This window comes from Schistocerca serialis, chromosome 7 (genome assembly GCF_023864345.2).
Source record: "Schistocerca serialis cubense isolate TAMUIC-IGC-003099 chromosome 7, iqSchSeri2.2, whole genome shotgun sequence".
NCBI classification, from domain to species: domain Eukaryota; kingdom Metazoa; phylum Arthropoda; class Insecta; order Orthoptera; family Acrididae; genus Schistocerca; species Schistocerca serialis.
Genome location: NC_064644.1, coordinates 356,093,653 through 356,230,703, shown reverse-complemented (window position 1 = coordinate 356,230,703; position 137,051 = coordinate 356,093,653). Strand labels below are relative to the sequence as shown.

General features: G+C 42.6%; 1 protein-coding gene and 1 non-coding gene across 2 annotated transcripts; one reads left to right on the top strand and one right to left on the bottom strand.

Moving 5' to 3' along the window:
- Positions 1 to 30,177: 30,177 nt before the first annotated feature.
- Positions 30,178 to 103,334, top strand: LOC126413082 (lipase 3-like). Its single transcript, XM_050082979.1, has 9 exons — positions 30,178 to 30,291; positions 37,140 to 37,247; positions 49,502 to 49,697; positions 55,207 to 55,321; positions 63,570 to 63,816; positions 68,868 to 69,026; positions 83,597 to 83,681; positions 95,844 to 95,986; positions 103,182 to 103,334. Exons 1-9 carry the CDS (start codon positions 30,178 to 30,180, stop codon positions 103,332 to 103,334), a joined length of 1,320 nt encoding a protein of 439 aa, XP_049938936.1.
- A 16,498-nt stretch (positions 103,335 to 119,832) lies between these two features.
- On the bottom strand, positions 119,833 to 120,022 carry LOC126413588 (U2 spliceosomal RNA). Its single transcript, XR_007575376.1, has one exon. It is a non-coding gene; the product is annotated as a U2 spliceosomal RNA (small nuclear RNA).
- Positions 120,023 to 137,051: the final 17,029 nt, after the last annotated feature.

The following is a 137,051-nucleotide window of genomic DNA, read 5'->3' as shown; positions in this document are numbered from 1 at the left end:
CTCGCTTAATAGTGTCACGTACGAACAGTTAGGCTCACCACGCCTTTCTAAATCTAGCAAGTACCTCACTACTTAAAACAGACAGGAAATTCCAGTGCTTGGACAGTATAGCTTAACTGCCACATACGAATCTCACACCAGCAGAAATTAAGAGACAGTGCAAACATTTTCGGTTTAGATGCCTTTTATTTGTTTGGTCTTAGCATCCAAGACAATGTACTTTCCATATCGGCTTTTGATCCGAAAATAAATGTAGCTAGCATGCTTAAAGAATTTCCTGAACTATTTTCCAGAGGAATGGGAAAAGCTAATAACTTAGTAGCACATGTTCTACATCTACATGGATACTCTGCAAACCACATTTAAGTGCCTGGCAGAGGGTTCATCGAGCCGCCTTCACAATTCTCTATTATTTCAATCTCGTATAGCGCGCGGAAAGAATGAACACCTATATCTTTCCGTACGAGCTCTGATTTTCCTTATTTTACCTTGGTGATCGTTCTTCCCTATGTAAGTCGGTGCCAACTAAATATTTTCGCATTCGGAGGAGAGAGTTGGTGATTGGAATTTCGTGAGAAGAATTCGTCGCAACGAAAAACGCCTTTCTTTTAATGATGTCCATCCCAAATCCTGTATCATTTCTGTGACACTCCCTCCCCTATTTCGCGATAGTACAAAACGTGCTGCCTTTCTTTGAACATTTTCCATGTACTCCGTCAGTCCTATCTGGTAAGGATCCAACACCGCGCAGCAGTATTCTAAAAGAGGACGGAGAAGCGTAATGTAGGCAGTCTCCTTAGTAGGTCTGTTACATTTTCTAAGTGTCCTGCCAATATAACGCAGTCTTTAGTTAGCCTTCCCCACAACATTTTCTATGTTTTCTTTCCAATTTAAGCTGTTCTTAATTGTAATACCTTGGTATTTAGTTGAATTTACGGCTTTTAGATTATACTAATTTATCGTGTAACCGAAGTTTAACGAATACCTTTTAGCACTCATGTGGATGATCTCACACTCTTCGTCATTTAAGGTCAACTGTCACTTTTCGCACCATTCTGATATTTCTTCTAAATCGTTTTGCAGTTTGTTTTGATCTTCTAATGACTTTATTAGTCAATAAACGACAGCGTCATCTACAAACAACCGATGACGGCTGCTCAGATTGTCTCCCAAATCGTTTATATAGATAAGGAAGAGCAGAGGGCCTATAACACTACCTTGGGGAACGCCAGAATTCACTTCTGTTTTACTCGATGACTTTCCGTCAATTACTACAAACTGTGACCTCTCGGACAGGAAATCACAGATCCAGTCAGATAAGAATGTTACATTGAAAGACAATGTACAGCCTAAGTTTTCCGGGCCCGCCCCGTCCCCATTGCTTTACGAGACAAAGTAGCCATTTAATTGAAAGAATTGCATGATAATGGTGTAATTGCTCCAATTCAAGCTAGTCAGTGGGCACGTCCTGTCGTTTTCTTGCCTATGCCTTCGTCGCATTCGCATTTGTGTGGACTTCAAGTCTACAGTTAACCCACAGACATTAGTTGACATCCGTTACCTCGCCCTGAGGACCTCCTGGACAGGCTTGGGGGGTGCAGGACGTTACTTTTCTAATGTAGATGTCGGTGATGCCTATTTGCAAATTCCATTGCATAAAGAATCACAGAAAGTGGTTGTTGTAAATACACACTTAGGACTGTTCAAATATTTCCATTTGCCTTTTGGCAGTGCTTCGGCACCCGCCATTTTTCAACAGTAGTAGGAACAGCTGACTGACGACCAGACGACCACATTGTCAATTTGCGTGTTCTTTTCCGAGTGTTGTCAGAAGCAGGACTCAAGTGTCGTCTCGAAATGTGACTTTTTTCAAACTGAACTACAGTAGTTAGGTCATGAGACAGACAAGCTATGCACCCCCTCCAATCTCATTTTCTAGCAATCCGTGTCCTGCTCGTACCTAGCAATGTGCCTGAACTGCAGTCAGTACGAAGCAAGATGAGGTTCTACACTCGGTTCATATCGAATGCCGCTCAGATCGCGGCTTCACTGCATCGCTTGTGTCGCTAAAATGTGCCTTTTGTATGGTCTAAGGAGTGTCGAGACGCATTTCAGAAACACAAAAATGCTTTGCTTAGTGATAGCTCTTTATAGCACTTTGACCATGCTAAGCAAGTAGTTTTGCAAGTCGACGCTTCTTCTTACGCAATCGCCGCTGTGCTTTTGCACAGAATTGGCGCACAAGATACATCTACTGCTTTTGCTTCAAAGTTGTTAACTCAAACTCAGTACAATTATTCTAAAATTGAAAAGGAAGTCCTTGCAATTGTGTGTGGTGTCACAAAAGTCGACCATTATGTGTATGGTCGCAAGTTATATTTAGTGACAGATCATAAGCCTTTGCAGTTCTTGTTTCATGTGTCAAAGCCGGTTCCTATTCGCACTGCTCAAAAATTGCAACGCTGGGCTTTGGTGCTTTCATAGTATCAGTATGAAACTGTGTACAGACCTACGGCATGGAAATGGAAATGGTCGTATGGGGTCAGTGGCCGGGAGTTCTCAGTCGGGAAGTTCGGCCGCCAAGTGCAGGTCTTATTGAGTGCGACGCCACAATGGGCGACTTGCGCGTCGACAATGGCGATGAAATGATGACAGCACAACACCCAGTCCACGAGGGGAGAAAATCTCCACCCCAGCCGGGAATCGAACGCAGGCCCCTGTGCGTGGCATTCCAACGCGCTGATCGTTTAGCTAATGAGGCGGACAGACCTTCGGCAAAGCATGGCAATGCAGACGCCCTATCTCGCCTTCCGATTGGCACAGACTCTGAGTTTGATGCATCTGTCGCATCTTGTTGCCATCGATGCGCAGTACTCTGAATTTCTGGAATTTTTTTCCCCTGAACAAGAGAAAAATTTCACAGGCCACGGAAGTAGACCCAGACCTCAAGATTTTGTTGCATTATATTCGTACGTCTTCGCCTCGTTCATTTAACAGTATCCAGAACTAAGTTGCGCGCCCATATTTTGCACGCCTGCGTGGCCTTTCAGTTCAATAAAGTGTGATTCTAGTTCAAAATGACAGTGGACAATCGCGTGTGCTTATTCCCAAAGTGTTGCTCCATCAAGGCCGTTGGGGAATTGTTTGCACTAAACAGCGCGCCGGCACTGCCGGCCGCTGTGACCAAGCGGTTGTAGTCGCTTCAGTCTGGAACCGCGCTGCAGTTACGGTCGAAGGTTCGAATCCCGCCTTGGGCATGGATGTGTGTGATGTCCTTAGATTAGTTAAGTTTAATAATTCTAAGTCTAGGGGACTGATGACCTCCGACGTTAAGTCCCATAGTGCTCAGAGCTACATTCCACGCTAGCCGGCACTGTACTTGGAAGCGCTTGAACGCCAACATTGAACAGATGACGACACAGCGTCGCGCATACTCGGAGAACCAGTTCGCTCCGCCACAGACATTTGCAGCTTGGCCTAAGACTCAATCGCCACGGGAACGACTGCACATAGACTTCGCTGAACCATTTTGGAACACTAGTTGGCTCATTGTGGTAGACTCTTTTTAGCAAGTTCCCATTTACGGTGCTTATGAACTCTACCACATCAAGTGCACCTTTCAATATTTTGCATCGAAGTACTTTTGTTGGACATCGGACCACAGTTCACTTCACGTGACTTTGAACAGTTTTGTGAACGCAGTGGCATTCGTCAACTAAAAGTGCTCCATTTCACCGGCAGTCCAATGGAGAAGCAGAACGCTTCGTACGCACTTTCAGGCAACAGGTGGCCAAGTTTCGCACCGCACACAGAGGGGAACAGGCGCTCCAACTCTTCCTCGCCACCTATCACTCCCACCCACGAGACCGCCGCCATCGGACGTTGCTCCACTTGCTACACCCACTGTAGTATTCGGCGCCACCAGTGGTCTGCAAGTATCGCTTTGCGCCGTGCGATCATGTTCTTTTCAGGATTTATGACAAACGTGGGCGCGCCGGCCGCGGTGATCTAGCGGTTGTAGGCGCGCAGTCCGGAACCGCGCGGCTGCTACGGTCACAGGTTCGAATCCTGCCTCGGGTATGGATGTGTGTGATGTCCTTAGGTTAGTTAGGTTTAAGTAGTTCTAAGTTCTAGGGGACTGATGACCACAAATGTTAAGTCCCATAGTGCTCAGAGCCATTTGAACCATTTTTGAACCGTGGCGCTGGGAAAGATGCGAAATCCAGAAACGCAATGGCTTGTAACTGTACTTAATTGCAGGTCCCGATAGTTTGCAGCGCCGCCAACAAAACCAAAATCGCCACCAGAACCAAATTCGTGTATGTCATTTGCCCAGTGATACTGCTGCTTTTCTTCCCCCAGATTCATGGCTTCACGGGACAGCGTGGCTTTCCCAGCCAGCAGCTGGTGCCCAGGGAACCCCAGGAGGAACGGATGGACGATGCGCCCTCGCCCTCTCCCCCGCCGTCCCCGCTCGCCGACCTCATGAACCTGGACTCGCCGTCGCCGTCATTGCCCCAGGCATGGACGGGTGCCCTGGCAGCAGTTTTGTGGGTGGATGTTTCCGTTGCCTCGCAAGCCAGATGGTGGGGTACGGTCGTGAGTCCGCCGTCCTCCATGGCTCCCGACCAGTCACGACGTGCAGGGTTCTGCAACCTCCCCGTTGTCGTTCGCAGCCTCACTACACAACGACAATGCGGCATTACGGGACCAGGGGGGGAAATGTGCTGGCGTACGCTGGTGCCAGCACATCATGCGGCACAGAGGTTACGAAGTATCGACTGAGGCCAACGATAAGACTCGCTAGGAACTCGCCGCCAACGCCCTCTCAGCCGCCAGTAGTTATGACCGCCGCAGCGGACGGGAGGGCCAGTTTAGCCCGTTCGTTTGAGTTAAATTTACTCACTTACTTCAAGACTCTTATGCTAATTACCTAGTCTGTTCCAGCGTGTCACAGAGATGCAGCCACAGACTTGGTGTCTAGCACAGAAACAAGCAGGACGTAGTAACCTTATAGTGAACATAGCGGACGTCTACTTCAACAGCATTGAGGTTACGTGGACTACGCAGATGAGAGCTTCTACCATATTACATGGAAACTTAAGTTAAGTGGCTCTTTCTTTATGAATAAAGAACCCACTTATTAGAATAAGATTTTCACTCTGCACCGGAGTGTGCGCTGATATGAAACTGAGACTCGAACTCGGGACTTTTGCCTTTCGCGGGCAAGTGCTATACCATCTGAACTACCCAATCACGACTCACGCCCAGTCCTCACAGCTTTATTTCTGCCAGTACCTCGTCTCCTACTTTCCAAACTTTACAGAAGCTCTCCTGCTCTCCTCTCCTGGTTCGCAGGAGAGCTTCTGTAAAGTTTGGAAGGTAGGAGTACTGGCAGAAGTAAAGCTGTGAGGATGGGGCGTGAGTCGTGCTTGGGTAGTTCAGATGGTAAAGCACTTGCCCACGAAAGGAAAAGGTCCCGAGTTCGAGTCTCAGTCCGGCACACAGTTTTAATCTGCCAGGAAGTCTCAATCCAGTTATTAATTGCGTGCAGTTTGCGTTATAGAACGAGTACACCAGTCACCAACCAACATCCTCTCCTTGCTTCCCATGGTGCAGCCCTACAGGGACAACGAAACGACATGAAAGCGGCTAAAGAGAATGCAACAAAGATCGTTACCCATTGCCCCTCATACAAGATTTTTAGATGAACTACTTGATGCCTGCGTGCTTTGCACACTAGACCTCAAGAATGCTTTTCTTTCATGCTTATGTTGAAGATGAAAACCAAAAATTTACCTCATTTAGCTCCCTTGTGACATACTCAGGGTAGTTTCAGAATTTAGGAAAGTTCTGTATGGGTTATCAAATTCGCCTTCAGTGTTCCAGCGTTTACTAAACAGTGTTTATTTTGGATTTGGCTCGAGAGAACGTTATATTTATTACATGAACAATATTAAAATACCAACAAAGAGTGATTTTAAGCGGCTTGGTTTAGTGTTAGAAACAGCAGCAGAATATGGCTTGGAAATTAATTTTTTTAAATGCCATTTCTTGAAGATAACTGTTGAGTTTCTTGGTTATGCCATACTCTGTGAACAAATGTGACCTCTGATAAGACAATGGCCATTCAAAACTTTCCAGAGCTAAATTTGACTGATGAGATGAAAAGATGAAAACAGTGATCTCTAAGTGCGCAAAATATTTAATTGTTAATAAAAAATCGGGAAGTAGGGAAAATTTCCTTCTTCCATTACTCAAAGAAAGCGAGCAGTTTTATACTTATCATAATGGATCACATTGGTCCACTTTGATCAACACACAAAGGATACAACCACATTCTAAGTATCACTGATGCATTTACCAAGTTTAACTGGATATATCCTGTAAAGATTACAGAGTCAATAGAAGCAGTTGTTGAGATGGCATTATAGAAAACTAATTTTGGAAATCTGGTCCAAGTAATTAGTGGTAGAGGAACTTGCTTTACTTCTCACGAATTCAGGGAGTACTGCAATAAAGAAGGAATCGAAGACGTTTTAATATCGGCACGACCCCCCAGAGGAGCTGTCAAGAGCTAAAATCAATGCTAAGCTTAGTTTTCCTAGCCCTAATGAAAGGTACAAGGTGCTACCAACAGTTCAACGTGCTGTGAATTCAACATTCAAGAAAAGTATTGGGAAAACACTATTTGAACTCTTGGTAGGAGTTAAGATGCACATGCAGACTGATCTTCACGTCACTAAATTATTAGAAGATGAAATTATTAATTCGTTTGAAGAAAGGTGCTGTAACTTGAAGACAGAAGCTAGGACAGAAGCTAGGCTACAGATCAGCAAGGTGCATGAAGAAAACCGTGCTAGCTTGAATCGACGTTGCAAAAAACCTCCACGTACAAAGTTGAGGAAAAATGGTTCAAATGGCTCTGAGCACTATGGGACTCAACTGCTGAGGTCATTAGTCCCCTAGAACTTAGAACTAGTTAAACCTAACTAACCTAAGGACATCACAAACATCCATGCCCGAGGCAGGATTCGAACCTGCGACCGTAGCGGTCCTGCGGTTCCAGACTGCAGCGCCTTTAACTGCACGGCCACTTCGGCCGGCACAAAGTTGAGGACCTGGTGGCAATGAAGCGAACACAAAATGGACATACAGTAAAGCTGGTGGTCATTTTTGACAGTTCAGTACTAATGTTCTAACTAGGATATTAATAAAGCTTAATAAATAGCGCCTCATGAAAGTCAGAACCGTTTTCTATCTCTCTTTCTCTCTCGCTCGCTCGCTCTCTTTTGAACCACCCGCAAATATTGAGGAAATAAAGAGTGCTATTGATGTGCGGTATTCGCAGAATGGATTGTTAGTCAGGGCCTCGTATTGTTAAACAATGCAAAGATCGTAATAATTCTTAGGAAATGTATTTTTGTCCAAACATGAACTTTTAAATGGAACAATTCCTGTTGACATTAACAAACTAACAGTAGGGTAAATTAGAGTGTCAGTGGTGCATGTTGAAAGAATCTAGTGCGAATAGCTGATGAGATATCGTACTGTGCAAAGTTTCTACAGCGACACTTGTTTGTGCCATTCAACCTGTGTAATTGCTAGATACGATGCTTTATGTTTGCTTACAGTGTGCTGCGTGTTTCTTGATTGCATTATGACTCGCTAGTCAGTGCGTAACAGTCCAGGAAGCAGGTCGCGAGTAGGCTAGGGTATTTACTACTGCAGGAAAAGCAGACACGCTCATGGTGTATGGAGAGTGTAGGAAGAATGCAGTCGGTTCTCATCCAGATAGATATCCCAATAGAATTATTTATCAAACTCCTCAGCTAGTTACGTGAAAGAGGTTGTGTAACACCAAGATACCGTAGCAGGAGGAAACAAGTGACTACAATAAGGGGGGGGGGGGCAAATTAAAGTTCTTGTTGATCCGTACGGTAGCTCCAACGCAGTCGCATGAGGAAGTGACATGACACAGACAAGTGTCCTATGCATATTCCATTAACATAGTTTCCATACCTGTCACATCTCTCTCTATCAAGAGCTGCATGGAAACTTCTGTACATTGGCATTACGACAGGATATTCGAGATGTATCACACATCTTCCGGTTTATTGATGAAGCCACATTTACCAATCATGCCCAGGTAACCCCCAGAAACATGCACTATCGGTCTGTTGACAACCCCCGTTGGCTTCGTCAGGAGCGCACATGGAGTGTAAAAGTGTGGTGTGGGATACTGAACCATCAGCTCATAGGCTCGTTTTTCATAGACGGAGCAATGAACTCGCACAAGTTTCGTAGTCTCCTAACAGACCAACTTCCACGGTTGCCAGAAGAAGTTCCTCTGAAGTCTAGAAGGAATCTATGGTACCAACATGATGGCTGTCCAGCCCATAGTGCACGAAATACTACAGCATGCCTTCACGAATTGTTTTCAAAACGTTGACTTGGACGCAAAGGACTTGTACTTTGGTCAGCCCATTCCCTGGATTTGACGACTGTCGACCGTTTTAAGTGGGGAAAGCTGAAAGATGCTGTCTACAAGGACATGCCAACAACACTCGATGATATTCAGTGACGTGTTGCTGCATCATGCTCCTATATCTCCACTGAAATTCTAGCATGTGTGCAGCAGTCGTTCCATGCCAGACCATAAACATGTATTGCTGCCGTTGGTAATTTTGAACATAAGCTGTGATACATTAAATTTATTAATATAGACAACCATCAGCTGTAAAATGGAATGGCGACAGTGAAAATTAGTGTGACCGGGATCGAATCCGGGTTTCCCGCTTATTGTAAGTGGGGTCGCCTTACTCTTAGGCTTTCCGTCGACGACTCACAGCCAGAACCAAACTTCCATACGTCGTCAACGATGTGAAGATCTGTTGTCTCGTTAGAAGTCAGAATCGAAATAACTACAGTATATACTTGTGTTGTTATTTCGTGTGTGCTACGATGTGTCGGTGTGGGAACTTTTCAAAATACGATATCTCGTAAACGATTCGCACTAGTCTCCTGTAACAAACATTGGCGATACTCTGAATTACTCTATGTTTAGTTTGTTAAGTCAATAGGTATTCTTCCATTTAGCAAGTGTATGTTAGCACAAAAATTAACTTTCTAAGTACTATTACAATCTATTGGTCGGCTAATAATACGAGACCCTGACTATCAACCTATTCTGTGAAAACTGCACTTCAATAGCATTTCTCATTTCTGCAATATTTGCAGTGCAAGTTTTAGGCGAATGGATTGTAAAATTAATACGCAACTGACTTCATTCTATATATGTTTCCATATAATGTATGAGTTCCATAACTGTGTAGAAAGTTCTTGTTAATAAATTTGTACAGATTACACGCACACACTGGTTCACACACTCCCAATACGTACATAAATACAAATGCCATTGATAGTACATGCTTCAATTATAGTTCCCTCTGGATGCAAACCGGTTATTACATAATTACTTACAGATTGGGTCACAACAGGAACAACAGGTCGTGTGGTCCATGAAATGGAGTATGAAGTACACCAATAAGTCTTGTGGGGAATGACAGCCACACACTACTCATAACTACAGATAGCACCAGGCTTTTCCTAAAATACTATTAAATATCTTAGTTATAAATTAACTAGATTGGACTGTGGTTCTGCTGTAAGGAACTTAGACCTAGATACCTCATTTACAATACACTCCTTAGTACAAGGGGCGTCGGTAATGTCACGTTTCTGGCTGTTTAAATCGTGACTTTCACTACTGATCTGTTTCAATTTTAAACCCTGTCAGTATTTACCAGGGTATGGTTCGGTTTTCAGTAACTCTATAGTTTTTAGCACCCATTTCTATAAAACATCTATTTTATGGGTTTAAAATTATCATTTTTCGTTCTTACAATGTTCTAGAGGAGAGAATTCGGGGTTTTAACTTTGCTTTTTATCTCCACCGTAACACTATTGATATAGTTTTCGACATCTTCTCTGATGCATTACGGCGGAATCTCTGCAAAGAACAGAAAATTTTAAACTTCTGCAAAGGAGTGTCCATTAAATGCAAACATTCCACCAATTTTATACTCCACAAATGGTTGTTCTGTGTCAGGTGCACAACGGCAGGTCTTCCACGTTCAGGTAGAATATAAGAATTCGTTTCAAGCCAGTCCAAGCCAGAGTGAAGGTTTATAAAAGAAAAGTTTGTGTACCTTTTAGGGTAGTAAATGTTCTCGATTCCATTCATTTTGGCCAGCATTCCAAGACATGACTAATTTCCGTTGTTGTTTACTGTAAATACTGACAGTTTACATTCACCAGTTGTAGCCAGATTTATCCATACACTGTGTTTATAGCAACATTTGAATCCTGCCTGCACCCACGCTGAGTCCTGTTCGTTGGGTGGAGTTTGCACGCCAGTACCGAAAATGAACGCCCATTGAGTGGTGACAGGTGACCTTGTCTGGTAAATAACTTTTCTGCTCCGTCAGACAGATGGCCATTGGTACGATGGCGTGAAAATTCTGAATCCAGACACCCTGCTACAGTCGTGGGAGCTTTCCGATGCATCTATTCTTGGGGATCATGCGCACCCAGACATGCAGTTTGTTTTTCCTTGGCACGATAGCATCTACCACCAGGGCCATACAACGTGTCACACAGCTCGCAGTATGCGTGCGTTGTTCGAAGAGCGTCAGGATGAGTTAACCGTACTCCCCTGGTCAAAAAATTCCCTGGATTTAAACCCAACTGAGAGTTTGTGGGACCAATTCGATCAGTCTGTTCACGTCGCGGATCCTCAGTCGAGAAACCTAGCACAGCTAAACATGGCACTGGAGTCTGTATGGATCCACATCCGTGTCGGTACCCTCCATAATCTCACTGACTCTCCTCCTGCACGTCTCGCGGTGTTCCATGCTGCAAAAGGTGGTTATTTATTTATTTATTCTTCCTGCTGCAGTTAACACCCATTTAGCCAGCTAAATAAGAGGCATGTAGTACAACCCATAAATTGATGGCATAACTGCATACAGTATACAGTTATAACAACATTAACGATTAACATTGTTGTAGTGGCACAAATGTCACTAGAGTTACGCGTATACCTTTAATAGAGGTGGTGAACATGCTGTGATCAATTTTACACAGCACCACACGATAATACATTAAAGGTAAAAATAGTAGTACTAGTAATAAACTGTTTAGAGCATAAATTAAAGCAATTATTCATATAAAATTCACACTGAGCCGTGCGGCGGCTAGCATTGGTGCGATTTGTAGATTTCCGCCCTCTGTTACAGGCCAGACGGTATCGTTTAGTTGGCATATTTGCGGTTGTGTCTTCTTCTCGTGTTGACTGGCGCCACTCGGTTTCGTAAGCCTGTGGCAGCAGTAGCGGTTATTGATATGTAGTAACTGTTGCCCTATCTTTGGGGCGACGTCGTTCTTTTTCTGGACTGCGTGAGTGTGCGAGTTCGACTGGGGACTGAGGAGGAGCCAGGTCCGTGCAGTGCCAGAACACGCCGGGACCGCTGGCGGCGCGCGTGGACTGCCGGATGGAAGGGCTGTGGTGACGAGGGTGCACGACCTCGTCGTAAACCGGACCCTGCAGGCTTTAAGAAGAGTGGATTTCAGTTCAATTGAGAATCCTCCACCATTGTGACATGTCTCGATTCTCCAGTGACTTGGATTTGTGTTGCCGAGGCGAAGAGCAGCGAGTGGAGTGCTTGGGGAAGCTGGATCTGATTAGCTTTCCCCCACTCCTTATTAATATTTACCGCGTTTAGCTTGTTACAATTTGTTAAGTCCAACCAGCAGTATTTTTCCTGCCTGGTGGCCGCTAACGCCCCAGTTACCTGCCCTGGGGGTCAGTGTATGTAACAGCAGTGTACGTTTCCTCGCCTTACCGTTGCTGTCCGGTAAGGCGTGTAGTTTTGACAGCTTTCTTGATTGTAGACCGTTTGTGATTCTTCTACTCTGGTGGTAGTGATTCCTTTCTCGCTCCGGGCGCTCTAAGCACAGTATTCTGGAGACAAAGTGCAGTCCGCCATTTCCGGCTTCGGCGTGTTGTTCCATTCTTGCATTTGGTCTATTGGACGTCAGACAGCTTCAGCAAGATTATTATTAGTTATTCGTTAGACTTTCACTAGTCTGAGTTACCATCTTGTGAAGTGAATGCAACTCTTTGCTGCCTATCTCATCGCTCGCGAAAGTGTTTGATGCCGGACCTTCTCAGAGGTCAATTCCTGGAGCACCATCTGTGACTGGTCCTTGTATTTCATTATTGCATTATTTATTACCATACCTTGTAATGCCTACATTAAAGGTTATGTATGTCTAGTTACTAGTTCCAGTCGCCTTCTGGAATAAATCTACCAGTGTAAGCGTTGCATTTAAAGGTTACCATCATCTTATTTCACCCGTTTGGTCGTCACTTGCTTGTTTCTTATAATTAACCTTTGCTTGTATTTGCTGTTTTACGGCAGGTTTCTAAATTTTTTATATAATTGGCATTCCTGGTGCGTAAGGCCTTCAGATGTGATTGTGGTCATTTTCGTTGAAAAAAATATTTCGATATTTGTATTTTAGCAGTAAGCCTTATAACCTTGTTTACTGCCATTCCTGGCGTCTGATACCTCCTGCTGTGTTTATGGCCACTTACTTTTTAATATTTCAATACCTGTAACTTGTAATTGCAGCGAGTTCTTAAACATTCTTAATTTATTCCCATTCTTGTCGTGTAAGGCCGTCAGCCGTGATCACAGTGGATTGTTTTTCTTTTTTTAACATTATCTGTATTTTATGGTGATTTGCTAAATTGTAAGGCACTGAAAACACTATTATTTACACAGCTGCTTATTCCTTCATTAATAACGTGTGGTATTTTTTATTTATTGTTGAGTCTGGAGTTAATGTTTTAAAAATAAATGTGTGTAACTGTATAAGGCAACCAACAGTAACTGATTACGGCCCCGTCCACAATCGTAACCGAGTCCTGCCTTCCCTTGACTATCAGGTCTCACACACAGTACCCAGCGCTGGGTTATTGTTGTACATGCCAACAGAATGTGATTCTGTAGTGTTATTACAGTCACAGAGCGTGGTTGGAGAAATTCCACTGGGGTGAAGGCGCACCAGAAAGCTTCTGCGATTGAATCTTATACTGTAGACAGTAGTTATCAGTCACCTTGATAATCAAATATCATGAAACCAAAGTCTACATGGGACAGGCTGAATGCTTGCTTAATATCTTCCCCTAGTTCAGATACGTTACAGCCACTGTTGAAAGGGCTACTGTATGGCCAGATGGAACAGCTCAGAGTGCGAAAGTTTGAGGTCGGTAAAAGTTGCGGAGCTGGTGGATTCCTTAACAAGAATAAAAACCTCTCCGTTATGAATTATGCCGCAGTGGATGCTTTGCCAAGTGACTGCGAAGATAAGATTGCTGATTTTAGAATTCCACTTTTTATGGATTAGAGATTGTAAAACGGACAAAGAATCAGAAGCAATGAGGGCCTTAGAATCATTAAGGGGGCTGACACATTTTAAGGCTTCTAGTATGGCTAAAGCTTCCGCAGAAACAATCGAAGTTCCCTTCGTCAGTTGAGGCATGTCTGTGATACGTCTTTGTGGACAGAGAGAGGCACATACCACATTGCTTGTCTCTCCTAATTTGGAGCCATCAATATCCAGGGTAACCGAAAATTCCCCTTACAGAGTGAGTACATAGTATTTAGAATAAGAATTAATGTCCGGAAACGTACCCTTTACGTGGTAAGGCCGTCTGTAAACATATATGCTAGGTGGATATGCAGCAGAATAGTCAGAGGGCAGGGGTGGTTACGTCGGATTGGCTGATGTCATTTGACGTCTAACCTGCCTTTCTGCCCTGGTTCGAGTATAATTCACGTGTGTGTGAATGGTTGAGCACATGTTTGCACAATACACCCACATGATCCTTGCGAATGGCGAAGCAAGAGCTGCCAGTTGTAAGGTGCCAGGCAAATCCAACACCTTCCATGAAAACCTTGACATGATAGCAAATCCGGCAGTATGTCACATAGCTCCGAATTAATCCTGACATCAAATTAACCAAAGTAATACGATCAACAACTGAGCAAATGGAACGCCTAAATGCATGTCATACCTTCCCACCGTGAAACAGACGCAGTTCCGAGGGAAGAAACGAGAACAGAAGCCGAGAGCAGAGTCGTGTAGGCTAGGAGGCCCTGCGATAAGGGACGGACACCCACATCGCTGGGCGGTCACCAAGAGCAGCCCCCAGCCCATGTTAAAAGATATAGCCCTCCAGGTGAACAGTATAGATCTTACGATAACACTAAAAGGGCCACACCAGCTGCAAGTTTCAGCGTGAGACTATACGCGTCTCTGTTACGTGCAAACATTAAAAACATTGCCCCACCACGAAAAGTATAACGTTTCTCATTGGGTAGACAGAATTTTTGTAGGCGGAGCTTAAGGTTAACATTGAGACCCTGATTGGTCAGTTGAAAACGCAGCTACCGAGACAGCGAGGTGTGTGGAGCTGCGCCGCCCGCATCCCATGATGCTGTCTAACCACCGACAAGGTTTCCAGAATGAGATTTTCACTCTGCAGCGGAGTGTGCGCTGATATGAAACTTCCTGGCAGATTAAAACTGTGTGCCCGACCGAGACTCGAACTCGGGACCTTTGCCTTTCGCGGGAAAGTGCTCTACCAACTGAGCTACCGAAGACCGACTCACGCCCGGTACTCACAGCTTTACTTCTGCCAGTACCTCGTCTCCTACCTTCCAAACTTTACAGAAGCTCTCCTGCGAACCTGGAGAACTAGCACTCCTGAAAGAAAGGATATTGCGGAGACATGGCTTAGCCACAGCCTGGGGGATGTTTCCAGAATGAGATTTTCACTCTGCAGCGGAGTGTGCGCTGATATGAAACTTCCTGGCAGATTAAAACTGTGTGCCCGACCGAGACTCGAACTCGGGACCTTTGCCTTTCGCGGGCAAGTGCTCTACCAACTGAGCTACCGAAGCACGACTCACGCCCGGTACTCACAGCTTTACTTCTGCCAGTACCTCGTCTCCTACCTTCCAAACTTTACAGAAGCTCTCCTGCAGGAGAGCTTCTGTAAAGTTTGGAAGGTAGGAGACGAGGTACTGGCAGAAGTAAAGCTGTGAGTACCGGGCGTGAGTGGTAGAGCACTTGCCCGCGAAAGGCAAAGGTCCCGAGTTCGAGTCTCGGTCGGGCACACAGTTTTAATCTGCCAGGAAGTTTCACCGACAAGGTAATGGACACACGCGATGCCGCATAAGTGCACGTAAGGCTTCTCTCAGAACTGCAGAAGTCTCATCTGTTACATCCCCTTTTTCGTAATACTAGTGTCGGTCGTCAATTAAAGCTTATGGTATTCACATTTACTACTTGAAGTTAAAATCTGAAACGCTATGATTTTTCTGTTATATAATTATTCAGAAGCCACATCAGCCACTGTAAGTTACGACAAGTTAAATAAGTAATTAAAGATAATTGAGGGTCATTGTAGACCATTTGTGATAGTTTTCTCTTTTATGAAACTTGATTTAAAACTAGATTATAGATGTGAAATGGCGTAGGTCATCCTTCGATCCATTACAGAACTTGGAAACCCATTCAGGGGAAATTCGTTCACATTTTTGTTGAACGCAGTTGGTTTTTATCATCCTGTATTAAAATATTTTCTTTTCTCAATAGTGCAATTTATAAACAATGTTTTGTGAGTAGAATAAAAATTCCAGTGGTAAACTTAACTGCTTTTTCGACTTTATTTTACCAGCTAAATAAAAATAGGAAAGCCTTGAATCCCTTCCACTAAATTTAGTTAGTATTAAGATTCTTTAACAGGGAGTGCAGTGGAGCTGACGCTGAAATCATTAAGTATTTGATTACATCATCGCTAGTCTCACTGAACTCTTCTGAACTCTACATGTCATGTGCGGTCTGGCGGCTCCTTACCAGCAACAGGTCCCAGGTTCAAACTAGTCAATTCCCTAAAAAACACGCTCAGAGCGTCGTTACGCTAAAGAGGTTGGGGACACGACTCAGAACAAATAGTCATAACGCAGAATGTTAGAGAATGGCGACCCTCCCAGAATGGTAAAATACCATGATTGAAGGTCGACCACATGCCTAACTAGGTCAGAAAAATATCCTGTTGAAAAATGTTCGTAACGAGTAATTTTTCTGAAGGGTATAAATAGTCGAAAACAGTAGCTGCAGCGATAGGTAGTAAGAAAGTATTCAACAGAAAGTGAGACATTCTAGCAGAGACAATAGCATAATTAAGTTATGAATTTTAATATTGTCAGAATTAAATTTTGTCTCCAATGTCAGCACACAGGTGGCGGATACCTCGTTGACAAGTTGGTTCTGACCCAACAAGTAAGTGAATGGATTGTCAGTCTTGGGTATAATGTCAAGTCGTGTGAGCAAAAATTTTATGAAATGCGTGAGATCGTATGAGCGCATGTTAACGCGAAGTAGGGCGCGTGAATTCAAAATGTCTCTGAGCACTATGCGACTTAACTTCTGAGGTCATCAGTCCCCTAGAACTTAGAGCTAATTAAACCTTACTAACCTAAGGACATCACACACATCCATGCCCGAGGCAGGATTCGAACCTGCGACCGTAGCAGTCGCTCGGCTCCAGACTGTAGCGCATAGAACAGCATGGCCACTGCGGCCGGCACGCGTGAATTGCTTTTAAAACAGAAAATAAGGGAATCAGAAAGATTAGCAATGGCAGATCGAGACCTTGACCGAATTGAGGTAGAGACCCAGCATGAAGACGGACAGAGAATAGAGGACAGTACAACAGACGATGCAGTATCGCGTGAAATAGGACAGATAACGCACCTAATGATGATAATGTACGCCAAGGCACAGAAAACGTAGGTCAGCATACGACAGAGGAGCAGGAAAGTAGAGAGACAGCCCATGAGGATTCTAACTTGCATCTTGAATATGCAGAGCCCGTAGTACAAGTAATCAGAGCTCCCTCACAATAGAGTACAAGGAATTCGAGCAGAAACGTGTCACCGCACAGTTCAATGCAGTCGGTTGCATACCAACACTTGGTCGAAAATACAGAGCGTAGGACGTCAGAGGAAAACGCAATAGGACCCACCAATCTGGTAGAATTATTACAACAAATGGCGGAAACCATAACAAGGCAAAATAAAGAAATTGCGAACCAAATTCAAATTCAGAATGCAGAAACCACGAAACTAATGAGTGAGATTAATGAACAAAACAAAAGAATTCAGTTACACGTAAGTCATTTTGAAGACGAGGCAAAAGAATCTCGAGAAGTGATAAGAAACTTAATAACAGGTCACAATCAATTGAGAACAAACATTGACAAGGTACAGGTGGACGTACAAACATTGCGTAATGACACTCAGGACGAGATCAAAACATTACGTAACAACACCCAGGGAGAAGTCAAGCAACTAGAGAAACAGATAAACGTAATTACTTGACAAGCAGGTACAGCGGGTGAAATTGTTGAAAACAGTGTGTTACACAAACATATCACAAAAGCAGCGCTGAAAAGATGTGATAATCGCATAGTCAAAATACAAGCGCAAACGAAGCAACAATTTCAGAAATTGCGAACAGTGTTGTTGCAAACCATTGAAGAGCGTAGTGAACAGGATCGAACAAGCACTGAGTCTGCAACCACATCCGTATCTGTAACAGCACCGGAAAAACAAGCAATTAACGAAGATATCAGGCATTTGCGATTCCAGTCACAGGCGGAAAGTAACATACGTGAAATCAGACAGCCTGCACCGCAACAAACACGTTTCGAAACTCTTGATGAACAAACAGCACCACAAACACATGCGGAACCACAATGTGTGTTTCAAGACAGTTTGGATCGTGCAATGAAGCGGCAAGGTTAGCCAGACAAGATACCGAACCAATACGTGACAATGGAAAGCCAGGTCGCGAAGAGTATAGTGCAATGCATTCAGCTACAGGTTCACAACAGAATGTTGCAGCGACATCCCGATCGTACGAAGACTTTAGAGAGAAGTTTCTCTCACGATATTGGTCCAGCGAAGCACAGAACAGAGTGAAATACGAATTATTACAGAACCCATATCTTGAAAATTCAGGATAGAAGGGTCCCGTGAAATTTTTCGAAATAATGGCAAAGAAAAATCAATGCTTAGATGTACCATACAGTGACGGAGAGTTGATTAAATTATGCGCGATGAAGTTACCATTGAAATACCAGCAATCATTAGTAGATCGCGGAGGCAATGACGTCGAAGCATTTAAAGGAATTCTAAGGAAACTAGAGTTTATATTTTCGGAAGATGACGCAAGAAAAAGACGAAGCGTATGTGCAAACGAAAGCAAGAAGCAGTGTAATCCACAAATCACAGTACGAAGAAACAATAATTACGAACCACGCGATAACTTCGCACCAAGAAACGACAACAGATTTCAACAAAGAAACGGTTATGCATTTAGAAGAGAATATGTCAATAATTATAATTCACCCAGGAACGGCAACAACTATTACAGAGGGAATAATGACAACTGGAACGGGTATTGGAGAACCAACAGAGCGACAAATTATCAACAAAGAAACCAATATCAACAAGCTGAACAAGAGAGAGAATACAGATAGAAGAGGTGGAGGTAAGACCACCAAACCCGAAAAACGTTCGAATTGACAGCTAAGCGCCAAAGCCAAAGAGAATAACGCACCGACCCAGGATAATTGCAGCACCTTGAACAGCGAAGTAAATGCCTTATCACGAGAAGAGAAGAAGGAAGAAACAAAACCGCAGGGACCTGATGAAAACGATGACAGGAAAATAACAATATCGTGTTGGGACACAATTAATTGGGAGAATACTAAGGAGGAAGATGAATTACCAGAGGCATGCACAACGAATGTAGGAGGAAAGGACGAAGTAATGAGTATTGCAGAGCTATTTGAGATGGAAACCAGGGAAAGCGAATTCAATGAGGATAATGCGCAGTCGACAGAAGTTGAAAATAAGTTACGAGTGGGCACACAACCCAAGGTATATAATGAAGGAAGTTATGAAGCGATAATTAGAGCATTTAGATGGGATTACGTGGAAGTAGCGACGAAGAAGGAGAAGATAGACGAGGATGAGGAAAAAGTAGAGGATGTTGAAGAAAGTGTAAATGGAGGAAGAAATAGAGAAGAGGAAATAAATGAGAGAGAAGTAGCAGTCGAAGCTTATCCTACAGAAAGTTCGATTCACAAGGGAAATTCCTAAAAAGACTCATGTATGATTCAGTGGAGGATTCGTTGATGCAAGAAGAAGAAGAACAGAAGCAACCCTTTCAAATTCAACCAATTGTGAAGGCCATGGTAAAGCATATCCCAGTCAATATTGTAATTGATAGCGGAAGTGAACTGACTGCGACCTCAGAAAATTTATTCATGCAGTGTAATGCCAATGAGGAATTGCCAGTTCTGAAAACACGTAAGATTAAAGAAAGAGGTGCTATTAGAAACAATGCTGCGGAAGTTACGAGACAAACAAGGTTAACTCTTTCGTGCCAAGGTCAAAAGATCGAAGCCAACTTCGTGATTATACCTAAACTAACTGAACATTTGATTATAGGTGCAGATTTTTTAAACGAGAGACGAGCGATAGTAGATATGGGGAAAGGTAACGTAACATTCGGGAATGTCACACTTCTCTTTGACCAAAAGCTAAAATTAGAAGAAATACCAATTATAAACAAATAATTAAAAATGATGCGAGATAAATAGGATGAAGGATTAGAATGGTATGCACGAAAGGGGGAATCGCCTCAACTCATGTTAGAAGTCCATAAAGAAATCGACGAAAAATTGCAAGAAGTTCAAGGTATGTCGGAACACAGTAAAAGAGAAATACAGGGTATTCTACGAGATAAAGCAGAGGTATTTTTACCTAAGACTGGCAGTATTAAACACTTTCAGTACAAGTTTTAAGTAAAACAGCACAAACCATTTAGAGTGCCACCCTATACAGTCCCATTAAGCTATAGGAATAAAGTATTCCAGGAGATATCTATAATGTTAGATGATGATGTTATTGAACCAGCTACCTCCACATATAACAGCCCGCTGCATATTGTAAAAAACGAGATGGGAGCATCAGGTTAGTGCTTGATTCCAGACAGATCAACATAATCATAATCACTGCGCCCAGAGAAATTAGAGGAATTGATACAAAACTTCCATGGTGCTAAGATATTTTCATCAGTTGATTTCCAGAATAGTTTCTGGCAAATAGCATTGGCCCCAGAATGTTGAAAATTTACAGCATTTATCGTATTCGGTAGATGTTACCAATTTAAACGATTGCCATTTGGTTTAAACATATCATCATCAGCGTTTATTAGGGGATTTAATACTATGCTCAGTCCTGAAATTTTACAAAAAATTACATGTTACGTTGATGATGGGAACATCGCAACGACACATTAAATAAGTTTTTACAGATCATGAAAGAGCATGGGGTTACAGTAAATATAACATAATCCAAATTTGGAAGGCGAGAGATCAGATTTCTAGGACACATAATTTCAGAGACAGGGCTAATGCCAGATCCGGAAAAACTAATGGCAATCAAAGAATTCCGCACTCCACATAACAAGAAAACTCTCAGAGGATTTCTAGGTCTCACCGGATTCTATAATAAATTTATTTAGATGGAAAACACGCCATGGGTATGGGATCAGCAAGTCAATGAAGAACTTTTAAAAGTGAAAAACGCACTAACAACATCACCGATTTTAGCACATCCTGGTGTAACACTAAATTTTTGTATGGCCACTGATAGCGCGAAAACAGGTTTAGGAGTTGTTTTATTCCAAGAATACGAACAGGCAGGGCTAAGATCATACAGAACAATTGCATTTGCCAGTCGTGTACTCACAAAAAGCGAGAAAAACTATTCAGTCACGGAGCTGGGAGCATTGGCTATTGTATGGGGCTTCCAACGTTTTCGATACTTCCTATTCGGAAGAAAAACAAATGTATACACTGACCACAAGGCATTAGAATTTCTGTTATCCGCCAAACTAACTCATGGGAGGTTAGCCAGATGGATGTTAATACTACAAGAATTTGACTTCACTATTACACACATACCAGGACCAGCGAATGTATTAGCAGATGCTTTCTCACGATGTCCACTAAGTGCATCCAATAACATAGGTTTAGAAACAGCAGAAGACCAGTTTACAAAGTATTATATCAAACAAGTACCTTTTGAAAACTACATTACGACAGCATTGAAAAACATAGGCAAAGAACAGGACAAGGATCCCGAAATACTAGGAATCAAACACAAGTGAAGAAGTAAGGATTTTCCAGACATTCGACAGCACTATCTCCGAAAAAATAATGTTTTATTTTTTAGACGAAATGTTACAACGAATGAATGGTTAATATATATCCTAGATGAACTAATTAATAAGTACATATGGTACACACATTTAAGTAATGGCCACTTTGGACCAAAGAAATGCTTTTTAAAAATAAAACAAACAAGCCATTTTCCTAATATTGAAAGACGAATTAGAACAGTATTAGTCAAATTCAAAAAATGTATGAGGGCTAAACAAGTCACTTCCCAAACCAAACCACCTATGTTTCCAAGAATCCCAAAAAAATTAAAACAAATAGCTGCAACAGATTTGATGGGGCCCCTCCCACGCACGAAAAATGGATATATTTTCATACTTGTCGTTTTGGAACTTACTTCAAAATGTGTTACCTTGATACCATTAAAACGGGCAACAGGTCTTACTATAAGTAAAGCATTTAGACAAGATTTTCTCAGACAAGTAGGTCGAGTGGAACGAATAATTTCGGATAATGGCCCACAATACAAATCAATCCAATGGCAGAACATGTTAAAACAACATAAAATAAAACCCATCTACATACCTAAGTACAAACCTAGCGAAAATCCAGTAGAACGATCTATGAAGGACATAGGCACTTTATGCCGATTATATGCAGGCAAAAGACACAACACTTGGGATATATACCTTAAAGATTTTCAAGAAGTAATAAATGAAATGCCACATAGCACTACACTACTACCTCCAGTTACTATACTTAAAAATATTGAACCCCCAAACATAACCAGAGAAAATGTTATATTTCCTATTGTACCACGTAGACAGCACAAACAAGTCATAGCAACAGCACTCTCCAACATCAGAAAGGCAGCCATTAAAAGAAAAGAAAGAGGAGATAGTACAGCAATTAAAAGAACATTCTCAGTAGGCCAGAAAGTATTTGTAAAAACACACCATCTCTCCATCAAACAGAAACACAAAATACATAAGTTTTATGCTGCATACTAAGGACCAGTCATAATTAGCCGAATTGCTCATGATAATGCTGTGGAACTAATGAACCCAAAAACAGGAAAAAACTTAGGAGTTCACCATGTGAGCCATATCAAAAACCTTGATGATTTATTTTATTACTGGTAAATAATCAGCACAATATTTCAAGTTTATGTTGCAGATAAGATCGTCAGGAGAAAGAAGAATGAAGAGAGAGGAAGGTGGGAAAAAGAAAGTAGTTTCGATAAAAACAAAAATAACACCAATAGTGGCGTAGATTAAGGTGAAGGGATAAAGCGTAGATAGTCTAACAGCATGAAATACTAAAATGCTATACACCACAACACTACATAAAAATAAAAAACGAATTTGGGGATTCTTGTAGAAGTTAAGACTCGAAATATCTTAGAAATGGTACATGGAAAGGGTGCCGAAATTTGTAAAGCTTTTTAAAAAGGCGTAAAACAATATAGGTACTAGACATATGTTAGATAATTATAAGTAAAACTTTTTGTAAGAACCATAGTAAAAAACTCCAGCAAAAACCAGAAGCAATGACCCACAAGTTGCAAGAAGAGAAGTATCAAGAAAGAAAAGGATGTAATTAGCAAGACATGTTCCTACAAGGCAGAAGCGTCGCGAGAAGGGAAAGGACAGTGAGACCAACAAAGAGCACTTGTATCCCAAGTTGGCAGTAAATCTACTGCTAAAGGGAAACCTGCGGGGACAGAGAAGCAAACACCAGACTTTCGCCGCTCTTAAACACTGGGATGCGGAGTCAGTCCGACACAGCAGAGCGAGCAAAAAACGGCCGGCGAGAAGACGGCTTAGGCAAGCCACCACTGGTAAAAAAAAATGTCTAAAAGTCATACTACTGCTATTAAACAGCAACGCTGTAGCACTCAACTGAAGAAAACTTCCACAAAGTAGAAATGACATGTCCAAACTATTTATCAAACGGTTACTAAGAGAAGAACTTCAAAGTGACTAGTTATCAATAAATATTCCAATATCCTGCCCAGAGAAGAACCAGGAATCAAGTAAGAAGCAGAGAAAAACAGGAAGAACAGAAGTTGAAGATTCACAAGATTGAGACCAAGAAAGAAGATGGCTGAAGAATAGACGACATACCTTCCCAAATCCCTATCCTATTGTAAACTAGTCGTCTGCAAAGTATTACAACGAAAAACAACCGCTTTCAGAGACATATAACGATGCCTTTCACGCATACAAAGCCAGTAAACCATGAGAGTCCGCACTCACTTCTCAATTCCATTACGGGACCTCCACAACAGAAATACACTGTTGCAAAGCCAACAAGAAACGACGAACGAAGCTGTACATCAAATACTTGCTCATATCCATTTTTCTCAAGTACATCAACTTCGTACAAAAACGTTCGTCAACCTCATGAATAACCATTCATAGGATTGTGAAAATGTGTGAAACCATGTGGTGTAGGAATTGTGCAAAAGACACATGTGAAAAGCTAAATATGTAAAGCACACCAGACAGCTAATAAACTAAAAAAATAACAGTCATTGACTATGGACTTAAGTAAAAATAGACTATCGATAAAAATAAATCATTTCTTCTGAAATGGACAGTGTATAAAGAACAAAAATAAGGCATAATAAACACTAAAACTATATGTTACTTATTTTCTCCTCATAAAAATGAAAGAATAACTACACTCCTGGAAATGGAAAAAAGAACACATTGACACCGGTGTGTCAGACCCACCATACTTGCTCCGGACACTGCGAGAGGGCTGTACAAGCAATGATCACACGCATGGCACAGCGGACACACCAGGAACCGCGGTGTTGGCGGTCGAATGGCGCTAGCTGCGCAGCATTTGTGCACCGCCGCCGTCAGTGTCAGCCAGTTTGCCGTGGCATACGGAGCTCCATCGCAGTCTTTAACACTGGTAGCATGCCGCGACAGCGTGGACGTGAACCGTATGTGCAGTTGACGGACTTTGAGCGAGGGCGTATAGTGGGCATGCGGGAGGCCGGGTGGACGTACCACCGAATTGCTCAACACGTGGGGCGTGAGGTCTCCACAGTACATCGATGTTGTCGCCAGTGGTCGGCGGAAGGTGCACGTGCCCGTCGACCTGGGACCGGACCGCAGCGACGCACGGATGCACGCCAAGACCGTAGGATCCTACGCAGTGCCGTAGGGGACCGCACCGCCACTTCCCAGCAAATTAGGGACACTGTTGCTCCTGGGGTATCGGCGAGGACCATTCGCAACCGTCTCCATGAAGCTGGGCTACGGTCCCGCACACCGTTAGGCCGTCTTCCGCTCACGCCCCAACATCGTGCAGCCCGCCTCCAGTGGTGTCGCGACCGGCGTGAATGGAGGGACGAATGGAGACATGTCGTCTTCAGCGATGAGAGTCGCTTCTGCCTTGGTGCCAATGATGGTCGTATGCGTGTTTGGCGCCGTGCAGGTGAGCTCCACAATCAGGACTGCATACGACCGAGGCACGCAGGGCCAACACCCGGCATCATGGTGTGGGGAGCGATCTCCTACACTGGCCGTACACCACTGGTGATCTGGCCGTGCGGTTAAAGGCGCTGCAGTCTGGAACCGCAAGACCGCTACGGTCGCAGGTTCGAATCCTGCCTCGGGCATGGATGTTTGTGATGTGCTTAGGTTAGTTAGGTTTAACTAGTTCTAAGTTCTAGGGGACTAATGACCTCAGCAGTTGAGTCCCATAGTGCTCAGAGCCATTTTTGAACCACTGGTGATCGTCGAGGGGACACTGAATAGTGCACGGTACATCCAAACCGTCATCGAACACATCGTTCTACCATTCCTAGACCGGCAAGGGAACTTGCTGTTCCAACAGGACAATGCACGTCCGCATGTATCCCGTGCCACCCAACGTGCTCTAGAAGGTGTAAGTCAACTACCCTGGCCAGCAAGATCTCCGGATCTGTCCCCCATTGAGCATGTTTGGGACTGGATGAAGCGTCGTCTCACGCGGTCTGCACGTCCAGCACAAACGCTGGTCCAACTGAGGCGCCAGGTGGAAATGGCATGGCAAGCCGTTCCACAGGACTACATCCAGCATCTCTACGATCGTCTCCATGGGAGAATAGCAGCCTGCATTGCTGCGAAAGGTGGATATACACTGTACTAGTGCCGACATTGTGTAAGCTCTGTTGCCTGTGTCTATGTGCCTGTGGTTCTGTCAGCGTGATCATGTGATGTATCTGACCCCAGGAATGTGTCAATAAAGTTTCCCCTTCCTGGGACAATGAATTCACGGTGTTCTTATTTCAATTTCCAGGAGTGTATATTCTACTTACTTCCTCCTTATAACAACAAAGAATAAAAAATTATCTTGTTCGATGTTTTCCCTTTTTTAACATTTGTACCATTTATTAGGACAATATCTCATTACTTATGTATGTATATGTCTTTGTCAAAGCAATTCTTGGAAATAATTCTTATTTGTCAGTGTAACAATGTTGAAATGAATGTCTAGAAACTAAAACATTTTTTAAAATAATAGTCAACAATATTCACAGTACTTACTTGTACATTATATTTAGAAAATGTGTTAGGAATAGGTTTTACTTAATTACTACATTTATAAAAAAAATATTTCTAATAATATCGATGTGAAAGACTCCTCACTTTCCATAACAAACTTCTTAAAAAATCAAACTTCACACTTAAGTAAAGAAAGAAAATAATTAAAAACTAATAGTGATAATAGCATAAAAATATTCTTCTCTTGTCAATACAAACATATTTTTGAGAATAATCTGGAAGAATATAAAAATATAAATTAGTAATACAAATTAGCATAGATCTAGAATAACGTGGCTGAACAGTAGGCAACAAAATTTAGATAAAGGAATAATCTTTGACTGACTTAGACAACGATTCAATCATTGCCTAACTTCAGTGCAAAAAATTAAGTTCGAAGGAATGGTGATATGTAAGGTGTCAGGCAAATCCAACGCCTTCCATGAGAAACCTGACATCATAGGAAATTCGGCAGTATGTCACATAGCTCCGAATTAATCCTGACATTAAATTAACCAAAGTAATACGATCAACAACTGAGCAAATGGAATACCACGGACTAACACAAGAACGCCTAAATGCATGTCATACATTCCCACCGTGAAACACACGCAATTCCGAGGGGAGAAACGAGAAGCCGAGAGCAGAGTCGTGTAGGCTAGGAGGCCCTACAATAAGGGACGGACACCCACATTGCTGGCTGATCTCCAAGAGCGGCCCCCAGCGCATGTTAAAAGATAGAGCCCTCCAGGTGAACAGTATAGATCTTACGATAACACTAAAAGGGCCACACCAGCTTCAAGTTTTAGCGTGAGACTATACGCGTCTCTGTTACGTTGCAAACATTAGAAACATTGCCCCACCACGAAAAGTATAACGTTTCTCATTGGGTAGACAGAATTTTTGTAGGCGGAGCTTAAGGTTAAGATTGAGACCCTGATTGGTCAGTTGAAAACACAGCCAAATACCTTTTTCTTAAACCCACTTTGTAGTAAAAGAAGGTAGAGAGAGTTGCTACCGAGACGGCGTGGTGTGTGGAGCTGCGCCGCCCGCCACCCATGACGGTGACTAACCACCGACAAGGTAATGAACACACGCATAGCCGAATAAGGGCACGTAAGGCTTCACTCAGAACTGCGGAAGTCTCATCTGTTACATCCCCTTTTTGCGTAATACTAGTGTCGACCGTCAATTAAAGCTTATGGTATTCACATTTGCTATCTGAAGTTAAAATCTGAAACGCGATGATTTTTCTGTTATATAATTATTCAGAAGCCACAACAGCCACTGTAATTTACGACAAGTTAAATAAGTAATTAAAGATAATTAAGGGTCACTGTAGACCATTTGTGATAGTTTTTTCCTTTTATGAAACTTGATTTAAACCTAGATTATACACTCCTGGAAATTGAAATAAGAACACCGTGAATTCATTGTCCCAGGAAGGGGAAACTTTATTGACACATTCCTGGGGTCAGATACATCACATGATCACATTGACAGAACCACAGGCACATAGACACAGGCAACAGAGCATGCACAATGTCGGCACTAGTACAGTGTATATCCACCTTTCGCAGCAATGCAGGCTGCTATTCTCCCATGGAGACGATCGTAGAGATGCTGGATGTAGTCCTGTGGAACGGCTTGCCATGCCATTTCCACCTGGTGCCTCAGTTGGACCAGCGTTCGTGCTGGACGTGCAGACCGCGTGAGACGACGCTTCATCCAGTCCCAAACATGCTCAATGGGGGACAGATCCGGAGATCTTGCTGGCCAGGGTAGTTGACTTACACCTTCTAGAGCACGTTGGGTGGCACGGGATACATGCGGACGTGCATTGTCCTGTTGGAACAGCAAGTTCCCTTGCCGGTCTAGGAATGGTAGAACGATGGGTTCGATGACGGTTTGGATGTACCGTGCACTATTCAGTGTTCCCTCGACGATCACCAGTGGTGTACGACCAGTGTAGGAGATCGCTCCCCACACCATGATGCCGGGTGTTGGCCCTGTGTGCCTCGGTCGTATGCAGTCCTGATTGTGGCGCTCACCTGCACGGCGCCAAACACGCATACGACCATCATTGGCACCAAGGCAGAAGCGACTCTCATCACTGAAGACGACACGTCTCCATTCGTCCCTCCATTCACGCCTGTCGCGACACCACTGGAGGCGGGCTGCACGATGTTGGGGCGTGAGCGGAAGACGGCCTAACGGTGTGCGGGACCGTAGCCCAGCTTCATGGAGACGGTTGCGAATGGTCCTCGCCGATACCCCAGGAGCAACAGTGTCCCTAATTTGCTGGGAAGTGGCGGTGCGGTCCCCTACGGCACTGCGTAGGATCCTACGGTCTTGGCGTGCATCCGTGCGTCGCTGCGGTCCGGTCCCAGGTCGACGGGCACGTGCACCTTCCGCCGACCACTGGCGACAACATCGATGTACTGTGGAGACCTCACGCCCCACGTGTTGAGCAATTCGGCGGTACGTCCACCCGGCCTCCCGCATGCCCACTATACGCCCTCGCTCAAAGTCCGTCAACTGCACATACGGTTCACGTCCACGCTGTCGCGGCATGTTACCAGTGTTAAAGACTGCGATGGAGCTCCGTATGCGACGGCAAACTGGCTGACACTGACGGCGGCGGTGCACAAATGCTGCGCAGCTAGCGCGATTCGACGGCCAACACCGCGGTTCCTGGTGTGTCCGCTGTGCCGTGCGTGTGATCATTGCTTGTACAGCCCTCTCGCAGTGTCCGGAGCAAGTATGGTGGGTCTGACACACCGGTGTCAATGTGTTCTTTTTTCCATTTCCAGGAGTGTAGATGTGATATGGCATAGCTCATCCTTCGATCCATTACAGAACTTGGAAACCCATTCAGGGAATATTCGTTCACATTTTTGTTGAACGCAGTTGGTTTTTATCATCCTGTATTAAAATATTTCCTTTTCTCAATAGTGCAATTTATAAACAATGTTTTGTGAATAGAATAAAAATTCCAGTGGTAAACTTAACTGCTTTTTCGACTTTATTTTACCAGCTTACTAAAAATAGGAAAGCCTTGAATCTCTTCCACTAAATTTAGTTAGTATTAAGATTCTTTTACAAGGAGTGCAGTGGAGCTGACGCTGAAATCATTAAGTATTTGATTATATCATCGCTAGTCTCACTGAATTCTTCTGAGCTCTACATGTCATGTGTGGTCTGGCGTCTCCTTACCAGCAACAGGTCCCAGGTTCAAACTAGTCAATTCCCTAAAAAACACGCTCAGAGCGTCGTTGCGCGGAGGAGGTTGGGAGACACGACTCAGAACAAACAGACACCACGAGGAATGTTAGACAGTCGCCTTTGTCAAGATCGCTCTCCACAAAGTCCGACTCCACCGGATACCGTTTTCACCATAATTATGCAACGGCTTCGAGAACGGGAATCTTCACCGTCAGCAGGCGTGACTGTGGTGCTCCAAGGAGACGTTGCGTGACCCGGTCGGAAGAGATCGTGCTGCATAAAGTTGAAGAGAACCCGTCAATGACAACACGAGCGATTTCTTTGGCTGTTAATGAGTGGAACTGTAAAACAAGTAATATGCTGGGTCACCCCTAAACAATTACTTATAAAAATAGTCGGGTTGCCATTTGTAGTACGAAAACGGTACTTTTTCGGACATGGGTTCCAATTCAAAATATCATGTACTCTCTCCCCTCTACCAGTTCTAGAAGTCTGTAACTGGAATGTCTCAACACCCATCGAACGTACAAAAAGTTCGACCGTTTGTAGTATTCAAGGCAAATTATATCACGACAGATGAGCGGATTTTCCATCGGTAACTTGCCGTCTAAATGTATACACAATTCATGGGAGAGAACAACGACTGAGAGGGAACTCGTTATTCAGGCTTTTGACAGGGACTCACATTATTTTGTCACTGGACAGCGTATCTTACAGTGTCCCTTGGAACTAGATTACCTGTCAACATGACTCAGTGAAAACGAGAACAATAAAAGCACTCATCTGGTTGATATAATTAACCAAAATACAGATGAGCGTCAAAGGTCTCCTCACTTTTCGATAATTTTTTTTCTGGCGAACACGGATTACTGGAGGGATTGCGACGCACGTCCCGCAGTGATACCGGTGCTCGAATGGCGATGAGTGATGACCGCCGAGATAAGAGCGGCCGCCTTTAAAGAGCGCGGGCCGGCTGTGCGGGCGCCGGCTCCTCCCGCTTGACCCGCCGTCGCCATGGTGATCGCCCCGGTGCTCGTCGTCGCCCTGGCGTCGCTCGCCGCCGTCCAGGGGGCGGTGCCCCACCGCAGCCCAGCCGCGGCGGCTCAGCGGCACGTCGACCTGGACACGGTAGGCAGCTCTCTGGCTGGTCCATCCGCACTCACCTCTGGGCCTACCTCAACTGATCCAGCCTTTTACTGTAGCTGTTGCAGAGTCTCCGAGCGAAACTAGAGGCCGAACAGGGGACGGTCTCGGATCGCAGCCCTCTTCCATATTCCCACAAGCACATCGATGTGGACGCGGTAAGTACTAATCCGTTAGTCGGTACAAAATTCGCCGGCCGGGGTGGCCGAGCGGTTCTAGCCGCTACAGTCTGGAACCGCGCGACCGCTATGGTGCGAATCCTGCCTCGGGCATGGGTGTGTGTGATGTCCGTCGATTAGTTAGCTTTAAGTAGTTCTAAGTTCTAGGGAACTGGTGACCTCAGAAGTTAAGTCCCATAGTGCTCAGAGCCATTTGAACCGTAACTCCCACGATATTTGTTATTGAAATTTGCTTTGTAACTCGAGAAGAATTAGGACCACCTTTCCTCGAGAAGAGTGGGCGGACCTCAATGGCATAATATGTATAGAACAGCCGCGTGCACAGACCTCCATGCGTCTAGGCATGAGCATCTATCTCAAACGAATGCCATGTCGAGCACTCTGCATCTTGCGGTAGCTTACCAGTAATTGACGTAGCAAATGAACAGGAGTCAGCAAACAAGGAAAAAGCACCAAATTTTTAGGTGTATATGCTGATGAAAACTTGAGCTGGAAGAAGTATATTACTGGGCTTTTCAAACAGTTAGTTTTGCTCTTCGTGTTACTGCTAGTCCTGGAAATCAACGAATCAGCCTCGTAACATATTTCGATATTTCCGCTCACTAGAGAAACGTCCAGTGGCATCCACGCCAGATTTAGTGGTAAGATGGTCCACTGGATAACTCGTCGAAAACTGAACACAGATGAAGCATGTAAACCGGAAGAAGGTGTACTAAACTGTGAAAAAGAAAGAAAAATTGAAACAGTGAACTGTCTAGTCTCAAGAGGTGCAACATCGAGCAAATGTCAATAGCTACGGCGGCGTGGTTACGTGATCACGGTGTGGAATAGGAGCAGGTAGATCCCCGATCAAATCTCCCTCATGCTCCTCATTTTTTACTTCTCATAATTATGAACCAACTCGTTGGTTGTAGGGCATTGCCACCGCAAGGAAGTTGTATTCAAATTTGTATTGGTGTCGTGGTGTAGCGTCCGTTTGCAACAGCGAGGTGTAAGGAAGGGACCGCCAGACGTAATTAGCTCCTATTTGTTCCACGCAAGTACCTCATGTTATGCCTCTTCCGTTCCGTTCCGTTTGAAGTAATGATTCTTGACATCCTTTTTTTGTAACATAGTTCAAATCCGATTATTTGTCGTCTCCGTTTCTTTGAGAAGTCTATGCGGCATCTCGCTTTCTGTCACTATTCATCACATTTACTTGCGACGGTAATATATTCGTACCTCATGGCTCGCAATATATAACCAATATATAATATGATAACTGCCAAGATTACAGAAGGAGAAGAGACACATCAATGACTGGATGGAAAATTAAAAAATTCGTGAAAAAGGAAGAACGGAGCAGAAGGAAGATTTGAATACGGATGGTCTGCTTTGTAGGCTAAAACCGTTATCATACAACCACAACGCTATGAATCTCACATTCCGATCAATGTTTCACATCTTGAGCTTAGACCGTTCATTGCTTCTGTTTTGCTTCTTCTTTCAGAGTTCTGTACACCTTCTTCCTGTTTTGACGCTGGATCTGTGTCCAGTTTTAGACGGGCTATCCAATATGCCATTTTACCACTAAATCTGAGGGCCTGCCATGGGGAGTTTCCCTTGCCACTAACTTTTATGGCATAATTTTCTGGAGTGGCGCACCACTTAGAAACAAATTACTTACTGCACAAAAGCGCAGTAACAACAATTATTATTGATCGCTTTCCCAGTAACATGAAATGGCTGAAAGGTAGCAAAATGTGCATTAAATCAATATTAAACTCATTTCTTCTGGAAAACTCTTTCTATCCCATAGACGAATTTGTATACAGAAAACGGTAATCTATAAAAATTAAAAAGTGGAGTAGTTGCATGTGTAGGCCTGAAAAATAATTTTTTTATTATTTATCCTGTAAACTGACTCGTTCCGGATCATTTTCCTAAAAAAGTCTTCAAAAGATGTATAGAACGTGTAACTAACATAAACAGTCGCCAAAATATGATGCTCAGATCAACAAGTAGAGTGGACGTCGTGGCCAAAATCATCAAACGCTGGCAAAGCAATCGAGACAGAGCAAGATAAATTAGATGATCTGTTATATGACTTCTTCCAGATCAATCCACGGGAAAACTTTATTGACTCGTACGGTGATGTGCTATCCGGTATATTTCAATCCCACCAGCAATCATAAAAGATCTGCTTCGTAAAATTAAAAACGATCTAGGTCTTCGATAATAAAGTATATATATCCCCATTTTGTACCAGTGTAGCATGTTATATGTAGAAAAGCTCATTAGACAGACTTCAAGAACTGCAAGGAACATTACAACATGCATGAAACATCCATGCAAATAACTTGTAGTCGAAATGAAATACCACACTAGCCTTAACGTGGTGTAGGTTCACATAGTAAAAAAAATTCCATACAATTAAGACTTTTAGAAAATTTAGAAATGTTGAGGTTTCAATTGAACAAGGCATCGTATTTGGAACTCAATTGATCTGCATCTCACTGGCAACCTCGCTCTGACAGAGACAAACAACATCTAGTCACGAGGGCAGAGAAATAAATTTACATGTTGACCCTTAGTACTGTTGTAAGTAACATCTTCCATTTAATAGTAATGATTTATTTACATCACTTACAATCGTTGTGAGCCACAATTACAATTAAAAAGACGTTGTCTCACATCTTGTTTTGGTTGTAGGGCATCGCCACCCCAAGGAGTTTCGTCAGGTGGCGAAACAAAACACGAAATGTAACGTAAAACGTGAACTATCCGTCTGAAGATGAAGCTATCGGTTCGAAACCGGTAACGGCGATATTTAAATAAATAAATAGCGCTGTAAAAAGTGGCTGGTTGCTGTAATCTGTGTAAGAGACAACATATATTTTACACACAGTCACGGGCTCAATAAGACAGTTTTTGACAAAACAGAAATAAATTTAGCTACGTTAAAGACCGAGGCGAGTAACGCGAGAAGAACTCAGCTTCAACTGCGACCACTACGCCACGATCACCTCATACTCTGCTTGAAGTCCAGGCAGTGGACACATATAAGAGCACGGACAGCGGCCCTTGAATGAGATAATTTGTTCGGTAATATGGTACCGTCTCCTCGGATGAAAACATGAAAACATAATTACCCAAAAGGGAAAAAAGACCTAGGAGACTAGAAGAACGTTACAAGTAAGGAAGAAAAAGGATAGTAAGATGGATGATCAATAACTGGGAGTCATACGCTATGGTTTGAGGGGAACGCCCATACAGGCACACGAGTGAGGAAAGTACAGCAGACTGGTTGGTGAGTAACTTGGGTTAGGTCGTGAACGTAAGGAACTAGGAAGAAAAGAGTGTTGCACCTAGGTACTACTCACATGGTCGGTTTGTCTAATTTATCAGGTGACAAATATTGTCAGTGCAGCCACCAACCCTATTCCGGCAACAGATGCCATCGTGTAACGATAGTGGGAAATGGGTTGAGGTCATCGCAGAAGATGGAGCATCTTGGCTAAACAAAGAAAATACAGGTGTCACTTCACTAGATTAAGAGCGTAAGTGATTATAAAGTTCTGCGATTTTGTAAACAATGAAGGACAAAGGTCACTTGACGAATTTCCCTTGTAGTGAACCCCGTTTTAAATAAATTTAGGAAAATAAAATGTCGAGAGACAAAAACTGCCTCTTTATTCTACTTCTAATATTTTCTTTTATTCAGTCACATAAAAGTTTTATGCGCTATCTGATATCGATTAGTATTCTGACAAAACATTAACAGGTACCATCCTGATGCCGTTTCAGATGTTCTGATACGACCAACGGTGGCCACTCCCGTTTTCCAGTACAAATTTTTTTGTGCTTGGGACACAAGAGTGGAATTAAGCAAACTTATTCAGTTCTGGTATGGGTAGAGATCCTACAATACGAAAATCAGCTCTGAGTTACTCTCAATAATAAACCGTGTGAATACACAACTGTTGTAGAATGGCACAAAAACTACGAGGACAGCGACTGTTGGGTTACGGTCCACACTCGAATAGCACAAGGAGGAACAGATTACGCGAGCTCCTTGCCATCAGTACACCAGTCAAGTTCCCTATGGCTACAGATAGCAGAAATCCACCTATAGACTTTAGATTGATGCAGGCAGGCGATATATGTAATAGTCGCAACAGGAGAGCTGCAAGGAAAACACGCTTTTTTGTTTCGCATAGCAGCTAAGTTTTTCAGAAAGGCAACAAATATAAATATAGTTTCAAAAATTTGAAACAAGCACTTTTGCAGATATCAGCACATAAACAATACATGCTTTAGAGCTGATGGTTATGAGTGGCTAATGATCCTACCTATATGATGGTCGTCTTTCTCAAAAACTTAGCTGCTTTGCCAAACAAAATAGCGTGTTTTCATTACAGCTTTCCTGTCGCAGATATTCATGAATGATGGACGTAATAGGAATAGGGAGAGATTCACCTTACATAACCGGTAGAATGGCCGAAGAAATATTAGGATATTTTATATCCTTCACGAACTTTGTGTTATGACCTTCAACGTTAACCATACAAAAATAACAAGGATTTTGCGGCTCCCTCCAAACCACAGGAATTGCAAGATGCATTCATTTTCTCTTCCCATTTTTCCACAGTCTCAGTGTCTCAACACATGTATGGCATATCTTGTGCGGTGCCCAGCTTTTGTCTTGATCTCCAAGCCTTACACCAAAGTGGCTGGAAGACGTTTTTCACGAAACTGATAATTTCCTATCTTCTCTTAGCAATTGCCACAAACAAAACAGAATACGTTCTGGTTCTCTGAACACTTGTGGAAACTCATTTCTAAGAAACAGCAAAACTACTTTTAACAGCACAAATATAACCTGACAACACTATAGCATGATAATAATGAACTAAAATGTTCTTCATGACCCTAGATGTGGGTGACCAATATGGATAACTGCTCTATCTTACGAAACAAAATTTCCTTCACTTGCAGTAAAACTTCTCATTAGAACTAAGGTAGAAATGAAAAATTAGCTTACTTCGTTTGTGAAAAAGTTATACGCGATGGAAAGAAACTAATCAGCTGCCTGAAATCGCCTTAAGAAAGTGTTTCAGAGTAGTGAAAATTACGTAAACGTCAAAAAGAATGTTGCATAGTAAAACCAACGTGTTTTCATGTAGCACTGACAGACGTCTAGGAGGATTAGTTTATCTCTTCAGAGAATAAATGGGATAAAATTTATAAAAAATAAATTGTCATTGTCGAATTTAATGTATTACAGGATAAGTGTGAGTGATCAATTACCCAAGAAAATAATTACGAACAATATGAAAAGTCACCTAAACTGTGTGTAAAATGCTGAACGAAAACGTGCTGTACATGGAATTGGGGAACGTACTCATAGGTATTGATAAAAAAGTGGTGAAACATCTAGAAGTATGTATATTAAATCAGTCATTGGCTATTTACAGCTAGACCTCTGAAAGAAAATTTTTGAAAAAGTTATTCGGTAGCTCTCGCTTGGTTCTCATCCTGAGATGACGAGAATAATAAATCAATTGGAAACGTGGAAATTCTTACATAGTGATACTTCTAACACACCTATTTTAGCAATAAGAATCACATCACCAACCAAGTGAACGTTTCCAGGGAGATCAAAATAATGTGTTAGGAAACTCCTTTATAAAAAGTTTGGTAAGGACAAATGTCACAAGTGCAGGGGACAATATTTTTTTATAAGTTTATTGAAGCTTTTTACGGGATATAACTCATTGTTATGTAAAATTTTGGGATTTTGTGAAACTAATGGCGCACCTGACAAATGGTTAACATAGCATTTAATGAAAAATTTGTGAAACTGTATTACGTATTTATACAGTTGTAGGTGAAGACAATTTTCTCCTACGGTGAAGTAACAGAGTTCGACAACAGTCAATAATTGGTGTATGACTACGTCTCATGCAGTTAAATGACCTTCCATTTAATACACAGTGAATAGAATTGGTTGTTTTAGCAGATATGAATATAATCAGTCCCTACAGATATACAGCAAAATAAGAAATTGCGAAAAAAGTCTATAAAATTATTCACTGGAGTTCTGCAGCTGCTCAATGTCTGAAGTTTTTTTATGTTAAGCATAGACAGTTCTGCAAATCAAAGGACAAAACACCAATTATTAATGTTATGCATGAGGAAGAACTTCTGCGTGCGTACACTTTTGTGCTATGTGTCTGTGTTGTTCTAAAATGTGATTAACGAGTTTCACCTTGTAGCAAAACACTTATAGCTGTGTTAGAAAAGAAGGCAAACCCAATCTTCATTAAAACTAGCAATAGTCTGTAGAGGTATGAACAGTTTACATTCAAAATCTTTTGCCTCAAACCTGCTATATGAAATGCCCAACAGATAGAACTATATTCTGAAGTTATCTAAAGATGTTTCTTCTTGGTTGCTACGCCTATGCGACAAAAGTACTTCAGTTTTTAAATTTGTAGCTTCTGTAGTATAAAGGAATTGAAAAATATTTGTTTCAGTTGTGTACTGGGTTACATGAATCTAAGAACTAATTTAGTATCACATTTACTGATGTGCTTCTTGTCACTATCACATATATCGTCTAACTTACTCACAGAAAAAGTACTTATTTAGCTTAGTTGCCCTGTGTTGCAGTTTCTGCAGAAACTCAGGACAAGCCTGGAGCATAAAGAGGGGGCGGCCTCAGACCGCAGCCCTCATCCAGAGGTCCTTGAACGCCATCCGGACATCGACCTAGAGACGGTAAGAGCTGACGTTCAGACACCATCCTTGACGCGTTCTGTGTCGGAATTAAGACTTGAGTAGCACTAAAAATCTGCAATGTGTAATAGTTATGACAAAGTTAATTCACAGAATGTGCCAGATCGGGTCTCAGGCGCCGGCACATTCTATCCTAACACGTTTAGCAGATAGGCTCGCACTTTCAACAGTGGTTATTTTACGCGTCATACTATGTAAAAATTCATAAATTTTTATTTGTGGGACATCCACAGCTTTTTTGAAACATGTTCATTGTAAACAAAGCCGCCACAGTTGTAAAATATTTTTATTGACCCAACTCTCGTTCGACAGAAGTTTGCTACAAGTTACCACGGTTTCGGAACCTTAGCCCCACCATCAGGTGTATCTGAAATCTAGTGCTAGTAGGTGGCCATTTCCATTCCCGAACATCGAGCGAGGTGGCGCAGTGGCTAGCACACTGGACTCGCATTCGGGAGGACGATGGTTCAATCCCACGTCCGGCCATCCTCATTTAGGTTTTCCGTGATTTCCCTAAATCGCTCCAGGCAAATGCCGGGATGGTTCCTTTGAAAGGGCACGGTCGACTCCCTTCCCCGTCCTTTCCTAGTCCGATGAGACCGATGACCCAGCTGTCTGGTCTCCTCCCACAAATAACCCAACCCAATCCCATTCCCGAACAAGTAGTAGGCAAACATTTACCGTAGGTGGACCGTCAAATAACGTTCCAGAATGTGGCTAAGTGTGGCTCCAAAGATTCCTAACTTTGAAACGCGGCCTAGGAACATGTCTTTTGTCCCAAGATTGTCGTCGGAATACAAGGCTTTCGGGCGTATCTGAGAGAACAGACAGCACCCATGTAACTATTTAGATACGCCGCGATGTGTATTCGACTATTGGGTGCATACGGCAATTTCAGTGTGGGTGCATACCATCGTTTATCCCCTCGCAGGAATACAGCGAGGCTGCAAGCGACGGGGAAAATGAACGGGATCTCAACATCAGTAGTGAGCAGCACTTGGGAATATGGGTCGGATGCGAAGCACCTGGATGGCTGAGGCGGTTGAGGCAACCGTTCTAGAGAAGTGGAGCGTACGTCTTCGAGTCTCGGTCAGGCATAAGTTTCCTAGAGCAGCTGTTGAATTATTGCAACGCCCAAAGCAGCTGCGTCGTACGAACTTATGTATTTCGATCCTGTCTCGTGCTTGCTTTCACTCCAGTGTTAGTTGCACGTTAACAGCGATATACAGCAGTATGAATGTACTTACTGATGCAGAGTTGGTCGATATAAATCCAGTGCAAGAGTTCACTGAATGCAACGGGAGAGTGGCACGAAGACCTATGCTGAAATGTTCCCTCACCTACAGCCAGCACATCGCAGTACTTTTGTACCTGAGGTTCTTGCATTTCTCTGTGTTTTGTGTTTGGGGATGCATACTGCATTGTTGTGAAGGTATTTTCGCAGAAACTGGGATGATCGCCGTAACAACCGAATACATGTTAATTATGTCATTACTTTGTAATGCGCCGCCGGAGAACGCGGGTCCCTTGTACCCAAATAGTCAGACGGTATTCCTGTACAACCTCTGAAGGTTTGTCGGCATAGTTCTGGTTCATCCTGTATGTCCCTCCGTGTGCACTGTGAGCAGCAAATAACTCTCTACTAATGTCTCTATTAATTCACACTGATTGCTATACCTTTCGAAGTACGTTATGCTGGCTGGAACTTGTTGAACGTTACTACCAAGTTATCGACCAATGCCTTACTGTTGCCACTCCAGAGCTTTGCATTTGAATTGTTCGACAGAAAGAAGGACCACCGCACTGTCACGATGGATGTCCGCGCGTTACTTTCTATAGATCAATGGTAGTCACACTTCCTTGCTCAGGACTCAAGTATAACATTGTACAAATCTTATTATTTGTTGATAACCTACGTAAATTAGTACGTTATGAGCCCCCAATAGACTAAGTATAGTAGGAGCTTCATAAGTTGCCCGCAAGTAATGATCGTTAGAAGTCGGCACCATTCTGGACATTCAGAGTCGATCGTTCTCTGTTTCTGATTGGTGCCATCCTCAACGAAACCAAATATGTGACATTGCAATTGCCTAACGAACTATTGTTGTGTTGTCTGTGTGAGCGAATGATTGTGTTATAACAGTAAATGTACTCATATTGAAATGAATGATGCAATATGAGACACGACCACAAATGTTTACTAAATGTTACAAATGTCGTTTAGCTTCTGCTCACTGCCTTGCACTGCAAACAACCTTAATTTAATTTCATATTCCTGCTACAATTTGATTAATTTTTCTGATTTTGAGAGAGCTGAAGGGCGATCAGTTTGTCAACCATTCAATAGCCAAGATCGCCTAAAATATGAAGAATATGTTAAAATATTACCGTCTCTGTAAGTCTTCTTCTTTGTTACTGAGCAGGAAAACTACTCTCTTAAGAAGGCATTAACGTTAGTTGACGTTCATGGAGTCTACTGTTAGTGGCTAGTAGTATATTATTACAAAGTAGGGCCGAGAACCACAGGCCGCAGAAACACTATCCGGGCCGCAAGTGGCCCACTGGCCGCAGTTAACGACCACTGTTGTAGATGCTTACTTTCTCCACGATAACGCCACAGTGCCTCTTAATACTTTAGTGCCACAGGCTTGCCACCTTCTCCGTACTTGGTTCGGAGCAGAGCTTTTGCAATTCAAAGACAGGTGACAGCAGTTTATTTCCATTTGAGTGATTGTGCGAGTGTGAATTCGTGTGGCTATAAACAGCAGAATTTAACATTTAGGGGTCTTCCGAGACCGACCCGTCTCACTTGAAGTGTACTACTAGGTAAGAATGGTGCTCACCACGAAAAATGTCTAAGAGCGAACTGCAAATGTAAAAGAGAAAATAATCTTACATTCAAGTAACTTTTTAGTGTGACTACTATTTTCTTAATAAAATCTTCAGAGCTGCCGGTAATACCATTTCTCATATTCATTGCTCAATGTTTCAAGTACAACACTTGTAATTTCCCTTAGAGCCGTCGCTCTTCATATGACTGAAAAGATAGGCACGAAGAGACCCTTCCACTTCGAAAATCGCATGGTCACCGATACGGTTGAAACCTTTAGTGTTGCACCTTTGATTATCACACTTGGCTAAGATGTTTGTAAATGGCTGTTACTCTCTTGAAGTCACATGGCCTAATCGCTCGGAGGAAAGAAGCAGGGCAGGATATTGAAGGCTGGTTCTCTGTTCCTAGTCCTCTACAACTTGTTACTAATGTCCTTCAAATTATCTTCAGATCCGAGAAAAAGTAGCAAGTATGTGATATAGCATTAGCCAGTGGGCCGTTACTGGATTCAGCTGTTAGTGTAAAAACCATCGGTAACGGCGAAAGACAGTGATTCAGCAGTAAAGTGTAAACTAAATCCGTCCAAACAATAATCGAGGAGTTCCTCGAAGTTCATAAAATAACTGCTGCACTGTGGTAAAAGGAAGAAAGCCAGGCACTTCGTAACTGCCGATTTTGCATAGATTGTTACAGGAAGAGCTCTCTCTCTCTCTCTCTCTCTCTCTCTCTCTCTCTCTCTCTATCCCTCATCTTTAATATCGACCGAATGAATCTACCTGTCACGTTGCACTCTCTTTCGGCGTTTTCCTCTTTTTCTTTTTTTTTCGTGACACTTCCTGCCTCAAGGGCTGTCTTGGCACCATTGTTCTATGTTTTATATTAATCAGACATTTCTTCTTCTGGCGGATGATGAAAATGAATTCTGTTACAAAATAGCCAGGATTCAAACGCCTTGACTTATAACTTTTTGTTGCTCTTGTGAAACAGACCAAGATTTTCTGATATCTTCAAATCAGTTTTGCTCGTATATGGCGTGACATGCAGGACTTACCGTGCAGTGCCTTGACAACGGTTGCTGAGGCTCACTGATTTACAGCAAGACCTTCCAGTATATAGCTTACAAATCATCGGTGATGTTCACCCGTAGGGTGTGAGAAAATAATGAAAGACATCAGTTCTAAGATTTGTTACCCGACGTGACAAAGGGAAATACGAAGTTATTATGCATATTGTAGTTCTCGTGGTTTATATAAACCTCTCAAGTTCATAAGCAGAACATTAGTGGGCGGATTACTACCCACAAAAAGTTTCAACGCAGCAGAAGTACAAGAATATTTAAATTTTTATAATTTCTTAGGATCGATCGAAAGCGAAAAGAAAGGATAGGAACAGAAAAGTAGTCCACTGAAGCTTTAGTTAACTCTGTGGCAAACCGCGTTTGAGTTGATTCATAATGCCGCACAAGCAAAAGTCGATACCATTTTATTGTTCCTGTCGCTGCTATATGTTTCCCCGAGACATTATTACTCTGTCCTGAAGGAAATTTCTGCGCTAACAAGAGGTACATTTTTAGAGCTCGCAATTCCACATAGTAGAAATGTGCAAATATCACCATTGAGTCTGCTACGCGATGCAGAATCTGTTGCAGTTTATTGTGAAAAACAAGACAACAGAACACCACTGGTGACACCGCCAAGGTCATTCAGTTGCTCCGTCACATTGCTGACCAACAAGGAGTCAGATAATTGACGATAATGCAGCCGTTCATTCCGTTCATAAAACAAGGCCACGTAAAATGGCAGTATTCAGCAACATTCATTACTGTACAACGTCGCCACATCTAGTCAGGCTCCACAGTCAACAGAAGCCCCTTCTGCAGTAGAAGCCACACGCAGGAACCAACAGTTGCCGGCCTGACGAAGTGCAAACGTGTTGTCGATAAATTCAGTCAGGTAAATTTGATCTACCAAAGTTGGAGTGTCACAGGAGGAAAAAGTAGTGACAGCACACCATTGAATCAATGCATCTCGCACCAGCATTAGCGAAGGTGATCGTCGCAACTGTTTTTAGCACTGTAGATAAGTACGGAACGGTTCAACATGGAAACAACCAACAGGTATTATGATTACGTAGCAGTAGTAGTAGTAGTAGTAGTAGTAGTAATGTATCATTTTTATAATATTGTCGGTCATGTTATGGTATTACAGTTAAAGGAGGGAGGAGGAGGAGGAGATTAGTGTTTAACGTCCCGTCGACAACGAGGTCATTAGAAACGGAGCGCAAGCTCGGGTAAGGGAAGGATGAGGAAGGAAATCGGCCGCGCCCTTTCAAAGGAACCATCCCGGCATTTGCCTGAAGTGATTTAGGGAAATCACGGAAAACCTAAATCAGGATGGCCGGAGACGGGATTGAACCGTCGTCCTACAGTTAAAGAAAAAACGATGTAATGAGTATATACAGGAATTTATATACTTACAGGATTTACGTACTTAGAGATCTAGTTTGATAACGATAGGATAGGTAATCGGTCGCAGTCGGTCGTGTCCTTACAGCAAAAAGTATTACAATATTGATCTGCCAAGAAGTTATTTATTTATGTAATAAGCTAGTGCCACACGATTCGTTCATTTCTTAATCTCTATCTATATCTCTATTATAGCAATAATATAATATATAATCTATATCTCAACTGATATAGCGACTATGGCGACGATTTTTGGTATCCATTTTAAGTATTGCAATTCTCCAATTGCTTAGCTGCAAAATTGGGTCACCATCTATCCATAATGAATGAGATGTTGAGCTCAGAAAAAGGATAAAATATTGCCATTATCCATTACAAAGCTTTGGACTATGGTTTCTCAGAAAATAAAAGAAACCATTTGCAGAGCGGAAATGTTGTAAAAAGACAGGTGTTTTATTGCTATTATTTCGCGTCACATTTCGTTAATAACCTTCTTGGTCAATTTGTGGTACAATTTTGTTCCATTGGCGAAAGTCTTGATTTTAGTCTTATGTTTATTTTTTCTTGCTAAATGTAAGCTTAATGTAGGGCTTGTTACGTTGTCATGGACAGAGTTGTTTGTGCTGTATTTGATTTAATTTACTGATCAACTGAGCGTAGACTGCCTTAACGATGCCTACCGAGTGTTAGTGTTATTTTTACATACCGTGCGATGTCGTCGAGACGCAAATAAAAGTGGTGAAATGTTGTCACTCAACAGCACGTATCAAAGATGTGATCGTGGTACATAGTCAGCTCCAGAAAAACTACAGGAAAAACGCAGCGTCGCGACAAGATTACTGATGTCTGCTGTCGCAGTTCATTGGCTTCTGATACAAACTGTGCCACTCACAGGCTTGTTCATGGTGCACTTAACATTGAACCAATAATTCTCCCAGGAACGATAAGTATAGATTATCATGACCATCGCCCACAAAATATTATTCTGTATTAATTTACGAAGCGTCATGAGCCTCATGACATAGTCAGTTACTATTGTAGTGGCCAATTTTTCCGAATTAGATACAGACTGACTTTCAAGGTGATACTGAAGTCTCCAGAGACACAATGGTACATTCCAAAGTAGCTCTTTTAAAAGAACTTTGAGATACAGTACAATATACATAGCAAACAGAATCTCTCGAGTGTAAATGATAAGATGGAGAGTTCATTCACGTTATCATATAGCTTCACCGCAACACACCCAACCTGATTCGCAGATAACATTGTTTGTGGTTGCTTGTGGAGATTTAACGTTGATGACTGACAAGATAAAGTCAAGATCGTATCTTTGAGTTAAGTATCACATATGAAGCTGAGTCAACCCGTAGGCGTAACTGATATGGTCAAGGTACATAGTTGACCAACTTCATTATCTTATATTGAAAGGCGCCTCGAAAAAAGCATAATCTGCATGAGAAACGATTGTTGTGGTATAAATACAAATAAAAACTGTTCACGTATTAACAAAACTATCATGGTTTCAGCAACACTGTATCCCCGACTGTAATGAACCATTTTCCATAAGTCTCCTTACTTAGTGCGTCGCATTCGGGAGAACGGCGGTTCAATTCCGACCAACCTGATTTAGGTTTTCGGTGATTTCCCTAAATCCCTTCAGGAAAATGCCGAGCACGGCCGACTTCCTCCCCATCCTTCCTTAATCCGATGAGACCGATGACCTCGCATTTTGGTCTCCTCCCCCCCAAATCAACCCCGACTCAGTGCATCCCGATGTATTCCCTGGTGTCTACAACATTAATTATAGGAAAGCTATATGCACAAGTTTCAAGTGGAAAAAAAGTCTTCCATTAGATCGTCGTTACCTAGGTCGATATGTAGTCACGGAAAATCTAAAATAAAAGTCCTTATCTTCCGCCAGTTCGTCTGGCTGTACGCACAGTACGTGTGGACCGCCATGGCTCATACACACTTGTTACACTTTCCGTCAACTTAGGCTTAACACCACTTTCAGGAGACAATCTTCGACTAAAGGTCTTCATTGTAAGTCCTCTGAAAACAAAGATGTTAGTCTGAAATTATCGTTTACAAACATATTTTAGTATCAAATCTTTAACAGCTGTAGGCGCCTCCGGAAGAACTGTGGATGAAATAGCTGCAGTTTTGTCACGTTTACGCTTTATGTCACACCGTGGAGGAGTGCAGCATATTTCAACCTACAGTGATTAGTATCAGTAACTCTTTTTGCACGTTGTATCTTCTAAAGACAAGATGGGGATAGCACAATGAAGTGAGAACGTGTCTTGCACTATCATAAACTTACGATAATTCAGTGGATGTAGGAATACAAGTAGAAATACAGCCTTTAACGGTTTTTGTGTATTGTTGTGATTACGTACTTCCGCACAAATGGCGGGACCTATAATGTGAATTTTCTCCCAGTGCCATTTTGTTGTAAACGATCCACTATGTATCAGAGAGTTTTAGGAAAAATCTAAAATATACTCAAGATTTATCTTGTGGTGCCAGAAGAATTCAGTCGTTTTATAAACTATCAATTTGAGGTTTCAGGTAGAGTACGCAATATTCTGTTAGTTGCCACTATTTTCAAATATGTGTCCCGTGCCACATAGGTGAGCTGCTGATCTTCATTTGTCACATTAGTTCAGCCTGAGTGCTGGCATGTCATTATATCTCAAGTCTTTATGCTATAGTTCTTCAAATTCAACGTATTTATTTTATAAATACAATGTCTGTCTACATTGTAATTGTAAATTGTCTTTACTTTTCAACATTTTTATTGCATTGTGTTTGAGCAGAGAACTATTCCGAGAAATTTGAATTCTGAAGACGGAGGTAAATCTCCGAAACACGTGGCGAACGCTTCTGACATACACGTATGCACACTGACGAAAAAAGGCGCAACATCAAGGAGTTGTGCGGCGTAAACGAAAGTTTATAGGCGTGTTTCTACATCTGAAAGGTGATGTCTATTCAGATTTCACACCAGTCGCGCTAGTAAAGCCTTTAAGAGGATGCAAATCAGATTTGCCTTAAATCCGAGCGGTAAAGGTCAAGAGCGTTAGTTACCTTTGAGATTGGACGTTGTGAGTTGACGTTAGTTAAGATTGCCTTTGAGGTGACAAAGATGCCATTGTCAGCACCTCGCAGTGTTTGAACGAGGTCGTGTAATAGAGCTACGATAATCTGGATATTCCTTCTGCGTTGCTGCAGAAAGACTTGGCAGGAATATAGCCACTGTACATGACTGCTGGTAACGGTGGTCATGAGACTGTTCGGTCCCTACACGACTGAGCTCCGGACTACCACGTGTAATTACCGAGAGGGAAGACCATCACGTTCGGCATATGGTACTGGCGCGTCATACTGCATCTGGAGTAGCAATTTCAGCAGCAGATGGCACCAGAGTGACACAACGAATGACAGCTCCGAGCCATACGCACTGGTGCGTGTATTCCACTGGCCCGAGATTACTGTCATTTGCGACTTCATATGTGTCAAGCGAGAGCTCACTGGAGGGCATGGTTTGGTCTGTTGTGTTTTCTGATGAAAGCTGGTTCTGCCTCGGTGCCAATGGTGGCCGTGTTTTGCTAGAAGGAGGCAAATTGAGGGCCTTCAACCAAACTGTATGCGTGCTACACACGCTTAATCTACAACCCGGAGTTTTGGTCTGGGGCGCAATTTCGTACAACAGCTGGACCACTCTGGTAGTCATCCCACGCAACCTGACTGCAAACTTATACGTAAATCTGTTGATTCGGCCTGTTGTGCTGCTATTCATGAACAGCATCCCAGGAGATTTTTTCTATCAGAATAATTCTCGCCCACATACCGCTGTTGTAATCCGACCTGCTCTATAAACTGTCGACATGTTGCCTTGGCTACTCGATCACCCAATCTGTCTCGAGCACATATGGGACGTCATAGGACGACAACTCCAGCGTCATCCACAACCAGCATTAACCTTTCTTCGCCGACCAAGTCAATAGGCTCTCCATCCCACTAAATAACATCTGGTACCTGTACAACAGAATGCATGCAAGTTAGCATGCTTGTACTCAATATTCTGGCGACCACGCCTGTTATTAATGTACCAGGATTTCACATTTCCACTGGCTGACCTAGTGCTTACGTCAACCTGTGATCTTGCAATGTTAAGCACTTAAATATGTTACCTAGATAAACGTATTCCCGAAATTTCATTACCCTACATTAATTATTTTTTTGTGATGGGATTTTTTTCGTCAGAGTGTTTTAGTTACAGAGCGTTTTGTGACTTCAACGGTTTACGGCGTTGAATCTGCTGTGTAATACGAAAATGATTATGTAGTTTTGAATGAAGATTGCACATTTAGTCTTCAAAGGCTTACATACTGCGTTGCGCTATTATGTGTCACTTAATTTCCGAGTTTTAAGGTTACACCTTGCAAATCAGTGCAGTACATTGCAACCACTTTGAGCATGATTTGCCCACTAGATTGTATGCCTACCGATAATGTTGTGTAACAACAGCGATTATTTCATTAATGACACTACAGCTACGAGGGTTGTCCAGAAAGTAAGTTCCGATCGGTCGCTAAAAGGGAACCACAGTGAAAATCAGAAATATTTTATCTGCAAGAGTTAGCTACATTTCCCAGATACTGCTCTACACAGTTGCCGCTCCGACTTAGACATTTGTCGGTGCGTTATACCAAATTTCCGACACCATCGTCATAGAAGCCAGCCGCCTCTGCTTTCCGATAATTCTCTACGCTGGTCTATAGCGCGTAGCCAGCGCCCAAATGTTGTCTTCGTATCCAGCGTTTCATGTGAACAGAGATGATACTCAGGACGAGCCAATTAGGGCTGTGTTGTGGGTGATCGAACACTTCCCATCGAAAAAGCTGCAGGAGTGTCTTCACTGCCCCTGCAGAGTGGGGCTATGAATTACCATGAAGAAGGAAGTGCGTGGCAGTTGTGTTAGGTGGGCGGCATTCATTAAGGCGAAGCCTCTCAGCGGGCCCTCCTACTTGGCGGGAGCCATCGTTGTTCTAGGCACCTTTACTCGCTCACAGTGCGCTCACAACTGAAAAGAGCGTCTTGATACGATCGACTAATAGAGACACTACACAACAAATCTGTGCGAAGCTTCATCGGGTTTTCACTGTGGTGTCCATTTCGCGACCGATCGGAACTTATTTTCTGGATAACTCTCGTATTAGGGGAGAGAGGGGGGGGGGGGAGTGTGTGTGGTGTGTGTGTGTGTGTGTGTGTGTGTGTGTGTGTGTGTGAGAGAGAGAGAGAGAGAGAGAGAGAGAGAGAGAGAGAGAGAGAGAGAGAGAGAGAGACGTCCTGTGAAGTGCGAGAAAGTGATGACCAGTGGTATAAACTGTTGTTTTTATGATACAGGTTTCAGCACTGCATCTCGTTGCTTATGAAAATGCACAACGTATTTTGTGTGGTGTGCATAAAGGCATTTTGATGCCATGTACTAAAGGCACTAGAATCCAGTAACACACTCGCAACTGTCGGGTGTTTCACTTGCTTTGCAACACTAAGATACGCCACCGAGCAACTAGCCGCTGAATTTGAAGAATTTCCCTGTAGAACAAGAATTTTATTTGTAGAATTCCATCTTCACAAACATAGCACGACATGGTTTTAATGTAGTTTGCGGCAGTATGTCGATTACAGTATTTATCGGCCTCGATATGTGCGATAAAAACAACCCAGTCACTTGTTTATCTGGAAGTAACCATTGTGTTAAAGTAGGAGAGATGCATTTAAGCTTTCACAACCTGTTATTTCATGAACAATGTTATCTCTGTCCATTGTATAATGTCTAGATATTTTCATTTATCCATATATAATTCTTTTAAGTTTTTCGACTCTGTGCAGACTTTGGTAGGTTGTCTTCATTCTAGGCACTCAGTCCGGAACCACGGGACTGCTACGGTCGCAGGTTCGAATCCTGCCTCGGGCATGGATGTGTGTGATGTCCTTAGGTTAGTTAGGTTTAAGTAGTTCTAAGTTCTAGGGGACTGATGACCACAGATGTTAAGTCCCATAGTGCTCAGAGCCGTTGTCTTCGTTCTACTGCTGCTGCATCTCTAGCATCTAGCAAGATATGTATTCCTTAATTCGAGTGCTCAAACTTATTTTACATTTATTTTGCAGCACTGGGTAAAGGTGATGTTATGGAAGCCATATTTGTCCAGGTTTGTGCTTGTGAATTTTATACTGCCTCAGACCATCTTTTTAGGCCATTGGTGGTGTTAAACGGGACTGAATATCTGTGTTTCGGATTAGCCAAGCCAACTTATTTTACATTTATTTTGCAGCACTGGGTAAAGGTGATGTTATGGAAGCCATATTTGTCCAGGTTTGTGCTTGTGAATTTTATACTGCCTCAGACCATCTTTTTAGGCCATTGGTGGTGTTAAACGGGACTGAATATCTGTGTTTCGGATTAGCCAAGCCAATTTATTAGACATTATACCAAGATATGACATTTTCACACATTTAACTACTACACATATTTTATTATTTTTCATTCAATTTATTTGTTATCTGTTGCTACGTTGTATTAACCAGTCAAAGCATGTATGCATTATTTATTGCAAAATTTATGAACTGTATGTCATGTTCGAGGATTCTATATTTTGGAGTAAACCTGTGGAATCTGTATAGCAGCAAACTGTATACTGCTTTCTTGCTGGGACGGGGAACGAGTTTGAGATAGCACTGACTCTACCAGTAGGTTTCCTGTAAGCGTCAAGAAGCAAGATACTGGTTATCTTTATTTGTATCCATGTCAAGATAAGTACAGAGATAGTCTCTTCATGTTCAAGAGTGAACTGAATATTTCAGATTAGTTTCTACCCCTATTAGTCTTTTGGGTCTGCAGAAATAATAGATGTTTTGGATCTGTTGTAGCCTGAGCTCATCCAGAAGTATGGCTACCCAGTGGAGGAGCACTTCGTTACAACAGCAGACGGTTACATCTTGCGCATGTACCGAATTCCTTCGAGCCCCAAGGCGACGTACCCTTCCAAGTATCCAATCCTGGTGATGCACGGCTTGGAGTCCAGCGCCGCCGACTGGGTGGTCATGGGCCCCGACAAGGCCTTCGGTAAGTTCGATGGGCGTGTCTCGTCTATTTTGGACAGTTATTAGAAACATATTTTGCTATTTGTTTGTAATTGTCAAAATTCCTAGAGAAAGAAGTTTAGAGATCCAAAATGGCGTTTACATAGCCCATTTTCTTGATGGGCTGTTAACGACATTTACGATCCACATTTATAAGTCGACAAAAGCATACACGATTCACATTCAGTAGTCCATATAACATTTTACAAGTTATTTATCCCATTAATCTCCGGTGTAAGTCAAAGTAGAGGTTATTAGATTCCAATATTCACATTCCAGTTGCATTAGTGTGCCCACACCATATGTTCTGCGTCAACGTGCAATAACTACTCAATGGCAGGTATGAGCATAAGTCGTGATGGGGGACATGGGAAACAGTGCAGTCGTTGTCATAATGCGGAAATGAACCGATTTATCTGATATCAAGAGGGTAAAGAGTAGAAACATTTCCGAAACGGTTAAGTTTGTAAACTCTTTGCATACCGCGATGGTTAAAGTATATGGTGCGCGACAAAAGGGCACTATCCAAAATAGACGCCGAAGAAACTGCAATGTACCATAGACTATAGATGACACAGGTGAACGAAGGCTGTGGAGATGTGCAATTGCGAATAAACGCGCAGCTGTTCTGAAACTGACAAACCAGATGAATCAAGGGGCTAGCAACAGTGTCTTCTCAACGACCGTTCAGGGAACATTGCTGCGAATGGGCCTCTGTAGCAGGTGCCTGGTCCATGCTCTTCATCAGTGATTAAGGGTGGAATTTGTACACCAGTACTCTCACTGGACACCCAATGAGTGGCGACAAGCGGCCTTGTGACATGAATATCACATTTTATGCTCCATCTGCATAAGAGATCTGAAATCAAACACCCTGCAACGATCGTCTGAAGGGGAAAGCCGGAATAGGGAACGTTATGGTCTGGGGAATGCTTTGTGACATTACCTGGGCAGCATCGTCAATCTGAAAGGCACAGTGGATCGACAGAAGCATGCATCTTTCCTTGGGGACCATGTCCATCCTACATGCAGTTTGTTTTTCCTCGGTACAATGGCATCTACTACCAGGACAGTGCTAAATGTCAGACAGCTCTCAGAGTATGTGCGAGTTTCAAAGAGCCTCAGGATGAGTTTACCGTATTCGCCTGGCCACCAAACTCCTCTCATTTAATCCCAGTCGAGAATCTGTGGGACCACTTCGCGCCATGGATCCTCAACCGAAAACGGTAGTGTAACTGGGAGCACGGTACAGTGTTCGGCATAGCTCAACATCCGTGACGGTACATTCCAGAACGTCACTGACTCTCTTCCTGCACGTCCCGCCGTGCTCTGTGCTGCGAAAGGTAGTTGTTGAGACTTTTGACAGATGCTGGACAGGCTCTTATTAGAACGTTCCTGTACGTCGTGGAAATGATCACACAAAGCCCAGTCACCAAATATCAGGACACAAGAGTGTTCCCAGATAGCTTAGCTCAGCAAGCAGCAGCAGAAGGCGGCCTGTGAACAGAATCGCCGAGCGAGACCATCAGCTCTCGGGTAGACTCCCTGAAAATGGCTGAGGTCACCCCGTAGACGGTGCCCAGCTGGAAGGCACCATTCAGCTGCTGACAGCAATGAGACTAGGAGCAGTCCGTAAACCCACAGCTGGTAGAGACAGCGTCTTTCATACGAGGGCTATTCAGAATGTAGGGAACGTTTTGGCATTAAAAAAAAAAAAAAAGCTAAACACAAGAAATACATTTTATTACATACATCTGAAAGAGCGACTGAGATACTACTTTTCCACGTTGTCACTAAACACATTGAGGTACTTATCATAGCGGTGGACAAGCTTTGAAAGACCTTCGCCGTAAAATTCTGCCGCCCGAGACTTCAGCCAGTGAGTCACGGCCGCCTGGAGTTCCGCGTCGTCATCAAAGCGCTGCCTTTCAAGCCAGATCTTCATCTTGAGGAAACAAGTGGGAGTCGCTTGGTGCCAGATCAGGGCTGTAGGGCGGATGAGAGAAAATTTCCCGTTTGAATGAATTAAGGAGGTCTTTAGTATGGTTTGCCGTGTGAGGTCGGGCACTGTCGTGCAGAAACAAAATTTTGGACGTCAGCTTTCCTCGGCGTTTCTTTTGCTCTTCTAAGGCCGTGCAAAGTTTGACGGTGCCCGGCAATATATTTATGGTTGCTTCACGTTCGATAATATCAATAAGAAGCACACCTTGCCTATCCCAAAACACTGTCGCTATCAACTTTCTTGCTGACAAGTTTTGCAAACATTTCCTTGGTTTTTGGGGGGACCTTGTGCGTCCCCACTTCATGGACTGTAATTCTGTCTCGCAATTGACGTATTTCACCCGAGTCTCGTCACCGGTTACGATTCGATCCACTAATGAATCACCATGTTTGTGGTAGGCCTCCAGAAATGTCAACGTTGCCCTCATTTGCTGTTCTTTATGGTGTTCTGTAAGCACTTTGAGCACCCATCGTGCACAAAATTTGTGGTAGCCTAGCTTTTGAGTGACAATTTCAAACAACAAAGTCCGTGAAACTTGTGGAAAAGAAAGCGAAAGCTCCGTTATCGTGAGGCGAGGTTTTTCACGAATCGTTTCATCAACTTTAGCGACAAGATCGTCAAGTCGCAATGCTCGAGCGACCACTCTTCTCTTCATCATGAACATTGGTTAGGCCATTTTTAAATCGAAGTATTTCTGGACGGAACATTCACTCATTACGTTGTTTTCGTACACTTTGCACAGTTCACTATAAATTTCTCTGGGTTTTAGGTTTCTTGCCAACAAAACCCGTATCACAGACCACACCTCACAAGCGGCGGGATTTTCGATTGCAGCGCACATTTCAAATTCGAATATCGGAAAAACCAGACGCGCAGAGACGCTCCCGCTGTCACAGATGGATGCCGACTGAGCTGCCGAGCACGCACACTTCAATATATGCGAGATCGGCGCGCGCCTAGCGGCGTCAGACGGAAACGTTCCCTACTTTCTGAATAGCCCTCGTCTTTGGGCAGGATGACATACCAGGTCGACGACTGGCGTAGATTACTTCTCGCAGCTGGTTGCGGATGACAGACGCTGCATAGTTGGAATGGGTGGTATATATATGGTCACTGTGACAAGGACATCACTTTCAACCACGCATTCCACGGTAGCGGTTCAGTGCCAGGCTCGGACGTGGTCCAATCCGACTCAACATTGCGACATCGTGGCCCTCGTACTGCTCTACATCGTCAATATTCCAGTCTTGGCAGCAAGAAGTTAGGCTAGTCGTGTGGCAACCAGAGCCGTCTTAGTGTCAAGGCGGAGACTTTCGTCGTGGTACGTTAGACATTTGCAGATTCTGCTCGAGAAACGCGGTGACAACTTCCTGGTCGTTTGTGTAGCAGGTTTCAGATGCCAATTTGAAAAGCAGTGGCGCAATAGAGAACTTTGGAAGGAAAATCAAATTTCAGAAGTAAGCAATAAAAACTGCATGGTTTGCCATTAACATAGTAATTATGTCAGAGATGACGAAGACTTGGTAGATAATCTGAGTGGAACGGACTGAACTGAGTTCTAAGCTGAATATAAGCAAAAGTAAAAGATCACTTCAATATTGTAGGATTAAATCAGACGATGCTGAAGAAATTGTATAAGGAAATGAGACACTAAAAGTAGGCAATTAATCCTGTTATTCAGGCAATAAAATAAGTGACTATGGGGAAAGTAGAGAGGATATACAATACTGACGATAGGAAAGCATTCCTGAAAAAGAGAACGTCGAATATAAGCATGAATATTAGGAAGTCTTTTCTGAAGATGTTTAACAAACTTGTAAAGAAATGCTGAATCAATTTGATGAAAAATTATGTAAAACTTTTTGAAACATTTTTCATGGAAACAGCAGCGCTCGAAAACTGCCAGCAGTTACTCATCATACCTACCTAGAGCGGTTCCTGCTCCGAGGCACCGTCTCCAACAGTCCATATTAAATTTTTCTGCTCACAAGAAGAATTAAAGTTTTACCAGCTGGTAATATTAAACTCGTTGTTACTGAACTAGTGTGTGTAGCGTCTCTGGTTGAATGTCTGTGAAGAACACTATCTCTATCGGCGTCGACGATCCCCACAGCCTACGTAATTTTGTACACGAAGACAAGTTACTCTCGTGGTGGAGAAGCAGCTGCCGACTCCGACGGTTGCCTGTAAAATTCTTGAAACATAAGAGAAAGAAAACTTCTATAGGATCTTCTCGAATTGGAACACTGCCATTCGCATTTCGTCATTTGATGATTTTCTGCGAGTGAAATGAGTTCTGTTTATCAGAGAAAACTTTCTCTATGCTTCGACCGTGTGATAGAAGCAAGTTCCTCCGCAAACATGGACCACCCGATGTTCGAAGTCCTATACAAGCTTGTAGTGCATAGTAGTTCCTCACAGAATCCTTTGGAAAAAAAATTAAATACGAGCAATTACCTTTAAAATGCAACAGACAGTATTCTGGCCGTTACCAAACTCCACATTAACATTAAATACTGCTTATGAATCTCAAAAACACAAATTATCCAATATGGCGGATAACAACCGCTGTTTCATTCTACACACTTCCTACGCGTCCTCTCGTTATCGTGTCTCGTAACAAAGTCCAGTCACATTCCGATTTTCTTGCTTTTCTCCGCTCGCCACGGAGCAACGCGGTGTCAAGAGGTAAATATTTTGCTCACTATATATATTCACTTTAAGCCGAAAACAAGTGAATCTCGAATCAGTGCGGTCAAGATTTTTCTTTTATTAAATTTTTTTGTAAATGATGAGCATGGCACAGCCGGCCGCGGTGGCCGTGCCGTTCTAGGCGCTCCAGACCGGAGCCGCGCTGCTGCTACGGTCGCAGTTTCGAATCCTGCCTCGGGCATGGGTGTGTGTGAAGTCCTTAGGTTAGTTAGGTTTAAGTAGTTCTAAGTTCTAGGGGACTAATGACCATAGTGCTCAGAGAGAGAGCATGGCACAACTTCACTAACAGAAGGAATCGTTTTAGGACATGTCCTGATGGTTCAAGGAATACTCAATTTATTAATAGAGGTAATAATTGTAGACTATAGCAACCAGATTTAAAATTATGTAGGTTACAGCTGTTGTGTATGGGTAAACAGGCTTGCACGAGCTACACTAACGTGGAGACCTGTGTCCAACGTGTCTTCGGATTAAAGACCGCAACAACAACAACGACAAACAACACGACACACCTTTCCTTGGCGAACGAGAGTGTTATAATCTTATGTGTGTCCAATTTTGGTAGTTTTCTGCGATGAGTGTGTAGTGTAGTGTCGTTTCTGGATTGTTGTTGACGGTGATAAATGAGTAGAGAGGAGGTGCGGTCCAGTGCCGGCGCTTGGCCTGCAGTTATTGAACGGTACACTTGGTTAGCATAGCTGTGCGTTGATACAAAATTTATTGTAGCGTAGGTTAATAATAAGTGCAGTGAATATGATCATGTGTTTTTATTTCACAGCATACATTCTGGCGGACGCTGGTTACGACGTGTGGCTCGGAAACGCTCGTGGCAACAAATATTCAAGGAATCACACTACCTTAAACCCGGATAAGAGCGATTTCTGGCAGTTTAGGTGAGTGACAAGCTTTCTGGATATATTGGAGAGTGAACACATCATGACCAGCTACTTAATAGAGTGTTGGCCCATCTGTAAAACCTAGCATAGCAGCTATTCTGCGTGATATGAGATGGGCAAGTCCTTGGTAGGTTTCTAGAGGTGTGTGACAGCACATGTCTATGCACATATCACGCTGTTCACATAAATTACGGGCCAAAGGTTTGCTGGCCCAGAGCTGCCTATTGCTAGCTTCCGTACGTATTTCATGCTCCATTGGATTCAGATCAATGGCCGAGTGCACTAACCTCAATTAAAAGTTAGTTTTTCTTAAGCGGCATTTAACCTTGTTCAGCGCAAATTGCCGGTGCACCATCCTCGATGAAACTCAAACGAGGGAACTAATCCTGGTTGAACTTGACAGTGGCTCACGGCCGATTTTCTCTAGATGATGATGAGTTTATAAGCGCACAGTTTGAAGATGGTGGCGCGTTCCACTGTAATGATGGACTCAAGCTATCGTATCCATATTCGATACTTAAGACGAACCCAGATAGTTCATTATGAATCAAACTTACTAGGAGTAGAATTAAATTGTGCCCCCAAGTGTGGCCACATGGCCTGTTTTTCTCTAAAAGGGGCACATGACAATCAGATTTTCGCAATTTTTTGTATTTGTGCCGGCCGGAGTGGCCGAGCGGTTCTAGGCGCTACAGTCTCGAACCGCGCGACCGCTACGGTCGCAGGTTCGAATCCTGCCTCAGGCATGGATGTGCGTGATGTCCTTAGGTTAGTTAGGTTTAAGTAGTTCTAAGTTCTAGGGGACTGATGACCAAAGTAGTTAAGTCCCATAGTGCTCAGAGCCATTTGAACCATTTTTTTATATTTGTGGAACTGAAGTTCAGAACTAAAATGTACCAAAGCAGTCCGATGTAACCCTCAAAAATTCTCAAGTTCTGAGTTTTACAATCATAGCTAATACGCTAAAAAAACACTGTTTTCTGACAAGTAGTGTGACTATGTTAGCTTGACTGCTCACTATGTTGGGGGCCTGGGTTAGATTCCAGGTAGATTCAAATTTTACAAAGTTAAATTTTAAGAAAGTTGTATGTTCTGTGAGTATGTACTGGAAGTCTAAAATAGAAAAGGATAGAAAAAATTTAATTTGTTGTTTTTAGCTATACAACCTTGAGTAATAATCTTTTATAAACGATCCATAACTAAGAATTTTTGTTCCCCACGAAAACTAGATTGTTGTGAGCAGTATATACTTACACCACTGGCCATTAAAATTGCTACACCAAGAAGAAATGCAGATGATTATCGGGTGTTCATCGGACAAATATATTATACTAGAACTGACATGTGATTACATTTTCACGCAATTTGCGTGCATAGATCCTGAGAAATCATTACCCAGAACAACCACCTATGGCCGTAATAACGGCCTTGATACGCCTGGGCATTGAGTCAAACACAGCTTGGATGGCGTGTGCAGGTACAGCTGCCCATGCAGCTTCAACACGATTCCACAGTTCATCAAGAGTAATGACTGGCGTACTGTGACGAGCCAGTTGCTCGGCCACCATTGACCAGACGTTTTCAGTTGGTGAGAGATCTGGAGAATGTGCTGGCGAGGGCAGCAGTCGAACATTTTCTGTATCCAGAAAGGCCTGTACAGGACCTGCAACATGCGGTCTTGCAATATCCTGCTCAAATGTAGGGTTTCGCAGGGGTCGAATGAAGTGTAGAGCCACGGGTGGTAGCACATCTAAAATGTAACTTCCACTGTCCAAAGTGCCGTCAATGCCAAGAAGAGGTGGCCGACACGCGTAACCAATGGCACCCCATACCGTCACGCCGGGTGATACGCCAGTATGGCAATGACGAATACACGCTTCCAAAATTGACAGACGTGATGATCTTTGAATCAAATAGAATGGTGAACTTATCAAAGAGTTAAGTAAATATGTGATCGTAAAAAGTTGGTAACATATATGTATGTAGTGTGTGCGTCTGATTGCATTAAATGTGGAAAAGTCTTCCATAGGTTTGTCAGGCAATAGAAAAAATGCAACTTTTGACTGTCAGCTATATTTTGTAACAAAATTACCTGTGTGCCCATCCTGTTTTGTATTTGTGACCCATTCCCAGATAACCGCATTCCTTAAAGAATCCGCTTCCAGGGTGGGGGCACACTGCCACAAGGCCTCCTGTTCAAGTTCACCTGTGCATTAATGATGTGTGCCAGCCAGCCTGGATGTAGTTTAAGATGCTTTCCCGCATTCCCACCACTTAAACGCACTATACAAACATTTATAAAACTCTCTCACACTTGCATATGGAATTTACTGCAACCTGCAACATGCGGTCGTGCATTATCCTGCTCAAATGTAGGGTTTCGCAGGGGTCGAATGAAGGGTAGAGCCACGGGTGGTAGCACATCTAAAATGTAACTTCCACTGTCCAAAGTGCCGTCAATGCCAAGAAGAGGTGGCCGACACGCGTAACCAATGGCACCCCATACCGTCACGCCGGGTGATACGCCAGTATGGCAATGACGAATACACGCTTCCAATGTACGTTCACCGCGATGTCGCGATACGATAAACCGCAATCGCGATAGGCTACAATCCGACCTTTATCAAAGTTGGAAACGTGATGGTACGCATTTCTCCTCCTTACACGAGGCATTACAACAACGTTTCACCAGGCAACGCCGTTCAACTGCTGTTTGTGTATGGAAACTTTCCTCATGTCAGCACGTTGTAGGTGTCGCCAATCTTGTGTAAATGCTCTGAAAAGCTAATCATTTGCATATCACAGCATCTTCTGCCTGTAGGTTAAATTTCGCATCTGTAGCACGTCATCTTCGTGGTGTAGCAATTTTAATTGCCAGTAGCGTACCTTACATGATACTATTTGACATACATTTTGGTAGCCATTCTCCTACACAATCTACAACTTCTTATCTGCAAATAGCAAAACGTAATTTTTATTTTTCTATTTATTTTGCATTTACAAACGGAAATCAGTAGATATAACGCTTTTCGTGTGCAACTTACGGTTTTGAAATTGTGTTCTTTCTCATATGTTGTTGGCGAAGTGAACAGGCAGATTTCGTGACCTATGGCCGCTTGACACTACACTTTCTCTGATTTTTCAAAACATATGCAGAGTTTTCGCCGCCATTACGTGTTGTTGTGGCTGTGTAGTACGTATTTGTTTCGTTGCCTTTTGGCTGGGTGAGGCGCGCGAACTTGAAGTGTGTTTGACATCTGTGGTGTTTGGTTGTTTGAGTGTGAATGTGTGTGTTTTTCAACTTTGGAAATAAAAAACATCCGCAGGGGCCAAATCTGAAGAATACGGAGGATGAGGCAGCACAGTGATTCCGTTTTTTGTGCAGTAGTCACGCACCAACAGGGATGAATGTGCGATCTCGTTATCGTGATACAAAAGCCACGAATTGTGTCGCCACACTACGGACCGTTTCCTCCTCACATTTTCCCGCAGGTATTGTAACGCGTCCCGATAGTATTATCGATTTACAGTTTGTCCCTGTGGCATGAATTCATGATGAACTAATCCTCCAGTCAAAGAAAACTATCAGCATGGCTTATCACATTTTGCTTGACCTGACGAGTTTTTTTTTTTTTTTTTTTTTTTTTTTTTTTTTTTTTTTTTTTTGTCTTGAAGAAGCTTTTTCGACCCATTGTGAAGAACCATTGGTCTCAACATCATACCCATAGGCCCACGTCTCATCACCAGTTATGATGCTCTTAAGGAATATCTCGTTCTCATTTGCGCAAACGTCATCGGTAGTCTTTGAAGGGTGTCCTGAACGAGGGCCATCCTTAACTTCTGTCAAGCCATTTTTAAATCGTATGAACCATTCGTAGCACCGAGTACGACTCAAAAACTCATCACCGTAGGCTTCCTGTGTGTCTCTGTAAAGGTTTTCTTGCGTTTCATACAAAATATAATTCAGACTCGTTGCTCTTCTATCTCTGCCATCCCGAAATTAGCAAACATTGCAACACAACGCTCTACTCAATACAGCACTGAACAATAACTAACAGACATACAGCAATGACCCTTCCGGCAGTTACAGGTTAAACGCAGGCGTGAGCAGGGATGCCAACCATAATTCGCTCCAACACACCGTTGAAGCGAAATTACGAATGTTCCGGAATTTTGTAACATACCTCGTATAACACATATTTAAGTTCAAATTCATTATCGAACAAAATATGCAGTGTCCTGAAGAATAAGCTCATTTTATTGGGAAATGAGGTAAAAGTAATTCATCATTGTGGGAATATATGACAACAAATTCAGACAAAATAGTCACATCAACACAAAGAGTACCCCTCCCCAGCGGGAAAGCAGGCGTGTATTATCGCATGCAAACCATCATAAAGGTACCGTATGGTATGCTGTGGTACATTGTGCCATGCAGTCTTGCGCCTTTTGTTGCAATTTGGCAGTGGTTCTTGCAGGCCCTGAAGAATGAGTAAGTTCCTGCCTCATCACGCCCCGTAAGTGTTCAGTTTGTGAGAGCTTCCGTGATATTGCTGGCCAGGGTAGCTGTTGTACATCACAAAAAGCTCTGCAGGCGTGGGAATGTTCCGCTAACCACTGCTGAATGCAACGACAAACTACTGACACACTGAGCCCAACATGTTCAGCAGTCGATCGGAAGAGCCATCCAGCTTCCCACAGGCTCACAATGTGGCCCAATTCAAATGGCTGAAGCTGTTCAACAAGAGTATTAGTCGGTGGGGGATGGTTGTACCCTAAAATGGATGTCGCAGACACTGTTCACAGTAACTGCTCAGTTAGCGTTCGTGGAGTCGTAGCGCCTGCACTGTGCACAGCCACCATCTAGGATCATGGTGTCAGATCTAAAGACGGTCTAAAACATACCCAAACCGTAAATAACATTATTATTTTAGATGCATGAACAAGTGGATTAAGATTGTATAGTTTCACCATTTTATGGCATGCACCTTCTTGGGGTATCATAATATTTCTGTCAACTGCGGTAGCTTTCCCTGTTCGTAGATGCTATACACCAGATTAGCTTCCCTCTTTATTTAAAAAGTTCAAGTGGATTGTGGTCTATACCAGGATCTTCGTTGTTTTTCGGTTTCTTCAGAGCTATTTCATACAAATCTTTGAAGATAGGTTCTCATAGGCTATTTGCATCTTCTTCTGTTTCCCCTTGGTAGTGTTGTTAGACATTTATTCTCCGTTGTACAGTTTTCTGAAATACTATTTCCATCTTCTTGCAAAGTCTAAAAGCAGCAATCGACAACGGTTGACGGTGCACAAATGAAGCCCGTCGTAGGAAATGCACAAATTACACTCCAGGAAATGGAAAAAAGAACACATTGACACCGGTGTGTCAGACCCACCATACTTGCTCCGGACACTGCGAGAGGGCTGTACAAGCAATGATCACACGCACGGCACAGCGGACACACCAGGAACCGCGGTGTTGGCCGTCGAATGGCGCTAGCTGCGCAGCATTTGTGCACCGCCGCCGTCAGTGTCAGCCAGTTTGCCGTGGCATACGGAGCTCCATCGCAGTCTTTAACACTGGTAGCATGCCGCGACAGCGTGGACGTGAACCGTATGTGCAGTTGACGCACTTTGAGCGAGGGCGTGTAGTAGGCATGCGGGAGGCTGGGTGGACGTACCGCCGAATTGCTCAACACGTGGGGCGTGAGGTCTCCACAGTACATCGATGTTGTCGCCAGTGGTCGGCGGAAGGTGCACGTGCCCGTCGACCTGGGACCGGACCGCAGCGACGCACGGATGCACGCCAAGACCGTAGGATCCTACGCAGTGCCGTAGGGGACCGCACCGCCACTTCCCAGCAAATTAGGGACACTGTTGCTCCTGGGGTATCGGCGAGGACCATTCGCAACCGTCTGCATGAAGCTGGGCTACGGTCCCGCACACCGTTAGGCCGTCTTCCGCTCACGCCCCAACATCGTGCAGCCCGCCTCCAGTGGTGTCGCGACAGGCGTGAATGGAGGGACGAATGGAGACGTGTCGTCTTCAGCGATGAGAGTCGCTTCCGCCTTGGTGCCAATGATGGTCGTATGCGTGTTTGGCGCCGTGCAGGTGAGCGCCACAATCAGGACTGCATCCGACCGAGGCACACAGGGCCAACACCCGGCATCATGGTGTGGGGAGCGATCTCCTACACTGGCCGTACACCACTGATGATCGTCGAGGGGACACTGAATAGTGCACGGTACATCCAAACCGTCATCGAACCCATCGTTCTACCATTCCTAGACCGGCAAGGGAACTTGCTGTTCCAACAGGACAATGCACGTCCGCATGTATCCCGTGCCACCCAACGTGCTCTAGAAGGTGTAAGTCAACTACCCTGGCCAGCAAGATCTCCGGGTCTGTCCCTCATTGAGCATGTTTGGGATTGGATGAAGCGTCGTCTCACGCGGCCTGCACGTCCAGCACGAACGCTGGTCCAACTGAGGCGCCAGGTGGAAATGGCATGGCAAGCCGTTCCACAGGACTACATCCAGCATCTCTACGATCGTCTCCATGGGAGAATAGCAGCCTGCATTGCTGCGAAAGGTGGATATACACTGTACTAGTGCCGACATTGTGCATACTCTGTTGCCTGTGTCTATGTGCCTGTGGTTCTGTCAGTGTGATAATGTGATGTATCTGACCCCAGGAATGTGTCAATAAAGTTTCCCCTTCCTGGGACAATGAATTCACGGTGTTCTTATTTCAATATCCAGGAGTGTAGATTGAAATTCATCAAGCGGATCATAAGCAAGTGAAGCTTCATCAACACAGCGTTGCTTACACACTTATCGCTCTATCAATAATTGAGTCTTGTCAGTCAATCTTTAACACTGCTGGAAATAACTAACAAAAGAGACAGTGTTTTGAAGAAAGCCTTCGCCGTTCCTAAACGGCTTGTTAAGCGGGAGAAAAAGTGTTGAAGAAGTGATCAACAATCTCCAGTGGGATATGTATTAAACTTTTCAATCTTCTTCCATCTGTATTCTGTCGTCTATCTATCTTCTGTAGATATACCGTAGAAACTGAAGTCTCATATTGCTATTTTGTCTTTATGTTCGGACTAAACTCAGGAGATACTGTAACGGTTTTGACAAGATTTTCACCAACAGGCAGACTGATTTATGAGAAAGGTATGTTTGTATAATTTATAGACATTTCGTGCAAATTGGCTGAACAGTGATTAATTGCACTCCCTAGCCTCTGAAAAAACGATACCAATACCATCTAGTGGTGAGTGGCAGAACTTGAATCGCAGTAGCTCGTGCGGTCTGGAGCTGTTGAGTAGCAAAGGGTGTTTTATACCAATTTTGCGTAGCTGATGATGCTTGCTTCATACCAATGTTGTGTGATATAATTTGGTTCAGACACAAGTGGTGTGTAGAGGTGCTTCGTAGGAATGTTACGAGGCAAAGGGTGCTTTGTATCAATATTACGTGGCAGAGGCTGCTTCACTCCAGTGCCGCACAGCAGAGGGTGCTTTGTACTGGTGATGTGCTGCAGAGGACACTTCATACCAAAGTTGCGTGGCAAGGGTGCCCCCTAACGAAGTTTTCTGCAGAGGGTAATTCATACCAGTTTTAGTGGCAGAGGGTGCTTCGTACCTACGTTATTTTGGGAATTATTGGAAAACTTGACGTGTTACTAGTGTAACGTGTGAAGTCGTAGTCACTCACTCGGTGTAGTCACTTGATTAACTAACTGCACTGAATATTTTATTAGGACTTAATGTGTTACTTTTCCAATGAGACACAAGACTTTTAGTTATGATGATGACGCTCCGGAGCTGAAACCGCTCAATAGTAATTTTCTGTCGAATGCGATCAAGGCATTTGCGAATAAAAGAGTGAATTGCAAATACACTGCGTGCTCCAGACGACAATGTCAAATTTCATCGAGGACTGCATTACTTGCACTCACTGTTAGCGTACCTAGATCATCCCATGATGTCAGCCAACAAATGTCTTCTCCCCGTGGTTTATTGAGTAATGCTTGTGACGGTAATATTAAAGTTATTAAAACTTAACAATCTTAAATCTTCTCGTGCTCCAGGACAGAATGAAGCAAGAAAGAGGCAAACGTGGTGAGGTTGCACTGTACACGCATTGCCATACATCGTAAGAGGACTTCCAGAGTACCGCTGTTGCGTTAGAAGCAGATTCAGCTGGAGGGTTGTTGATATTTCCTCTTTCTTGCACAGTTGGCACGAGATCGGCTACTTCGACCTGCCCGCCATGATCGATTACATTCTCGATCAGACTCGGCGAACTGATCTGTTCTACGCCGGCCACTCCCAGGGCACCACATCCTTCTACGTCATGGCCTCGACGCGCTCCGACTACAACGCCAAGATTCGCGTCATGTTCAGCCTGGCCCCTGTCGCCTTCATGGATAACATGGCCAGCCCTCTTTTCCAAATCCTGGCACAGTTCGTTGAAATCTTGTCGGTAAGTATGTGTGTGTGTGTGTGTGTGTGTGTGTGTGTGTGTGTGTGTGTGTGTGCGTGTGTGTGCGTGAATTCCTAAGGGACCAAACTGCTGATGTCATCAGTCCCTAGACTTACACACTGCTTAAACTAACTTGTGCTAAGGACAACACGCACACAACCATGCCTGAGGGAGGACTGATGACTGGAATCTCCGTCGTGGGGGGGGGGGGGGAGGGAGGGGAGGGGGCGCGCAATCCGTGACACGGTGCCTCTAACCGCGCGGCCACTCCGCGCAGCGGTAAGTATGGGCTTATTTGCGATATTTAACATAATTTTAGTCTTTTTTTCTTCTTTACGGCCCGCAACAGAAACGTCACTAAGCAGCTGAATGACACGTTCTTAAAATTTGTTGCAACTATTGCAGATCATTTCCATGCAATTTTTACGTAAGTAAATTATGTCCTGCACCGATTTTAAACCAGTAACATCTATGCCAAGTTTCATCTACATCTACATCTACATGGATTCTCTGCAAATCACATTTAAGTGCCTGGCAGAGGGTTCATCGAACCACCTTCACAATTCTCTATTACTCCAATCTCGTACAGCGCGCGGAAAGAATGAACACCTATATTTTTCCGTACGAGCTCTGATTTCCCTTATTTTATCGTGGTGATCGTTCCGCCCTATGTAGGTCGGTGTCAACAAAATTTTTTCACAAGTTTGATTTTGTTTATTTATTTACTTATTTATTTTCGAGATTCTGATTTTCACCGATGCCTTCGTACTTAACAGATACAGCTTAATGTTGTTGATCGTATTTTAATTGTTGCTCAAGAACACCCTCGCTGGCCTGCGTTGTCAGTAACAACGCTTGTTAAATTAACGTCACATCACTCGCTCAACTGTGCTTCCCAACGCGTGTAGAAATCAGGCCATGTCAGCAACCGCATCCAAGGAAACAGATAGCAAATGAAAAGCAAATTTAGCGACACTGATTTAAGCTCAGGTGAAACATGCGAGACAGTTTGAAAAACAAGTCACCACAGACAGAAAACACTTTACGGAGATATACGGATGTTAAGCGTTAAAAATATTTTCTGAAAGAAGTGTCCCTGTTCAGGCTAAATAACACGATAAAATTCGTCAAATTTAATGCAGAAAGAAAGTAGATAATCTTAAGAAGGTGCTTGAAGATGAAGAAGAGGATGCCCTGTGTCTTAGGCGTCTCAACCCATTTTCTCACAGCAATCCAGGTGATGAATGGATTCAATGTGCAATTTGTTGCCAGTGGACACTTCTGTCACTTGTTAAAACTGGAATAAAAGTTGAATTTTTTATGAACGTTTGAACTGTGAATATTCTATCCGACACTCAGACGAAGACTGACAAAAATTCTGGACATACTTTTCTGTCACACTGTTATTGCGACAATGGGAACAAGATTTATAATTGTAGTTTTTGTCATAAAAGTGTTGGAACTAATATTAAAATAGACTTCGAGTACTAAAATCGATATATTTTCAATCAAACAACTAACGTCGTCACTAAATTAAATGATGAAATCATATAGACCAACTTGCCCTAACTGCCGGGCCAACTTGCCCCGTGAGTGGGGTAGGTTGTCCCACGTAGTATTACTGGGCTAAATTTTTTTTATGATTAGACAAACAGTGAGGAGTCTTAATTATTAAGTTATAAAATGCCAGAATAATGTACCATATAAAAAAAATCTAAGGAAACATTTGAATTACAAGTTGGAAAATATCAAGAAGAAAAAGTGGGCCACCATGTCCCGGTCTTCCCTACTATTTCTTCCTTTATAGGCATAGTACTCAAGACAGTTTTAAAAAACGATCAGTTTCTTCTTATGCGGCACTACTGCCGTATGTTTATGCTGATCCACGGTGGATTTTTTACAGAAGCCAAAATATTCGGTCTTTATAGAGTTCGATGCGCCTAACACGAATATGACGATTAAAATTATCTCCTAGCTCAGGGTAATAAGTAAGCTGGGACTTAATTGAGCTTACTTAGTATATTGCCGCCGTTTCTTTGCCTTCATGTTGTGAGTGGTGTCTGGCGCTTCTCTATGTGGCATCCAGCAGAAATCACCAGTCATGTCACTAATCCACGGTACTATGTACCGCTGTTCCATGCGAGAAATATACTGGTGGAACTGCTCTCTGTGTTCAACACTCCGTGGGAAGACATCGAGGTGAGTGTAAAGGAAGCGCATCCGCACGGTTATATTGCCACCGGTGACATAAGCACGAATACGTTCGTCCACTAGTCCCTGTAAATTTCGGCTCTCCGGTTTCCCAAGAACAACGTCGTCATACTACGACAGCAGTGCCCCGCTTGCAGCTGATCAGGTGTTAGAGCAGACTCAGGTGTATGTCTCCCAACAACCGGCGTATCTGAGGCCGAATCCTTCGTGATCACCTCTGTGCTGAGCTGTGAAACTTCTTACACAGATACCGAAATGCTGTTACATTCCTGTGCACAGCCTTAACAAATGCTGTCATAAGTCCCAACGTAATGTGCGATGATTAGAGGACAATTTTTTTCGGATGCACTAGAGATTCGGCAACATTTATTTTCTCTTGAGCGACTGTCTCATTTACACAGGTAGCAGCAAATACTTAGTTTAAGCATCCTGCAAATCCAACAGCATTGAAATGACGTTGAAGTCTCCAAATACCAGCCATTCATGTTCCGAATAACAACGGATTCAACACGGTATAACTTTATTTAGCTAATTCAGCATATGCATCAGGGATGGATGGCCTTTGATTACCACTATGTAATAGTGCTGCCTACACCTTGTTTTTCAGCTATCTACATAAACACTCCACTTTTCTGGCTTGTATGTAATGTTCAGGTCTTCCAAGAAATTGTCAATGTCAGTTCAGCAATTTACATTGCCCTCGATACTGAAACTAAACTGAAGTCTTCTCTGATGCTCCCGAAACACAAACAGACGTACTGTGTCAGCGATCCACAGGTGCAGTCATGACACCAAGAGTTGGACTTTGCGCATTGGAAGTTCTACATCCGTGATCATATCACTGAGTTCACACTGTGTGATTTTATGTGATTCTCTGGATGACCATGTTGGTGTAAATGTAACAGCAGAGTCACTGACAATTTTTCGGCTGTATGTGTCCGTTCAGCATAGTCGTTCGACGGTGGGATACGTGGGGGAATAGGAACCGGTAGTTCTTCGTCATAAGCCACCGAGCAAATGACAGGTGGGATGTCAGGGTACTAAATACAGTTGTCCTCGAGGTCTTGACTTCTTCCCTCAAGGAAAGTACCTTACAAAAGTAGGAATCGGATGCAAGTTTTGTTATTTCACGCCAAATAACAGAACTCCATGGAGACGTTTTTACCGTGCATCCAAGTATTCAGTGTAGACGAATACGAAATGCAATACATGAGCGAAGCCCACGATTTATCTTGATCTGCCACTCTCCACCCGAAATACAAATCGTATGTATGTCTCGCTGCTTTCGGCAATGGTCGCCTTCTTGAGCCACAATTAACGTATGCACAAAAGTAACAAAATTTTTCAGGTTTGTTACTGCAGGTGCGGGGCATTTTTGTGAAAACTTAACACAGTTTTTCAGTTTCCACACTTCACATCACATACTCGTACATTCACTGTCAACCGTGGCGACTTTCGTTCTAGTAATAAATGAACCAACGCAGCACAAGAGCACTAAGCCGTGGAAAATGACAATTGAAATCCTGTCTTGCTTCTACATTCAACACTGCCCATCTAACTGAATTGAAAGCACCTGAGTTATGGTGCAAAGCAGTGTTTGCCAAATTGTATTTTGAGTATCCACCTCACTTCGTCACGGTGCGTCTGCATGTAGCCCTTATGATGTCCCATAAGAGTGACCATGAAACGTGAAAACCTCATTTACTTGTGACCCTGACGTAGGAGATAATTTTAACCCTGATATTCGTGGTCTATGCATCTACATCTATAGTACAGCTACTTCCGTTCTGTAAAAAATAAAAAGTTAAAATCTGGATCAGTGTTACTGAAAGACATTTTGAAGTTTTCTACATCGGCTGTTCTTCACAAGTATTCAATTTATTCTATCTTGCACTATTGGCCAATTGTGCTAGATAAAATAAATTAAATACTTGTGAAAAACAGCCGAGGTGATAAATTTCAAAATGTAATTTAAATAACATTTTTCTATCCTTCCTGTTGTTAAACACAACATCCGAGAAAAACAGCTTTTTTCTATGACGTTTATTTCTGTCTACGGTCAGAAACTACTTAGTGGATATACTGATTTCCATTGTAAAACCATTATCCATAATAAATATGAGGTTATTAAAAAATAACTCCAGTCTCTTAGAAAACAACTGCACGGAAACTACAAGACATACAGGAAATAGATAAAAATCAGTGGTCTCCCCCCGTCTGTAACCTATATTACAGGTGCTCAATAGAACACCGTTTTTGGCGAAGCAAATGTCAGTACGACAGTCAAACTCTCGCCAAACACATCTCAAAGCATCATGGAAGATTTCAGCAAGCGCATTAGTTACCCTTCCTTGCAACTCTTCCAAATGAAGTGGCAAGTGGAACCAGGAACACGCGGTTAAGGGAACTAGTTACTCTTCCTTGCAACTCTTCCAAATGAAGTGGCAAGTGGAACCAGGAACACGCGGTTTTTTAAATAACCCCATGGAAAGAAATTTTATGTACTTAAGTCTGCTGTGTGTGGGGGCCAATGGAGATCTGAAGCGGTGATGTGAAGCACGTCTGGTCCAGTACTGTGACAGTCTGGCATTGAGATAATAACGAACATGGCATAAACCACTGCCGCAGCATGTACAGGTACACAAACAAGGGATTAATTGGAAATAACTTTTTCATATTTTTAATTGGAATTTAGCACATGCAAGGTATAATAATCGCAGTCTCTAAACCGAAACTACACTTTTCTTACATAAAGAAGAGGGTACAGCTCCTTTTTTTTTTGACCTTGAGGCATATTATCATGGTGTATCTCTGTAGCCATAAGTGTTTTGCCTTCGCAGGTGCTGACCCAACTGATTGGCCTGAATGAGTTCAACCCGAACAACGAATTCATGCAGTTGGTGACGGAGCTGATGTGCAGCGATGGGGCGTTCACGCAGGACATATGCAGCAATCTCATGTTCATGATTGGTGGGTTCAACGAAGCTGAGATGAACAAGGTAAGTGAGTCAGTTCATCGTGTGTGTGTGTGTGTGTGTGTGTGTGTGTGTGTGTGTGTGTGTGTTTGTGTGTGTGATACCTGTTCTGTCCGATAAATATGTAAAGGGTGAATTTTAACAAAACCGATAAACTACAAGGGCATTTTCCTAATTGGAAATGGAGGAAAAAGAGTCCTATGAACATGCGTCCGAAAATGGACAGTGCGCATGCAACAACAACAGATCACTCTCAAACACAGTACAGAGCTGCATCGCATCCACGTCACAACCGATTTTGGCTTCGTGGGATATAATGCACGTATTCGCACACACCTGTCATGCATGATACACAAAATCTTACTTTGGCTTACACCATGTTGGAGTGCAACTTGCCTGGAGTTTGTACTAGAGTTCATCTCAGTATTCTGTAGAACCTAGTCCTCCAGATTTGGTGTACGAACAGTGCTCCGCCTCCCTGCAAGTGCGTCTGTCTGAAAGGAGCTATGATTATACAAACGCTCAAAGAGGGCTTCAAATGTTGTGTGACGTGTTTGGTGTGTCTGAGGGTACTTGTTTTGGTACAGCCATGCTGCCTGTCGACCATTTCCGTCTCCTTGGCCGTGCACAAACTTTATCTTGGCTTGTTCCCGACATGAATACCACACCATGTTGCTGCTTACAGCACGCTGCGTCAATCATACAGCCTGCAACACAGAAGGAACACACGGCACGTGGTCAGAGGAACTGTCATTCGTCAGCGCCATATGTCTTGGCAAAGATGCGTTTCCTGACACATGTTCACTGGACCTTTTCCCTCAATTTCCAGTCAGGAAATGCAGTTTTTAGTTTTCATTAATGTTCATTCTGTATACAAACAGTTTATCGGTACTCGTGATTGTCTTGGTAACTTCAGTGTAGACCCACAAAAGGCCCTGAGACTCTTGTGTAAATACAGGAATCGCTGCGAGCAGCAAGCAGGTGAATCGAATGTACAGTGTATGCTACTTGCATTTGAAGAGTTGAGAATTTGTGTCAGCTGGGGAGCCTGACCGGATGACCAAGGCAGTTACGGCAACCGCTCGCCTTAAGCAGGAGATTGTGTTTCGAGACTCAGCCCGGCATAAATTTACAACTTTCTCCATCGAATTATTTCGAACCTGATTGCAATTGGCGCCGGTCTTTCTTCGAAATTATAAAAACTTAGGCACACATTCGGTACAAATTTTGGTTTTGTTAGGCGTCAGTCCCTGAATTTCAAAACTACATCCTGTACTAAACAGTTTTGATATGTGCTGTTTGTGTGGTGGAGTGGAATTCTAAGGCATACTGATGAGATTTTTCAAAATTTCTGTGCAGTTAATGCTTATCTCTCTCTCCTTGTAACAAAAAAGTATTAGCAAACAGTTCTGGAAAAACATCGGCAACATAAGATAACTACAAAACAGTACGAAACTGGCACTCACAAATTAAACTACTTTTCTGTATCATAACAACAAGGGATTGACAACCAACGTATTTGCAGTCCTGTTCATTCAGCGTATATACATAATTCAGGTGATTTAGATGTATCAGTCTGAAAAGAGTTTAGTGTTGTAGATTGAGAGATATAAACCATTGTATGTATATTATAGCTCCTTTTTACATATATATTCTGCATTGAGGGTAAGTTAATCATATACTTACTTACTGAATGACTGCGGCAGTTTTCCTACTAAGGCTATTATTTATTGAAACATTTCCTTCGTTTCAAACCCAGTTTAGGTTTTTCTAACCAATTATCGACTGATTACTTCTATGGAAAAGCACCTTTACGAAATAGAAGTACAACGGTGTGAAAATAAATTAGTCCAAGAACAGTGACATGTGTGTAAGAATGGCAGCGAATCCACACACTATATTCTGATCGTTCGATTTACAGAAGTTTACTGTTTTCAAGAGATGACATTTCTGCACATATGGCAGGAAACGTGCAAAGATACAACGTTGACCAAAGAATAAAAGTAAGATCCATCTAAAAATTCCAGAGATTTATTTATGTACATGTAAGTGTATAGTAGAGGAAAAAGATAACTAAATAAAATAAAATTATTAAAAAATGTAACAAAATGAGAAATTTCATCATCATCATCATCATCATCATTTAAGACTGATTATGCCTTTCAGCGTTCAGTCTGGAGCATAGTCCCCCTTATAAAATTCCTCCATGATCCCCTATTCAGTGCTAACATTGGTGCCTCTTCTGATGTTAAGCCTATTACTTCAAAATCATTCTTAACCGAATCCAGGTACCTTCTCCTTGGTCTACCCCGACTCCTCGTACCCTCTACTCCTGAACCCATGAGTCTCTTGGGTAACCTTGCTTCTCCCACGCGTGTAACATGACCCCACCATCTAAGCCTGTTCGCCCTGACTGCTACATCTATAGAGTTCATTCCCAGTATTTCTTTGATTTCCTCGTTGTGCACACCCTCCTGCCATTGTTCCCATCTACTAGTACCTGCAATCATCCTAGCTACTTTCATATCCGTAACCTCAACCTTATTGATAAGGTAACCTGAATCCACCCAGCTTTCGCTCCCATACAACAAAGTTGGTCGAAAGATTGAACGGTGCACAGATAACTTAGTCTTGGTACTGACTTCCTTCTTGCAGAGGAGAGTAGATCGTAGCTGAGCGCTCACTGCATTAGCTTTGCTACACCTCGCTTCCAGTTCTTTCACTATGTTGCCATCCTGTGAGAATATGCATTCTAAGTACTTGAAACCGTCCACCTGTTCTAACTTTGTTCCTCCTATTTGACACTCAATCCGTTTATATCTCTTTCCCATTGACATTACTTTTGTTTTGGAGATGCTAATCTTCATACCATAGTCCTTACATTTCTGATCTAGCTCTGAAATATTACTTTGCAAACTTTCAATAGAATCTGCCATCACAACTAAGTCATCCGCATATGCGAGACTGCTTATTTTATGTTCACCTATCTTAATCTCACCCAGCCAGTCTACTGTTTTCAACATATGATCCATAAATAATATGAACAACAGTGAAGACAGGCTGCAACCTCCTCTTACCCCTGAAACTACTCTGAACCATGGACTCAATTTACCGTCAACTCTAACTGCTGCCTGACTATCTATGTAAAGACCTTTAATTGCTTGCAAAATTTTGCCTCCTATTCCATAATCACGTAGAACAGACAATAACTTCCTCCTAGGAACCTGGTCATATGCCTTTTCTAGATCTATAAAACATAGATACAATTCCCTATTCCATTCGTAACACTTCTCCATTATTTGCCTTAAGCTAAAGATCTGGTCCTGACAACCTTTAAGAGGCCTAAACGCACACTGATTTTCATCCAATTTGTCCTCAACTAATACTCGCACTTTCCTTTCAACAATACCTGAGAAGATTTTACCCACAACGCTGATCAAAGAGATACCTCTGTAGTTGTTACAATCTTTTCTGTTTCCAAGTTTAAAGATTGGTGTGATTACTGCTTTTGTCCAGTCTGATGGAGCCTGTCTCGACTCCCACGCCATTTCAATTATCCTGTGTAGCCATTTAAGACCTGACATTCCACTGTATTTGATGAGTTCCGACTTAATTTCATCCACCCCAACCGCTTTATTGCACTGCAATCTATTGACCATTTTCCCCACTTCCTCAAATGTGATCCTATTTCCATCATCATTCCTGTCCCATTGTACATCGAAATCTGAAACATCACTGATCGTATTTTCACCTACATTGAGCAACTCTTCAAAATATTCCCTCCATCTGCCCAAGGCATCAACAGGATTCACCAGCAGTTTTCCTGACTTGTCCAAAATACTTGTCATTTCCTTCTTACCTCCCTTTCGAAGTCTGCTAATTACACTCCAGAATGATTTTCCAGCAGCTTGACCCAAGGTCTCCAACCTGTTTCCAAAGTCTTCCCAAGATTTCGTCTTGGATGCTGTAATCATCTGTTTGGATTTGTTTCTTTCTTCAACATAACTTTCTCTGTCTACCTGAGTTCTAGTGTGTAGCCATTTTTGATATACCTTCTTTTTCCTTTTACAGGCTGCCTTGACTGTGTCATTCCACCAAGCTGTTTGCTTCATCCTACCTTTACACACTACTGTTCCAAGACATTCTTTGGCCACTTCTAGTACTGTGTCCCTGTACCTTGTCTATTCCTTTTGGTGACTGCAATTGACTACGTTCAACTAACTGGTACCTTTCTGAGATCACTGTTATGTACTTGTGTCTGATTTCCTTATCCTGAAGTTTCTCCACTCTTATCCTCCTACACGTGGACCTGACCTCCTGCACTTTCGGCCTCACAATACCAATTTCACTGCAGATTAAATAGTGATCAGTGTCATCAAAGAATCCCCTGAATACACGTGTGTCCCTCACAGCCTTCCTGAATTCCTGATCTTTTATTATATAGTCAATGACAGATCTGGTTCCCCTGCCTTCCCAAGTATACCGGTGAATGTTCTTATGTTCAAAAAAGGAGTTTGTGATTACTAAGCCCATACTGGCACAGAAATCCAAGAGTTGTTTCCCGTTCCTGTTGGCCTCCATATCCTCTCCAAATTTACCCATAACCGTTTCATACCCTTTTGTTCGATTTCCAACCCTGGCATTAAAATCACCCATGAGCAGAACACTGTCCTTGTCCTTTACTCTAACAACTACATCACTGAGTGCGTCATAAAAACTATCCATCTTATCTAGATCTGTCCCTTGGCAATGCGAATACACTGACACAATCCTAATTTTCTTGCTAGACACTGTCAAATCTATCCACATCAGTCGTTTGTTTACATACCTTATTGCAACCATGCTGGGTTCCATTTCTTTCCTGATGAAAAGCCCTACACCCCATTGTGCTATTCCTGCTTTGACTCCTGACGGGTAGACCTTGTATTCTCCCACTTCCTCTTCTTTCTCACCCCTTACCCGAATGTCACTAATAGCTAAAACGTCCAACCCCATCTTACTTGCAGCCTCTGCCAGCACTACCTTCTTCCCAGGGTTGCCCCCATTCATATTAATAGCTCCCCATCTCGTTACCATTCGTTTGCCGAGTCCTATCTTAGGAGCCCCTGGTTTGTCAATTAGAGGTGGGACTCTGTCACCTCCAAAGGTCCGAGGCATTTTGCTCTGATTGTTGCCAGCATCATATTTATAGTACCAGGGAAGCAGGTTTCTAGCCTTACTTGCCCCGGGTTCCATTGAGTTTTACCCCTATCGGTTGAGGGACTAACCGGTGGATTTGGTAGTCTTTGCCGTCTGAGCACAAAGGTGGCCACGACTCGGAATATGTCCGAGATGCCCAACCTTATTCCAAAGTAACTGGTACCCCGACTGTCGGGACCACTTACTTGGCCACTCATACGTTGCCCGTGGTTCATGAACTAGGACATGATACCAGGAACCCACACCATGAACCACAAATGAGAAATTTGAAAACTTAAAATTTATATTGATTTATATACATTCCTGATTTATTAAATGTTTCATTTCTGCAGGTGGTACCCCATGTAATACTTCCAACATTGTTTCCGATACGATATGTACGACTGATTCTGATTTTGATAAAGTCTGACTGTTTTATTGGAAATGCTACCGAAATATGGGAGACCTCAAAGCAAAAAATACAAAAAATCCAACGAAAATAATCCTTGTGCATTCATGATGCAGCTCTTACATGAGAAACACACGTCCAAAAACATTTAGGGTGGATTCTGAATACTTCATCATCCAAAGAAACGGAAGAAAATTAATATACTATAAAAATCAACATTTTTAGTAATTTTAAGAAACAACCATTTACATCTACCAACGAATGAACTCAACTACGAATATAGAACTTACCTCAATACTTTTGTTAACTAGACAAAAATAGCAATTCCATTCGCAGTTTGTACACCAACAGATAAGAATTTTCATTCGTAGGTCATGAACTGCCTCTACACTAAGTGAAACTTTATATTTTCGAACGTACCATTTCGGTAGAACATCTTACAATTTTATTGTTTCGTGTTTGTTAGCTTCTCTTCTTTGCATATGCACGTATATGTAGCTAGATAGCCGGCCGGGGTGGCCTAGCGGCTCTAGGCACTAGAGTCTGGAACCGCGCGACCGCTACGATCGCAGGTTCGAATCCTGCCTCGGGCATGGGTGTGTGTGATGTCCTTAGGTTAGTTAGGTTTAAGTAGTTCTAAGTTCTAGGGGACTGATGACCCCAAGAGTTAAGTCCCATAGTGCTCAGAGCCATTTGAACCATTTGTAGCTAGATAGATCATTCAGATTGTTAGACGAACCTCACCTTTATTCTTTGCTCAAAGTTATATTTCTGCACATTTCTCACCTTATGTACACAAACTAACTGTCAAAATACAAAGAGCAGTTATTTTTTTCTTAATGCAAACACAAATGTAAATATGCTGCTATTTTTATACATATGGTAACTTTTCTAGTTAACTATCCTTCCGTTAAGGTATTTTCACGCCATGGTGTTTCCATTTCGTAGCGGTAATGTAAAGTGGTTTTCTGTACAGATAACTTGTGGGCAACGGCTTAAAAATTCGAAACCTAATGCGAAATGAAGAAAAAGTTTAACTAAAAAAACTCTGCGAATCATATCTGTATATGACATGAATATGCTAAAAAGACAAGTTCCCACGTAAATAATAGAAGATACGCGTGTAAAAAAGTTTATGGCTGCACAAATCAACGACAAGATGTATATGACTAGTACGATACAGAGATCTGAAGGGGTCAAATACATATGAAAGTTAATAACGAAGGAATTATAAAAGTAGTCACCAAGACTGTGACCACTCTTTTTATGGACATCCTGTCAACTCTGATTTTATTGTGTAGATGATTAAGCTTTGTTGCAGTTCATCAAGCAACAGTAATCTAAGGAGTTGTCAGGGTTATAGTCCTACAACCACTTCCATCTCAACTCTAGCATGTGACCTACAAGAGGTGCCTCTGTTAAGCCTATCAGCCAGGTGGCACGATTGGGTTCCATACAGAGGGTTACAGGGTCGATAGACTGGTTAGTGCTGGAGGATCACCAAACCGACATTGAAGCAGATGTGGTGATTATACTTTTCACCTTTGAGACATATTGTATGACATTAATGTAAAATGTTCCGATATTAAATTAGTTCCATATTCGGATCTCCGGGTGGGTGCTGCTTTAATGTAACAAAATCCGAAGTCTAGGTAACAAGGTTAGCAGTGCTTTCATACACTTGTCGTTCGTTAGTGGGAGATGATTGATTAACAGAAACAGAAGAGGAACTAGAGACAATCAACTGGAACGTTGTTGGTTTAAGCGAAATACCTGCTAAACGCGAAAAATTGTTCTGTTGCCATGGTTATCCATTTGGTCGAATTTTTAGTAAACAAAATAACTGTAGACAAGATAGTAGTATTAGAAGGAACTAGAGCAGAACAGCACTTTTGGTCCTTAAAATATAAGATAGTTATAAGATGCAAATATCTCAAACAGATGAATCCTAACCAATCCGATGAAGAGATACAATCCTTCTATCAGTGCCTGAAAGAAACCTGTGAAATAGATGGACATTGTTTTCTACAAATTCATAACTGAAGTATTTAATGCCGAAGTTGGAACATACGAGAAAGATGATACTGTTTTTGGTAATTATACATAGTTAAAAGAAGCGGTAGAGGTGAGAGATTATTCCAATTTGCAAAATGCATTAAGACAAATAATGTGAACACTTTTTACAACAAATTATCCTACTCGCAAATGGACTTGGAGGACTCCTGACAATGAAGTGAAAAATGAGGTTGATTAAATTCTAACCGGCAGGCTTCAAAATGTCAAAGTTACCTCTGTACTTAACAGATTCAACACAAATAGTGATAATCGACTAATAAGAGCAAGATTTGAAGTGAATAGAAACGATGAAAAATTGAAAGTAATTAAAAGAAACACCAAAATTTATATCTCAAAAATCTGAATGAGAGGAAAGAGGAATTTCCAGAAATAATTAAGGGAAAATAAGAGTATAAAGCAGAAGCGTAACAAAAGCACCAACCACAAAGGCTGAAGGAGCACGTGGCTTGTGTAAATCTCAAAAATAACCAAAGAACTGACAAGTGAAACGATAGGTTTGATGGACAAGAAAAGAAAAGTGAAAACAGGAACAGGCAAAGATAAAACAGAATACACAGAACTTTTCAATGTTCTGAAATAGAGTATGAAAGAACACATCAAGAAGAATGAAGAAGATATGCTGAAAGCCAGTCCTGAAAATAAATCTAGATAACAAATGTCGAAGCGCAGATCGTAAGGACTCAACTAAATGCGTTAAACACAGAGAAATCCAAATTACAAATAATGATACTCTACTATACTGGTAATTTTTTTACACCCTACAGTAATATGAACGATGATACCTTAATAATAGATGAATTGGATGTTTCTGTCTCGCAAACTCCACAAATTATTTGATCAGAAGTCAAATACGCTATAGACACGATGTAAAAATGAACTGCTCCAGTTAGTGATGAATTCTCAGTCGATATTTTAAAGCTAATGGGTGAGTAATCTATAAAGCATTCAGAAAAATATTTTCAAGTTGTTTCACAGCGAAATATCCAAGAGATCGGAATAAAGTCAAGATACAAAAGTGTTAAGGCTTTCGTGGCCACTTATTGACAAACTGCCTATTGGCTTCTGTCTCGGGTTCTTCGGCTGACGTTCATCTAATGATTTTTCTGACGTTTCGCCAGCACGACTGGCTGGCATTGTCAAAGCTTCACCCTCCATTGCCGGTGGTGAACTGGAGCCGAGCTCGCGGCCGCAGACTACATGTACCTGGCGCGCCAGCGTCCGAGGGCTTCTCCGCGGTCATTTCCGGTGCGGTTCTCCTCTTGCTACCTGCGACGGTCGTTCGCTGCAGTACGGGAAGCCAGGATCCGTTTACCTTAAGGCTTTCCTCTTTCTTGTTCAAACTGTTCGCGTGTTTTTGTATTTCCACAGCTTCTCTGAACAAGCGCGTGTGATAGTGCTTCTCTACAGCCAGAACTTCCGTGTCGGCGAATTTTATTACGTGGTCGGTCTCACTCAGTGAGTAGCCTGCCACGACCGATTTTTCCACCTGCCCCAACCTGCAATGTCGCTTATGCTCTTTGATCCTGGTGTTAATTGATCGTCCAGTCATTCCGACATAAACTTTTCCGCATGTGCATGGTATACGGTATATTCCTGACATTGAAAGTGGAGTCTCTTTTCTCCTTCGCCGATCTAAGACACTCTTTGATCTTCCTTGTCGGTTTGAAAATCGTCTTTACGCCATGTTTGCGCAATATACGGTCGATTCTGTCCGTCACTCTGGGAATGTATGGCAGAAAGGCAGTACCCGACATTTCTTTTACTGGTTCCTTACTTTGCCGAGTGTTTGGCTCTGTTACACTTCTAATATAATTTGTGGAGTACCCATTGCTCCTCAGGACAGTTTCCAGGTGTTGCAGTTCTCGTTTGAGGTGTTGCGGCTCTCATATTCGTCCTGCTCTCGTTACGAGCGTACTAATCATGCCTCTTTTCTGGCTCGGGTGGTGGTTTGACAGTTTGTGCAGGTATCGGTCCGTGTGTGTCGGTTTTCGATACACGCTGTGTCCCAGGTTTTCGCCGTCCCTTGTGACCAGCACGTCTAGAAATGGCAGTTTATTGTCCTTTTCTACTTCCATGGTAAATGTTATGTTGGCATGGAGGCTGTTCAAGTGTCTTAGGAAGTCACCGAGCTGTTCTTCACCATGGCTCCACACCACGAAAGTATCATTGACGTACCTGTACCACACCTTAGGTTTGCAAGTCGCCGAGTCCAGTGCCTGTGCTTCGAAATGTTCCATGAAGAAGTTGGCCACCACTGGACTGAGAGGACTACCCATGACGACGCCTTCCAGCTGTTCGTAGAAATCGCCATGCATGTCTCACCACGAGGTATTTCACGTGGAAGGAAAATGCAAGGATTAATAATAATATGAAAATCTATGAAAAAAAATCACAGGCGTTTGAAGGCCCACATAATCTAATTTCAACATAGCTGCCTGACAAAGAAACTGAAGAAAACAGAAGACATAGTCGGAGATGGATGTCAATATAATTCTGTTAACATAGACACCACTAGCAGGTATGTAAATAATTAGAGTTTCCTTATCCTTGCTCTTATGAGACTTAGTAGTGTATACAAAGGGCTCGAACAGCGTTAGATGTTGAGTAATAACTGTGAAGGACATGGACAAACCACACACTCGTGTGTAACTGTGTTATCAGCACTTGGCAGAATTTGACAGGTCCTCAGTATGGGACTCCATTCGGACAGCTTGTCGACTCATGCAATGTCCAGATCTGTGGGGCATTCGCATGTGATAGTTGCCCAATGTTTGACTACATGGGAATGTGATGGTATGCACGCTCATCGTCAATCTTCTGGGTGATGACACCTGACCACCATAAGGGAGCACGGTCGTATGGTGATACAAGGTCTTCGTAACCCATTCACATCTTCACTTGCCATCCCAGAGAACTATTGGACTCCTTGCAATATTCTGTGTGATCCTACAAATCTGGTCGGAGACTAGCAGTAGCCAGACTTGTGAAACGTCGTCCTACGCCTAGGCTGCAGTTCACACAACACATGAAATGGTGCCATGATCGGGAAGTGTGATCTGGATGAAAGGCGACACATTGGGTTCAACAATTTATCGCTGTTCTCCATTATCCCGGCTGCCGGCCGTCAGCGACTTTGGTGGTTGCAATTTTCTAGTGTTTAAGTTAGGCACAGTGGCGTCACCTCAAGCCTTATGTGTTGTACCATTTAGATGTCAACTTCATCCCAATTTCACTATCCAGGATATCAAGGACTAGTTACAACAATTGTGGGTCTGGTACCGAGCGCCACGGGTTTCGAAACCGCGCCAGACGGCATGGAACTCGATGACCACTAGATGTCTCTTCAGCAGTCGCACTGTAAGTCGTGCCTGCGCGCGCTCCTGGCCCCGAGCCTAACGTGAGGGCGCCACTGTGGAGCACATGGTCCCAGCGGCCAATAGCGACATACCCTGTCGTGTATTTAGGCAGCTGCCTCTCACTCAGTGAGCCCCACGCAGATCCTGTACAACCTTATCCTGTTCTCCCACCTCCCCCTTTTCCTCGAACGGATACGGATCCTCTCCACCTCCCGTAAACTTGATCCCCTCACCTGCTTGTCTCTCCCATCCTCTCCCACCCCAGTCCGCTGCCGCGCCTGTATTCCCACGTCCCACCTGCTCTCCACCTCTCCACTCTCCTTACCCTCTCCCAAGGTGGCTTCGCCAGCTCCTCCTCCCTAATGATGCCCTCATCCCCTCCATTTACCCCTCCTATCAACTTTGATACTCCCCTCCCACTTCCTGTGTTTTTTCCTATGGGCACCCTCTCTCCCTTCTCTCTCCCTTCCCTCCTTCCTCCCTTCCTCCCTCCTCCTCCCCCGGGCTTCCCCTACCCCCATACCTTCATTCCTCCCACCATCTCCTCTGCCATTGGCATCTCTGCTGTCCCCTCTCCCTCCCCCACCACCCTCTTCCCCTCTTGGCAGGTCCCAGGACTCACACACGTTAAGTGGACATTCGCGCGTCGGAGATCATCGCCATCAGTTTTTCGTGTGTGTGCCGTCGTGTTTGTGATTCAGTGTTTTTCGCCGCCCACGCTTCTTCGTTCACGTGTATCGTCTAAATCATCAGTGTTTGTGCACAGTGCCGGCAGTTTTTCTTGTTTTTCGTGGAGTGTGAACAGCTTCATGTTTTTTAATTATTGTATCTACTGTTTTTTAACCGCCATTGTGTTACTTTTCTATCTTCATTGGTTTTCTCTTTTATTGTACTGCTTGTGGCTGAAGAGCGGAGTAACATTTTCCGCTGCCAGCCCACCTTGTATGAGGTGCAAAATAACAATAAAGGAAAAAAAACTCAGTGAGGCAGCCTGGTATCCGCGTTGATCGGTTGATATCTCGCTTACAGACATCGTGTTTACGTTGCGTGTGCTTATGTCCCATTTATGAGTGGACATTGTTTTGAGTTCATGAGGTTACCTCTTGTGACCCCATTGCTTAATACTTTGTTGATGATCTTGGTGTCTTATCCGGTTGTCTGTCGTCGTGCTTGTCGTTCCATTCCCATTCGTCCGTCTTGTTTGTTCACGGGCCGCTCCCGTTTGGTCCCGCCGCGTTTTCGTTAGCGGCAACCCTGCGACCGTTCCTGTCCCGGTTACAACAGTGGGCTTATTTGTCTCAGGAGAGGAAAGAACGACTTTATGGCACCGTTACCGTCCGATTCATTGCATTCATCCAGGCCAGGGAAAAGCCACGACATAGGGCTCATAACGGTCTGTGATTTGTAAAACTGACTCGGTCTTTTAAGCAATGAAATAATATAACAAGCCTCTCGACCCAAGATGTTTCGTTTCGTCTTAGCCTCGCCTTCCGGATGCTTCACTTCTTTTGTGAGGCAGTGAATTTATGGATGGATAGCAATGAGACTGACACTGAGTTCTCGTAATTCGATATACTTCTACAATAGTTGACAATTTTCAACATCACATTCTCCAGAAGAGCAGGATATAGCGGAGAGTGTTGAATCTTAGGCACTTTTCAGACTTCCTCCTCTAGCCTGCTCTGCTATAGAAATTCAGCATATTTTGTGCTGCAGGCTTCTTCTGAAATTACCAAAATTACTCCTGAAACTTAACGCTTTTCCAAATGTGAGAAAATGTTTCAAGGTACAACGTGATCATATACCTAGAAACAATATTCTAACGAAATTTAAAGGTGTTTTAGTCAACAAAATCTTGTCAGTGGTGTATATAGTAGTTATCCGTCCCATTATTACTCTACTACATATTGACAATCAGTAAGTGAACTCAAATTAAGCTGTTGTATCATCAAAAACCAGTAAAAAGAAAATAGTTTGTAATTGAAGCTATTTCAGCCTAATGCAAATTTCCATTTTCAAGATAGGTAAATTCATTAAATTGAATGACTCAGGTAAAATAAAGAGCTTCAAAAACTGATGAAGTCAGTAACGCCCAGGTCCACCGATGACCCTTATTCAGCTTGGCATTGATTGATAGAGTTGTTGGATGACCTCCTGAGGAATATCGTAGCTAATTACGTCCAGTTGGCGTGTTAGATTGTCAAAATACCGAGCTCCTTCGAGGGCCTTGCCTGTAATGCGGCAAAATTTCTCAGTTGGGGAAAGATATGGTGACCTTACTGGCCAAGACCGGGTTTCGCAAGCACAAACACAAGTGACAGAAACTCTTGCCGTATGGGTTGCCGTTATCTTGCTGAAATGTAAACCTATGACGGCTTGCCATGAAGGGCAACAAAAGTAGGATATCGTCGACGTACCGCTGTGCTCCAAATTCTCCAAAGATGACAGCCAAAGGTGTCCTGATATCAAAAGAAATCCAAACCATCACTCCTGGTTGTCGGGCCTTATCACGGCGACAGTCAGGATGATACCCCACTGTTGTCCAGGGAGTCTCTAGACACGTCTACGCTGGTCATCTGGGCTCAGTTCGAAGTGGTACTCATCACTGGAGACAATTCTACTCCAGTAATGAGATCCCAGGCCCAAGACGTGTCTGGAAACGCCTGGGAAACCACCGGGACACCAGTATGACTGTCGCCCGCCGTACGTCCCGACAGCCAGGAGTGATGGTCTGGGGTACCGTTTCTTTTCATAGCAGGAACCCCTTTGGTTGTCATCCGTGGTGTCCTTATGGCAATCCATCCTGGGCTTACATTTCAGAAAGATAATGTCAGCCCGCACACGGCGAGAATTTCTACTGCTTGTCTCTGCACTTCGCAAAGCCTACCTTGGTCAGTAAGTCGTTGGATGTCTCTCTAATTTAGAACGTTTGGAGCATTATGGGCAAGGCACTCCAACCGGTTCGAGATTTTGACAATCTTACGCGCCAAATGGCTGAATGTTGCACGATATCCCTCGGGATGACATTCTATAACTTCTTTCATACCGTTTCAGAAGAGAAGCAATGCGTTATTGACTTGCTCAATTTGTGAAGCTCTTTCTCTTGAATAAATCATAGAAATTTTTCTGAAATTTTAATCATTTGTTTGTCTCTTCAGGTCTTAGAGATTATATAGCACTTAAAGGCGTAGACTCGAAAAAATTGTAAGTGCAGCACAAATCACAATCTCATGTCTAACAACAACAACAAACTGCATAAAATGGTGGAAACTGCTCATGGCGCTATCTAGTTAGCTTTCCTTGACTCTAAAATCGGTAGCTAGACTGAAGCGCTGGTTGAAAATCGACATGTTTTCGTAGCTACACAATCCACTATTTACGACACATATCCTTATTCTTATTGGGCATGTCATAGTTCTTGGTGCAGGAAAACGTTCCAGGGTAATGTCTGCCTGAGTAACATGCCGGTAACGAAAATGTGGAACAGTTGAATCTACGAAGTGCATTAAACAGGAAACAACCGAAACCTGAAACAATGACCACTGAAGTAATGACGTATTTTTCTACTGTTGCAGACTATGCTCCCAGTAATCCTGTCACACACACCCGGTGGTGCCTCCAGCAAACAGTTCATCCACTACGGTCAAGAAATCAAAAGCGGTGAGTACCTTGTGCTCTTTATCAGATATAAGTCACTAAACAAGTTGTAAAGTGGAAAGTGGACGGCAATAATCCAGCAGTAATTCTGAAAGAATTATTTTGACCAGCCACGTCTGGGAATGATTTGTCTTGCTTATCTCTCATATTTTGAACCATAAAGATTGCGATACGGATCACACTGATGTAAGTGACAATCTAACAAATAGAAGTTATGTCGATTTATTACTACGAAGGATGAGACAAAACAATGAATTCACTTATATGAGTAACTAATTCCTCGAAATTAAACTTCACAATACAATATTGTGAATTATCGTGCATGTTACTAAAAACTGGTTGCGGATCGAATACTATTAAACGCGAAATATCTTTGCGTTCGGTACAAGAAGCAAAAGATACAGAAGACTTTCTATTCATGGTAGTCACTGCCTGGATGTATCATTTTGAAGACGAAACCGTTTCAACTGTAAGTACTTTATTTATAAGAACGACCAGTATCGCAGCGTTATAGCCGCATCATCAGGTGCGATAAAATCAAGTCATGTCCTGATCAAAAAAGAGAACTGGATGACCCAGTGTTCATAGTCAGCAACTTTTCGCTATGTAGCGGACGTCAATTATAAAACAGTATCAAACAACACAGAACCCTCTCGTGTTACGCTCTCATGATAACAGGAGTTCTTAGTACATGGTGGGCTAACGGATCCCCGTATACCGAGAAAGTGATCACAACCTGCCGTATATGATCATCTGCGAGATTGCGTAAAATTAATCTGCACCGGTCCCTTATTTACTACCGCAAGCGCTCGCACTGGCTGTGTAATAACAGGCTGCATGACTTCCTCGGTATACTGACACCCGTTAGTTTACCAGGCACTGGTAGTCCTGGTATAATGAAAGCGTATAATGGGAGCGTTCTGTGTTGTTTTATGCCATTTTATAAATGTCCGCTACACAGCGAAAAATTGCTGGCTATGAACGCTGAATTACCCCACGCTTCTTTTGATCAGAACATGACTTGATTTTATTGCATCTGATGAAGTAGATATAATGATGCGTAACCGGTTTGCTTCAAATAAAGTACTTACAGTAGAAGCGGTTTTGTCTTCTATGCACAAATCCATTGCCAGAGATGCAGTTCAACGTACATGTGTAGATGAACTATGAAAATAATTCGCTTTCCGGAATGAAAAGCAACAGCTTATATTTATATAATGTTTTTATTTAAAGTTACTATTCTGACTTTTCATGCGTACTGTCAGATTTTCATGATGATGAACTTATCCGCAGATGAAACCGGTAACTAAAAATGTCAAAAGCCATACAAGATGGCCGGCCGCGTTGATCTAGCGGTTCTAGACGCTCAGTCCGGAACCGCGCGACTGCTACGGTCGCAGGTTCGAATCCTGCATCGGGCATGGATGTGTGTGATGTCCTTAGGTTAGTTAGGTTTAACTAGTTCTAAGTTCTAGGGGACTAATGACCTCAGAAGTTGAGTCCCATAGTGCTCAGAGCCATTTGAACCATTTTTGAACCATACAAGATGATCAACATTAATATAAAAGAGTAACACGGGATGCTCATTTCGAGAAACTGCGTGTCAAATACTGCAAAACTTCTAGTGGGGAAGACATCTTGCCGTGTGATACATGCGAAATTCATAAAACGTAGTCATCTGCGTTTCCCAGCGACCGACGACTACGAGGCTGCTTGGTTTAGTAAGCATTCATCCTTCATAACAGTAAGGGCTGTTCAGTGGTATGGCGCGAACCTACGTCGGGTTCTTGGAGAACTCTTATACTTGACGGAAAAGATGCAATAGAGAATTGTCTTGATGAGCGGGGCACATCTAACGCTGGATGCTGCGGACGGAAAAATCGAGCGCACATGATATGTTAGCATATCCCTCTATGGAATGCCTGTGACAGAAAAATGAAGTCTGGTGTTTCTATGGGAATCCACGTAAACCTTTTATTAAGATGACAGAGTAAGCCTTAACCGTTCTCTTCGGGGTACTCACGTTCTGATATCTATATATGTCAATATACAATGAAGTGACAAAAGTCATGGGAAAGAAATATGAACATATACAGATGGCGGTAGCATCACGTACCCAAGGTATATAAGGGCAGTGTATTGGTGGAGCTGTCGTTTCTTCTCAGGTGATTCGTGTGGAAAGGTTTTCGTCGTGATTACGGCCGCACGACAGGACTTAAAAGACTTTGAACGATGAATGGTAGTTGGAGCTAGACTCACGGAACATTCTCTTTCGTAAAAAATCATTAGGGAATCCAATATTCCGAGATCAATAGTGCCGAGAGTGTGCCGAGAATACCAAATTTCAGGCGTTACCTCTCACCAAGGACAACACAGCGGCCGACGGCTTTCGTTTAACGACCGAGAGCAGCTGCGTTTGCGTAGAGTTGTCAGTGCAGAGAGACAGACAACACTGCGTGAGATAACCGAGGAAATCAATATGGGGCGTACGACGAACGTATCCGTCAGGACAGTGCGGCGAAATTTGGCGTTAATGGGCTATGGCAGCAGATGGCTGAAGTGAGTACCTTTGCTGACAGTACAAAATCACCTGCAACGCCCCTCCTGACCATATGTATTGGATCCTAGACGACTGGAAAACTACATCCTGGTCAGATCAGTCCCGATTTCAGTTGGTAAGAGCGGACGGTAAGGTTAGAGTGTGGTGCAGGCCACACGAAGCCATGGACCAAGTTGTCAACAAGGGACTGTGCAAGCTGATGGTGGGTCCATAATAGCGTGTGCTGTGTTTACGTAGGATGGACTGGGAGCTGAACCGATCATTGGCTGGAAATTGCTATGCTTGGCTAGTTGGAGACCATTTTAAGCCATTCATGGACTGCGCGTTCCCAAACAACGATGCCATGTCATCAGGCCACAGCTGTTCATGGTTGGTTTGAAGAACATTCTGCACAATTCGAATGAACGATTTGGCAACCAAGATCTCCCGAACTGACTCCCATCGTACGTTTATGGGAAATATCCGAGAGGTTAATTCGTGCACAACATCCTGCACCGGCAACACTTTCGCAAATATCAACGCTTCTGCAGAGGACTTCCAACGACCTCTTGCGTCCATGACACGTCGAGTTGATGCACTACGTCGAGCAAAAGGAGGTCCGACACCATATTAGGAATTATCCCATGACTCTTGTCACCTCAGTGTAAATTTATAACTTTTAACGCCACAAAATCCATATCTAGTAAAATTAATATACAAACCCATTCAACTGGAGGGATGAGCCTGTTGCTTTACTGGCAAATTATCAATATTTGACTCCAGTTTATTTAGGTTCAAGCTTAAATCCGCTCTCTCAGTAATTTACAGTTTGTTGCTTTTTTTATTTTTTTTATTTTCCCTCCGAAGATTTGCCCAATGACTGGATTCGACGGAGTCTAGCTGTTATCTTCGGTTTTTCTGGAAATAATATTATGTGCATTAGTCGAATAAACATAACGAGATCACACTCCAATTATAAAACAAAAGTGCCATAATTGGAGTGTGTTCTCGCTATGTTTGTGCGAACCATGCACAATAATATTGTTTGCAGATGATCCGAAGATGACATCCAGACTCTGTCGAAACTGTTCATTTAGGAAACAAAATAAAAAATATAAAAATTGAAACATGTTATCTTAGCTGCTAAATATTCTTATTTACCAAATATCAGGTCGCCCACGCCAACATATCAGGACATTTAAATGTTGAACGTAGGTGGGAACGTCATCTTTCTGGCACTCTGTGACAAACTGGGAAACTGTGAAAATTCCCCCCATCCAATGTCTTGCTTCATTACTTTAATTCTGGTATGAGATACCTGAAATGGTTCGCAAATTTACACTGCTCCTTGGTACTGCAAGTTAACGGCGTCACATTTAATAAACATAGCTATTAGATAAGAAGTATATGGTATCCACTTGATTGAATTTTCTTCTAAAATTATATCTTAATCACCCAAAAACTCTCAAACAATCGAAAAAAGTGAGAAAAATCTTGTCAGTCGTAAGCGTTTTGACAGCCAGCGTACTTCAATGTAAAGAAGTATTCGATCTTAGTTCTCGTCATTTTTTACACGTAACTGTAGAAGTAACCTAAAGTTCAACGCGTTGCTTCGAATTTTGTTTACTGCAATAATGAGAAACTAAAGAGATTGATGCGAGCTGCCGCTCAGATTTTTAGCAACGAAACGTTATCTATGGCTGACTCAACTTATTGCGAACACACAGGGTACGTTTTGTTTTAAATGGCTCACAGATCCACGATAGCGCCCAAATATGGCATATGTTGTATCCTCGACAACGATCACTTTTCCCCTGAAATAATCCTTCGAAACATTATGTATTGTTATTTTATCCACGTTGCTCTTGTCAACAGCCTTAATGATAGTTGGTGAAGGACGCAACGAGGCACAAATACTTTTCAAATGTTTTATTTTAGTGCCTTAAGCGGTTTCGGGCAACCATGTCCATTTTCAGATTGCTAACTTTTTTAGTTACACAAATATTTTGACCAATAGCATGTCATCTGCTGCCACAAAGTAGATGGTGATTTGTTTTGCTGTGGTCCATGTGGTTTTCCAGGTCGATGTATATACTGTTGAATTCCACACAGCACACATACTGTAAATAACATGCTATAGCAGACTTCATAATTTTCTTAATGTTAGTGTTGAGCGTAACACAAATGCTACACAATTGGTGTTTCTCTTTGCTTTGTAAATCATCAAACAAACATCGGCCGAAGAACCCGAGCCAGAAGTCAAGAGGCATTTTGTCAACAATTTTGTACTACACCTCTACAGGGAGGAGATCTGCAGAGTGTACCGACGCCTTGACCAACGACGGAAGAAGAAAGCGCGATTGATGTCCTCTCTCGCCATTCTGTCGCAGTGCCGGGATGAAGGAACCACTTTGAAGTTTTCGAAATGTAAGCGTCTATTCACTACCGTCCAAGCACATCGTATCTACGACAGAATGGAACGAGCTTTTCTTCGTGAGTGAATTCATGTAACACAGAGATATTTGGCATGAACGCATGAGGAACTTTTGGACATTTTCTGTCAGCTAAGTAGCAGAATGCATCGAAACGACTGGGACAAGATCGACAGCATCACTCACAGTCGCACGCGGAACGAAAACGAGCGCTACACTAAAGCGACAGAAGAAAAAGTTTGCAAGACGCCGGAAGCAGACTAACAAGGTGTTGTCACGGACAGTAGCCAACCTCACTGAACAACAACTGACCAAAAAGAAACAGCCTGTCGTCCAAACAGGTGGGAATTTCGCTATCATCCCCAGAACTATACCTATGGAGGACATCTTTGCTAGTAACGAAGCCATCATTCGGACCCTTTCTAATGACCGAGCGAGGTGTCGCAGTGGTTAGCACACTGGACTCGCATTCGGGAGGACGACGGTTCAATCCCGCGTCCGGCCGTCCAGATTTAGGTTTTCCGTGATTTCCCTAAATCGCTTCAGGCAAATGCCGGGAAGGTTCCTTAGAAAGGGCACGGCCGATTTCCTTCCCCATCCTTCCCTAATCCGAGCTTGCGCTCTGTCTCTGATGACCTCGTCGTCGACGGGACGTTAAACAGTAACCTCCTCCTCCTCTTTCTAATGAAAGAGCGGAGGAAATACGGTTGAAACAGCTAGGATACTACGCCGAACAAAAGCACCACCTTGCCGTCTGAAAAAAGAAGAGGTACAAGCCATCAACAGTGTTAACGCCGACAAGAGTATATTGGCAATGCCTCCCTATAAGGGAAATGCGACCATCGTAATGAAGACCGAAGATTATGAGCAGAAGATCCGAGACCTATTAGATCCGACGACGTACCGAAAACTAAGCGTAAATCCGATGAAGCGGATCACATGGAACACGAATGGGTTAATCAAGGAGTCTTAATCAAGGCGCCTCATGTGCAACACAGAAGCCCTACCATCTCGGCTGTATGGATTACCAAAGATTCACAGCAGAATGTCCCATAAGACCTATTGTTATCGCTCCTGGTTCACCGACGCATAAATTGGCAAACCTCTTGACCTCTCTGCCGGCCGGAGTGGCCGAGCGGTTAAAGGCGCTACAGTCTGGAACCGCACGACCGCTACGGTTGCAGGTTCGAATCCTGCCTCGGGCATGGATGTGTGTGATGTCCTTAGGTTAGTTAGGTTTAAGTAGTTCTAAGTTCTAGGGGACTTATGACCACAGCAGTTGAGTCCCATAGTGCTCAGAGCCATTTGAACCATCTTGACCTCTCTGCTCCAGCAGCACGTGGGGAAGACTGCCACATACATAAAGGACTCAGGATATTTCACTGAGAAACTGTAGAAAATAAAACTTGGACCAAATGACATCCTGGTCAGCTTATATGTTTGTTCTTTGTTTACCAAGGTGACACTCAGTGACACTCAGGACCATTTCAGTTGCATTTTCCCGCAAGACGTCAACTTTCACGCACGTCTCACCACGAGCTATTTCACGTGGAATGGCAACTCCTACGAACATCTGGAAGGCGTCGCCTTGGGTAATCTCTTACCCCAGTTATGTCCAACTTCTGCACGGAGCATTTCGAAGCACAGACACTGGATTTGGCACCTTATAAACCAAAGATGCGGTACACATACGTCTATGATACCTTTGCTGTGTGGAGCCATGGATAGGATCAGTTCAGTGACATCCGAAGACACTTGAACAGCCTCCATGCCAACATAAAACTTCCGTGGAAGTAGAAAAACTACCCGTTATAGATGTGCTAATCACAAGGGATGGTGAAAACCTGGGACACAGCGTGTATCGAAAACCGACGCACACGAACCGATACCTTCACAAACTGTAAATCACCACTAGAGCAAGAAAAGAGGCATCATTATTACGCTCGTAACGCGAGCAACACGAATATGTGAGCCGCAGCACCTCAGACGTGAGATGCAACAACTGGAAACCGTTCTGAGGAGCAATGGGTACTTCACTAGTTATATCATAAGTGTAACTCGGCGAAGTGACACATCGGAAAAAGAATTGTCGTGTACAGCCTTTCTGTCATACATTGCCAGAGTGACGGACAGAATCGTCCGAATATTGTTCACACACGGAGTAAACACTATTTATAAACCGACAAAGAAGATCAAAAAGTGTCTCAGATCGGGAAAGGATAAAAGGGACCCACATGCAATGTCGTTAAAATACCGCATAAGATTCACATGCGGAAGAGGTTATGTTGGAATGAGTGGATGATCAATCAACACCAAAATCACAGAACATAAATGACATTGCAAGTTTTGGCAGTGGAGAAATCGGCCGTTGGAGAGCACGCGCTATGTGAAGCCGACCACATAGTAAAATTGACCGACACGGAGGTTCTGGCTGGAGATAAGAGCTACAACATCCGCTTGTTCAGAGAAGCTATGGAAATACACAAACATGATAACAGCTTGAAGAAGAAAGAAGAAAGCTTCAAGGCGAACGGATCCGGCATTCCCATGCTGGAGCGAACGACCGTTGCAGATAGCAAGAGGAGAACCGCACCGGAAATGACCACGGAAAAGCCATTGGAAACTGACGCGCCAGGTATATACAGTCTGCTGCCGCGAGATCGACAGCAATGGAGGTTGAAGCATTGACAATGCAGCCACTCTAGCTGATGAAGCGTCAGAAAAATCATCAGACGAACGTTGGTCAAAGAATCCGAGGCAGAAGCCAAAAGCAGTTTGTCAACAAGAGGTCAAGAAAGCCTTTCGCGCACTAAAAGTCCACTATTTGATCGAAAATATCCGGAGACCTATTAGTGGGCATTAATATCAGAAGTCTCCACCATTCACCTTTATGACGCTTAAACTCTGCTCGGGACACTTTAAAAATGTGGAGGAAAGGCAGCCCACTCTTCCTCAACAGCCTAAACCAGAAAGGGCGTTGACGTTGGATGCAGCGGTCCGAGAGGAGCTCTAACTGATCACAAGGTTGTTGCATTGGGTTCATATCGGGACTCTGGGCAAGCCAGTGCATGTTGTTATTCGCAAACCATGGCCTCATTGACGTTGCTTTTAGACTAGGTGCTTTTTTCTGCTGATGCAATCATTGTCTACAAACGGTTCCTCCACAGTACACAGTACATAACACTGTAAAATGTGTTCTTATTCTTCTGCACTTGGCGTTTTGAAGTACAGTCTGTGGAACACACCATAACCACAATAAAAAGAAACGTACTCTAATACCACCTCCTCCATACTTCAGTGTGGCAGCACTCATGATGGTAAGTAAAGTTGTTCAGGAATTCACCAATCCCAGGCCATTCCACCACACTGCTACAGGGCAAAGCGCAATTCATCACCCAAAATCACTCGTTTCCTGTCATCGAATGTCCAGTAGTGTCGCTCTTTACACCCACCTAAAGCATCGCTTAGCATTGGCTACAGAAACTTTTAGTTTGCAATGAGCTCCTCGACCATTGTATCCCATTATTTTTAATTCTCGATCGACAGGCACTGTGCAAACACGAGCGATGGCAGCAGTGTGGAAGTCACGACTGATACTTTTCACTGATTTCATGAGAGTTTCTTACAACTATCCTCTGCAGTGCTTGATCGTAAGGAGTTTTGCCTGGTCTCGTTTTTGCCGTGGTAGATCCTTCATGATATCTCTTCACAGCCGCATAACCAACCGTCGAGTTGGTCAGCTTTAGAAGGGTTAAAACGACCCTCTTTGTTACTCAGGACACATCAAATAATTATTCCAATTTCGAAATCATTGAGCTCACCTGACATTCTTCTGTTACTGCTTCTCGATTGTCAACACAAAACTCCCGCCTCATTTTATACCTGCGGGATCGCACCTTGTGATCTCTAGTGGTCAGTTCCGTAACACATAATGCTGTCCGGATACTTTTCGTGCCAGCTGGTGTGGCCGAGCGGTTCTAGGCGCTTCAGTCTGGAACCGCGCGACCACTACGGTCGCAGGTTCGAATCCTGCCTCGGGCATGGATGTGTGTGATGTCCGTAGGTTAATAAGGTTTAAGTAGTTCTAAGTTCTAGGGGACTGATGACCTCAGATGTTAAGTCCCATAGTGCTCAGAGCCATTTGAATCTTTTCGTGAGAAAGTGTATGTTCTCCACGGATTACGCCTTCCTGGTGTGCCTGCGGCCCATGGTCAAAGCGAATTGAAGAGCGGGTGAATGTAACAGAACCCCACAGGCAACGTGCCTCCTTGTTGCGACAAGCTTCCAGCTGTCCCCGACTCATTCAGCTAGTCATCACTGACATTAGTCGGATTTTCACTTCTCTCTCATGTCAAAAATAGTAGGTTATCGTTAATACGGTTAATGGCATAATATGAGGGGCTTTCCATAAATAATGGGACACATTTTCCTGAAAGTAGGTTGATTTTATCCGGGATTCCAGTACACCACGTTATTCCCCCATTCTCTCTGCTACAATATCCTATTTTTCAGCTTTATCTCCGTTCATTGCGACGGCCTTAAATCACTTTAGTTTGTTGGGTTGGGTTGTTTGGGGGAGGAGACCAAACAGCAAGGTCATCGGTCTCATCGGATTAGGGAAAGATGGGGAAGGAAGTCGTCCCTGCCCTTTCAAAGGAAGCATCCCGGCATTTGCCTGCAGCGATTTAGAGAAATCGTGGAAAACCAAAATTAGAATCGCCGGACGCGAGTCCAGTGTGCTAACCACTGCACCATATCGCTCTGTCGCCTGAGCCCGACTGCCTCTATGTACACATGGTACAACTCGACTGGTCGAAGTCGGAGCCAAAGTCTTTCTGCATGAATAACCTCCCCATCATCCACTTACTGCTTCCCGTTGGGTGCGTCCTTCATTGGGCCAAACAGATGAAAGGAAGGTGTGAGAACCTGGCTGTATAGTGGATGAGAAAGAACAGTCCTATGACGTTTTGTGAGCTCCTCTAGGCTCCGCAGACATGTGCCATGGAGAAGAAAAAGATCGTTTGCATTTTCTTGGTGACGAATACTCTGCAGGAGTCACAGCTGTGCGCTGTCGTCCGCGATTTTGTTGCGATGATGACCGACGTCTCGGCCAACGACTCACCGTGCTTTTGCCCACTGCCAGGTCTCTGTAAAGATTCTGCAAGCGCCTAGGAATATATGCGATGTCTTTTCCGTCAAAGAAACTCAGTGACAGCTCTCTGCTTGAAACGCACCTCCGTTACTGACGCCACTTTGAATGTTATGTGCAACACCACCACCTATCGCAACTTCATGAAACTATAGGAACTGAACAGGGAGTGTTCCACGATGTTCAAAATGGTTCAAATGGCTCTGAGCACTATGGGACTTAACATCTCAGGTCATCAGTCCCATAGAACTTAGAAATACGTAAACCTAGCTAGCCTAAGGACATCGCACACATCCATGTCCGAGGCAGGATTCGAACCTGCGACCGTAGCGGTTGCGCGATTCCAGACTGTAGGGCCTAGAACCGCTCGGCCATCCCGGCCAGCCTGTATTAAATATCTCGTCCACTGTAATTGGGCAAAGAATGGTTCTGTCAATTGTTTTCAATATACTTTTGGTTTCAATTTCTTCATGCGATTACGTGAATATTATAAAAATGGATTCAGGGATGCAAGTATGTATGTATGTTCCACATCTCCTCCTAAACCACTGGACCGATTTGAACTAAAAATGGCATACATATCATTTATTGTCTGGAAATAATCACTGTGGGAGTAAGAACCACCTACCTATCAAACGGTGGGGGGGGGGGGGGGGGGTGAGATGGGATAAAGACTGTCGCCCACTACCCGCAAATACCCATATTTCATTTATACAACATTTGAAAACAAGAGCACTTAGTGACTTGCAACAAACTACGCATATTCGCTGCTCATGCAGGAAAACTTCCGCCGGAGGTATGACTTTTTAATTTATTACTTTATTTACTATTCGCAACATATTTTATGAACAGTATTCGCATATACCACTGAATGCACCAGCAAAATTATATCATTATACGACACATGGCTCAGGTGATATGAACTCATAAACACTAAGATGTGTGAAAACTGCAACATTAGGCATGACATTTTATTTATTATTTCTTTACTCTTAACGCTATTGGCAAGAGATTTCGCAGGCATCATCCACAAATGCCACTGAATTTACCTACAACAATACATCACTGTGCGACACATATTTCGGGTGATATGACGTCATAAACGTTGAGCTTCCTGAAAATAAAACTGCAAGTCGGAATTCGCTGGATATACATCTGAAATATGTGTAGAAAGACGTTACACATACAGTATGTTAAGTATATGTGACATGTCCGTAAGCGGGCAAAGTGATGGGTGAAACACTGCTTCTAAACCCTGATTGATTTCAGTCAAATTTAGCACATATATTAATTACTAAGAAAGGAAACAGTTGTTGGGGTAAGAACCAGCAGCATCCTGTTGGGGTGGAGATGATGATTGGGAGAGAGAAGGATGGAGGAGGAGGTGCACAGACAGAGAGGGGAAGGAGGAGAGGGACAAATACAGGGAAAGGAGGACATGAACAAAGGTTGGTGGAGGAGGAGATGGACAGAGTGAGGAGGAAGGAAGAGGTTTACAGAGGAAGGAAAGAGGAGGCGATGTACAGAAACAAGGGGGAGAGGGAAAGGTGGGCAGAGAGAGGAGGAATAGAAGACGGACAGCAAAGGGGTAGGATAGAATATGCAGGGAAAATAAGACGAGAAGGTCAGAGGAATGAACTGTAAGAAGGGTGAGGAGCAAATGGACACAGAGGGGGGGGGGGGGGAGATGAACAGAGAGAGGGGAAATAGGAGATGGGCAAACAGGAGGTAGGAAGAAATGGGCAGAAGAGAATTTACCAAGTGGACACAGAGGGGATGAGAAAATGGACCGAGAGAGGAGGGCGGAATAGATGCACAGAGACAGGGCAGGAGAGGATGGACAAAGAGTTGCGGTGGAGGAGGTGGACAGAAAGGTGGTTGGAGGAGATGAGTGGCTAGAGAGGGAGGAGAAGAGGAGATTGGCAGAAAGAGGGGAAAGAAGGAGATGGACTAACAGGGTATTCGAATACATACATACCCGTTCACTGCCAGGCGATCAGCTAGTGCCATTACAATAATGTTGTTTCAAACACGCTTTGTTACAGGCCATTTCCGGCAGTACGACTTCGGTGCATTCGGCAACCTGCAGAAATACGGCAGCTTCTGGCCGCCAGACTACGACCTGAGCAAGATCACTGCCAAAGTGGTTCTCCTGTACAGCAGCAACGACTGGCTAGCGGCTGTAAAGGTAAACACTAACTACATATCAATGAAACCGCTGATGACCTCTTATACATTACTCCATTTATCCTTACTGATTGTTTGATACTACTGAAACGTGAAATGATGCTTTATTGAATATTTTAGTTAGTTTTTAGAAATGCCAATAACAAATCTGCGAGAATTCCTAAGAATTTATCTTTTAGTTGATTGTCGATCTAAGGACTTCCATTACAGGCACACTTTGGTGCTGTGGCGAGCGTTCATAGCTTGTTACGGTTAAAAGGGCTTTTAAATAAATGATGTCATTTCGTTTGACCCATTTATATCGTACACCTCTTTATGTGAAATTTAAGAACACAAATTTTCAAGGGAAATAATCTTTTATACAAGCCAGTCGATTCATTTGCTAACAACAATTTCACTTAAACATTACACCTTGTAATCTTTCACGTTCACTGAAACAATTTTCAATCTTCAACTAATTATCCCTCCACTAGCTCGATCGTGTGAAAGAGACCATCTCTGAAACAAATCGTCTCAGAAGGAAGTCTGTCAAAAACCTCTTTGGAAGGAAGACTCTAGCGCGGAAAGTATCATTTCCAGTGCTCAGCAGTTCTAGAGCTTGCGTGGCTAGAATACCGTTGCATTCGTTTTGGTTTCTTCTTTTGATTCCTTGTAATTAGCAACTTCAGTATCGAGACCCTGTTTTATCTTCATTCTTTCAGTTGTGTAGTTACTTCACATAGTAATCTCACTCTAATTTTATGTTTCTCTCTGAGTACTTTGGTCTGAAGTATATATTCTGATATTACGCAGCCCTATTTAGTGGAGAGCAAATGAAGCATGTGGTTGTTATGAGTATAGAGGTAATTGGTTGGTGTCCACTGTAGAAGCTGTGCTGAGTACAGCTGATGGCTTATTGGCTGTTAACGTGGAGTGGATCTGTGTTGGGGCATCTCGGATAGAACGTGCCTCTGCCGTGTCTTTGCCTTTGGGTGCACATTAGAGCACTGCATTTGCATGGCGAAACCGAGAGAGCAGCGTTCGTTACCACGCGACATGACGCACATTCACGTGGATGAGCACTCGCCAGGCGTAACTGGACAATCGTGCGTCACAAGGCAGTGCGAGGTGCAGGGAAAGAGCACAGAGCCTGCGTACATTGCGGGCTATATGGGTATCCGAGTGGGCGCGAAGAATGGCCACCACGACCACGCCTCCTCTGCCAAATATTAGCAGTGAAAGTTTTCTGTCACCAGGATTCGACCCTGTCTACCTCTAAGTCGAGTGCCACCGCACAGGTATGCGTCTGCGACCTCGGCCATGGAGGTGTGTAGATAGTTTGTCCTAACTCTCGAAGAGACCTCATATCCTCACAGATGTTAGGAGTTTTAGACGCAAAATTTCGAAGACAACACTTGGGGAGCGATTTCAAGTGCCATGACCATATAAAATGAAGTTTTCAAAGAGAGGAAATGTTATTTACTTTCGGCCAGATCCATCTGTTTAGTCTAGGATTGTTACATCGTAGAATTAATAGAAGTTATAAGAAAGATCCAGAAGATCGACAGAGAAGGGAAGCACGTCTAGTTACTGATTCACTTTTGTTTCACGGGGATATTAATACCAAGTCAATGGCAAACGTTGCAAGACAAGCGATATACGTTACACAGAGAGGTTTTTCCTGTTAAAAGTCAGAAGTCCGATATCGCATGCCTTATGAAAGAGTCAATCAGTGGGTAAATTCTTCAACATTATGTCCAAATATTGTCCTGACGGTAAACTTAGATAAATTCAAGATCACACGCCTTGCCGGCATCCGTTACTTCCACTCACGTAACAGGGGACTGAATAGAAAACGATTGTAGTATTTTAGTGCTGGGGAAAGAAATCGGCCGTGCCCTTTCAAAGGAACCATCCTGAAATTGAGCTGGAGTGATTTACGGAAATCACTGACAAGCAACCCCTTGAGTGCGAGGCAGCATGTTCAGTCTTTAGTAAGGCTCATTTGAAAATGTTATGTTAACATTTATGACAGGAAAACTATTACCTGCTAATGACTCACAATGTGCATCTGGAGGGCGACAGAAAATGAGTGCCCAGGAGGTGCATAGATCAATTTCTGTGGAACGTATGTATTACACTTCACAAAATGGACACCGTCGACACACAAGAAATGTTCAAAACAAACCATTAACTTGCACCATAAATACCGAATGAAATATTGGCGCGCCACAATTTTCACAAAGGTTTGCATCAATATCTAAGGCGACGAGAACTGATGAAATGTGATGACATGCAACCGAAAGTTAAACAGTCTGCGTGGAGCTTATCGTGAAACTGTCTTTAGTTTAAGGCTTAGCTGCAGATGGTGCGCTAATATGTTTTGTAGGCACGGAAAAACAAACATCCAGAGGCTGAATTTGTCCAGTGGTTCAAGGTGGTATGAAATGCGATGTCACACACTTTTCAGAGGGCACAGTTTGTTCTAAAGGAGTATGACTTTTTTACACAGCCCAGGAATGAAGCAAAAGCAAGTTATTTTGACCACCTATGGGCCAAAGCTGTGCTCATACCATAGTTGTAGTTCTCTTAGGCCCATTTTCCGGCTCTTGCGTGTTTTGACGTAACTATTCCATACTGTCCTTGGAAGAACACATATAGGAGAAAGAATCGTAGGGGACAGAGCACCTCCAACTTCTCGGAGCACAAGAAATAACTTTCCAATTCATAATCCCGATTAACAGTCGGCGTGTACACTACTGCCCATTAAAATTGGTACACCACGAAGATGACGTGCTACAGACGCGAAATTTTACCGACATTAGCATATCACATTTTCTTCTTCCTGTGATATGCAAATGATTAGCTTTTCAGAGCATTCACACAAGGTTGGCGCAGGTGGCGACACCTACAACATGCTCACATGAGGAAAGTTTCCAATCGATTTCTCATACACAAACAGCAGTTGACCAGCGTTGCCTGGTGAAACGTTGTTGTGATTCCTCGTGTAAGGAGGAGAAATGCGTACTATCACGTTTCCGACTTTGATAAAGGTCGGATTGTACCCTATCGCGAATACGGTTTATCGTATCGCGACATTGCTGCTCGCGTTGGTCGAGATCCAATGACTGTTGGCAGAATATAGAATCGGTGGGATCAGGAGGGTAATACGGAACGCCATGCTGGATCCCAACGACCTTGTATCACTAGCAGGCATCTTATTCGCATGGCTGTAACGGCTCGTGCAGCCACGTCTCGATCCCGGAGTCAACAGATGGGGACGTTTACAAGACAACAACCATCTGCACGAACAGTTCGACGACGTTTGCAGCAGCATGCGCTATCAGCTCGGAGACCATGGCTGCGGTTGCCCTTGACGCTGCATCACAGACAGGACCGCCTGCGATCGTGTACTCAATGACGAACCTGAGTGCACGAATGGCAAAAGGTCATTTTTTCGGATGTATCCAGGTTCTGTTCACAGCATTATGATGGTCGCATCCGTGTTTGGCGACATCGCGGTGAATGCACATTTGAAGCGTGTATTCGTCATCGCCATACTGGCTTATCACCCAGCATGATGGTATGGGGTGCTATTGGTTACGCGTGTCGGTCACCTCTTGTTCACATTGACGGCACTTTGGACAGTGGACGTGGCTCTACCCTTCATTCGATCCCTGCGAAACCCTACATTTCAGCAGGATGATGCACGACCGCATGTTGCAGGTCCTGTACGGGCCTTTCTGGATACAGAAAATGTTCGACTGTTGTCCTGGCCAGCACATTCTCCAGATCTCTCACCAATTGAAAACGTCTGGTCAGTGGTGGCCGAGCAACTGGCTCGTCACAATACGCCAGTCACTCCTCTTGATGAACCGTGATATCGTGTTGAAGCTGCATGGGCAGCTGTACCTGTACACTCCATCCAAGCTCTGTTTGACTCAATGCCCAGGCGTATCAAGGCCGTTATTACGGCCAGAGGTGGCTTTCCTGGGTACTGATTTCTCAGGATCTATGCACCCAAATTGAGTGAAAATGTAATCACATGTCAGTTGTAGTATAATATATTTGTCCAATGAATACCGGTTTATGATCTGCATTTCTTCTTGGTGTAGCAATGTTAATGGCCAGTAGTGTATACGATAGCGTTACGGCATTGGTGTCAGATGATCCTCTTACAACTCTCTTCGTGCCTCTAATTTCCAGGGTTCCTTTCATATGCATTTCCACTTCAAATCCTGATAGCACGCAGATGAAAACAAGTTCCTTACTGAACGGTGCGATAAGTTTATCTCATCTACATTTTGGCCGACTCTGCAATATACTGTGCATGCTCAAGTTGACGTTTTGTTTGAAATTTCGTTATCCTCTGTCTTCCAGCTTTGTAGCAGCCAACCACTGCTTCCCCTGAAATCACTGTAATCTATGTCGCGCATTTTGACGGGCGTAACATGGGTAGCTATCATGCACATACTGTAAATTGTATTGAGTATCCTTGAAATAAGCAAACACCAGTTTTTGCAACAAGTGCGACTTGTAAACACCAATTTTCGTAAAAAAAGCCCCTTTCCTCCCATGAATAGCTGTAGTTTTTCTTACGCACTACACGGCCATATTGCTGCGTACTTGATCAAAATATTTTTATCATTGTTGTTTCACTATGCTGCGGGTGGTCTTCCATGCACGGAATTATGTTTAGTTCCAACTCCTTCGACAACGATTGTTCTTTACTACGTTTCACTGGAGACGAGATCTGTGGCTCCCTGTCTGACAAGGATGACGAACAACAGGGCTCAACACTTATTTCGGTATCACTTTCACTTTTTAAGCACGTATCTTCGTCATTGTTCTCCTCATGTACACTGCCCGCACAATCGAGCGTATACGACACGACGCATCCCACTGACTCATCTTGCAGAAACGCTATTATTTCATCTGCCACTTCTTTCTCATTCCGCAGAATTTCTTGCTTTCCTTTCTACGTAATGCCGACTTCGGCAACTGTTCCTTGTGGGATCATAATCTGGATGGCTGGACGCGAATTTCAACCGTAGTCTTCTTGAATGCGAGACCAGTGTCGGTAACAGTCGAAGGATCAAGGCGGTGGTGGTGGTACTGGTACATAAAGTACTAATAGAACCTCCTGCAACGACATGGAATTTTTTTTTGCAGGCTTACGGCCAGAATACTTTAATCTACTTTATGATGCTTTTGCAAGCACACGCAGTTCTTTGTTATTACACTCCTGGAAATTGAAATAAGAACACCGTGAATTCATTGTCCCAGGAAGGGGAAACTTTATTGACACATTCCTGGGGTCAGATACATCACATGATCACACTGACAGAACCACAGGCACATAGACACAGGCAACAGAGCATGCACAATGTCGGCACTAGTACAGGGCATATCCACCTTTCGCAGCAATGCAGGCTGCTATCCTCCCATGGAGACGATCGTAGAGATGCTGGATGTAGTCCTGTGGAACGGCTTGCCATGCCATTTCCACCTGGCGCCTCAGTTGGACCAGCGTTCGTGCTGGACGTGCAGACCGCGTGAGAACCCGCTTCATCCAGTCCCAAACATGCTCAATGGGGGACAGATCCGGAGATCTTGCTGGCCAGGGTAGTTGACTTACACCTTCTAGAGCACGTTGGGTGGCACGGGATACATGCGGACGTGCATTGTCCTGTTGGGACAGCAAGTTCCCTTGCCGGTCTAGGAATGGTAGAACGATGGGTTCGATGACGGTTTGGATGTACCGTGCACTATTCAGTGTCCCCTCGACGATCACCAGTGGTGTACAGCCAGTGTAGGAGATCGCTCCCCACACCATGATGCCGGGTGTTGGCCCTGTGTGCCTCAGTCGTATGCAGTCCTGATTGTGGCGCTCATCTGCATGGCGCCAAACACGCATACGACCATCATTGGCACCAAGGCAGAAGCGACTCTCATCGCTGAAGACGACACGTCTCCATTTGTCCCTCCATTCACGCCTGCCGCGACACCACTGGAGGCGGGCTGCACGATGTTGGGGCGTGAGCGGAAGACGGCCTAACGGTGTGCGGGACCGTAGCCCAGCTTCATGGAGACGGTTGCGAATGGTCCTCGCCGATACCCCAGGAGCAACAGTGTCCCTAATTTGCTGGGAAGTGGCGGTGCGGTCCCCTACGGCACTGCGTAGGATCCTACGGTCTTGGCGTGCATCCGTGCGTCGCTGCGGTCCGGTCCCAGGTCGACGGGCACGTGCACCTTCCGCCGACCACTGGCGACAACATCGATGTACTGTGGAGACCTCACGCCCCACGTGTTGAGCAATTCGGCGGTACGTCCACGCGGCCTCCCGCATGCCCACTATACGCCCTCGCTCAAAGTCCGTCAACTGCACATACGGTTCACGTCCACGCTGTCGCGGCATGCTACCAGTGTTAAAGACTGCGATGGAGCTCCGTATGCCACGGCAAACTGGCTGACACTGACGGCAGCGGTGCACAAATGCTGCGCAGCTAGCGCCATTCGACGGCCAACACCGCGGTTCCTGTTGTGTCCGCTGTGCCGTGCGTGTGATCATTGCTTGTACAGCCCTCTCGCAGTGTCCGGAGCAAGTATGGTGGGTCTGACACACCGGTGTCAATGTGTTCTTTTTTCCATTTCCAGGAGTGTATTATATCACTAATGTCTGATCTCGCATTTAACTGGATTTGCCACAATATGAAGGATTGTCTCAGTAAAAATGCTGCCAGTTTTGAACCTAAGATCGTGCACGTCTATTTCCTAGTGTTTAACTGAAGGCTCATACTTATTTCCTGCTGCAACGAAAATTTCCCGTTTGAGACAAACAATAAAGAATTAAACTGAATAGACCGATGACCTTGCTGTCTGGTCTCCTTCCCCAAAAAACAACAATTAAACTGAATATAAAGACAAGGACAGTAGAATAGTAATATACTACAGCGTATGATAAATATGTAGTGCATGTGATAAATTACACGTGAAGGTGTTTTCTGAAATGCAACGCTTTAGACATTCCAAGGCTAAAGCTCTGATCTACCCTCAAGTAATGTTTAGTTGACGAGGTGTCTGTTCGAGCTGTTCGTTTCGTACCCTGTTCACAATCTCTTAAGTCAAGTGTTCAGCTTTCCTTTCCAGTTAATCTAGAACAATTATTTTCATATATTTCGAAGACGATATTTAATTTGTGGTTTATCTTGTTGCAGGATGTTAACAGATTATACGAGAAGTTACCCAACTGCATCTTTAAATTCCTCGTGGAGCAAGAAACCTTCAATCATCTCGACTTTCTTTGGGCAATCCATGCCAAAGAGTTGGTCTACGATTATGTCCTTCATATCATGGCCTTAAATGTGTAAATTGTGATAAAAATTTGAGAACATAGTATCTGTCTTGTTATTGTTTGTAAGCCTCAAAAACTGTAAGCAGTCTTCTTAATTTCTGTCTTCTATTCGACTTTTATGATTTCTGAAAGATACTGTGCGCACTTTCGTTCGACATATTCCAATTATCAGTATTTAGGTCTTTTTTCCAATCCATTGTAATGAATCATCCAGCTTAGTATACCTATTAAAGTTTGTTTTTCGAAATTTTCAGTCCAGCAAAAAAAAGTATGGCAACTGTGTGAAGCATTGTTACTTTCACGTATAAACTAAGACCTGAGCGTTGTTATCCATTTCAAAATGTAATATTTCTTGGTGCCAATAATTAAAAAATAGCTCTGCTAAATCTTTGTTTCAATTTGCTTTTTCTTGTGCATTTAAAAAAGTAAAAGTTACCTGTTTTGACAATGTAAGCATGGAAGGTGTATTATAGTGCGTGATTTGGAATGGAATATTTCTAGAAGTACAGAGGACAGTAAGTTTTCAGGACAGATAATGTGATTTGCAATTTGTATGAAAACAAACCACAAATCACTTGCTCCAACACTCTCAGGTAACAACACCTTGCACGACTGATGATTGTGAATTGCTCTGAGAACCTTGCTAGCAAACTTTGTATGTAGGTAACATAGATAGCAAAGCTACAGTATCTCAAGTAGTAATGTCTTCATCCTTGAATGTGCTTTTATTGAACTACATACCAACAGTTCATTTCTATATTCGAGAATAATTATAACCTTTACGAAAGTCACAATAATGTGTACAAGGTGCAATGGGTATAAGTGCAGATATTTCTGTCGGTGACTGAGGACGATGTACTGAACAACAATACATCAGTATTTACTTCTTTTGCAGATTAATAATTATAGCCATTAAAAGTTGTGTGTTTTTAGGCTGGTTAATACCTTCAGCTACATGTCGCAAAAGCAAGTCATTAATGCTTATTTTCCTCTGGGCAGCAGGTCATGTGTTGAAGTGTCGACTCACGGACACACGTCTGTTTGTCTATACTGACAGGAAAATTTGGAAATTTGTAGTAAGTTCCTATGGGATGAAACTGCTTAGATCATCGGTCCCCGCGCGAACCGTGGCAATGCGCCTCAGACAGCCGCACGGCCTATATTGACAGGTGTAGTCCATGTAGTGGTGCAGAACTACCGAGCAGAAAATATCAGGTTATAAAGTTGGTGACGTGTTTGTGGGAAGACAGTAAGCTGTGTAGATATTACGCACCACATACAAAAAAAGCACTTATACCTGTTCTATCCTTGGTACGCAGTACCGTGTCGGACTGTCTATGGAACGAAGGACAGGGTCAAAGGGAGTGAAACTTCATTCATGTTGTGAACTTTCTCTTTATTTTAGCAAAACACACGAAGTTAGATTTATTAAACACATATTGGGAAAAGATATTCAGTGGTACTGACTATTGAGGAACAGAAAATTTACAAGCATAAAACTGTATCAGACTGATTAACTGCAAACAAATTAAATACAATAACAAAAGCAGTGGAAGTATACTTCGCAAATAAGCACCAAATCAGAAAATTGCTATACAGCTGGATAGCGGTGGTGCGCAAGGCACACAAGAAAAATGACCAAACAAAGCTGTTGTAAGTATGGTGTCCTGAATGGTTCAAATAGTCAGTGAGAGCCTTCATGATTTAACAGATCCTAAACCAACAACACAGACAAGGAGCAAATTAACAACCATTCAGTTCAACGAATTCACATGAACTAGAAATAAAGAAAAATAAAATAATTAAATGGAGAGCTGCAGTAGGAGCGCAATGATTAAGTCACAAATAAATACATCGCCGTGCTATACAACCCTGTATTGGCAAGGCATAGTCGCCTCGGAGGGCGGACTTGGCTCCGCTTTTGGGCGCTGCGCCTGCTCTATGAAACAGTCAGATTTCAGCTAAGTTCCACCAAAAGAAACAAAGACCGTAGCCTAATTCACAGAGGAGTAAAGAAATTAATATAGGAATTGGGCCAGGCCTCTGCTATAGTCCGCAAGCCGCCGCACGACAGTCAAAATTACAGCAACAAGAAAAACAAGTAAATAATTTTCCAGTGAATTAACGGAATCGAATCAAAGAAAAACAGTTCCAAATAAAGTTATCGAGCAGGACGTTCGACTGCCAACTACAAATTGTACCAAACTCGCACCACGTGGGCGAGGGGTAAATAAATAACCGCCACGCGGAGCAGAGCACTTAATCCCATGAAAACACGTTCGGTTGGGTAACACAGACACATCCTTAAAATGATCCAGAAGTGACAGCGGGGAGCAGACACACAAATTCAACAAAGCGACGGTCCACCTCCGTTCTCCGGGTCGTCGGCCGCTAAAGCACATAACACGCTCCCTCTCCAGGAACGTGTCCCACACGTCCAAAGGATTCCAGCCGGCTGTAACACATTTAATATTGGTTCACAATCCAGGAACCCGCCTGAGGATCTCTTCGTGGTGTCGCTAACACGCTCAGAGCCGGTGACTGTTAACTGCCGAACTTGCACCAACCACCAACAGCCGGCAGACCCTTCGGATCGCCGCCGCCGGGTTCCAACTCGGCCGCATCACCTCGAGCGAAACTGTTTTCACCTTCCCGGCCTCATTCACACTACAGTCGCCACCGATATCCGCGCGAACCACGTCCTCCTAAGGCAAAGATGTTCTACTAGAGACTATGGGGCGACCTACCGATCGCGCAAAAATCGTTTAAGGCATTACTAGCAGTAACCAAAATTTGCAGTGAGACACTTATTTCATTCATCATAATTTTTTACCTTTTCTTAGGTTACAACATTTATCAGTCTTGTAATAGAGTCTTTGTATGAGATACACTGAAGAGCCAAAGAAACTGGTACGTCTGGCTAGTATTGCGTAGGCCCCCGCGAGCACGCAAAAATGCCGCAACACGAAGGGGCATGTACTCGACTAATATCTGAAGTAGTGCTGGAGGGAACTGAAGCCATGAATCCTGCAGGACTGTCCACAAATCCGTAAGAGTACGAGGGGTTGGAGATCTCTTCTGAACAGCATGTTGCAAGGCATCTCAGATATGATCAATAATGTTCATGTCTGGGGAATTTGTTGGCCAGTGGAAGTGTTTAAACTCAGAAGAGTGTTCGCCAAGCAATTCTGTAGCAATTCTGGACGTGTGGGGTGCCGCATTGTGCTGCTGGAATTGCCAAAGTCCCTCGGGATGCCCAATGGACATGAATGAATACAAGTGACCAGACAGGCTGCTTATGTACGTATCAGCTGTCAGAGCCGTGTCGTATCAGGGGTCCCGTGTCACTCCAACTGCACATGCCCCACACCATTACAGAGCGTCCACCAGCTTGAACAGTCTCCATACGCGTACACGTCCGTCCTTTCGATACAATTTGAAACGAAACTCGTCCGACCACGCAACATGTTTCCAGTCATCAACAGTCCAATGTTGGTGTTGACGGACCTAGGCGAGGCGTAAGGCTTTACATCGTCCAGTCATCAAGGATACACGAGTGGGCCTTTGGTTCCGAAAGCCCATATCGATGATGTTTCGTTGAATGGTTCACACGCTGACACTTGTTGATGGCCCTTCATTGAAATTTGTGGCAATTTGCGAAAGGGAAGCGCTTCTGTCACGTTGAATGATTCTCTTCAATCGTCGTTGGTCCCATTCTTGCAACATTTTTTTCCGGTTTAACGATGTCGCAGATTTGATGTTTTACCGGATTCCTCATATTCAGGGTGCACTAGTGAATTGGTCGTACTTCATCGTCGCCTCGGAGATGCTGTGTCCCATCGCCCTAACACCACGTTCAAATTCGCTTAAATCTTGATAACTTGCCATTGTAGCAGCAATAACCGATCTAACAACTGCGCCAAATACTTGTTGTCTTATATAGGCGTAGCCAACCGCACTGCCGTATTCTGCCTGTTTACATATCCCTGTTTTTGAATACGCTTCAGCGTAGGCTTTGGTGGGAAACGATTGTACATAAAGCTATTTGCTAATGAAGTTATTTTATGTTATATTGATTGATTTTATGTTGAGACTTGGATAACAATCTTAGGTGCATGTCTGCTCCGCATCACGACAAGTAATTAGGAAAATACACTGAGGTAACAAAAGTCATAGGGCACTTCCTAATATCGTGATTTCCCTAGATCACTTCAGGCAAATGCCGGGATGGTTCCTTTGAAAGGGCACGGCTGCTTTCCTTCCCCATCCTTCCCTAACCCGAGCTTGTACTCCGTCTCTAATGACCTCGCTGTCGACGGGACGTTAAACACTAATCTCCTCCTCCCACTTCCTAATATCGTATTGGACCTCCTTTTTACCGGCGTAGTGCAGCAGCTCGCGTGGTATGGACGCAACGAGTCGTTGGAAGCCTCCTACAAAAATATTGAACCTGCAGCCACTACAGCCGTCCATAATAAGTGCTGCCAGTGCAGGATTTTGTGCACAAACTGACCTCTCGATTATGCCCCATAAATTTTCGATGGGATTCTTGTAGGGCGATCTGGGTGGCCATATCATTCGCTCGAATTGTTCGCAATGTTCTTCAAACCAGTCGCGAACAACTGTGGTCCGGGGACGTGGTGCATTGTCATCCAAGAAAAAAATTCCATCGTTGTTTGGGAACACGAAGTCCATGAACGACTGCAGTCAGTCAATGATAGGTTCAGTTGGACCAGAGGACCCAGTCCCTTCCACGTAAACACAGCCCACACCATTGTGGAGCCACCACCAGCTTGCACGGGGCCTTGTTGACAACTTGAGTCCCCGAATGCACAGAGTCTGCGTCACACTCGAATCCTGCCTTCACCTCTTACCAATTGAAATCGGGACTGGTCTGACCCGATCAGGGTTTTTGAGTTGTCTAGGTACTTTGGTAGTATGAACCCACTTACCACTCTGACATTGTTCCCCTTCTGATCTGGATGCAGTCGGAAATGGTATTCTAGAGGCGTTATATCCTCTCCAGAGGCAATCTGGCCCATAAGTGTTGTAACTGTTCCTCGACGTACTGAGTACTGGCACTAGGGGACGTCCAAGCTAGTGCTACACACTTTCTAGCGGGGAGAGATGTCGGTATGCTGTTGGCCACAAGAGCACCTTAACAGCACGCAGATAGCTCGTTATAGAGACAAGCGTCATGTGTGAACGAGCATTATCCTCTTGAAAAATAGCACCGCGACATTGGTGTACAAACGATAACTCACAAGGATGCAAGCTATCCTCGACATAGAGTTGTGCCGTCAAAGTTAAAATAATCAGCGCCACCTGTGACCTAAAGTGGTACCCAATAGCTCGCCACACCATGACGTCATGAGCCTCTCCAAAATATTGGAAGAACGGAACATCCCTACGCAGGTCAGTGCGACGCTCTCAGACGGCAGTCATCCAAGGTAGTACAAAACTGCGATTCATCACGGACTGCATTCAACCAGCAGTCCATGCTTCCCGATCATGGCACCACTCCAAAGGCTGCCGTCTGTATTGTAACGTCAACGGCATCCTACGCCTTCTCCAGTCTGGCTGCGACTACTCGCTGACCAACGGTGTCAGAATGTCAAACAACACAGAATGTTGGAGGTAGTCCATTACTTGTCGTCAGATGGCGCCTGCAGACAAGAATGGGCTACAAACTGCTTGGCGTAAGGCACAGCAATCCCCACTTATAGTGGTCAAACGGTCTACAGGAACGTTTAGGATGAGTGTGCTTTCCCTCATCTTCTCACATCAGTCCAGTGTCACATCTCAATGCTCCACAGGTCTGTATTCTCTATGTTTCGACCGGGGGCCGAATGGGTACCCGTAATGAAGCCCCATCTCTAAATGTCAAATGCTGATAACGCAGTCTCACACGAGTTCGCGGCGGCACCGAATCATTTACAGTGATCACTCAACATCTGACATTTCTCACGCTCCTCATATACCAAATCACGCCTCTTAAAAGTACTAAACATAAACAAACTAGTGCACTCTGGTGATCATTGTGCCTTACACAGATAACTGCAACTTAAATCGTTTGCATACCAGCCGACAGGGCCGCCCATTAATGTAGCAAACCTGACAAATATCAGGATCCGGAATCTTTTTTTTTTTGCGGAGGGGGGGACACACACGAGAAGAATTATATCTCTACATTTACTTTTATTCTTTATCCTACTGCGATTTTTATAGGAGTGAAATCTTCGCCAAACTGTCTGTTCTGGATGATCGTACAAGCAAGTATGGTCAGCGTTGCTGATGATGATGATTTTGTTAGCTTACGAATCTGAAATAACAGAAAATAAATCGACGCAACTCAATATCATTATAACTTGTTCAACTTCTCTTGGAGCTATTACCCCACAGGATTCGTAAGCTAACACCGAGTGGTGCTGCAGTAGCTATTACACAACACTATGGTTATTGTTTGACCTTGAGATGTGGCATTAATTAAGTTTTATATCACTTTCATTATTACAAATAAGTTCCACGTGTGAAAATGTACGTTACTGTACTGCGATTTCACGAAATTTTCTTACTTCCGTGCATCATTTCCTTTACAGTAAGTGGTCAGTATGCAGAGTAAGCTGCAAACGTTGTCAACACTGCTGGAGATGTTCCCTGCGCAACAATCCTCGACCCACGGCCACCATAAGCTTACCCCTTCGTTCCCTGAGCTAGTCTATAATAAGACTCAAGAAAAGTTGCACAAACCTTCTAACTACCGAAATTTATCTTGGAACACGTAATGATAATGGACTGCGGCATAAACTAAACACCATTATCGCCAAACTAAGCGATAAATCACCACCTCCAGACCCTGCCACGTTTATCAGTGACAATCATGACGTTTCTAGAGATTAAATATATTTAAATATGGGTTTACCGAGTTTCTAAGGCCCCTTTTGTGACAAGAATAGCGTTTATTCCATTAATAATAAGCTTATAACAATTTAGAGAGTCTAGTGTTGTCATTTTTCAGTTTTCATAAAAACAGCATTGGTAACAATACTGATGACCAAATATTCACACATGGTGCTTTACATACAGTGTGTTTCAGAATTAAGTACAGCGCTCGATTCCATTTATTAAGTTATTATCAGGAGTGATGGCAGTGTGCATGTTGTTGTTTTCGTCAAAATTGGGCTTCTTTACTTGTCCAAGTACTACAGAGATCTGTGAATTTATTAAACAATTCTCTTTATATTGTTTTTAATCTGAGATATGTTACAAAATTTAAAAACTAATTTAGTGCTGTTACTTTCACAGTTATTTAAAGCTTTCCTTATTCATTTAAACATATTCTAGTAGCTATTTTAAATATTTGTTTCAGGATACTGTCGGGTTATGCACATAAGCCTAGCGCACAGAAGCGCTCATAAAAACGTAAACACGATGAAAACTTCGTGTAAGACCTGTAGAAAATAAAAACGAATTGAGTAGCTACATTACGCTAAAAGCTAATCTGGTGTTGAAAGGACGTAACACTTTAACTTCAGCAGTAGCAGAAATTTGTTCTGCGAAAAAACGTAAACTAACTGCACTTGATGCAAGTATTTTGTCGCTTGATGAAGGAGAGGAAAGCAACCAAACGCGTGAGTCTAATGGACGTATAGGCTGTGACTGGAATTCAAGTGATCCTGGGCAACTCCCATATCCATTTTGTAATAGTGAAGAGACAGAAGCGTTAGAAAGGGCGTTTGAAGTATAGACCCTCCAACAGTTAAACAGTTTAAAGACAAAGTAGAAAATTCCCAAGCATCACTTGTATTCCAAATATGTAAACAACAAATTGAAATACAAATAGATGGAGGGACAGCCAGAGGAAACTCCTCTCTTGGCTATCCTTATTACTTCAGAATTACAGCAAAAAGCCTGTTACACCTAGGTTAGCTAAACTAGATAAGGGATTTGACTAAACGAAAACAACTTGGAAAGAATTCTACTCTCTTCTTCCTAGTCACGAGAACAGTTTTGTGTATAAAAACAATTATTTAGCTTGGACATGTTATGTACAAACTCTAATAGGTAGCAGTCTATATTCCGCATTCGAGAAACTATTGCTGAAAGAAAAGACCTTTTAGCTGTTTAGACATTATTATCTTATGGTCTCACGAAATCTGCCTTTTAGGGGAAGCAGTCACCAGTTAGGAAAGCCATATGATAACTACTTTGAGTTAATTTTAATAGAATATTCAATTTATGTTGAAAGCTGTCATGAGAAACAAACTATTTACCTTGGTGAACACAGAATGAGCTTTTGTCATTGTGTGGGGATAGTATTTTAAATAAAATCTTGGAAGAAAGGCAGGAAGCTCTGGTTTTTTATTTATTTGCGATGCTATTTCAGTTGTGTCTAAGACCAAGCCGAAAACCCTGATTTTAAGGTTTTTATTGACAAAGAGGAATACAGATTGGAAATTCATAAATCGATTCATAAATGGATTTTCAGAAATCGTAGATGCATTTAACAAGCATGAAACTGATTTACATCACTGTCGTGGTCAGTGCTTTGATAATGGATCAGGCATGGCTGGGCCAAAAGAAGTTGTATAAGCGAAAATTTTATCCGCTGGCAACATTTGCTACCTGTGTAGCTTGTACTCTGAACTTAGTACGATTACATGCTACATTAAGTAATGAAGTATGTTATTCAGTTAGTTTGCAGGCAGATGTAAGGCAAAACTGCGAAAATAGTTCGAATTTTTTACTATGTAATTTATTAGATAGAATCTTTAAGAGTAACGTTTCAAAGTTTGATAATCGAATTCTGGCTATAAATATGTTTAAATAAATGTTGTTTGGGAGTCTGTGCATACCACGTCCCCTTTTTATATGCTGTGATCCACGCAGTCTCTACGATAGAAATTTTTTGTGCGTTAATTTTTCGTTCACACAATCGAAGCGAACAGCAGATGAGTCTAGAAGGCTGTGAGAAAGATTATCTTTGCTTCTTCCTTTGTTTACTACGTGTGTTTTTGAATATTGTGTGCTACAAACTTGTTTAAGTTTTTAGTTTTGCGGATCTCAAACAGTTTTGCTCGAAATGGGTCATAACAATGGAGACATATTCAAAAAAGTGAGGATATGTCGAATTTTACGTGTAAAAGGTAAAGTAAATTTAAATAAAATAGTGTTACAGATGCTACTCGTTAGTGTAAAGAACAGTTATCGACAAACTCACTGAGTTCATCGAAGAATAAAATTAGTGAAAGAATTGATGATGCTGTGTACATTGCGAAAGACGAGTTTTCCAGTGGATTTACGTTAACTGACTTAGAAATACTTGCCCAGATAATTAACATTTCATGTTCATGTGGTAATTGTGGATCAAAGACATTGTAAGTAAGATACATGATTTGTGTAAAGTTTGCAAATATTATGTTCAGTTCAAGATTTCTACTCTCAATAGGAAGGCGTACAAGGGGAATACAAGATTGTGTTGCGCCATGAGATGCTTAGCTGTAGGCAGAGAAGGCATAAATTTATTTTGTGGCTTGATGAAAATGCCTGGACCTTTGACTAGATTCAGTGATTGCAACAGAACACTCCCCAGTGTTCTTGAAGTTGAATGCAAGGATGACATGGAAAAAGCTGTTGAGGAAGCTGTAGATATTAACAGTGAAGGTAAATAATGACACTGTTTAGTGAAGATAGATCTGTGTGTCTCTTGTGATGGAATCTGGATGGGGAAGGAACATGGTGTATCATCTGCCATTAGTGTGGATACAGGGAAAATCTTCCTGGTAATGGGCTAATATTCCTCTTAGTCTGACACAATAAAGAATAATGATGACAGTGAAGACGAGAGGTGGCAACAGGAACACAAGAAAGTGTGCAGAAAGAATTACCAAGGGCCAAGTGGTGGGATGGAAGCAGCTGGAATGAAACTAACATTCCAAAGAGGAGTCGAACAACAGGGTGTTAGGTATGTGAAGTATGTAGGTGATAGAGATTCCAGTTCTTTTAAGACTGTTTTAGATAGCAAAATTTATGACCCTCAAACTAAAATTGAAAAACTGGAATGCATGGAGCATGTTCAAAACCGAATAGGACATAGACTCCTCAGATTGTAGAAAGAAATGAAAGGAAAGAAATTAGAAGGTGGAAAGCCACTGACAGGTGTTAACAGACACACAGAGAAGGAAATTCACATTTTACTAATACATTACGGAGAAGCTGTAAAGGACAACTTACGTAGTATGAAAACAATACAGCAAGACTTATGGGCAATATTCTTTCACAAAATTGCCACAGATCTTCAATGCTCTCTTTGTCACTTATCGTGGTGCAAGACAGAAGTCGGGGAAAAGCCATACACCCACAAACATGGTTTGCCACTTTCTGTTTTAGATGTAATAAAACCAACTTTCAGGGGCCTAGCCAATCCTTAACTGCTGAAAATATGTGTACATGGGAAAACACAGAATAAAATTCAGGGCTACATTCACCTTATATGGATGCATTGTCCAAAAATAGTATTTGTGTCCTCAATTGTTGTGATGACAGCTGTACAACTTTGGATAGTAGTGAAACGATTAAGAAATTAATTCGACCTTTTCCTGATGATATGAAAATCTTATCAAAGAAGTACAAATGTTTGAGTCAGTGAGTGCAGTTATATTTTTCTGGAATTGGCAGAGACAACATTTAACAAATGGCTTGCATTTCTTGTTCTAAATGAGATTTATACTTTTAGCTTACATTATGTTTTCCTGAATGTTGCATTGCAGTGATTGTGGCTTCAAATGAGAGAGGATTTAGTAAAATAGCACTAATCAAAAGACATTTAAGATATACACGTTAGGCCAAGAGACATTTAATCATGTAGCACTGTTATCAATAGAGCATGAACGTGTTTCTAAAATTAGATTAGGTATTGTAGTGGATTTCATCAACTGCAAGAACAGAACATTCCACGTTCCATCTCCAGTCGTTCGAAATTGCTTAGCTGACACTGACTATTTCTACCACAGACTTTTAAAATCAGAATAGCTATTGTTGTTATTATTATTATTAGTAGTAGTATCTTCTTTCCTTTCTCAGACCTTAGGTCTGGTTAAAAATAGGAAATGACGTGGACCTTGATCAAGTGTGACTTCCTTTTAACTGTACGATATATGTTACATTGCAATTAGGAACTTTCGGGTAATTGAACATGTATCAATAATTACAGATTTCTGTAGTTGTATATATACGTTTGGATGTAGCTGTATTGCGTTGATGTACGGGTGGATATTGTGTGGTATGACTCTTGTAGTTGATAGTATATTTTGTATGATGTCAACTTTATCCTGATGCCACATGTCTTTGACTTCCTCAGCCAGTTGGATGTATTTTACAATTTTTTCTCCTGTTTTCTTCTGTATATTTGTTGTATTCGGTATGGATATGTCGATTAGTTGTGTTAATTTCTTCTTCTTATTGGTGAGTATGATGTCAGGTTTGTTATGTGGTGTTATTTTATTTGTTATAATGGTTCTGTTCCAGTATAATTTATATTCATCATTCTCCAGTACATTTTGTGGTGCATACTTATATGTGGGAACGTGTTGTTTTATTAGTTTATGTTGTATGGCAAGTTGCTGATGTATTATTTTTGCTACATTGTCATGTCTTCTTGGGTATTCTGTATTTGCTAGTATTGTACATCCATTTGTGATGTGATCTACTGTTTCTATTTGTTGTTTGCAAAGTCTGCATTTACCCGTTGTAGTATTGGGATCTTTAATTATATGCTTGCTGTAATATCTGGTGTTTATTGTTTGATCCTGTATTGCAATCATGAATCCTTCCGTCTCACTGTATGTATTGCCTTTTCTTAGCCATCTGTTGGATGCATCTTGATCGGTGTGTGGCTGTGTTAGATGATATGGGTGCTTGCCATGTAGTGTTTTCTTTTTCCAATTTCCTTTCTTCGTATCTATTGATGTTATGTGATCTAAATGGTTGTAGAAGTGGTTATGAAATTGCAGTGGTGTAGCTGATGTATTTATATGAGTGATTGCTTTGTGTATTTTGCTAGTTTCTGCTCATTCTATAAAGAATTTTCTTAAATTGTCTACCTGTCTATAATGTAGGTTTTTTATGTCGATAAATCCCCTTCCTCCTTCCTTTCTGCTTAATGTGAATCTTTCTGTTGCTGAATGTATGAGATGTATTCTATATTTGTGGCATTGTGATCGTGTAACTGTATTGAGTGGTACTAGGTCTGTGTTACTCTATTTCACTACTCCAAATTAGTAGGTCAATATTGGTATAGCACAGGTATTTATAGCTTTTGTCTTGTTTCTTGCTGTCAATTCTGTTTTCAGTATTTTTGTTAGTCTTTGTCTATATTTTTTCTTTTAGTTCTTCTTTACTATTTGTATTATCTATTCCTATTTTTTGTCTGTATCCTAGATATTTATAGGCATCTGTTTTTTCCATCGCTTCTATGCAGTCGCTGTGGTTATCCAATAAGTAATCTTCTTGTTTAGTGTGTTTTCCCTTGACTATGCTATTTTTCTTACATTTGTCTGTTCCAAACGCCATATTTATATCATTGCTGAATACTTCTGTTATCTTTAGTAATTGGTTGAGTTGTTGATTTGTTGCTGCCAGTAGTTTTAGATCATCCATGTATAGCATATGTGTAATTTTGTGTTGGTATGTTCCAGTAATGTTGTATCCATAATTTATATCACCTCTGCATCTATTATCAGTTGCTCTATACATCCTAGTGCTCCTTTGCAACAGACTTTTTGGTCTTCAGTTATAATTTTGTTCTGTGTTGTATATGTCATTAATTTCTGTGTAATGACTGAAGTTAATATTTTGTATATTGTTGGTAGGCATGTTATGGGGCGATATTTTGCTGGGTTTGTTGTGTCTCCTTGATCTTTAGGTTTCAGATAAGTTATTCCATGTGTAAGTGTATCAGGGAATGTGTATGAGTCTGCAGTGTAATTGTTAAATAATTTAGTTACATGTGAATGTGTTGAGGTGAACTTCTTTAGCCAGAAATTTGCTATTTTATCTTTTCCAGGGGCTTTCCAATTGTGCGTAGAATTAATTGCTTGGGTGACTTCAGGCATTTGTGGTATCATCTTGTATGAGTCTGTTTCTGCTTGTATCCACCGTGCATGCCTGTTATGTTGTACCAGGTTTGACTGTTGCCCCAGAAGTGTTCCATGTCTGTTATGTTTGGTGGGTTGTCTATTTTAATGTGTGTGTTATCTATTGTCTGATAAAATTTCTTCTGGTTTGTGTTGAAAGTTTGGTTTTGTTTCCTTATATTTTCACTTTTTTTGTATCTTCTAAGTCGTTTGGCCAATGCTTGTAATTTCTGCTTCTTTTCATGTAATTGCTCTATCACTCCTTGTTGTGAGATTTTACCTAACCTTTTCGTTTTTTGTCTGATCTTACATTTCTTATAAATTGTGTTAGCTGTCCAATGTCTATTATTATTATTATTATATTACTATTGTTATTATTATTATGTGGGCTAATTTATTCCAATGAGGTACATTCAATTAATAAATTGATCATTGTGTAGACAACATTTAGTTACTGATCACATGTAAAACAACATACTGAAGTATTTGTGATAGTACATACTGAAGAATTTGCGATAATTACCTTCTATGCACTGAGAAGGCTTGAAGGCTCTCAAAAACGTTTCGTAGACAACGAAATCTATGGGCAGCCCTGCAGTTAAGGTGTGGATGTGTATGAAAGTACACTGACATGCAATCAGGTTCAAGGAGCTGCCCTTTTTTACTGGGCAGTGGGAAAAGAAATCTACATTTCCACAAGAACTGATCAAATCACTTTATTTCAATGAAAGCAGCAATGGAGTTAAAAATCTAAATGCCTAACATTAGTGCAGCAGTCACAACTGACAAAATAATTTCTGTTGTGTAATGTGTTGACTTCAGTGGTCATAGTTTTGAAAATAAATATCACCAATATACTGGTTGTACTGTCCCAAATTTCCACATGAATAATATTACAATAGCCATCATAGTGGAACACTTGTTGATGGCTCACACACAAGAGTACTACAACTGCTTATTGTATACAGATAATTTTGATGTTGCAATCACCCCAGCTAACATAATGTATTGTTGGTTTTCGACAATTAAAAAAAAAGGTGTTGGACAATTTTTAAAAAAAGCTATTGGAAAAAGTAACTTTCTAGTTATTGTGAATGTGTTCACAGGTACCTTTACAACAGGAATTTAGAAATGGAAAATGTATTTCAAATTAATAACATTGATTGTACCACATTTTATTATATATATTTCATTTCATTGCAATATATGAAACATAAAGCAATATTTCCCACTGTATCTATAATATACGTCCTTTCCATTGTCTCTTACAACAATACATGCCTTGTGTAGCAGTTGTGGCACCTTTGTATATGCTTCTGAGGTGAGAAATTGAAACACATAATACTCTAGCACTGTGAGTAAGGTAACAAAAGAAATAGACTCACTACCAAACTGGTTAAGCTACAGTCGCTGCACATCTTTATAGACTTTAAAAGACACATTTGAATGAGGGATAAAATTGTTTTTGTGGTGAAATAATATTTCAGTACAGATTAATAATCATCCATTGGGCACAATAGATCATCTTTCACTGATTCTTTTTTTACTTCATCAACAGCTGTACAGTATTTTCCAAATAATTGTTTCTTATACCCCATAAATTTATCCTGTATGACATTGACACTCATAGGAGCAAGAAAAATCTTTGGTATTCCATCTGTAAATTCAGCATCTATGAAGTTAATACATTTATGGCTAATAGTATCTGACTTCACTACTATACATATGCATGCACTCAAACATCCCGATATGTCTCTATGACAGGGATCCCCAAACCAAAGCAGTGGCTGCTCATTCCAATCTGACTAAACTGGACTTGAACACCATGTTTGGCATTCTCGATTTCAAGCTTTGTATTCACTATCTGCTTTTATGCCTATATTCATGTGCTGTGATCTGCAGGTAGTCAACCACTTGACTACAGCTCAATGAATCGTTGTGTGTCCAGATGAAACGTATCTGGTAGCCCATATATGTGTAGCACACCTATGTGTGGATTGTTGAGTAGATGCTTGAACAGATATGTGTCCTGCTCCAACAAGGCAGCTAGTGCTGAATCAGGAGGCTGCTTCTGCGCAGCAGCAAATAAGGAAAAAACTGTAAGTACTTATACACAAAAAACAGTGGGAGAAAACGGTTAATGATAATAATAATAAAATACCTACACTTAAATATGACAGGTTCTTCCTCTTATCTTGTCTGGCTGATCTCTGCAGACACTTCACGCTCTTTCCACTGCAGTGAACAGAACGCAAGTGACTCAGTTAGTGAGTTCCTGCAGCATTACCAACTATCTGACATCATAGCCATCCATCTTGGCAGCCATCTTGTTATTTCATAACCTGTCATAGTCAGCCATCAGTCGGCCATTAGTCTGCTATCTGCTATCCCTGTGGCACTAGTGTGCCATTGCATGTCATTTTTTCTGACAGGATTCTGTGTTGTCATAGAATGTCATATTGGGTGCCATCTTGTGACAGTACAGCACGATGTCTTGTATCCGCCATCTTGTGTGACATAACCTTGACCTTGGAGGGGGAGAGGGAACCTTCACCTTTGTAAAAATTTTTCAGTATTGCAAAACTGCACCAATATAAACTTTAGTCCACTCGTTACGACATGAAACTAATCCAGAAACATTTTCTGTGTGTTGCACAATTTTTTAAATTATTTTAAATCAGTGTAACAAACGACCTTCGCAACATTTAAAATGAAGGTCTTTGAAATATAACAGATTAACTTCATTTTTAAAATGACTGGTTTCATTTCCGTACGAAACACCTTAAGAGCTGAATTTGCTCGTCATATGAGTAACCTCTCCGATTTATAACTGAAGTTTATACGCTACATCATAGGATAATTATCCTGAAGCATCGATACAATCAGACCTGAGCCTAGTAATTTTAAAAATGAAATCCGTGATCAAAAAAGTAAGTCCAAAAAAGCAGAGACACTATGTCATTTTCTGCAAGGCATTTGAACGTTCAACATTTTTCGTAATAAGGGCAGTGTTTGCGCACATTATCATTCACAGAACCCTCTGAATAAATATCATGACTTGTAATTAATGCTGGTTTGCTGATAATGAGTGTATCAAGAAGCTCGGATTAAATAAGCTTGGAATTTTCACAATTACAGTGATATTAAACAGTTATCCTTATGGGAAAACCTAATTCCCCAGCGCTCACGTTGCTCACTTTTTTAACAGCAATTCCACTGTTCTTAATACATGCAGCAACATTGTACTTTGGAGAGTATTCTTGAAGTTGAAACTTAATGGTTTTGGACATTATTTAATGAAGTGGACAAACATACTACAATCTCTCACATATGTCTCACGAAGTGACTGCAATAAGAAAATTCGGGGTACAATCAACAGCAGAAGTTTTGTCTTTTGTTTTCTCGATAAATAAGAGAAAACAGTCTTTCGTGAGTTTTTAAGCCCTGAACAATCGTGAGTCAAAAATAAGTTAAATACTGTAGTCCTGCAGTGCAGCACGTATCCCTTTTTAAGTTGATAGGAGCGGATACTACACTTTGATCTTAGCCAAAAGGGTCCATACAAATGGATGGACTGACATCTTAGAGGTAGACTAAACTTACATCTACAGCTGTATGCATACTTCTCAAGTCATCGTACGGTGTGTGGGGGAGGGTACCTGTACTACTACCAGTACTCTACATATGAACCACACTTTCCTAAAATTCGTACAATAAACCGATGTCAATGTTTCGCCTTCACCGCTACCGTCCTTACGTGTTCGTCCCAATTCATATCGCTCTTCTTTCAATTGATGTGACTGTACAGGCAACACACTGCTAATGGTGCGTTCGAACATTACGAGATTGTATTTCCTATCACATCTTACATTTTTTTGCATTTAGAGCAAGGCGCCATTTATCAATCATCTTGTAACCTACTCCAGTTCCCACCTTCACGTACACCACAGCATCATAAAAGTCCCCTGGGTCACTCCTGACGATATCCTGGTCTCTGAAACACTCGCCGTAGAGGACAACATACCAGGTTGTATTGTTTAAGTCTTCGGGACACTCACATATGTTCGAACATATTGTGTATCCTCGTACCTTCGTTAACAGCCAACAGTGGGGTACGCCTTCAGTGTCTGAAAACGCCATCTTCATTCAACAGTCCAAGATTCTGAAGGTTTTTTTCGGATTACACAGGACATTCTATACAGCATATTACGTATATTTGTTTAAAATTACAGACCGATTGGCATGGACCAACTTCACTACGCCTTCTGATTGGCAGTATTACGTTTATATACCGTACGAAATCGTTGAACAGCATATAAATATGGTGAATTGTTGTTACTAAGCAGAAAATGTTGAAGGAGTGATCATGGTACCTTACCAGCAACAGAAAAAAGTAGCGTTGACGCAATATTGCTATTATCTATTGTCACAATTGACTGGCAGGCATCCGATACAAATTGTGCTCCCGCACTGAAAAGTTCAGGGTTCATTTAACTTTAACCCAATAATATTTCCAGATGCCATGCCAACTGATCTCAAAACATTTTTCTGGACTAATTCACAAATTATCATGAGCTTTGTGACACTATCAGTTGTGAATGCAATCAACATTCCGAATGAATTTGAGTTAGATATAAACTAAATTCCAAAGAACTAAAGGGTCCAAAGACACAGTGCTAGATTCCAAAGGAGTTAACAAAGCCAAGTCGTATTAAATGCAGTTAGAATTTTGAGATAAATTCTACCACGTACATAAGAAACAGAATCTCTCGAGTGTACATGATAACATGGAGAGTTGATTTACGTCGTTGTATCGCTCCGCTATCACAGACCCAGCACGATATGCAGATAAACCTATTTTGGATTGTTGGCGTAATTTTAACGGTGATCACTGATAAGATAATAAGAAGAACATACCCTTCAGTTAAGTATCATTTATGAAACTGTCTTTAACCCGCAGGCGTACTGAAATCATTAAAGTACTCAGTTGAACAAGTTGATTATCTCGTTATAAAAGCCTCGTTGCAGAAATCATTACCGCTATCAGAAAAAGTACTGTGGAAAAAATTCAGATAAAAGCGTTTACATATCAGTACAACCACTGTAGTTTCAACTGTTCGGAATTCCCTCCCGAAATGAAGTCTTTCCCGTAAATATCCGTGTTAAGCATGTCAAACTATATTCACAGTAGTCCAGAACATCAATTGCACTAAAAGCTGTGGGAAAAAGTGTGCAACTGATAAAAGTCTTCCATTAGATTGTTGTTACCCAGATCATTTGTAATCGCGAGAAATCTACCAACAAAAAGTTTTCGACTTTCACCAATTCGTCCGGTTGAATACTGTATTGTAACTACTACGTTTAAATCACCATATAGGTACTTTTTCTGCTAACTTTCGCTTAACTCCAAATTCAGGAGACAATCTTCGACTAAATGTCTTCATCATTAACCCTACGTACACAAAGCCATTAGATTCAGTTTCGTTGACGTTAAAACCATGATAGCATACGCTTATTCTCAACTACTGCTGAAATACCTGTAGTTTTGTCAGATTTGTGCTTTATGCTATATCTGGGAGTGCTGCAGTATTGTCAACATACAGCGATCAGTGCCAAAAACTCTTTCGTGCAACTTTTATCTTCTAAGGCTAACATCTATACAGGACAATGACGTGACAATAGATCTTGCGCTATCTTTATACTTCGATGATTCAATGGCGTTATAACAGCTGAGGAAGAATACATTGTTTCAACCAAATGATTGAAAGAATGCCTTGCCGTGGAAGATGAGTCGGTAACTAAGAAACAGTCTGACTAACTGTAATAATCTTTTGTCCATTTTTTAATACGTACCGTCTCACAAGAATATGAGGTACATCATGCAGCTTTTCTCACAGTTCTATTTGTTTGTGTATGAGAGTTTTAGGAAAAAGGCACGAATATACTCAGGCTTTATCTTGTGATGCTGAAAGAGATCAGACGCTTCCTAAACAATTGATTTGAGGCTTTCATGTAGAATAAGCAGTAGGGCAAGTGTGCCGCAAGTGATTTCAGTTATATGTCCAGTATTGCAGAGGTGAGTTGTTAATTCTGAATTGTTGTATTAAGACCAGTGCTGGCATGTCCTCAATGAATATCACGTCTTTATGCTGCAGCTCTTCAAATAAGTCCACTTCTGTTAAAAATTCAATGTCCATTTATGTTTTTAATTGTAAGTTCTGTTACCTTGGAACATTTCATGGCAGTTTGTTTGAACTAAGAAATAATGTAAGTAAACTAAAGTCTTCAAGATGGATGTAAATCTCCGAAACACGTGGTGATACACTCTCAAGCACACATGTACACTATGTGATCAAAAGTATCCGCACAACTGGCTGAAAATGACTTACAAGCTCTTGGCGCCATTCATCGGTAATGCTGGAATTCAGTATGCCCACCTTTAGCATTGATCACATCTTCCACTCTCGCAAGCATACACGTTCAATCAGGTGCTGGAAGGTTTCTTGGGGAATAGCAGCCCCATGCTTCACGGAGTGCTGCACTGAGGAGAGGTATCGGTGTCGGTCGGTGAGGCCTGGCACGAAGTCGGCGCTCCAAAACATCCCAAAGGTGTTCTATAGCATTCAGGTCAGGACTGTCCATTACAGGGATGTTACTGTGGTGTAACCACTATGCCACAGGCCGTGCATTACGAACAGGTGCTCGATCGTGTTAAAGATGCAGTCGCCATCGCCGAATTGCTCTTCAACAGCGGAAAACAAGAAGGTGCTGAAAACATCAATGTAGGCCTGTGCTGTGATAGTGCCACGCTAAACAACAAGGGGTGCAAGCCTCCTCCATGAAAAAAAACGACCACACCGTAATACCACCGCCTCCGGATTTTCCTGTTGGCACTACACACGCTGACAGGTGACGTTCACCGGACATTCGCCCTACCCACACCCTGCTATCGAATCGCCACATTGTTTACCGTAATTCGTCACTGCACACAATGTTTTACCACTGTTCAATCGTCCAATATTTACGCTTCTCACACCACGCTAGTTGTCGTTTGGCATTTACCGGCGTGATGTGTGGCTCAGGAGCAGCCGCTCGACCTTGAAATCCTAGTTTTCTCACCTCCCGCCTACCTGTCATAGTGCTTGCAGTGGATCCTGACGCAGTTTGGAATTCCTGTGTGATTGTCTGGATAGATGTCTGCCTATTACACATTACGAACCTCTTCAACTGCCGGTGGTCTGTGTCAGTCAACAGACGAGGTCGGCCTGTACGATTTTGCGCTGCACGTGTCCCTTGTCCTTTGTACTACACTGTCACTTTGGAAACAATGTAACTAGGGATGTTTAGGAGTGTAGACATCTCGCGTAGAGACCTATGACGCAAGTGACAGCCAGTCATCTGACCACGTTCGAAGTCCGTGAGTTCCGCGGAGCGTCCCATTCTGCTCTCTCACAACGTCCAATGTCTACTGAGGTCGCTTACATGCAGTGCCTGGCAGTAGGTGTCAGCACAATACACCTAATACGAGGAACGTATATTTTTGGGGGTTCCGGATACTTTTGATCACATAGTGTATGTTCACAGACGGAAAAAACCAGCAACACCAAAAAACAATTAATGTGGAGTAATGAAATCTGGGAATATATTTCTCTTTGTAACATGTTTAAGTGATTAACATTGGAAGGTCAGAAACTGAAGTGAGCATGAGAGAAGTCATTGGAAATGTGAAATGATGGTGCACTAAAACCGCTGTAGCCACCAGAATGTAGAATGAAAGCATGCCGACGTGCATCCATTGTGTGGATGTCAGTTTGTGGGGTGGATTTCCAAGGCTGTTGCACTTGGTCGCTCAGTACAGGGACGGTTAATGACGTTTGTGGATGACGCTGGCGTTGTCGTCCGATGATGTGGACCGATCTGGTGACGGGCACTCCAAGGCAACATGTCGACACCCCGTAGAGCATGTTTGGTTACGACAGCGATATGTGGGCGAGCGTTATCCTGTTGGAAAACAATCCCTGGAATGCTGTTCGTGAATCGCAGCACAACTGTTCGAATCGCCAGATTTAAGTTCAAATTTACAGTCAGGGTGCTTGGGATAGCCACAAGAGTACTCCTGCTGTCATACGAGATCGCTCCCCGGGCCATAACCGCAGGTGCAGATCGGGTGAGTCTAGCAAGCAGACAGGTTCGTTGCTGGCCCTCAACTGGCATTCTCATAACTAACGTACGGCCATCACCGGCACCTAAGCAGAACCATCTATCATCAGAAAACACAAAAGTACTTCACCCTGCACTCACTTGACACCACGAACGTCACAAATGGCGGCTGTTTAGGGTCAGTGGAATGCACGCTATAGGGCGTCTAGCTCGGAGCTGTCGTTGAAGTAATCGATTTTGAACAATCCGGTGTGTCACAGTAGTGCCAACTGCTGCTCAAATTGCTGCTACATATGCCGTGCGATGTTCCAGAGCCACACTCCGAACACTACGGTCTTCCCTCTCGGCAGTCCACGTGGCCGTCCGCAGACCGGTCATCTTCCGACCGTACATTCCCGTGACCACCGCGGCCAGCAGTCGTGTACAGTGGCTCCATTTCTGCGAAGTCCTTCTGCAGTATCACAGATGGAACATTCAGCTTCTCGTAGCCCTTTTACACGACCTCGTTCAAACACAGTGAGGCGTTGATTATGGCATATTTATTCTCTTAATAGTTTTCTAGACTAACGTCAACTCACCACGTCCAATCTCATAAGTAACTGACGCTCACGACCGTTACAGCGTGTATTTATAGGAAACCTGATTTGCCCTCTAATGCGACTTGCGCGAAATTTGACTTACGTCATGTTTCAGATGCAGAAACATGCATACCAACTTTCGTTTATGTTGTACATCTCCTCTTTGGTGTTCCGGTTTTTTTCCGTCATTATATTCGTTATTCGTTGATGTTCTCTCGATTTGAGCTACTTACAAAACTGCCGACGGCTTCAATTAAATTATCTTCTAAAATATCGTGAATTCTACAAAGAAGTACTATGTGAGATTCGGCAATAAACAGCAATATTGCAGCAAATATTTATACTTCTTCTGACAGCTCCACTAAAACAAAAGTTAGAAGACAATAGACCTTCATACACTATTGCCTTATACTGATGATCTTAACGTGATTCCATTGTTATTATGTTTATATTGTTATATTATTTTATTTTTGTACATAACTTAAGTTACTCTTGCTCTCGGCACATCATCATTATTCATTTACATTTCCGGTACTTCTATTCCATATTACACCGCCGAATTCCTCCTCTATGTTGTGAGCTTTATAAATTTCCATATCACCACGAAGCAGAGAGTCAGAACAGCTTTTCACTTTTTTAGGTTGTTACGATGCCGAAATGATTTTCCGTAAACAGTCATCTTTTTTTTACTCTTCAACATATTGCTAGTCTCTGTTGTTTAGGGAAATAATTTCTCACGCCAGCTTCCAACAGTTATTACAAATGAAGGGTGTCCCAGGAGGAATGTTCAGTATACAGGAATGTAACAGGAAAGCTCATTCAAGGTAAAAAGAGTCCAGTAAACATGAGTTCTAAAATCCATATCTTAAGAGCTGTGAACACTTCATCATCTTCAATAACATGAAAAAACTCGCATCTACTTTAAGCTCTTTGGTTTCCATATTTGGAGTGGGGCGGTTATTAAATGCTCTCTAATGCAAACCTTACGAGCTATGAAAAAAAAAATGGCTCTGAGCACTATGGGACTTAACTTCTAAGGTCATCAGTCCCCTAGAACTTAGAACTACTTAAACCTAACTAACCTAAGGACATCACACACATCCATGCCCGAGGCAGGATTCGAACCTGCGACCGTAGCGGCCGCGCGGTTCCAGACTGTAGCGCCTAGAACCGCTCGGCCCCCCCCGGGCCGGCTTACGAGCTATGAGCCCTTATTCAGTAGAAGAGATGCGGTTCACAGTATCGAAGATGAACAGGTGGTCTTAAAGTATTCATTTTACAGCCCTGTTTTGTTTCGAATGATCATTCCTGTCATATCCCTGAATACTGGCCATTCGTAATGGGGTGCCCTAAATAGTTTTAGTCAGTGCAGTAAGTATGCTACTACGGAAATCCTACGTGACGTGTCTTATTCTACAAATGCTGGCAGCCGTATTAGTTACTACCTATATCAAACACGATCATTCTAGTTTGTGATTCTGATGGTACTTCGTTACTTCTGTTCCGGTCAGGACTGTGACCACAACTGCGGATGATTTCCCTTTTCACGTTGATCGTTCTTCATACCACGGTGCCATATATTCCTACCCTTTGATATACATTTCTATTTTATCTTTTCTTATTTCTGTGTTTTTAGTTCGATATTAATTAGGTTTGTCCTTTGTTCGTTTGGCATTAGCATCTTTCCTTTGCCAGTCTTCCTAACCGATCATATGTTTACCTGGATTCACAATTAAATTTTAAAACTAATTTTTTTTTGTATTTTTACAAAATTTCCCTTTATTTTTTGCGTGTAAAGATAACAATTATGACTCGAGTCGATTGTATCGCAATTTGAATCATAGGGTGAATAAAGTTTCATTTTTTTCCCATAATATTTTCGTTTCAATTTTTTGATCGTGTCTTTAAACGCCAATGGGTTACTCGCGTGTGACAAGTTCCCGAAACTGACGCTTGCCTTAATCTCGAATAAATTCAAAATCCGTTGCACTATGTATAATACCCACATCAGTAACCTCAGATCAACTGTGTCGTATCTTACCCAGGTTATGACCACATTATTTAAATGCGGGTTCAGGGCTTGCTACAAAAATTGCCGTTGCTACAATGGCAGGGGCTTACGCGACGACTCTGCAAAAATAAGCGATAAGGAACTTCCTTCGTCGTAAACACCGTGCAGGAGTCGATTTCTTCACTCCTCATCTTGGACCTCTGCAGAAGGGAGGCTTCTTCGCTGATCTTTGCCTTTACGAGCGCCAGACCCACGGCTTACATTATTGTAACTGGTGGTCTAGTTTCCGCGTCGATTCTCGGTTGAATGCAGATGTATTCAAGTGGAAACAAAGCACAGACAAACAAAGAGATGAAACATGTTAGTCTAGTGGACACGGTGCATTTCACAGTTACAGAATCCTTCTACGAATTATAGAGACAAGACATTATTCACATTATGCTGTTAGCGATAGAAGAATGAAACTTCGATACAGCGTATGATGTCTTAAACACTAATGCGCGAGAAAGTAACACCGATACAAAACAAATACGAAACTTCTTATCTTGAACGAAGACCAACTGTCATCTGTTGCCACACGTGTACGTTAAATATAGACACTGCGTATAAATAATGCAACAAAGAATCCATCACTGCCATTACAACTGAGATCGCTAACTACATGTTTTTGCGCTAGTACCCAAATCCTGGTGCTGGAAGAAATTTTCATCATCATTGCTTGCTTACTTCGCGAAAACGAGGCGTTTGTTTTATAACATCCATAGCTGATGTCACATCCTACATTAAATTACAAACTTTACTGCAGTGTATCACTGAACCATACATTCATGTTCTTCCTGTTCCAGAAGGACAGTCTGTGTGGCGGCATAAGACTTCACCATTTTCATTTATTTAATTACGCTAATTACGTACAACACTAAAAAGAGGAAGCTTCAATGCACATAACACAGATACACGTTTGACGTCCTGAAGTGAGGAAAGAAGAGACTGCAGAAGTAGCAGAGACTCTTGCACTCTCGGTTCAAGCAAGAACGCGCAAATGACGATAGGCAGGAGGTAGCTGAAATTCGCGCGACTGTAAAAAGACCAGTGTGAGAAGCACACAACTACCACCGTCATATCTTAACAAAAAATCTAGCCGTGAATCAGAGAAAACTCTGGTTCTACATAAAATCGCTAAGCGAGTCGAAGGCTGCTATCCAGTCACTTTTCAACAAGTCTGGTGTGGCAATAATTTCGCGTTTCAGAAATCATTCATACAGGAGGATCGCCCAAACATGCCGGCGTCTGGCTTTCGTACAGACTCCAAAACGGCCCTTTCTGGCGCATAGAAACTACTGAAATAGCTGGAAACAAATAAGCCGCCACGTTCAGACGGAATCCCTGTTCGGCTGTATAGAGGGTGTGCTTTGGTCCTTAATTAGCTTCACATTGTCGCAAATTTCTCGCCCACTGCATAGCCTCAAGCGACTAGAAAAAAGGGCAGGTAACTCCAGCATATAAAAAGGGCAAAAGAACGGACCCGCATAATTACAGACCAATATCCTTAATATCGGCTTGTTGCAGAGTTCCTGAACGTTTTCACAGTTCGAATACAATAAATTTCTTTGAGATGGGAAAGCTGCAGCACATAAATCAGCACGGACATCTCACTGGGCCCTCTTCTCGCAGTATACCTTATGAACTTTGGATCAAAGGTAGCAGACAGATTCCATATTTCTAGATTTTTGGAAAGCTTTTGATACGGTGCACCACTGCACATTATTAACGAAGGTACGAGCACACAGAATAGGTTCCCAGATATGTGAGTGGCTCGAAGACTTCTTAAATAATACACCCCAACCCGTTGTCCTCGATGACAAGACCACATCGCAGACCAGTATATCGTCATGATTGCTCCAGAGAAGTGTAGAGTACCATTCGTATTCCCTATGTGCGTAAATTATCTGACAGGCAGGGTGAGCAGCATTCTTAGGTTGTTTGGCGATGGCTCTCTGGTGTAGGGGAAGGCGTGGCCCTTGAGTAACTCTGACAGCATACAAGGTGACTTAGAGAAATTTCTAATAGGTGAGGTGAGTGGCAGCCTGCTCTAAATGTATGAAAATGTAAGTTAATGCAGATGAGTAGGAAAACTAATTCCATAATGTTCGAATACAGCTTAGTAGTGTACTTCTTGGCATAGTCACATTGATACAATATCAAGGCAAAACATTACAAAGCGAAATGAAATGGAATGGAATGAGCACGTAAGGGGTAGTAAAGGGTAGCTAGCGAAGGCGAATGGTCGACTTAGGTTTAGTGGGAAAATTTCAGGGATGTGTAGCTCATCTGTAAAGGAGATCGCCTATGTGACACTAGTGGGACCCATTCTTGAGTACTGCTCGAGTGTCTGGGATTCTCTTCAGGTCGGATTGAAGGAAGACATCGAATCAGAGACGCACTTCTAGATTTGTTAGTGGTAGGTTAGATCAATACACAAGTACGAGGGTTGCTCAGAATGTAATGCACCGCATTTTTTTCCTTCACCAATTCTCTATTGAACACAGTGAGAATTAGACACATGAAAGAATGGTATTTTGCCTACACACCCTATTTTTCCACGTAATCTCCATCCCATTCTATGGCCTTCCTCCAACGTGAAACAAGGGTGTGTATGCCCTGTCGGTACCAATCCTTGACCTGGTGGTGGAGCCAGTTCTTCGCTGAGTGAACCACCTCCTCATTGTCCTCAGATGTCTTCCAATTGCCGAGAGTCGTAACGCGTCTGTTCTCGCGAATGACAACTTCAGCCCGCTGCAACATGTCGGTAGTGACAACCGTGGATGGTCTCCCCGACCGTTGTAAATCTTGGAGCTCCACCGAACGGCCTTCTGATGACCTCACCCTCCGTGCCAGTGACTAACTGTACTTCTGTTGATAGCAGATGCTCCATAGACATTGCACAAGCGTTTGTGAGTATTCCACGCAGTTTCTTTCCCTGCAGTGAGAAATTCGACGACGGCGCGTTGCTTGTAACGTACATCACCTACAGACGGCATTTTGAATCTGTCCTGCAGCTACGCTATCTGTCGGAAGTGACAGAAACTTGGCGCGCTCCCTCAGGACTTCAAATAATACACACATAATGGGCAACCCTCGTGTTATGGAGATGCTTCGTAAAATCAAACAGGAATCCCTGAAGAGAAGACGGCGCTCTTTTAGCGAAACACTATCGAGAAAATTTTGAGAGTCGGCAGTTGATGTTGACTGTATAACTGCTCTACTGTCAGCAACGTACATTTAGCGTAACAGCCACGAAGATCAGAGAAATTAGGAGATATAGACGTTTTCTCTCTTGCGTCTATTTGCAAGTGTAACAGGAAAACGAGTAACGAGTAGTGGTAGAAGGAACCCTCTGACATGCACCATACGTAGACGTAGATTCCCGTATGTCGCGTGGAAATGGGTTGCAGGTTCGAGGTTCGAAGTAATAGCTACGTACATAGTCAATAAACATATCTGACAATTTAAATTCAGTACGAGACCTGGCCTCAGTCTGTCCGCGCACTGACAGTTGGCCAATAAAATTGAAAGTTTCCTATCTCATGTAACTTATTTACCATTACCCACAAATGTTTGAGTTTGCTGTAGGTTTCCCATTTGATCCGTAGTCGGAGAGAATGTCCTACCTACCTCTAAAAAGTATTTCAGTAAGTACTGACTTTGCTCGAGACTTGGTATAACCGGCGTCTCTATTAGTGTCTTGGTTTGGTACGGCTGCACTATCTCCGTTCCAAGAACACAGAGTTCAATCATAGATGCAAAATTCGAAGGTTCTGGTAAAATTACCCATCAAGATGGCTAGTGCTTCATACTGGGGTGACTCAGTTCATGTTCCCTCCCAAACACCTCAACTTAGATTTAATTTATGCCTCACTAAACAAGATCACTTCCGATTTTCTTCATTATTCGTTTACACCATTCTAAACCCTTTTACATAGTCTCTCTTTGTAGTTAATCCTCAGTATTCAGCGTCTCCCTCTCACTGCCACTGCCTATGTATGTGTCTCACTATAACATCCATGATATATATATTTTTTTCATTACGAGTGGAATATGAACGTGTGGATAATATTCATTCAATTATGTAATTATTTCTTAAAAAGATCATAATTATGTAAAACAGAGACAATATTTGTCTCACATTCTTTGTTAATCTATGTCATTCTTTTCTTTTGTTTTGTACCCTTTTGTCGTCTTCCTCTGATGTACTCGCCGACGCAAGTCGCGAATCGATTTGAGGTCTGTTAAACGAAAAACATTTAATGTAAAATTATTGTACTTTTATGTTCATTTGCTGGTAAAAACAAATAGAGCCAAATGCGTTAAAACTATTTATGATTAATTATTGAAAATTCACTTCCTCCTTTAATTATAATTTTGTATTAATTGTTTTATCAAGGCTGCAAGAAGCGCAGCCATTGTTAGTTGCGATTATATAGCAACTTCGTCTGTGCTTCTGGTTGAAAATAGCGTGGGTTTGTGTCAAACTAATTTGAAAAACAATTTAATAATTTTTTTATTGGTAGCATCAATTTAAATGATTTAAATGATTTATTGGGAAAAGGAAAATCTTAATTAAAAAAGAAATCCTGTATCTTTTGTTGGTCGCCATCTTAACTTTTATCACAGCGGCAAATTTAAATTACTAGAAACTGCAAACTTTCAATATTCCGATGTGTAAGAAATAAATGTGCACCGGTGGTACTGAACTCTATTTATAAAAGAAAAAATTAATCGAATCAGACTGCATTTTCCAAGAACAGTGCTGATGGTATTTATTGTTGAACAAGATTTCATTGCTGATGTATGTGGCCAAAATTAAACTACGCACGAATCACGGAGAAAATATTTCTGGTAGCATACGTCAGTGTTGTGTGCGGGTGGTATTCTGTGGTTCCTTTTCATGATAAATTTGCTAAGAATAATTAAATCCATCGAAGACAAAAATTATAAAAGCTCTGATGTACGATCTGTAATTTTAGTGATATGAACACAGCTTACAGTCAACATTATTACACTACGTCAGGTGGAATCCTTGTGCAATTTGAACAAAATAATTATCCGGGAGAAGTTGTAGTTTGAATAATGCATTATACATGTGTATAATATTGTCAGTATCATTTACAAAACCAAATCAATGCAACAGCTAAATAACAGAGTGAATTCAAACCGCAGAATACCATAGAGTATCGTATCATCCATATTCATTGCACTTGTCCATGTTGATGATACACAAAAACCGCCACATCACCCACTGCCTTTTTTCTCCCACTGATATGTAGTATATCCCACCGCCACTGTCCCTTCTCTCACTTACACTGTCTCCTTTTGTCTTTCTTTTCCACTTTCACTGCCTCTACAATACCTCAGCAGCTCAAAAATTCTGAGAGGTTCAACTTTTTCCCCTACACCAGCGTGTTAAAAACTTTTCGGTACAAAACGCGCCCTCCCCTGTATCTACATGTTAAAGTTCATCTCGTAGGATCCGGAACACTGAAGTCTATGTATGGTCTCCACTCATCTACATTTTCTATTTCCACTCTCTCCTCTGTCTCCACCCTCTCTCTTTCTCTTTTACAGCCATTGTCTCCCTAAAACTCTAAAACTCCGTCCGAATAGGTCTCGGAAGACCCTAACATCACTGACCGGCCTCAGCCTATAGGCGTCACTCGATGTGGATATGTAGGAGCTTGTGGTCAGCACACTGCTCTCCCAGCAGTGGAGTCGCTACTTCTCAGTCAAGTAGCTCCTCAATTCGCATCGCCACTGCTTGGCAACAGGGATCGGTAGACTGGACGGTCATCCATCCAAGTGCTAGCAGCGCGTAACTTCAGTGATCTAACGGGAACCGGTGTTACCACTGCGGCAAGGCTTCTGGCGCCAATGTCTCCCACTGACCATTAATACAGTACCTCCTCTCTCTTTAGCTCCCACTGCTACTGTCTTCATTTATTTCCCTAACACTTTCGCCCACCGCCACTGCCCCCTCTTTCCTTCTCTCCCACCGCCATTACCTCCTCTCACTTCCGACAACTCTCTACTCTCTTGCAGCACAAAAAGCGCTAATACTTTCGCATGCCAAAATTTTTATTGAGCTATGAGGACTGATGCAGCTGGTTCCCCTATTTTCTGTCAGAGTCTTTTAGAGAGGAACATAATCGCCTTTTTTATACTCAGATGGGGGTATTTTCCCGCTTGTTCTCTTCTTTTCCATGCTGCAGTAGGTTGTGCTGCTTATATTAATATAAAAGGAATTCTATAGGTCAGTAAAGTTTTGACATTATATATATTTCGACACGTTTATGCACTTTGACACATATAAACAAAAAATAAGTATGCATAATATAAGATAAACACACAATCGTCGGCTTTACAGTATTTTTGGATACTTTGCTCATCGATCGTAATTCATAGAAAACGCCTGGCTTATGTTTCGTATCTTAAAAGAGTTTTCTGAATCTGCGTTATTTCCTGTTTCCCGTACATCAACGGTTAAAAAACTTTTCGGTACAAAGTGCACCCTACCCTGTATCTGCGTGTTATAGTTCGCCGGTCTGGTAGGTCCAGAACACCGACGTCTATGTATGGGCTCCACTCATCTATATTTTTCATTTCCACTCTCCCTTCTCTCTTTTTTCCCACTGATTCTGTTTCCTCTTTAAGATTATCCGAAAAAACATCTTAAGTACTTCTGGTAAAAATTTCGACGATTTTCCATGAACAGAAGTGATAGAAGTGGCCATCCCCAAAGTTGGTACTTTGGATACCTTATCTATTTGTCTTGGTAATGGATACGAATTTTCGAAAAATGGAAAATGGTGTTTCTAGATGAACGTCCAAGAAATTAACAGTTAAAATTTGATACAAGTGGCTGTCCCTATAGTTGGTGCTTTTTGTGCCCAAAAATCATGGTTTATCGGGATTTTTTTTTAATTTTCCCAGAAACTGCCCACGAACAAATGGTGCTTCTATAGGCCGTCTGAGGTCCGTTGACCATACCTAATGCAAAAGAACCAACCGATTTTCGCGATTTGCGTGGACTGGAGGATATGTGTACTGTTTAAATTTTGACGCTGTACTGTAGGATACCTGCAGTATGCCCGTTTTTACCATAGGTGTACAAAGGGTCGCTAGACCAAAGATTATCAAAAACATTTGACCCCTTATCCACACCAATGCAAAAGAACCAACCGGTCTACTCAGTTCGCCTGAGCTGGAGGGATTGTGAAATGTTTAAATTTTGACCCTGTAACGTAGGATCGCTGCAGTTAGCTGTTCCTTCGATAATACCCAAAAGACTGCTAGGCCATGAGCTACCCAAAAGACTTGGCCCTTCATCTCAGTGATCAACAGAGCTGGAGATATGACTCTCTGAAAAATCGCATTGTTGCGCGTGGCGTTTTGGAACATATCGGTGCCGTGGACTGTCGTGAACAGACCGACATAGACTCGAAAAAATATGTAGTTTAATGACAGAAGTAAGTTTTCAGTTCTTTTATACTGCAGAAGCTACAAATTTTTGAACTGAAATACTTCTATACAACAAACGTAATAGTTTAGAAGAAAGAGATTCAGATATCTTTAAAATCTATCTCGGTTATCTGTTGAGCTTTTAATATCATTAGACCAATGAACAAGTAGTTTGATTGCAGTATTGTACACGCTTTTACTAGCTAATAGCAGTTGCAGGCAGGACTGAATTAACAGAGTGTGCTTTCTGTCACAACACAATTATACATTTATCATCACCCAAACATATAAATGTTTTGTTACAAGGTAGACCCTGTTAGCTACATTTTATACAAGCATGAGAACGTAGCACAAAATGACAAGAATGGTGGGAGATGGTCGCTTTAAACAATACTCTGTATAATTATCATAAGCAAAACATCTTATTCTGTGACGTGAAATATTTTGTTCTTAAACGTTATAATGTCGTTGGCCATTATTGAAGGACAATGATTTGCATTGACACGAAATGTAATAGCGCCTGTGAAGTGTTGCTTAATAATCCAAAGATTTAATTTCTCAATTGAAATTCTCAAGTATATGTATTCAAGCCAATGGCCTTGCCGCAGTTGTAACACCGGTTCCCGCCAGACCACCTAAGTTGGCGAGCGGGAAGCACTCAGCCCTTGTGAGGCAAACTGAGGAGCTACTTGATTGAAAAGTAGTGGCTCCGGTCTCGTAAACTGACATAACGACCGGGAGAACGGTGTGCTGACCACGTGCCCCTCCATATCCGCATCCAGTAACGCGTGCGGGCTGAGGATGACACGGCGGCCGGTCGGTACCGTTGGGCCTTCCTGGCCTAATTGGGCGGAGTTTAGTTCTTTTTTTTTTGTATGTACTCAAATGTTCTCAGTGTCCTCCAATGTGCGTTAACTGTCACTCATGTTTTCTAACTATATTGGCGTTGTAACAGTTGGTTTGTAGAACTGAGTATGCTAAACTTTCAAAGCAATCGAGATACAGGCCATGGTGCAAAACATCTGTGAATATTTTTTTAAAAGCCATATTTGCGGTTCCTGTTTATCTGTTGAAATTGGTTATGCTGCTCATATCCTGTACTAAAAGAACCGAGAATTTTTATTTTGTATTTAATGGAAAGCTATTGAGATTTATGAGACATAATTATTGTTGAATTTCGTTAATTAGTTCTACTCAGTCATAAAAATATACTGCAACTACAGTTGTGTAAATATGTAAAGCAATTTTCGCATTCTTTTTGTTGGGCATTATGGTAAGCACTTTTCAGATACACCATTAATGGCAAAAATCTTAGTTTTTGTAACAAAATAGTATGGTCTACAATGTAAAATGATTTGATAAGCTGTTTAGTGCTATTTTATTTCTACTTGTAAAATTTTAAATGTCGTTTGTCTGTCAACAGTGCATTCGGAAATCAGTACTGTGGTTGCCACTGTTTTAGTGTTCAGCATCATCATCATCTTCTTTTCAGCGATCACAGGCTCTGTAGACCACGCGTTGCATCAACGATCCATCTTCTCCTGTTTCTCGCTGTCTCTCTCCGCCCTGTGTTGATTCCTAATGCTGCGACGTCCTTGTCTTTGTCATCTTTCCACCGCCTGCGACGTGGTCACAATGGTCTTGGAGCGTGCCCTCAAATGCCTTCTTAGGAAATCTGTTGGTTTCCATTCTAGTCACATGCTCAACCCATTGCAGTCTCCTACTTCATAATTTCTGAACGATAGTGGGTTGCTTCATTAATTGATACATTTCAGTGTTCTTTCGAACTCGTCCGATGTCATTCTCCACCACAGGTCTCCAGAATTTTCTAGTCACTTCTCTTTCGAAAACATTCAGTTTTCTCTTTCTTTCTTGGTAAGCGTCCAGCTTTTCGAACCATACAGTACTAATGGGCAGATGATGGTGTCATATATCTTCATCTTTGTGGTGATTGACAAAGCTTTACCTCTGAGTAGTCTACTGAGAGGATACAGCCATCTTGATCCTGAGGCTATTCTCTCATTTATATCCAATATTGTCATACTTCCACTCCTGAAGCGCGCTCCAGGATATTTAAACTGATGAAATTTTCTGATTCTAGAATGGTGGTCAGTGTCAAAGTGTGGATTTCGGTTTATAACTCGACCTATATCCATATACTCTTTTTTCTCTTAGTTTGTCAACAGTCCCATTTTGCTGGCACTATGGCTAAGAGATCTGTACGTGTCCTTCAGCTCTTTTTCTGCTTCAATGAGCGAGACTCCGTCATCTGCGTATGCCACGACTTTTACTTCACTGTGTTCGAATCGGAGACCTTTGTAAAGTTGTAAATTACTCTC

Bases quoted from the DNA above. Each gene is read 5' to 3' on its own strand.
- LOC126413082 (XM_050082979.1), top strand. From the start codon at position 30,178: ATGGTGATCGCCCCGGTGCTCGTCGTCGCCCTGGCGTCGCTCGCCGCC. The intron at 37,248-49,501 runs GTAAGAGCTGAC...GATCTGTTGTAG, and splicing joins CGGACATCGACCTAGAGACG to CCTGAGCTCATCCAGAAGTA. The intron at 95,987-103,181 runs GTAAACACTAAC...ATCTTGTTGCAG, and splicing joins ACTGGCTAGCGGCTGTAAAG to GATGTTAACAGATTATACGA.